Source organism: Crinia signifera, chromosome 4 (genome assembly GCF_055691185.1).
Source record: "Crinia signifera chromosome 4, ASM5569118v1, whole genome shotgun sequence".
NCBI lineage: Eukaryota > Metazoa > Chordata > Amphibia > Anura > Myobatrachidae > Crinia > Crinia signifera.
This window is the reverse complement of record NC_139220.1, coordinates 110,829,127-110,973,305: the sequence shown is the minus strand read 5'-3', so window position 1 is coordinate 110,973,305 and position 144,179 is coordinate 110,829,127. Positions and strand designations below refer to the sequence as shown.

General features: G+C 43.1%; 2 protein-coding genes and 1 long non-coding RNA gene across 9 annotated transcripts in view; 1 reads left to right on the top strand and 2 right to left on the bottom strand.

The window, feature by feature from the left end:
* Positions 1 to 17,179, bottom strand: part of MYBPC1 (myosin binding protein C1) — a 123,986-nt gene extending 106,807 nt beyond the window's left edge. For 3 of the 7 annotated variants that reach the window (XM_083182221.1, XM_083182224.1, XM_083182223.1), the window contains exons 1-2: positions 16,959 to 17,179; positions 743 to 964 (exon numbers count right to left, since the gene is read on the bottom strand). In XM_083182221.1, coding sequence (XP_083038347.1) covers positions 743 to 964; positions 16,959 to 16,983 — 247 coding nt within the window. In that variant the 5' untranslated portion in view covers positions 16,984 to 17,179. The remainder of the gene's footprint in view (positions 1 to 742; positions 965 to 16,958) is intronic. The other 4 variants (XM_083182222.1, XM_083182225.1, XM_083182226.1 and 1 more) reach the window with 2 other exon arrangements.
* A 33,348-nt stretch (positions 17,180 to 50,527) lies between these two features.
* On the top strand, positions 50,528 to 83,547 carry LOC146072391 (uncharacterized). Its single transcript, XR_014473105.1, has 3 exons — positions 50,528 to 50,649; positions 80,216 to 80,269; positions 83,449 to 83,547. It is a non-coding gene; the product is annotated as an uncharacterized LOC146072391 (long non-coding RNA).
* Positions 83,548 to 84,188: 641 nt separating this feature from the next.
* SPIC (Spi-C transcription factor) lies at positions 84,189 to 107,281 on the bottom strand. Its single transcript, XM_083180136.1, has 5 exons — positions 107,234 to 107,281; positions 93,015 to 93,108; positions 89,256 to 89,362; positions 85,776 to 85,884; positions 84,189 to 84,769 (listed from the first exon to the last, which is right to left on the bottom strand). Exons 1-5 carry the CDS (start codon positions 107,279 to 107,281, stop codon positions 84,336 to 84,338), a joined length of 792 nt encoding a protein of 263 aa, XP_083036262.1. The 3' UTR covers positions 84,189 to 84,335.
* Positions 107,282 to 144,179: the final 36,898 nt, after the last annotated feature.

Genomic DNA, 144,179 nt, shown 5'->3' with positions numbered 1-144,179 from the left:
CGATGAGCTTGGCTACATCTGTATACTGCAGATCAGGTAAAAACAGCAGTATCATTATATAGATAAGAAAATATGGTGGTAAAGTAGACTTTGGGATCACTATCAATATTTACAGGGGTTAAAGTGAGGGGGAACGGGGTGGAACTGAGTTCTAGCACCTCTAATGGTGAGGTGGGACATTTTAACCTCCACATTGGCCCTGCATAGTAATTCTCACAGAAAATCATTCTGCAGGGGGGTGCCAGAAACCCTACCATTGGCCCTGTCTCTGCCTAATGGGGGAGGGGGGGCAATTAGGTGGCATTGAGTTCCCCCACCTCTGCATGTCCACTTTATGCCCTGGATATATATATATATATACATATATATATATATATATATATATATATATATATATATAGTCTCGATTGTGGAGAAGAACTCAGGGGCAGAGGAAAAAAATAAAGCCGCAGAGGGGAACCACATAAGTTTCAGTTCACTAGGGCCAGAACCTTTATGTGATACCCCACCATCTCACCCGGAGGCTCCCTCTTGTATGTGATCCTGTACCACGGGAACTGCCCGGTGAGATGGCAGGGTATCACATGCAAGGTACCACATGCAACACTTCGCCCTAGTGGATGGCGGCCTAGGATTATTAGTTTCATCATTGTGGGGACCCCTGACACCTGCCTCCCTCTATAATCCGGCCCTGTGCACATGGCATATATGAAGACTGAGATGTTTATTGCTGCTTTCATACCTTTATGGTCTCCACTCACAACTGAAAACTCCTCCTGATGGGTTACATTGTTATCCACGATTACTGTGCGCTTTGTGTGTTCTGTTTGGCTGACTGACTTTTCCGATTTTCCATCTTGCTGCCATGTGACTTGGACCCCAGTCTTGACGGTCTGGGTTGTGATTTCAGTTCTACTTCCGCCTGCTACATGAACAGTCTTTTGTTGCTCAGTGATTGTAGATCCTGAAATATAAAAAGAAAGACCTTGTGTGCCTACTGAAGGGACAGAGCTGTGTGTTTTTACAAGCCTTTTTAGCACTATATTTAGATGATTGAAGCGACTAAAGGATTGTCTGCTTCTTTATTAGTCTTATGACAGGTGCAGCAGAGACAAGCGCCAAATTCACTTTTTCATTATTGCTATTCTGATAAATGCACTGATTAAATTTCCAAGTAGCTCAGACAGGGCTGCATGCAGGCAACTTGTGACCTTTGCAAACAGAAATAGTGGCTTGTTAGAAGTTCTCATGACGGAGCTCTTGTTAGAACACATGCGGCTGAAACGGTTCCTCTCTTCTCTGTACATTATGCTTTCTCAGGCGAGAGTGCAAGAAGCAGCAGCTATCATTCCATGCTCAATTATTAGAAATGGTTAAACTCATGTTAATTTATTTTCCACAATCGTTTTGTAGTAAAACATAGCAAACTTTGGTTAACTAATGGCAGAAGCACCCATATTAAGGTGTAAAGGCCCATACACACTGGGCGACTTTGAGCTGAAAGTCTCTCAAAACAGGAGGTTCAAAGCTGCCCAGTGTGTATGCACCAGCGACGAGCGGTGAGTGCTGCTGCGCGGTCCCGCATCATTGCCGGGAAAGCCGTTCATCTGCTGGTAATACGAGCGGCAATGAGGACGGCTTTGCATAGCTCTGTGCTATGCAACGCCGTCCTCGCCCCTCCGTTGGTGCCGGGCAGGGGGAAAGCCGCTCAGCATGCACTGAGCGGCTTTCCCCGCAGTGGTGATTGACATCATCGCTGTCCATACACGCTGGGCATAGTTGCCCAGTGGGTATGGACCTTAAGGACTAGCCCCTAGACCTGTGCACAACCTTTTGTAGAATAAAACAAAATGAGTCAAGGGAAACATGGATTGTTGTTAGTTTCTTTTCAGCTACATTGGGTCCTGCAGTACAGCAATACAATAACATTAATGGATCTTTACATATTTCTCCAAATCTTTCTTCTAAAATATAACTTTTTACCTCATTTATTTATTACATTGTAGTAGCCTTTTTCCTGTGCATTATTTATTATGTTTTTACTGTAATGTACATTTGTTTTCCACCGAGAAAGGGCATGTGGTACTCATAGGGGGATATACAATCTCGGACGCTATTTTCACCGAGCCATTTCCGACATTATTAGGTCGAATGTCAATCGATCTATTCAATGTGGGCTTCGTTCTTCTGTCAGAACATATTCCACCAATCGGGAAGTCCCAGCAATGGTGAAAATGGGAGCTGATAGTCGGAAATAGACACGTATTCGACAATCTAGCGGCCGTTTGCGCAGTCCCATGCGCATTGGATCCAGAAATTGCAAGTGCTGCATATAAGATTAATATGTTCCAGCAGCACTTGCTGGTGGTTGCGTACGATACAGTTGGAGAGGCATCGCCATTCAAGGCTGCATGCGATACCTCGGATAAGTGTATGGGGGGCCTTTAAGTCTCACAGCAATAACATTGATTGCTATGGCTATAGTTCCACCATTGAAACGGCAGATAAAAACCACTAGTATGTCCAATGGGGATTCTGCTAGAGAACGATGTGTTCAGTACACATGGAATACAGCAGGTGTGTGGGATTTCCATGTGGTGTCATCACTGGGTGTTCTCTAATGGAGACAAAGAGTAGCCCGTAGTCTAATAAGACCTGAGATCACTTGTCAGCATAGAGTAACATGATCTTAGATGTCACTGGCATCTAAATTTATGTTTTTGCATAACAACATAATGTATGCTCTTTCAGTAATAAATAAACACAGCATACACTAATAATACAAATGTCTGTGCTGCTGCTGCAAAAATGACAGGTTAAAATCCATTGACATGTATCCAATGCCGGTGCGAGCGGCCGGCGAGGGGGTTAAACTGCGAGGATCACAGAAAACCAGTGATCCTCGCAGTTTAACCCCCGCGCCGGCCGCTCGCACTATGCAACGTTACGGGGGAATCCTCGCCGTCACAGAACGGCGAGGATTCTCCTTTGCGTATGAGGGGGGTCCGTTGAATACTGACAGGGTGAGCGGTGACTGCGAGCAAAAAGTCCTGCTCGCAGTCACCGCTCGCCCACGGCATTGAATATATGCCTTTATGTTTATTGATGCATTTTGAATTGATTCAATTCAAATATTTAATTCAAATAAATTGAATATAAAATTTCAATATATTATTCAATTAGGCAGATTCAAGTAGCTACGGTGTTTACTGTGCGGCTAAAGCTCCAGGTTTAACGCCCAGAGTAATTCTATTATTAGGCAATTCCCCTTTGCTAATGCTCGATAACCCATAGATTCCGGGCTAAGTACCCGGAATCTATGGGTTACCCCACGTGGTAAGCCCCAGAGGGTACAATTAATACAGATTTTCAAGGCCGCAAGCATAAATTTGCTTTAAATGCGCCCTCTGGGGTATTATGTGTTGAAAAGCCACTCAGCACAGAGAGAAAACCCGACAGCTAATTCAATCTGCCACTATGACAACCCTTTCTTCTAATTAAACATAATAACTTATTTACAGTTTCTTATTTAGCGCAGCAATTTCAGTTGCGCTTTACATATAAAGCTTACTAGGTAATAGAATATTTCACAAGATACTCTCTTTATTACTGTCCCCTAGCAAACTTGTGTTCCGGTTATGAATGAAGGTATAAATTACCATCATCTGGGAATCAGCACTGCCTAAAATTTTTTATAAATATGGATATTGAAAATGAATAGTTCTTCTTGTAACATATAATGTCCCTCTTATCCATTATAATTGTCCAGTATAAAAAGGAATTGAATTCAGTTTTCTTAGAAATTGTGAAGAGATTAGCAAAACAATTCAATAAGGTGAGGCATGCAGTGTGATTGTTAATGTGGTAATAGGTGCTAAGACTATCCGACATCTGCAGCAGGACTTGTGAAGTTATTGAGGAATTGTGATACATTTCAGTGTCATACTTAAAAATCACCACTTATATGGAAGAATACACCATTTTGGGCCTTTCTTAACCCTTTCAGTGCAAACATCTCTGTGAGATATGTGCAAAATATCAGTTAAAATTGCCAGCAACGCTCACATTTGTTATATAAATTCAAATAAAAAATGTTGCATAAAAAAACGATTATGTTTCTTATATAAGGTAAACATTCCAGGTCATTATGATGAATGAAAATGTTTGTTTGCCCATTTTCACACTCAAAGGGTTAAAGTTCCTCTTTGCAGTTTATTACAGGTTTGTTATTATGTAGCTATCAATCATATATAATTAGATGATGTGCACTGCAGATGTGGCATATAGTAACTGTCAATGTGTTCTAAAACTATAATTCTGTAAGGTGCAGCCCGGGCCCTTGGCACACATGCACTTACTTCATAGACCATCTAATTATACTTTGTTGATGGATGTCAATCATCACATCCTCTGTGAAGAGATTTTGGACACATCATGCAGGATGTAAATCCCAGGTCCTCCTAATGAGGTATTTAGAAATCACTGGCTAAAGATCTGAGACATAACAGTAGCAGAAGATATACTAGACCACATCTCTGAATGATTTCCTAATAGTGGGCCAGATGCACTAAGCTTCAAAAGTGATAAAATGGAGAGTGATAAACAGCCAGCCAATCAGCTCATGCCTGACATTTTTCAAACACAGTTTGTGACATGGTAGGTAGGAGCTGATTGGCTGGCTGTTTATCACTCTCTATTTTAGCACTTTTGAAGCTTAGTGCATCTGGCCCTCTGTCACAGCCACATTTCTTGTGACACAAAGGTAAATTATGGTCACACTAGTGTGGGATGATGGAGCCATATTGCGAGGAAGCTTCCTCAGAAAACAAGATACATACAAGGCCTGTTAAGAAGACTGTACACAGATCTCAAGCAACAAAATTGTGATAAATGCAGATTGATTAACAGACAGCTAATCAGCTCCTCACTGCCATGGCTCAGGCTGGGTTTGAAAAAATGACAGGTAGGAGCTGATTGGCCAGTTGTTTATCACTTTTTTAAATCTTGATACATATGGCCCTCAGTGTTCATTCTACCACGCCTTACCTATGACAAAGGGTCTGGAGAAGGGGTTGTGCCTAGAGATGGTCAAAGTATAGGAAGAAGTGTGTTGAAGATAACCATTGGAAACATACAAATGCATCTATTTGGAGGGAAATTATTTACAGGTGCTCAAACCCTGGTGCAAGCTCTGAGACGATACCTATGCCTAAATGGTCCAGTTGGTCCACTGCATTTAATACACACACACTCAATCATGCAAATTAAGTAAAATTGCTGTGGAAAGGTAAAGGCCCCATACACTAGTCCGACTTGTCCTAAGGACGAATCGGACCAGTTTGCCCTTGAAAGACTCCTAGCAACTCCTCTGGAGGCTGCTTACGATTTGGCACTTGATGTGCCAAATTATACATGCAATAAATCGCATCGAATTTATTGCATGTATATCCCTGGGGACCTGGCAGTGGCGGGGGGCTGGCAGGAGGGTCTGTGGGGCAGGCAGCGGGGTCCCTGTGGTGTGTTGCAGGCAGCAGGGTCCCTAAGGACAAGTCAGACCAGTTTGCCCCTGAAAGACCCCCGGCAGCTCCCTGGGAGGCTGCTTACGATTTGGTACTTGATGTGCCAAATTATACATGCAATAAATCGCATGCATATCCCTGGGGAGCTGGCAGGAGCGGGGGCTGGCAGGGGGGTCCGTGGTTTGGGCAGCCGGGTCCCTGCGGTGTGTGGCAGGCAGCGGGGTCCCTGCGGCACAGGGCATTAAGTCAGCGTGTTCATGTGGCGGATGGGAACTGAGTAGCTCCACTCGCCGGGCGCTGAGATTCAGCCAATCAGCATCTGCCCAGTGTTTTCAAATTCAGCAGCGCTTCCTGTGCCGCCACCCAGCGAATAGCACGGGAATCGCTGTTGAATCTGAAAACACTGGCAGGACACTGGCTGAAATTCAGACAATCAGTGTCCTGCCAGTGTTTTCAAATTCAGCAGCGCTTCCCACACCGCTGCCTAGCGAATAGCGCTACTCAGCTCCCATCCGCCACACGGACCCGCTGACTTAATGACGAGCGCTGCAGGGACCCTGCTACCTGCCGCACGGATGCCGCTGCCCGCCCCCCACCACCACCACCAGCTGGCCGGACCCCGCAGCCCCCCCACCCCCCCGCTACATGGGAAGAAGGTCCCAGGACGACCACCTGCTCGGGTCCGATGCGCACGAGGGGACGTCAAACTGAGCCGATTTAGCCCGAATTCATGGCCCAATTTGGTCCAAACGGCCAAAATCGGCTCGGTGTATGGGCACCTTTACAGTGTAGTGAACTCTGTCATCTTTAAAAAAAATGACAGTATGTTACTTGCTACACTACTTCAAACCCATTATATCCAAATAAAGCTATCATATTTCCTCTTATTAATGTAAATACACCCCCTGTTGTCTATTTCTCATGGTTAACTTAATAACATGTCTATTTCCATGCTCGCTGCCTTGGTGTTGCACCTACCTTCACTGTTGAGTTATATCAAGCTTTGAAAGATATAAAGTAACAACTAAAACGCAGCATTCCCCTGCAGGCATGCAAATGGGTTTTTGGCATAAACATAATAATTCAATGGTCACGACCATCTACAGTGCTCGCTGATACAAGACACCTCTCTGGTAGCTGACATCTGCTGACGTTAGCTTCCCGCCCCCGCATTTACATGGGAACACACATGAAACACTGGGCTTTCCCATGGGAGCGACCCCTCACCACGCCCCTGTCCGCACTGCTAGGTGCGAACAGGGTGGCGAACTAGCAGTTTGCCGTGCCAGCTCACAACCAGCATCTGCACATAATTTTTTCCCCCTCCAATCTTTGCTATAATATGCTCATTTAGCACTCATCGCACCATATCACCGCACATCGCACTTTTTTTGCCGCATTTTTCCCTTATAATCCGCATATTGAATGAAACGCGAATTTGTGGGGGAAAATTGCGATATGGTGCGATTTGTGGCGATTTTAAGTCATGGAAATGGGCGATTTGGGAAAAAATGCGATAACGCCATTTTGTGGCAAAAATATCGCAAAAAAAACCCAAACAAATTAACCTCTATTAAATGTCACCCATTATGTCCATTATTTCATTATTCAGACCACCGACTGACCCATCTTTCACCTCTGTCCTGAATGCAGTAAGACTGATCTTTCTTTAACCCCCTTCAAATAATTACACTGGCTCCATATTTACTTCAGAAATCAAATGTAGTTGTTCACCCTAAGCCCTCACCTGTGTCTCTGTTTTATACATCTCTCTGATCATGTTAAGAAATGCACTCCAGCTTGACCTTTCTATTCTGCCTCTGTCCTACTCTGCTGATCCCATTTGATGACCACTTCTCACTCTAACCTACCATGCTGCTACCCTCTTAGAGAACTCCTTACCACAGCTTAACAGACTCGCTCACAACTTTAAATATTTTGAGCAGTCCCTTAAAGCCCACATCTTCACTATATCCTGTAATAGGGTAAAAGAAAGTAGCGCTATACAATAATATATACTTCAAAGGATAATATTTCATATTAAACAATGAAACACACTGGAAAAATGATAAAAAGCACAAGGCACCTTTGACACGTCAATGAATAAATTAAAGGGCTGAAAGGATCCGTTTATATGTATACCACCAAAAATAGTCACATAGACAAGTCTAAAAGCTGTACCTGGTTGCAGTGAAATTCGTGAGGGCTAAGTACCTGGACACTCACCTGCCTTTTGGACCCACATTGGATCCAGGCCAGCCGCCACCCAGATCCACAATCTACAAATATTGTCACCGCAGAGGAATACAATGACTACAATGACTCTCCACATCCACCATTATGGAGAATACTGATGCTATGCATTCCAAACTGGATTATTTCTCCAAATGGACATTAGTTATGGTAAATGTATCCTTACCATCTAATTGGGAGAGACTTTTCCTTTGGAGACTTATCTATGTGGACTATTTTTGGCGATATACATAGGAACGGATGTTTTCAGCCCTTTCATTTATTCAGTGAAGTGTCAAAGGTGCCTTGGGCTTTTTATAGATTTTTCAATGTTTCATTGTTTAATATAAAACATTATCTTTTGAAGTATATATTTTTGTATAGCGTGACTTTTGTTTTACCCTGTTTCTTTCCTGTTTGAGGGACATCTCTTTCCCTCCAAGTAGTTGCATTGCGACACATCCCTCTCAGCGCCCAGTTGTGTTGCCTAGGCAACCATTTTCTCTATATCCTGTAATACCTTCTTACTGCCTCAGCCTTTCATGAGGAGGGATGCTAATCCCAAGACATTTTTTTAATCCCGGGATTGAAAAATGATCAATCCCATAAATCCCGGGATCCTGGGATTGATTTAATGGTGGCAAAGCAGTGCATATATCTCCCCCCTAGCTCCCATGTATACCCCTCCTGAATTGTCTGAAGAACCAACACGGCAATTAGGCGAACTGATGCGGATGGATGAAGACCTGGCTGGAGACCCGATGCACGAGGATCAGGTGGGTGGGCGGGCGGTTTGGCTGGTTGGAGAGTGGGCATGCTGATGAGGCAGGTGGGTGGGTAGTAGAATTAGTGGGCAGACGTGGCTGTTAGGTTGCACAGCCGAGGGGCAGCCAGGCAGCACACTGATGAGGCAGGTGGGCGGGCAGTAAACTCATCGGGCAGACACAGCTGTTACGTTGCGCAGCGTGACCTCTGATGTCAGGCACAGTCTGACAAAACACATTTGCACAATCCCGAAATTCCGGTATTGGACGTGCCAATCCTGGGTGATTTTAGGCCAAAATCCCGGGATCCCGCCAATCCTGATCCCAGGTTTGGCCACCCTCCTCCTGAGTAGTGTGCTCTGTATCCTCTCATTTCTGCACTTCCTCACTTGCAATTGTTTTATTTTCATGCTTATTCTGCATAAATCACAATACTAGCTGTCTTGTGGCCCACACAGCTCTCTCTGTGGAGCAGTTTTAGCTAAGTAACATGGCAGTGCTATGGGGGCGTAACTAGATATTCGTTGGCCCTATAGCAAAAAAACTAATGGTGCAAAATGTATATATCATATATAACTTACACATTAAAGATGAGCCCCATTCACCTCTGGGCCCCATAGCAGCTCCACCCCTGGCACCTATGGTAGTTACGCCCTTGCAGTGCTAGAACATCCTCCGTACTCACCAGACCTAGCACTGACAGTATAGAGCTGTTGGACAGCTGACAGATAATGAGTTATAGTATGGCTTTGACAATCAAAAATAAGAATGCAGGTGCTTGGATGTTGAAGGAGGGTATATAGAAGGGGAACCAAGTTAAAATGTACTTAATATAATGACACATTAAATGATAGCATCGGTCTGCTAGAATTTTTTCTAGACTGTTCCACTGTCCTACCCATGGGCCGCAGTGTCCGCGTTGGGAAAAGTTTGAGTGCTCACGGCATGTATGCATCTGAGAGTCTGGGGGCCACCCAGCATCCCAGAGAGTACTGAACACACCCCAACAGTGATAACACTGTGGGGTGCCACAAGGCTATTCCCTCTTCCCCCATTTTTGGCAAGTGAAATCCACTGTCAGGAATGTTGGGAGGACTGTTTTTCTCCCTTACATTTTGCATCTTATTCACATCCCAGATGCAGTGAAGCAGCACTCAGAGTGAGACACTGGGCTGTGACATTAACCATGCAGGAATTAGTTTTAATTACTGACAAAGTCACAGATGAAGCACCAAAGAACTTGGCGTGAAAATAAGCCACAGCTGCTGCATCTAAGCCTCTGTTACACAGATTCGGACTCAGACATACATATTTTGTGCTATCTCGATCAGATAGGCCTACACAAACAGGCTTGTCTGCCATCTTCAGTCTTGCATTTCCAGCATCCCATATAAAGCATGGAGTTACAAAAATAATTTAAATTAGATCTGACTATCTTCTCCTCCCCTTCTCCCAGTATCTGCTGCCACTGTTATCATTTAGACTGTACTTTATATTACTGGAATTATCTTTATGCACACATAATTTAGCTTTCTGCTTTATACCATTTACTACATCTGACCTTTTGCAACATATTCATCTATTACTACCATTTCTTTCTTTTTAAATTATGTTGTATATCTAAATGCCCTTTGCTGATGCTGCCACCTAGTGTGTCTCTCCTTGTTGCCTATCATGAACTCCACCTCAACTATTCATTTTCTCTGTAATATCCCACTCTATGCTACACTACTGTGAAATGCTTCCTGCTGTATCCTCTGCAGTGCATAGTGCACAGTAGCGGTTCTCAAACTGTGGGTCCTGACCCCAAAGTGGGTCCCGACCACCTCAGCATGTGGTCACGACTAGATGTTGCTGACCATCAGACTAATGTGTTTGTTGAGGGGGGACAGGGGATAACTCATTAAGTAAACACCCTCTGCTTCCCTCTTCTATCCTACTTTCCCCTTTTCCATCCCATCATTACCTACTGCCTCCCTGTCACAAGAGCGGTCCCTTTCCTTCACTGACCACACATGTGGCGGTCATTCTGAGGTAACTTGTTGGGGTCCTGTAATAATATTTATTGTCTGACGGGGTCCCAGAGCAAATAGTTTGAGAACACCTGGTGTACAGGACAGCTAGCTTGCTTGGTACTGTCAAGAGCAGGTTGCACAACATGTACAGTATTTATGCAGTGTGTATCCTTGTTTGTTCACTGTTCATTTTATTTGTGTACGTCTAATCTCTCTGTAGTGCTTATTTACACATGGGGGAAATTGACTAAGATGGGAGTTCTATTTCACATGGGATGTTGCCTGGGGCGTAACTAGAACTTCACAACTGATTGGTTGCCCAGAGCAACATCCCATCTGAATAAGAACTTCCAATTTAGTACATTTCCTCCATTGTATTCAATGTAATGCAAAAAAATGTATGCTTCTTGAAAATACCTTACCTACCGTAGTATTTTTACCAATAGGGCAGATGTATTAATCCTGGTAAAGTGATAAAGTTGTGATAAAGCAGTGATAGAGTAGAAAATGTGATATTCCACCAGCCAATATTCTAACTGGTGGGTAGGTTGGCTCACTGTGAGCCGAATTTGGTCCGGGAACCGATGTTGCAGGTCTGCGCATGTGTATGGGCGAAAATACGCATGTGCAGACACGGTGTGCGAATACCTTTGGCAGGTATTACACTTGCTGGGTGTTCGCACGGCCATGGGAGGGAAGAGGAGTGGGCTGGGGCAGGGGGAACGGCCAGCATTTTATGGGCGTCCCCATGAAAATGCTGGGCGTTCCGCAGGGAACGCAGGCAGGCTGATGCGTGCTCGGGGCAGGTGGCTGATGTCTCATGGTGGCCCAAATAAAAGTCAGATGAGACGCACTTTTATCTGCGAGTGGGCAAAAAATCATTTAATGGTTGTCAACCATTGAATGGTTTTTTGCCCATACGCCTGCATGCAAATGCCTGTGTCAGCGTACACATCCAGTCACATGCCGGGGCGGACATTGGCGTGGCAGTAGGGGGGAGGGTTCGCTTGCCCTGCAGGTAACATTCAGCATTTGGCAATCAGAGAATTTTGCTGCTTACCGAGCCAACCTGAATCACCTCCAATGGACTATATAGTACAATTAACCATGAAATTAACCAACACCGTCAATAGGGCCACAATTTGCTCTCTTCCCAGCCGGATTTCACCCCAGATTTACTGATATTTGAATGCACCCTTACATGTATCGCTTCATTTACTTGCGCCGTTATTTGGATTGACCACTCTGTTTTCAGTTCCTTGAATTTCACTATGGAAAATGTGCTATATAAATTAAGTTGTTATTTTTTATTTGACCCTATACCCTCGCAAATACAATAAATCCATCTTATGTGCTCTTCCCACCTTTAAGTGAAACCTATAATCTCTCCATTGCAATGGTTGCATCATTATTCAAGCAGGCAGTTATTGCTGCTGATCCATACACGCCACCTGAGATTATGGCCCATGCGTAATGCCTCCTGATGCAGCAAATGTTTGTCTAGCATAATAGCTAATAGACTGCGATTTGCTGGTTCCAGTGTCATTTACAATGGAACCAGCAAATCGCACTCTATTACATGTGGGCCTATGTCCCATTTCTTATCTCAGTATCTCTTGGAAATTCTTGAAACTTTGCCTATGTTTGCCTCATAAGCTTCCTTTCCTTGTATAAGCTATTGGATACTCTTCATAGACATTCATTCCTAATACCATGCAGGAGTGCACTAAAGTAAATATTTAAGTTGATCCTCAGTACGTCAGGACTTGGAGGTCTGCTTAACCACAATCCTTACCCTATTTAGTACAGGTCATGGTGTTATGACTAGAAAGCCCTCACCCATTCCTCACAACCTTATATCTCAGATTTACTTTGCCACCTGCCCAATTCCCTCTGCTACTGACTGCCACCTCTCCTCCAAATTGATTGTCTCCTCCCACTCCCTGTTTTTTTAGGTATTATACTTGTATTATCATGTGTAGCAGTGGCTATGTACTGTAGCCTATGTTCTGCAATGTTTCATTCACTTTTTATTGTTTTGCCCTGCTTCTTTTTATATATATTTTTATATACTACACAAGGAACTGTAGAGCCCTTCTAGTGCCATATAAAGGATAATAATAATACCTATCAGTTTTTCTGTGTAGTTTTCCATGTTTCACCTTCTCTCTGTTTCCTCTATCAGCAGAAGTAACACAATTGGTGGCAAAATTTCGCCTAGCTGAAAGATTGGCACTTTTCTCCTTTTTGTATGGTTGAATTTCGATTTGACCTATTCAATTGAAGTGACAATTTTTCGCCTTCATATTGGCAAATCCACTATTTTTGGATGGATTTTTGGATTTTTTTGCCCTTCCCTCTTCAATGAATACTCGTCTTTTATATACTTTCCCAAATGTTTGACGTGTGTTGGCCCATATTACTGAGTGTCTGAGCTATTGTGACCTGGTGTTCTCTTACCATGTTAAGCTCAATCTTTTATAACAAAGTAAATGTTAACTTGCTAAAATAAGCTACCTACCTAAATTCTGTTGGCAACAAGACAATGAACCCTACCCTTCCAGCTCAATGTCTGCAGGGTTATCCTTGACTCAGAACAGTATTTATACACCATACCCATGCTCTTATTTGCTTTGAATGGAACAACTAGATTAATTCTCTCATTACAAAATGTTCTTCTATGGCTGTTCCGAGCTTTCAGTCCTGAAACTAATCTACTCATACACATAGACATTGGCAAAACTCTCTTCACTGATAACAACTGACATTCACAGGACTATCTGGTCGCACCCAATCCTTGGAATTCCTTTCCTTGTACAACAAGACGTTATCCCTACAGCCAAATGTAATAGGGTGTGAGAACTAGAATATGAGAGATTTTGGGAGAGTTTTCCCATTTATTTAAAGTGCCAATTATGTACAATGAAAAACCAGGTTGATTTTACCATGGAATTGACGCCGACGGAGGGGGGGAGGACGGCGTTGAATAGCCTAGTATAACCAGTAGATGAACCGCTTTCCCGGCGATGTTGCGGGAGCGTGAAGCAGTGCTCATCACCGGGCCATACACACTGGGCGGCTTTAAGCTGAAAGCCGCTCAAACCTGCTGTTTTGAGTGACTTTGAGCTCAAAGTCGCCCAGTGTGTTTGTGGATATGTAGGCAATATATAAATACATTCAATAAATAAGATAAATTGCCATGTTCTACACCAGGCATGTCCAAACTATGGCCCTCCAGCTGTTGTGAAACTACACATCCCAGCATTACTTGCAATAGTTTTAGCATTCCCTAATAGCAAAATTGTGGCAAGGCATGATGGGAATTGTAGTTTCACACAGCTGGAGGGCCATAGTTTGGACATGCCTGTTCTACACATTTGTAATATGAGCTAGCAGATTATACTAAAGCAATGTCTAGGTGTCCATGGAAGATGGACTCCATAGCTAATGAAGAGTCTTTAGTGATAGCAGTCAGTGCTGCATCGCAATTATTAGCCAAACGTGGCTACTCTCACTTATTAAAAGAAGGACTTGTCTGTATGGTATTGTATGGGACATTGAGACATTTAAGAAAAGGGGGGTATTCAACTTGGGGTTCTAACTGTTATGTCCCGACAGTCGGAATTTCAGGCTGTGTTCGGTTCTTTAGTCTGTAACTCGACAGCAGGAATGAAATGTTCCAGCAGTTGAGTGTTGTAAAGTCTGTGGATCGGAGAAAATGATTTGAAATTCCACGTCCGTTTCGGACAATATAGGCGCAAGTTCATAGGGAGGTGGGTCTGTAGCAGGCGCGTCCCGTCTGGGATGGTGAGTCCTGGCTGGGATTGAATATTGAACTGCCGATATTTCCCCTGTCGGAAATAGCGGCAGAGATTGAAAATCCCCCAAAGGCACATATGCACTTCAGTTTTCTTCCCAAGTAATTCATATATCCCCATTGACAAAAACATCTTCGCATTACACTACCCTGAATTATTAGCCTATATTTGCCAATGTCATCATTGATATTAATACACTTATATGTACAGCTAATGCACTTTTTCATTTAGCCAAATTCTGCAAAAGATAACTACAAATAACACTACATTTCCATTACCCTCACTAACATTTCAGTACACAATGTTATACGGTATGCCTTGAGTCTTCATTTTGCTAAAAAGGTGGGGATGTCCTTTAAGTATCTGCAGTAAAACTATGTAAACTGATTTAAATACACTCTGTGCCTGATTCTGGTTCACTCGCAAAAGCAAATTCACTCTCTAATGGACAAAACCATGTGCACTGTCAGGGCGGCAGATGTAACATGTGCAGAGAAAGTTACATTTGGGTGTTATTTTTTTTCTGTGCAGAGTAAATACTGGCTGCTTTATTTTTACAATGCAATATAGATATCGGTTTGATGTACGAACCCCACCCAAATGTAACTCTCTCTGCACATGTTACTTCTGCCACACCTGCAGTGCATATGGTTTTGTCCATTAGAGAGAGAATTAGCTTTTGCAAGTGAACCAGAATCAGTCCCTCTGTCCTAAGCTGGCCTATTCTAACATCGGCCTATGAAATAAGGTGTTACGGTGCCCATACACGGTGCAATAATTCACTTTGGTCTAGATTGCACCACACGCAAATCGCATGCGTTGCAATGCAAGTTGAAAATGTATGTGCAGCACATACTTTTTGATCTGTGCGATGGGATGTGTGCATCGCACCCGCAAATAGCACTGTGTAGGGGCACCTTTACATATCATCACCAGTACTTTTGGCCCAGGTCAGTGCCAGGAACGCTGTTCCTTATTTTTTTGGTAAAAAAAGTGCTGATCGTCACCACTATTAAACCAGTATATGATCATCACCCCTCCACAGGGTCTTGTGATGAACAATGTTGAGACATTTATAATGTTGATCAACCTAGCTATGTTTGGTCAGAATTGTGTGCCAAGAGATTGCCTGTTACAGATATTTTCAGCGTCATAAAGCTGGAGCTGAATTTTTAAAGTTCCAATGTGGGATATAAGGATTCTGAAATAATCTCCTGGAATGCTTTTGCAGTGGAAGATATTGTCAGTGGCATGTTCTGAAATATCAATGCACATCATACAAAGTGTATTTAAAACTACTCATCAAACAATAAGCAAACTGTTTGCAAAATATATATTATTTCATTCCTTTAACTGCAATACTTGGTCATAACTCTATATTATAAATTAATTAGAATAAATTTGCACCATATACGATGTTTGTGTAGACTAAACATATATCAAGCTGATAATAATCAGCTTTATAATATACAAGCTTTTGGCAACATTAATACTGAATAATAGAATACAGTATAAACTGAATATACACCATAATTATGTATTATGTGCTCTGTACACTTTAAGTTCCAATATACACAAAATTGTCTAGAATTCAATAAACAATATTATATATTCTGAAATCATATATTTGTTGCTATATATTGTAAATGCTATTGCTGAATAAAACTTGGGGGTTATTTGTAGAACAAGGTGCAATCATCAATCTATTACAAGTTAACTAAGAGCAACTATCTGTTAGGTTGCTATTGGTTACTGCAGATGCTTTTGCAATTTGTAAGTACAGTAAACTACCTGCTTTTATCATTGCAGCCTTTCTGTGTTGCAGAGACATATATATATATACATATATATATATATATATATATATATATATACATATATAGGGCTGCAAAATATTAGAATTTTTGAAATATTACTGATGTATAACAGTAACATCAAGGACTAGAAACCAAAATCTTAAAGTTATAAAAAAAACTAAACGTTATAATACAAATGAATAAAATCACTTATATGGTGCTATACTGTATGTCTTGTGTGGTATAATACAGTGTCATTGCTACTGATGGATGAACAAGTAACATCCTTATTACTAGTACCAGTTAACATAACTGTGATTGACAGTCAGAATACCATATAATAGGATGTAGTTCCATCATATGTCAGTTACTGTAACCTTCTACAAAACATGACTATACAGTACCGTATGTGCAAGTACTTATGTGTCTTCATCATGTCCAGTGAGTTAAAAACTAGAGGGATCACTGGTGAAGTAGTCCTAAAAATATAAGACGTCATGTAGCCCCAGTCTGTCTAAGTTAATACATCTTTAAGCTGTGTGATATGATGGCTGAAGATGCTGTCAGACCTCGCTTGTTTATTCAAACAGTATATTGCAGTTAATCCAGAGTTGATAAAGGACATTGTTCACAATAATGGTATGAATTATTTTATTAGCTGCATGCATAAAATGGTTGTGTTATATATATATATATATATATATATATATATATATATATATATATATACATATAAATAGTATATACACATCAGCAGCAATAGATTAATTGAAATGCATTTGTTAAATGTGGCAAATAAACCACAGATACTCACCTGTGTTCTTGGTTGGTTCTGGCATTTTATCAATAACTCTTTATCCCCAAAGAGTATTGCACTTTCCACAAAAACAAAACCAGTTCAGCAGCAGCCAGGTAGACGCACAACAGAGATGAAGATCAGTTAGAGAACAGAGGGGGAGAGGAATTCCTCCACTTTATATACAGCATTGACATATCAATCAGATAGCACCTCCTCCTTTTACTATGCAAATATCTGGAAATTGACAGTTATGGGAACTCTCCCATCTGTTGTCTGAATGGTCTGCTCTCTCGGCTTTTGGAAAGAATCTTTGTTACATCTCATGTGGTGGATGAGAACATCTCTGAGCTTCTATATTCAGCTGCTCACACATACACATAGGAATCAGTGATGGTGTTAAAGGGCACAGAGCATCCTTCACTATAAAAGCTCTCTTGGACTATACCTGCTGTAGCATTTGACAATCTGTGCTGTGGTGGACTTTTGTATCAAATAGAAGTGGAACTACCATTGGTGCAGCAGGTGCAGTGCAAGGGGCCCCTGAGGACTAAGTGGCCCACTGCTGCCCCTGTCACCCTCTACCTGGCACGCACTGTTTTTCCCTGACACACTCTGCCTCCCCCTGCCTTTCCCCATCACCCTTTGCCTCCCCCGTCATCCACTGCAGTGTTGCATATTGTCAACTTGGGTTGGGGTGGAGGAGGGGGAAACACTTGTTTTGCACCTGGGCACTGGTATCTGCCATCAAGTGATTAACCCCTTCCTGACGCAGCATGTTTTTGCCTTCCTGACAGAGCCCTTTTTTTCAAATCTGACATGTATCACTTAAGTGGGGATAACTTTTTTTTGCTTTTACTTATCCCAGTGATTTTGAGATTGTTTTCTCGTGACACATTGTACTTCAAGTTAGTGGTAAATTTGGGTCGATACAGTCTGTGTTTTTTTGTGAAAAATACCAAAATGTCGTAAAAAAATGGAAAATTTAGCAATTTTCAAAATGTTAAATTTTCTGCTTGTGAGACAAATAATCATACCACTCAAAATAGTTAATAACTAACATAGACCATATGTCTACTTTATGTTTCCATCATTATTTCAGCCTCCTTTTAATTTTTTTGGACACTAGGAGGCTTAAAATATGAATAGCAAATTCTCAAATTTTCAAGAAAATTTCAAACACTGATTTTTTTAGGGACCAGTTCAGTTCTGATGTGACTTTGAGGGACTTGTATGTGAGACACCCTCATAAATGATGCCATTTCAAAAACTGCACCCCTCACAGTATTCAAAACAGCATTTTGGAAGTTTGTTAACCCTTTAGGTGTTTCACAGGAATTAAAACAAAGTGTAGGTGAAATTTCAAAATTTCATTTTTTTTTGCAGATTTGCAATTTTAATACATTTTTCTAAGGAACACAGTAGATTTTACTAGAGAAATGTGACTAAAAATTGATTCCCCCAATTCTTTTGTTTTCATAAATATCCTATATGTGGCCCTAGTGTGCACGTTGACCAAACCACAGGCTTCATAATAGAAGGAGCACCTACTTGATTTTGGAGCCTCCTTTTTATGAGATTATTTTTTAGGCACCATGTAGGTTTCTAGGCACCATAAGATGCTAAAAGTTAGGAACCCCCCCACAAGTGACTCCATTTTGCAAACTACACCCCTCAGGGAATTCATCTAGGGGTATAGTGTACATTTCAAACCCCCAGGGGATTCACCAATTGTGGTACAACTGGGCAGTGAAAATGAAAAATTACATTTTTTACACAAAAATGCAGTTCTGGCTCCAAATTTTTCATTTTCACAAGGAATGAAGGAGACAAAGCACCCCAAAATCTGTGCCCCAATTTCTCCCGAGTACGGGAATGCCTCACATGTGACCAAAAAATACCATTTGGGTGCATGGCAGGACTCAGAAGGGAAGGAGTGATATTTGGATTTTGCAGCACAGATTCTGGTGGAATGAATGGTGGGTGCTATGTCGCATTAGCAAGACCCCCGAAGCACCAATACAATGGAACCCCCCCAAAAGTGACCCCATTTTGCAAACTACACCCCTCAGGGAATTCATCTAGGGGTATAGTGTACATTTCAAACCCCCAGGGGTTACACCAATTGTGGTACAACTGGGCAGTGAAAATGAAAAATTAATTTTTTTACACAAAAATGCAGTTCTGGCTCCAAATTTTTCATTTTCACAAGGAATGAAGGAGACAAAGCACCCCAAAATCTGTGCCCCAATTTCTCCCGAGTACGGCAATGCCTCACATGTGACCAAAAAATACCATTTGGGTGCATGGCAGGACTCAGAAGGGAAGGAGTGATTTTTGGATTTTGCAGCTCAGATTCTGGTGGAATGTTGGTGGGTGCTATGTCGCATTAGCAAGACCCCCGAAGCACCAATACAGTGGAACCCCCCACAAGTGACCCCATTTTGCAAACTACACCCCTCAGGGAATTCATCTAGGGGTATAGTGTACATTTCAAACCCCCAGGGGTTTCACCAATTTTGATACAACTGGGCTGTGCAAATGAAAAATTACATTTTTTACACAAAAATGCAGTTCTGGCTCCAAATTTGTCATTTTCACAAGGAATGAAGGAGACAAAGCACCCCAAAATCTGTGCCCCAATTTCTCCCGAGTACGGCAATGCCTCACATGTGACCAAAAAATACCATTTGGGTGCATGGCAGGACTCAGAAGGGAAGGAGTGATTTTTGGATTTTGCAGCTCAGATTCTGGTGGAATGTTGGTGGGTGCTATGTCGCATTAGCAAGACCCCCGAAGCACCAATACAGTGGAACCCCCCCACAAGTGACCCCATTTTGCAAACTAAACCCCTCAGGGAATTCATCTAGGGGTATAGTGTACATTTCAAACCCCCAGGGGTTACACCAATTGTGGTACAACTGGGCAGTGAAAATTAAAAATTAATTTTTTTACACAAAAATGCAGTTCTGGCTCCAAATTTTTCATTTTCACAAGGAATGAAGGAGACAAAGCACCCCAAAATCTGTGCCCCAATTTCTCCCAAGTACGGCAATGCCTCACATGTGACCAAAAAATACCATTTGGGTGCATGGCAGGACTCAGAAGGGAAGGAGTGATTTTTGGATTTTGCAGCTCAGATTCTGGTGGAATGTTGGTGGGTGCTATGTCGCATTAGCAAGACCCCCGAAGCACCAATACAGTGGAACCCCCCCACAAGTGACCCCATTTTGCAAACTACACCCCTCAGGGAATTCATCTAGGGGTATAGTGTACATTTCAAACCCCCAGGGGTTTCACCAATTTTGATACAACTGGGCTGTGCAAATGAAAAATTACATTTTTTACACAAAAATGCAGTTCTGGCTCAAAATTTGTCATTTTCACAAGGAATGAAGGAGACAAAGCACCCCAAAATCTGTGCCCCAATTTCTCCCGAGTACGGCAATGCCTCACATGTGACCAAAAAATACCATTTGGGTGCATGGCAGGACTCAGAAGGGAAGGAGTGATTTTTGGATTTTGCAGCTCAGATTCTGGTGGAATGTTGGTGGGTGCTATGTCGCATTAGCAAGACCCCCGAAGCACCAATACAGTGGAACCCCCCCACAAGTGACCCCATTTTGCAAACTAAACCCCTCAGGGAATTCATCTAGGGGTATAGTGTACATTTCAAACCCCCAGGGGTTACACCAATTGTGGTACAACTGGGCAGTGAAAATTAAAAATTAATTTTTTTACACAAAAATGCAGTTCTGGCTCCAAATTTTTCATTTTCACAAGGAATGAAGGAGACAAAGCACCCCAAAATCTGTGCCCCAATTTCTCCCGAGTACGGCAATGCCTCACATGTGACCAAAAAATACCATTTGGGTGCATGGCAGGACTCAGAAGGGAAGGAGTGATTTTTGGATTTTGCAGCTCAGATTCTGGTGGAATGTTGGTGGGTGCTATGTCGCATTAGCAAGACCCCCGAAGCACCAATACAGTGGAACCCCCCCACAAGTGACCCCATTTTGCAAACTACACCCCTCAGGGAATTCATCTAGGGGTATAGTGTACATTTCAAACCCCCAGGGGTTTCACCAATTTTGATACAACTGGGCTGTGCAAATGAAAAATTACATTTTTTACACAAAAATGCAGTTCTGGCTCAAAATTTTTCATTTTCACAAGGAATGAAGGAGACAAAGCACCCCAAAATCTGTGCCCCAATTTCTCCCGAGTACGGCAATGCCTCACATGTGACCAAAAAATACCATTTGGGTGCATGGCTGGACTCAGAAGGGAAGGAGTGATTTTTGGATTTTGCAGCTCAGATTCTGGTGGAATGTTGGTGGGTGCTATGTCGCATTAGCAAGACCCCCGAAGCACCAATACAGTGGAACCCCCCCACAAGTGACCCCATTTTGCAAACTACACCCCTCAGGGAATTCATCTAGGGGTATAGTGTACATTTCAAACCCCCAGGGGTTTCACCAATTTTGATACAACTGGGCTGTGCAAATGAAAAATTACATTTTTTACACAAAAATGCAGTTCTGGCTCCAAATTTGTCATTTTCACAAGGAATGAAGGAGACAAAGCACCCCAAAATCTGTGCCCCAATTTCTCCCGAGTACGACAATGCCTCATGTGTGACCAAAAAATGGCAGGACTCAGAAGGGAAGGAGTGATATTTGGATTTTGCAGCACAGATTCTGGTGGAATGTTGGTGGGTGCTATGTCGCATTAGCAAGACCCCCGAAGCACCAATACAGTGAAACCCCCCCACAAGTGACCCCATTTTGCAAACTACACCCCTCAGGGAATTCATCTAGGGGTATAGTGTACATTTCAAGCCCCCAGGGGTTTCACCAATTTTGATACAACTGGGCTGTGCAAATGAAAAATTTAATTTTTTACACAAAAATGCAGTTCTGGCTCCAAATTTTTCATTTTCACAAGGAATGAAGGAGACAAAGCACCCCAAAATCTGTGCCCCAATTTCTCCCGAGTACGGCAATGCCTCACATGTGACCAAAAAATACCAGTTGGGTGCATGGCAGGACTCAGAAGGGAAGGAGTGATTTTTGGATTTTGCAGCTCAGATTCTGGTGGAATGAATGGTGGGTGCTATGTGGCATTAGCAAGACCCCCGAAGCACGGTGAAATGATGAACCTAATAATCCATAGATGTGTGGTATATTTTAAAACACTCCTTTATACATAGGCCGGGTTTGTCGGGGCAAGTTTCACAGTGGAAAATAGTATCCTTTCTTATTCCCTTTTTATAGCAAACTTTGCACCTTTTTTGTGTCCTGCCCTTTCTTGCAGTGGAGGGGATTTCGTTAGGAAAATGCTGCCCTGGTACAATACGGGGGCCAGTTCTAGAAGTACTGGGGCCCTCTGCCTGCTGGTTCCCAAATATTAGGCCCTTTATGACTTCCTCTTGAAAGTGCATAAATGTCCCCCTCTGGCTGGTAGAACGGAATAGCACGTAAGCGTTATACAGTGCCATCTGGATGATATACACGGCCAGCTTCTTGTACCAGATTTTTGTTTTCCGCAGGGGACTGTACGGCTTCAGTACCTGATCTGAAAGATCCACTCCGCCCATGTACTTATTGTAATCTAGGATACAATTAGGTTTTGAGGTGTGGGTACTGGTACCTCGTACAGGGATGGAGGTGGTACTGTCTCCATGAATTGTTGTCAGTATAAGGACATCCCTCTTATCCTTATATTTGACCAACAACATATTTTCGGTGGATTGTGCCCTGCTTTCACCCCTTCTCAGTACTTGGGCAATGTGCGTTTTTGGGAGGCCTCTTTGGTTCTTGCGCACAGTACCGCAAGCTGCTGTACCTTTTGAACCAAGGGCCTTAAACAGGGGGATGCTAGTGTAAAAGTTATCCACATAGAGGTGATAACCTATATTCAGGAAGGGGTGCACTAAATCCTAGACAATTTTTCCACTAACACCTACGAGGGAGGGGGGGCATTCTGGCGGTTCAATTCTTGAATCCTTCCCTTCATATACCCTAAACCTGTGGGTGTACCCTGAGGTGCTTTCACACAGTTTATACATTTTTATGCCATACCTTGCCCTCTTACTGGGAAGGTACTGGCGGAATTTAACCCTTCCTTTAAAATGTATAAGGGACTCGTCGATACAAATAAATTTTTCAGGGATGTACATCTCTGCAAATTTGGCACTGAAATGATCAATGACCGGCCTGACTTTGAATAGCCGGTCAAAGGTGGGATCATCTCTGGGTGGGCACTGTGCATTATCGGTGTAATGTAAAAATTTAAGGATTGTCTCAAAACGAGTCCGAGTCATGGCCATACGGTAAAATGGGGTGCTGTACAGAACATCTGTACTCCAATATTGCCTAATTTCTGGCTTTTTTACTATGCCCATATGTAACACCAGACCCCAAAACATCATCATCTCTACTGCATCTACAGGGGTCCACCTAGCAAATGATGACGTGGGGTTTTGAGCAATAAACTGCTGGGCATATAAATTACTTTGGTCCACCATTAAATTTATAAAATCATCAGAGAAAAATAATTTGAAAAAGTCAATTTCTCTGAGACCTGTTGAATCAAATTGGATTCCTGGGATGGCCAAAAACTCAGGAACCTGGGGCTCAAAATTGTCTGGTGGTGGGGTCCATACGGGATCAATCATTTGGGGGGGGGGGTCTCAGCTGCTCTACGGGGGCGTCTTTGAGGGGGTCCCTCATCACTAGAGGAGGAAGAGGAGCTTAAGACGAATCCTTCAAATTCCCCGCTTGCATCACTGGCTGTGTCAGAGTCAGAGGCAAGCATGGCATATGCCTCCTCCGCTGAATACATTCTTCTGGATGACTGGGATGACATTTGGGATGACATTTGGGATGCCATTTTTATTTTTGTGTTTCTGTAAGTGTAATGTTTCAACACGTGTATAGTGTAGGGGGGTACAAACTTTATTTCAACACGGGGGGTATGTAGTGTGTAGTGTGTATGTAGTGCAGAAAAAAAATACTTTATACAGGAATTTGATCCCAATAAAAAAAAAAAAAAAAATTGAAGGGGTTAAAAAAAAAAAAAAGGTCCTGCGCCAAAAATTGAGCACAGATGTTGGTCAGTAACGTCCGTCACTGAACAGCGCTCAAAGGCAACAGGACACCCACAAAAGCAACGTGGGTGTAAAAACAATTAAAAAAAATAAATAAACCACAGCACTCTCCAAAAAAAAAACAATTTAAAAAAACTGCAGAAAAAAAATTATATCAACCCTGTGCCAAAAATGCTGTTCAGTGATGTACGTCACTGATCAGCGGCCACAGGACACCCACAAAAGCAACGTGGGTGTAAAAACAAAACCTTACTGCACTCTCCAAAAAAAACAAAAAAAACTGCAGATCAGTGATGCAGTGATATAAAAAAAAAAACCCTGGACCCCCAAAAAGTTGCTGATCAGTTAATTAATTTAAACTGATCAGCACAAAAGGGGGGGCAGCAGGGGGGGGCAGCAGTCAGTTGCACAGGCAGCACAACCTTTGGTGCAACTGACAGGTATATATATATAAAAAAAAAAAAAAAAAAAAAGTTGCTGATCAGCACAGATATACTGATCAGCACAAAAGGGGTGCAGCAGACACAAAATATAGCACTCTCTATCACTCTCTGTCACTCTCTGTCACTCTCTGTCACTCTCTGTCACTATCTGTCACTATCTCTCACGATCTGTGACTCTATGACACTGCAGCAGCAGCACACAGGAAGTCACAAGATCCAGGAAGCATCCAGCTGCTGGCAGCACGCTACCAGCGGTGATCAGGTAAGTATCAGGCAAGGATCAGGTATGTATATCACGACAGATTGGTCGGTGACCGCTCTGCACACAATTCCAGACCGGAATGGCGTCTGCAGCGCAGTCACCGTTAGTTTAAATGACGCGCCTTGGCTGTGATTGGTCCGTTGGTCCGACGGACCAATCACAGCCTTGGGGGCAGGTGGGGTGAGGTGTGGTCATCACCGGTGACCCCCTCATGCCCCCTCACACCCGACGGTGATTGACACCTGTGTTACCGAGCGTCTGATTCGCCGGTAACACAGGAAAACGCTGCGACTGGCTGTTCACATTGAACAGCCATTCACAGCGATCGCCGACGGGGGGGAGGCATCGCCGCGCCCCCTGGGCATGCAGGGACATGTCTGCTGTCAGGGACAGCAGACATGTTTAAACTGTCACCGCGTCTATAGACGCGGGGACAGTTTAAAGTCATGACGTATATATACGTCATGTGTCGGGAAGTACATCCCGGCCATGACGTATATATACGTCAAATGTCGGGAAGGGGTTAAAGTCTATAAAATTCATGATGAATACTATATGCAATCCTCACCATAACTATGGGCCTGATTTCGACCTGTAAGCAAGGCTGCAATTTTTGCAGATGGACAAATCCCATCCTGCACTGCAGGTGGGGCAGATGTAACATGTGCAGAGAGTTTTAGATTTGGGTGAGATAAATGTTCCCTTTAATTTTACGAAGGCTGTGTGCGGCAAAAGATTTTGGGTGTGCAACTTTGGAAGGAAATTTAAATGTTTGTGCGTCACTGGAAAATGACGTTCAGTATTTGTGTTAACTTTACTTCAAAATGATATTAAACATTTAAACATTTAAAACACAGCACACAATGTAGTTAATGGGTGAAACACACATTAATTGAGTCCACAACAGCAAAAAGGGACCACTGCTGCTTTATGCGCTCTGTTGTAATGTCTGTGCGCACGCTCGTCGAGTTGTGTGCGCGCGCACACACGCGTACAGCTTAGAGGGAACACTGGGTGAGATGTGTCCAAATTGAAATTGGTACTTGTTTCCTAGCACGGCCACAATCGCGGGCATTTTCCCATTGAAATGCATTGTAAAAAGTCAATATCGCGTCGGTCGCGTCGTATGCGGCTAAAAAAGGCTTAAATGGTCCAGACGCAATGCCCCCGATTTCCCCATAGGGAACAATGTTAAATGCCTCAATTTACCCGCGATGCCCCCGATTTCCCATAGGAATCAATGTTAAATGGCTCAATTTACCCAAATCATCATAGGGAACAATGGTAAATGGGCCAGAAAACCCCAAAAACACCCCTGAACCGTGAAATGTCCCCCCAAAAGTAGTTGACGCCACCCCACGATCAACACGAACCCGAAGCGCGGCGAGCGCAGCGAGCCCGCGAGGGGTGGCGGTACGTGTCCTCCGACCTTTTCATACCCCCACTATTCACGTCGGCGTGGAGTTGAGAATAGAATAGTGTGGCGAGCGCAGCGAGCCACCGAGCCCGAAGCGTGGCGAGCGCAGCGAGCCCCGCGAGGGGACGCGGATACCTTCACAGGTAAACGCGTCCCTTCGCTGGCTTCACAGGTATCCGTGTCCCCTCGCAGGGCTCGCTGCGCTCACCACGCTTCGGGCTCGGTGGCTCGCTGCGCTTGCCACACTATTCTATTCTCAACTCCACGCCGACGTGGATAGTGGGGGTATGAAAAGGTCGGAGGACGCGTACCGCCGCCCCTCGCGGGCTCGCTGTGCTCGCCACGCTTCGGGTTCGCGTTGATCGTGGGGTGGCGTAAACTACTTTTGGGGGGACATTTCACTGTTCAGCTGTGTTTTTTGGGTTTTCTGGCCCATTTACCATTGTTCCCTATGATGATTTGGGTAAATTGAGCCATTTAACATTGATTCCTATGGGAAATCGGGGGCATCGCGGGTAAATTGAGGCATTTAACATTGTTCCCTATGGGGAAATCGCGGGCATCGCGTCGGTACCATCGCACCCGATTTTTTAGTGCATGCGATGGCCGCGATGCCCCCGATTTTTCCTCACGATGCCCACGATCATGATCGTTGTGGCCGTGCTAGGAAACAAGTACCAAGAAATCTAAATAAAGAATAAAGCTGTCAGTATTTTCCCTGCACAGAAACAATATAACACACCCAAATCTAACTCTCTCTATACATGTTACATCAGATCCACGTGCAGTGCAGCATGGTTTTGCCCATCTGCAAAATGTGCAGCCTTGCTAACAGGTCTGAATCAGGCCATATATGTGACCTATAGAAAATGTTTTTAATATTACTATGCCTGAAGTCAAAGTTATCTTAAGGGTTGATATTCCCATTCTATTGAAAAAATCCCCACCTGAGGGACCCCAAATAGGTGCATCGTGAAACACCAAGTAAAAGAACATTAAGTATCCCCCACGTAACCATTTTATAAATAAAACATTCAACCTTACACCAACTGTTCCACTCTAAATTCTTATAACACACTAAAACACCAAAAACAAGAATTCACACAGCACAGAAGGCAGCGCTGTAGCCCACCCAATTTGTATAAAGATAGTTCACAACATTGCCTGCTTTATTGTGCACCTTAAAAAGAGCTTGAACAGCATCTTGAAACCCCAGTCTGCTTTAAATACCTATTATCTTGTTGCTGTGCTCAGTCTTAAGCCCCCCATACACGGTCCGTTTAACGGATCCATTCTGTGCTGAAACAGCACACATCGTATCGGGTCGCATCCCTTGTGCATTCAGTGTGCATGCACTGCGATCCGATACGATGTTTACCTAGTACAAAAAGTATGTGCAACACATACTTTTTGTACCGTACTATATGTGATGCGTGGGAGCGCGCATCGCATAGTACAAAATGGAGCCGGCGAAAACGGAGCGTCCATGGGCTCCTATACAATGGTGTATGATTTGTGACATGGGGCCTAATTCAGACCTGATCGCAGAGCAAACTTGTTTTCAAAATAGGCAAAACCACGTGCACTGCAGTTGAGACAAAGGTAACATGAGAGTTAGATTTGGGTGATTTATTTTGTTTCTGTGCAGGGTAAATACTGGCTGCTTTATTTTTACAATGCAATTTAGATTTCAGTTTGAGCACACCCAACCTAAAATCTAACTCTCTCTGCACATGTTACTTTTGCCCCACCTGCAGTACATGTTGTTTTGCCAATTTTGAGAACATATTTCACCTGTTATCAAATCTGAATTAGGCCCATAAAATGGTCTTCCACAACCTCTCCTTTGATATTGCTGAATATAAGGTCACCCAATGGACCCCAAGGATGAACAGGCCATCTGCTTTAAAAAGACATTTAAACTTAGGGTCCACCCAATGGAAACTTCTCACTCATTTGAGTGCATTCCACAGAATTAGGTTTCGGAGTGCTTCTCATGTACCGCCCCCTGGAGATGGAAAAATATTTCTACAAGAATGTTCAGATCTTGTTGCTGGACTAGTTCTGGAGCAACAAAGATGGCTGATCCTTGATGATTTCAAAGCATGGGTCGAAAATGAGCTCTCATGTCTTGGTCAAGACCGCCTATGTACAATGAATGCTCTGGGCCTTACACAGGTCATTACTACACATTGCTACACATAAATCTTGATCTTGTCTTCCAGATTGGATTAGAAGTCTCTGACCTAAAAATAAACCCAGTCACGTGGTCTGACCACCACTCAATCAGAGGATAAAGCTGTACTTTGAGACAGCGAAACGCGTCATTTTAAGGCACTTTGGCATCCACATTGCTACCTTCATCATCATTTGGCCCAGACCAGCCGCCACCGGAGCTTACTTTGTTTACATCTTCCTCCGCAATAATATTTGGGAACTCCATACAAACCATCTGAAGACTCCTGCAGTTATTGCTTTCCTCGCCAAGGATCAATTATCTTCAATTGGACATTTCCCTGCGGTAAATATATACTTACCTTGAATATTTTATACCTCCGGACACTTATTTGGAAACACTTATGGCGGTGTACTAGGAATGGACCACCCTACCAAGTAGCCAAATAGGTGCCACAGCCTTTGCATATGCTTACGAATACTGTGCAATTTTTTAATTTTGTGTGTATTAAACCCTGTCAATTTTTATCAAATACTGTCCAGCGCTACTATCTTTTCTTTTTTTATCTTCCATCCTGGCTGGAATCCCCACAGTGTCATCAAAGGAGTGTCAAACAATCAAGCCTGCGAATGTAAGCCACCTGACTTCTTGGAACAGCTTTGACCCAATGGATGTAAAAGACATTGCAGAAATAACCCGAAGGCTGTGTCCCACCACCTGTGACCTGGACCCTGCCTCAACCCAGCTGCTAATAGGGTGTATGGACATAATTGGTTCTGTATTTTCAAAAAATAGTTCAAAGCTCTCTGCACACAGGCATTTTTCCTGAGATAATAAAGGAAGCAATTGTTAGACCACTTCTTTAAAAAAAAACGAATTTAGACCCTGACTTCATGAGCAACTACAGACTGGTATCAAACCTTTCTTTTCTAGCAAAGGTTAATGAGAAAGTGGTAGCAAATGTACTAGAAATCCCCCTGTCAGCCCATGATATGTATGATCCATTCCAGTCGCTATTCAGGAGAAGAGACAGCACCGAAACAGCCCTGGTATGTGTGCTTAATGATCTTCTGATGGCAAAACACAGAGAACGACTGCTCAATCTTAATCCTTCTGGATCTTTTAGCAGTTTATGATACCGTGGACCATGATATTCTAATTCAGTGCCTGAAAAATTTCTGTGGGTTGGATGGCACAGCTCTTGGCTGCAGTGGCGTAAGTTCATTCCAGTTGCCCGGAGGCAAGATATATATTGGTGCCCCCCCACACACACATACAACCCTATATATAAAATATATATTTCTGTATAGATAGATAGATAGATAGATAGATAGATAGATAGATAGATAGATAGATAGATAGATAGATAGATAGATAGATAGATAGAAAGATAGAGAACACATATATATTTCAGAACTCAGCCACAGAAGTAATATTGTTGGCTTTTAAATAACTGATTTAAACTTCCAGGGGGAGGAGAGGTGCCCCCTTGGGAGCAGGAGCCCGGCGGCAGATGACTCCATTGCCTCCCAGAGTTCTGCCTCTGCTGGTTCAAATAATTTCTCACTGGTAAGTCACAAAGAGTTTCATCTGGAGTGTATTCATCATCACCAGTGCCACTTCCATGTGGTGTCCCGCAGGGTTCCATATTATCTCCCATACTTTTTGCCATTTACATGCTACCACTCTGTGAAATAATCAGACGTCATGTACCACTGCTATGCAGGTGATACACAACTATAAATGTCCTTTGCTCCAGGTACTCAGAACCCAATAACAACCCTAAATGGCTGCCTAGCTGAGCTTCAGGAGTGGATGAGTGCCAGTTGGCTGCGACTGAACCCTGATAAAACAGAGGTTCTTATGATAGGTCACAGGACAAGACTTCAGAAGAGCCAACCAACAGGACTTACGCTTGGGGGTGCAGAACTTCAAAATACGGAACATGTGCAGAACCTTGGTGTTGTCTTACATAGTAACTTGACACTTAAACATCAGGTATCAGCCACAATTAAAACCTCATTCTATCATCTAAGGCTGGGGTAGCCAACCCTAGTCCTCGAGAGCTACCAACAGTGCATGTTTTGCAGATCTCCTCATAGAATCACAAGTGAGCTAATTAGCTCCATCTGTGTATCTTTTAAAATGTGTCAGTGATTAATGAGTGCAGCTGTGCAGCAGCTAGGTTGTCTGGAAAATGTGAACTGTTGGTAGCTCTCGAGGGCTAGGGTTGGCTACCACTGATCTAAGGAATATAGCCAAAATCAAGCACTTAATTTCCTCAGAAGATGTGCCTAAAGTCCCCATGCCTTGACTACTGCAATGCCCTCTACCTTGGTCTCCCAGCAAAAGAATTGCAGCTGCCAGGCTATTAACCAATCAGCCCCGTTCCAGCATATAACACCCATTTTCAAGATTGTCTTAATGACTTTCAAAGCTCTACATGACCAGGGCCCAAGGTACCTGCAGCAGCTTCTGATCCCTTATGGTCCCACTTACTGCGATCTATTGATAAAGGACTACTAACAATACCCTGAATTTCCTGGAATTCTTCTGGAGGACGAGCTTTCAATTCTATGGAACTTAGTTTGAGAAGCTTCCACTCTGGAAACATTTAAAAATAGACTCAAGACTTTCCTGTTCACCCAAGCATTTCACTAATGTCCCTTGTTAAGTTTATTTTGTATTTTGTGCTGCTAACGGCTAATGCAGGCACTTTGAGTCCTATTAGGAGAAAGGTGCTATATAAATAACATTATTATTATTATTATTATTGTTATTATTTAATGAATAGTGCAGTGCTCTTTGGAGTTTATTCACTAAGATTCCAGTTCTAGTGGGATGCTGTCCATAGCAACCAATAAGTATCTACTTCTTATGAATTTAGCGCCTTCTAGAAGATAATAGAATCTGACTGGTTACCCATAGCAATATCCCACAGAGACTCCACAGTGAACCAGGAGTCTCCCACAGGTAGCTGGAAGTAGATAACCATGACTGCTGGTGGGGCAGATTTAAATTGTGAAGATATATTCATATATTAGAGGGGTGTGTCCAAACTCAAAAATAAATTGCTGTGTAAAATAAAGCCGTCCAGCATTTTCGGTCTTCATGCAAAAGCAGCCAGTATTTATCCTTCATGCACAACAAAATAAATGTATTTGCAGCTGGGCTTTGTCCAAGTGCATGGTAGCTTGCTTTACTGCCAACTCTGAATCAGGACCTACTGTATATACAGTACTATATACATCAGCTAATTCAGCTCTACTTTTATATTATGAACTGTACATTAGATAAATGAAACTATTTACATAAATTATTTACATAAATTATTAATATATTCACTCAAGATAGAAAGAAGATATAACTTAGAAAATATTAGCAGTAGACTAATACTGTATATATATTATATAATTGTATTTAGCTGAATAAGAACTAGGAAAGTTGTCAAAGTAAAATGTCAAAATAATAATTATCATTTGTTTTTACGGTACTTGTTTCCTAGCACGGCGCCCGTCGAGGTTGATCGCAGGCCTTAAGTTAAGGTACTTAAGTTAAGGTACTTAAGGCATGCGATGGACGCGATTTTCTGTCAATTACCAGCTTTAATTGCTGGTAAAGACAAAATCGCGTTGATCTCGTCCATCGAGGCCCATTATAATGGGCCACAATGCGACCGACGCGATCAGCGCGATCTTCCCATAGAGAACAATGTTAAATTAGTTTTAAAGTTAAAATCGCGTTGATCGCGTCGGTCACATGCCATTATAATGGCATCAAATGCGATCGACGCGATCAACGCGATTTTACATAGGGAACAATGGGAAAAGGGCCAATATGGCCAATTTCTCATTGTATATGCCCCCTCATGGGTATTAAGTATGGTTAAAGCCCCCCCATTGTTAACGCCACCCCACTATTGACGCCAACCCGAAGCGTGGCGAGCGCAGCGAGCCCGCGAGGGGTGGCGGTACGCGTCCTCCGACCTTTTCATACCCCCACTATACACGTCGGCGTGGAGTTGATTTTATATAGTGTGGCGAGCCCGAAGCATGGCGAGGGGACGCGTATACCTGTGAAGTTATGAGCGTCCGCTCGCCACACTATCGCCACGCCCTGATCAATACAATTAAAATCGGTGGCGCCGTGCTAGGAAACAAGTACCGTTTTTACAAAAACGTGAAAATAGATGATACATTATGTGAATGTATTAATTGACATTTGTAGGAGAATTTGCTAAATTCTCCACCAAGCTCTTCATGGCACACCTTTTAAGTTAGCAGTTTGCATTTTGATACATATAATGGTAAATGTGATCTGCTCACATTTACTAAAATCAAATAGTTAAATGACTGTACTGTATATCAGAGGGAGCCTTGAGCTATGCAGGCTTCCTTCCGGTTCTATTTCTTCTGTTATGACAGGCAGATCAGAGCTAGGAGGCAGTGCCCATAATCAGCCTTCTTTGTCAAAATGGGTACTGTCAGTAGGTCGACCCATTGAAGGTTGACATGCATTATGTCGACCACTGAAGGTAGACTAGGTCACAAGGTCACCAATGGGAAGGTCAACATGGTTTTTGATCTGACGTGCAAACAGGTGGTATTTCATAACCTACCATCCACTATGGCGGTGAGGCACCATGTCAACTCTTTTGACTGTCAACCTTCCCATTGTCAACCTAATGCTTGTGTCGATCTTCCAACGTTGTCGTCTAGCCATGTTGACCTATTTCAGTTGTCGACCTAAGCCCTGTTGACCTTCAGTGGTCGACCTAATGCATGTCCACCTTCATACAGTTGACCCTAGGACCCATTCCCGCCTAAATAGATCATAAGCTGTCACAGAGCAGGAGCGCGTTGATCAGTTGACCGAATCACAGAGGAACTCACCAGATTACCTGAGGTAGGAATTGCAATAGGTTGGGTTCAACAGGCAGAGGCAGTGAGGCACAGTGTCAATGATTTTTATTTTTTGGGGGGGAGGGGGGATACAGTGAGAAGTGTGCGGGAGATATTTGCAGGGACAACGATTTCTCGCAAGTTCTGTCCCTTCATGCGATTTTTGGTACAATCTTCTGATACATTGAAGTGTCCAACACCAACTTTGGGCAAATTGATCGCATTCCATCCACATCTGAGATGTGTATTCTGATGACGCATAGTAACGCAGTAGATGTGGTTTACTTAGATTTTGTGAAGGACTTTGATATAGTTCCTCACATGAGGTTGAGCTACAAAAAACTGGAACTGGTTCTTGGAAACAACATTTGTACTTGGGTCAAAAATTGGCTGGAGTAGTGGCAAATGGAACATTTTCAAATTGGGTTAAGGTTTTAAATGGTGTACCTCTGGGTTCTCTGCTGCTGCGGGGGCATGGCTGGGAGCTGCTGGCCATGCTCCCGGAATCTATTCCCCACTGCTCTGAGAAGCGGGTAGCAGGAGGGACTCCCAACTGCCTCCCCCCCACCACAGGACACTGTTGGCCGTGGATGGGACGTAGGAGAGTCCCAAAAAATTGGGACTGTCTCGCTAACATTGGGAGAGCTGGGAGGTATGTATCTGTTCCCCATTGTTACCATGACACTGCATCATTTCAGCAACACAGGACAAGATTTATTCTGTTATTCAGCTGAAAATATCAATGTGATGGAACAAGACCCAGACATATTGCCTAATGTCCATTTTGCATATGAGCTTTCTTATATAGGTCACTGTTCACCGCAATAGATGAAAATATATTATTTTGTTGCTCTACTCCTATATAATGAAAAGCATATTTCCTTTCTTTTATGTAATCATATGCTCATAAAATTTAGCCTTGTCATTTACTGATGTATTTCAGCTGCTTCTCTCTTCCCTCTTCATGAAACTTAACATATCTAAGATTGAATGTCTTGCTCCCACCCACTCCTGAAATATCCATTAGTGTAAATAACTCTCCCACTATGTCACAAACCAGTTACTCTGGGCTTTTTGTCCCTTTGCTCCATCTTCAAACTTTATTTTAAAACATTTCACATTTGTCCTAAATTGTTTTAGAAGGGGGTGATCTACGAGGGTGAGTGAATAGCAAAACTGATCATGATTGTTAGGATTCTGATATTTTACACATTTCACAGTACATTCCATTGGGAATCATATACAGGGAATGCTATCATACAGCAACATGCCATTTGCCTGTAAGTGTGACACTATTATGATTATACTGCTGTGGGTGTGCAGTTTCTGTACAGGTGCTGACAGCTGAGTCCCACTCTCTCATAACGAGCTCCCACTTGTGCCAAAAGTCAAAGCTGTTGATACCCAAGCAATAATATAATGTCCACTGAGCTAATGAATTGGCAGAACATTCAGTTTAAGGATATTTAGAGGCGTTACAGAGTATGTAGAAAGGTGAACTGATATACAAACAATGGGAAGATTCAAATCTGACAAGTTGCCAGTGCAACATTGCTCATAGTCAATCTGTAAATGTTCTCTGAGCTCCTCTTCATGGATCACCAATCCCTGTGTAGCAGTTCATTTAGGATTTTTTCTTTTTTTTTTTTACATTTATGTTTTTATTAGATTTTTTCAGTATACAGAAAAAAGACAAAGCGACAATAACAAATAATATAAGGGGGGGGGGGAGGGGTACAGAAAAGAGAAAAGGGAAAGGGGTTTTCCAGGGGTTTACAATATAATATTCAATTACACATCTTTAATTTATTTATCCTATTTTTAGTTCATTTATACTATGGAGGTACTTCTGTCTATATTCCAACTTTATGGTTCTGAATAAAAATTTATAGCGTGAGTTCCCCTCAGTTCATATCTATATCTCAACTCCATTTTCTACCTAGTCTAGATCTCCTATTTTGTTCAATTTATGTATCTCTAATTCCCACCGTCTTCTTTTGTAACAAATGTATCCCATATATTCCACTTATTCTGTACTGCCCTGGAGGTGTAATGCCGTACATGGATTCAGTTTCCATTGTGAACTGGAATTGGACCTTAGAAATCACTTTTTGAATGGGTGGGAGATTAGTTTGTTTCCAACATTGCGCCAGCGCTGCTCGCGCTGCTATACATATCTGCCCAACCACATATTGGTGGCTCCCCACCATTTCTGTTGTACACATATGTAGGAGAGCTATTTGTGGAGAGGGGGTCATTTCTTGTCCTATCACCTTGCTCATAAGTATGAATACCTCACTCCTGTATTGCTGTATCCTTAGGCAGAGCCAGAATATGTGGTAGATATTTTTTGCTTATTTTTCTACCCTCAGCACTATGGCCCTTATTCTGATCGGTGCGGCCCGATCAGAATATGCGGCCGCAACCGTGCAGGCGAATCCCCGCCTTCCATACGGATCGCCACCTGCCGTCCGTATGCGGATATGTGGCGATCCGCATGAAATTGGACGGGGATACGCCTCCTCCATGGTGGGAGCAGCCCCTGCATTCGATGGTCGCCGAACATCGAATGCAGGGCCGCACGCTCCACCAGGTCCCGCAACACAAGACCACACGGACACTTGTCCGTGTGAAATCATGTATAGAGGCGGGCAGCTGACATCCGGCGATGTCAGATGCCCGCCCCGTACACACGCGTCACGGCCTCATTACCATGCATACGCCCCGCGTTTGCATGGGAACGCCCATGAAACGGGGGGCGTATGCATAGGGTAATGAGGCTAAGTAGCCCCTCACGCCCCTCTACACCCCCTGTGCGGCTGATAAAGAATCCGTGCGGCGAAATCGCCTGCACATGCGCAGAGTGACCTCTGCACATGCGCAGACGATCAACATCGGCGGTCCGTCCGCATGCGGGAATTTCCGCACCGATCAGAATAAGGGCCTATGCGATCCAGTCCACGTGGTCATCCTTCAGTTCCATTTCCACCATCAGTGCTGTATGATCCAAGTGGTCTGGTTATTCTCCAGTTCTGTCCTCACCATCAACATTACAATCTCGGCGACTCCACTGGACGGTACAGTCCACTTGGTTAAATCCTGACCTTATTCTTACCTCAAGCCAATATGGTCTCTGCCGGTTCAGTGTCAGTCCTCTTCCAGTTCGACAGCCAAGACTCATTTTCCAGTATCTCGTCTAGTCTGGCAGTCACCAGATAAGTACCCAGTACTTTGCTAATACCTGATCGCCAGTCTCAGCGAAGTCCAAATTCCCTTGTGAGGATCCCTGGCAAAGATTGCTGCCGAGTTTAGACTCTGCGCCTCCAGCTTAGTCAACTACCAGATACTCATTCCCATTCGAACATCAGTACAGGAGGAAGCAGTATATTAAGCTAGCCATCCTCCTGCATTCTATTCTAAATCCAGTGGTAACCCTAAGTCCTGGTTCGGTTTCACAAACCCTACCAGTTGTGACATTGTAGTAGGGCTGAATATTTTAAACTTGCCCACATGTGTCCCAACTCCCTGGTAACTTACATTAATTAGCAAACAGATTTTACATCACATGTAGTCGGTATATAAAATTAGTGCAGTGGTAACCCTAAGTCCTGGTTCGGTTTCGCAAACACCACTGGTCGTGAAATTGTAGTAGTGCTGGATTTTTTTTGAGCCCAAATGTGTCCCAACTGCCTGTTAAGTTATCTTAATTAGCAAACAAATTCTACATCACATGAAGTAGATACATAACATTAGTACCAGCTAAGCTTCTAACATGTAGCTCATGACATTTTGGTATTAAGCATAAAAAGTGTTATGCTTAATGTAAACATGATGACCATGAAGATGTCTCTGAAATGTGCAGCACTAGAAAAAATGTTGGTGCAGGGAGGGCACAATACTCAAGCAAAGTTTTTTTTTAACCAGAAGCTGCCTTTTTTAGGCTCAAACTGTAAATAGAATACAATATGGTAGGTCTTGATGCAATACTAGCCATCTTGGATAAGGGGAAACCAAGGACAGGTTCTCAAAACATAGTGACCTCTGGTAAACAGATGTAAGATTGAAATCTCTAACAATATGCCCCCTTTTCAGCGACTTCCTCTGGACAGTGCTTTGATGGTTTCTTTTGATCTCTTTGATGAAATTAACAAAGTAATTGAGGACATTATCTACTGGTTCCATTTGTCCTCTGTAATATATCCTTGCCATTGTATTAAATGTCTATATATATTCAATCAGCTAAGCAATTTTTTTGTGCAAATGTCTATATATATTCAATCAGCTAAGCAATTTTTTTGTGCCAGCAACTTCTCCACAATGACAACGATTTTGACATTTCAGGTGTCATTTGAGAGGGTGTGTGATGTAGATGTGCACATAATTTTGATGTGCCTAGGTTGTTTTCAAAGTCCAAAGATTTTTTTCCTATGTGTGTGTGTGCGTGCGTGCGTGGAAAGTGGGGGTGGGGTATTGTCCCTTTGGGTTGTAAATTGAAGTAAAGCAGAGAAGGAACTACTGGGGCTTGCTGCATGCCATAATATAATGAGCAAGACTTTGCCACTCTGCAAGTAACAAGAAAGAAATACCCCCGGTCTAGCCAGAGGAAGAGAGGGGAAGATGGTGGGAGGTTACCCCCCCCCCCCCCCCCCAGTGGTATCACTATAATAAATGCACCCCCCACAGAAAAAAAAGTATCATCCCTCCCCCCTGTCATGGTACCTGCTCTAAGCCAGTATATTCCTCTGGCCTCCTGCCTTTGCTGGGGTCTGTGGCATCTGTTATATTAAAAATATCCCTCCCAAAATGGCCACTGCACTTCTGTAGCATCCATAATAACTGTCTCCTATGAGGCAGCCTTTTTAGGAGAGACAATTCTTCCCTCCTCCCCTCATGTCTCCTTGGCTCTTCCTTACTCTCTGCCAGACTGCCTGCTCTCTTGCAGCCGAAATCTGGCATCACATTCTTGTGACCATCTTTAGTGTAATAAAACCCAAGGAAGAGCCACCCACAAGGTGCTGCAGGTCTACCATAGGCCAAGGTAAGCAATGTGGAATATGTATGTTACTGCCTCTCCCCATCAACCTCTGCTCATCACAGATTGTCTCTCCCTATCACTGGAGAAGAGGACAGACCGGCATGGGAGCGTGTGGGGAGGTGAGTTTGCATGTTTGCGTGTATGAATGGGTTTATGTATGTAAGCTAATAAAGCTCTACTGTTCTGGGTGTAACATTGGTTATGCAGTGGAACTACAAGTCCCTTTAATGCCCCACATGCTTGGAAGCGTTGCTGGGACTTGTTGTTCCATTGCACATCCCAATGTTGAATTTTATTTCCATTTTTAACAACAAAATAGTTGGCCCGGCTTCCACCATCCAGGGTTGCCGATGACAGCCCCAGGCTTTAGCCCTAGAAGGGATAAGACTGGAGGATTTATTTACTGGGGGGATCCCTACACCCCAAGGTACCCAATCTGGGGCTGACCAGCCAGGGTAATCATGTTTCAGCAGGGGGATCTTGTATAAAAAGTGTCCCCCGGCTGTGGCATGACACCGCTAGTTGCTGGAGCCCAGTGCTGGTTCCAAAATATGGGGGACCCCTACACCTTTTGTCTCCCATATTTTTGGAACCAGGACCGTTGCAAGAGCTGGTGCTGGTTTCATAAATACGGGGGAATCTCATCGCTCCCCCCAAAAATTAGGGAAATCAGGACCAGCTCAATGAGCCCACACTGGTTATGCTGGGGGAAAGGGGGGGGGGGGGGGGGGGACCTTTTGCTTAAGCACTCTTCCATTACTTGAAAAAAATTGCACATTCCCGTTACTTAAAATTGCGAATTCCCATTACTAAAAAGTCACTAGAAATCGTAAGCGATTTCTGACTTTTTCTAAATTTTGCACCCTATTATACAGTATGTGATTTTTTTACATTTCTAACAAAATCGCACTCTATTACATTTTGCCTTTTGTCCTGTAGAGGTGATTCATATTTATAATTCATTCTGTAAATTTGTTGAAACAATAACCTCCAAAATATACTTTTGTATGTGATGTGTGTATGTGATAAAAAAAATTACCACCTCAAAGACCATAAGATTTGTTACCTGGTGCTCATATGGAATCGGTAGTACATCTGTCAGACCAGGCTTAGGTCTACAGTCATTAGGTCGACCCAGGAAGGTCGACTGGCCCCAAGGTCAACAGGGTTAAAGGTCGACATGGGTCAAGGTCTACATGACTTAAGGTCGACATGGGCCACTGCCGACATGGTTTTATGTCGACAGTCATTAGGTCGACATGATTTTTTCACAGTTCTTTTTCCCGAATGTCGACACAGTCGACATGGACACAGTTGGAGTTGAACCGCAGTCCCTCGCATCCTCGTGCCCATGCTTTGGGCACCAGTTGACCTTCCGGGGTCGACCTAATGACTGTCGACCTAAGTGTGGTCTGACAGATGACCGTTTCCGCTCCTATACCCTTTTGACACATTATTCACTAGCTTAGCCTGAATAAATGCTCCCAAGAAGCACATCAATGAAAATATAGCAAAACATAGTATTCATCAATCAATATCTCAGACATCTGAACCTATTTTTTATTTATTTTTGTGAAGAAAAAATCTAACTCATTATAACCATGCATTTATTATAGAGAACAGAATACAATTGCAATCAGTAATCATTACGATCTTCCAGCGGGGGATTCGAGGGAAGCACTTGGGGGGATACGGTCATTGGGTCTACAGCAACTAGGTCGACAAGCATTGGGTTGACACCACTAGGTCAACAGGCAGTAAGGTCGACATGGGTCAAGGTCAACATGGATCTAGGTCGACATGGATCTAGGTCGACAGGTCATTGGTTCGACACAAGCATTTGGTCAACATGGGCAAAATCGACAGTCAAAAGGTCGACATGGGGTTTCTCACTGTTTTTTGAGCCGACATGTGCCGACAGGCGGTATTACATGCCCTAACATCCACTAGGGCGGGTTGGGAGAATAAAATAGTGTGCCAAGTGCAGCAAGGCACTGTTCCGGAAGCATCGCGAGCGAAGCGAGCGATGCGAGGGGATGCAGTGCACTTCAAACTGTGTCCATGTTGACAGTGTCGACATTCGGGTAAAAAAACCTGAAAAACCCCTTGTGGACCTTTTGACTGTAGACCTTGCCCACGTCAATCTAATGCTTGTGTTGACCTAATGTCATGTCGACCTACGCCCATGTCGACCTAGACCCATGTCGATCTTGTCTCATGTTGACCTAGACCCATGTCGACCTTGGTGCCTGTCGACCTATTGGTGTCTACCCAATGCTTGTGGACCTAGTTGCTGTAGATCGAATGATCCCAACCCCACTCGGGACCATGCCATGTTTCTGACATTTTATTTCTGCTGTCTCCATCGGATGGGATAGAGCTGGTGGGCACTAGGAACTGCTGTGGCTATAGCAGTCAATCTCACACAATTGGGAAGCATGGCAGGGATTTGTGGCTGGTGCCAGGCACCCAGTACTATGAATATTAGAAGTAGAGCACCCAGCTCCTTCACTGAAGTCCTGCACTGACCTCATCAGCGGACTCCATGGTTCCCTGCTGTTGGGAGAGACTTCATCTCTCCTTTCCACACTTTGGGGTGATCCATCACCGCTTGCTAAGCAGCGGTCGTTTAACGCCACTTGCACTAACGCCCACCCCCGCCAAATCCTATCAGTACGAGGCAAGGGGATGTGTAAGATAAAGCATCCCGTTGCATGCGGCCTAACAGAAGTAAACCCATTTGATTTTGACCAGCAAATGATTTTTCTACTCCTTGGTAGAGAGAAGTAAGCTTGTTCTTACTTGTATCCTGGCCGCACATCTCCGAAGATGGGGCAGGTGTCATCCTGCTTGCATGGGAACTCCCAGCGTTTTCATGGGGACGCTCATAAAATGCTGGGTGTTTCTTGGGTAAGCCCAGCTTCCGCACCCAGCCCTCCCTATCTGCAACAAATGGCCCGGCGACCCCCAAACCATGGAACAGCGCCAAATTCGACCCTGTTCTGAGTGTTGTTGAATTAGGCCCTAGTGTAGTCAGCCAGACCCACAAGGTATGTGCTACACAAGGTGATAGGGAGGTAGAGACATACTACTCTGGCATAATGTGTAAGGGGCACTGCCACTGTGCGGCTTAATGTGCAATGGGCACTTCTACTATGTGTCATACTGTGCAAGGGGCATTACTACTGTGTGGCATACCATGCAGGGGTACTACTACTGTGTGGTTTAACATGTATAAGGGACGCTACTCTGTGGTATATTTAGAATTGCGGCTGCTATTACAGGTGCCCATTTATCATTCAATATTTGTGGCTTAATTCACAAAAACCATAAATATTTTGTATCACCTTAATTTATCACGGGTGTACAGCAGGGGATATCACCGATACCTGCTGTGATTCCACCGAATAGGTTTCTATGGTGGATGCAATCCTGCCAGATTTACCCAGTTCTGCATTGCTTTGCATTCCAGAAATTGATCTCCGCACCTATCCTTTGTAGCCTTTGGGGGCTACATATCGGACCTTATTCTGGTTGACTCGCAAGGCTGCGAAATTGCATACCTCCCAACTGTCCCGATTTTCATGGTACAGTCCCATTTTTTTAGGACTCTCCCACATTTCACTTGGGGCTAGCAGTGTCCCACAGCGGGGATGGTGTTGGCAGTTGGGAGTCCCCCTGCTACCCGTTACTCTGCTAAGAAGAGCAGCAGTGAATAGAGACACTGTGCACATGCGCACTAGGGCGGAGTGAAAAAATTGAAATTAAGATATTGAAAATCGGCTAGTGTGGAAAGGTTGTGGCTTGACCTGAATAAGAAATGTGCAAAATCATTTTGATCTGAGTCATTTTCTGTTCTGGCAAGAGGCCTGAAGTTTTACTTTTTAGATGAAAATAACGAAACGTATGAAAAAGCTCCGATCTAGTTAAAATTATGTCAGGATGTCTTAGTGGTTCATTAATATACTTTAGAATAGTAAAAGAGAGTACGAGCTTGTCCTAGTGCAGTGACTGACTTTGGTGGGAGAAAAAATCCCTGATAATTGACCCATTTTCAAGGTTACAATTGTGAATATTGTGTGTTTTCTCCTGAACTTGTTTATAATAGAAGAAGCACAAATACTCTAAATGGAATTTCAGTGACACTGTGTGATATATAACACTGCCTTTTGGCCCTTATTCAGACCTGATCGCAGTGCAAATTTGTTCTCAAAATAGACAAAACCATGCTGCACTGTAGGTGGGGCAGATGTAACATTTGAGTTAGATTTGTGTGAGTTATTTTGTTTCTGTGCAGGGTAAATACTGGCTGCATTATTTTTACACTGCAATTTAGATTTCAGTTTCAACACACCCCACCCAAATGTAACTCTCTCTGCACCTGTTACATCTGCCCCACCTGCAGTGCAGCATGGTTTTGCCCATTTTGAGAACAAATTTGTACTGCAATCAGGTCTTAATAAGGGCCAAAAGGCAATGATACAACAGTTCACAGAAAACAAAAGCCTCATTACCTTTTAACTAGTAATGTCCTACCAACCTTCCATATAACAGGACAATAGCACATATGGAGTGAAGCTGATTCTATTTTTCGCAACTTTAATGTTTTGTGACAGTAATGCCAATCAAGTATAAAAAAAAACCTGCACTGTTTTTGAAATGTATAAATGTAAAACATTACATACTATTTAGCATTTTTTGGAGCACTGTGAGTGCGGTATGTTTTGTCTTACCAATAACAGTGTCTGGTTAATTGCATCCCAGTGAGAAGGTAATTGGATTTATTCTGCTCTCTTTGCAGTGCATATACAATCCTGTGTACATAAATAAGAAATAACTGTCTGTTATTGAAAAACAGTAACTGTTACAAAAAGTATTACAAGTAACAGTGTAAACTGTCTAATGTATCATTTTACACATCACTTCTGTTTATTGACAGAAAAACAGTTTTGCATCCCCTATGCTGGGAACATGATTGGGCTGCATTAGAGCATATAATTATGCAAAAGATTAGCCAATATATTAACAATTACATACATTAAAGTGTATTATGATGTAATAAACAAATACATCTAATGTTTAGAAAAATAAAATCAATTGATTCAATAATAACAGGTTTTAAAGATGTTGCACATACAGTATTATCTTCTTATTTGTTAATGTTGTGTGTTGAGTTCAGCTTTATACAAACCACTTGTGATTGATGTCTGCTATTATTAGACTGTTAAATTGGGTCAATAAGCACATAAAAAGAAAATAAAGTATTGCTGATCAATCCTGCCTAGTAATTAACCCAGTGATTGCCATATATGTACTGCTGGACACCACTCATAGAATGATTAACCTATTATTATTGAATTAATGTTCTTGATTTTATTTTTCTTAACATTTGTTTTCTAAACATTTGTTTATTACAGCATAATGAACTTTAACGCATTTTACAAAAGAACAAATGGAGACACACTGGCGCTTTATAACATGTAACGTTACTTCCCTTTTGGTATGAAATACTCCCAATAGCTCCTCAAGGGAATGACGATGTATCCTCAGATGCACATTTTTTTCAGATATATTATGTCCATGCAAACAAAGAATACATAAAAACATATGGTGAAGTACGTCTCAAAAAGACTGATTCTTCTTTTTCCACCCGTGTTAGAGGAAATAGTGTTTGGTTTACCTTCTACCAGATCCACTTCAAAAGAATGTGATGCGTACCTGATTCACATCAAACATGGGTGAATAAAACCTATAAACGTATCTTTTGGTGAGATCGTACCCCAACTCACAGTAGCAGGATGTGATTCTCTCACGTAAAGGTATCTTTTCTAGGTCCAAAGATGAGGAATATACAATGCGTACCCCAACTCACTCAGAAATATGGATAGATGTTCTCATAAAGGTATCTTTATGGCCACACAACGTAGGTTCAAACAACGGGCTTTTAATACAATTTCTCCACATACAGGGTAACACATAGATAATAGAAATTTAAACATGAGGATATCGCAAGAACTTCCAGACTTCAGATAGGGCAGATGTTAAACAAAGTCTACAACCTGGTAGAAAAGCCGGAATATCATCCCAGGATGTGTTAAACAAAGAGCCACAGTCTTTCCGTCCGGTGTCAAGCTTCTCCTCCTCTGCTCCCGTATTTTACTGTTAATATGTTGGCTTATCTTTTGCATAATTATATGCTGTAATGCAGCTCAATGATGTTCCCAGCATAGGGACCAATTCATGTTTAAAACACAGAAGTGTTTAAAATACTGCACCTAAAGAACAGAGTATAATGCAGTGTTACTGAACTTACTGTAGCATTCAGTAAAGAGTTTGTTGGACATTAGAAGACACAGGTGTGCATTATTCTATTAAGGGCAAACAAAAGGGATTTACTCTGATTTTTTGCCCCAAGTTTTTATTCTTGGTCACTTCAATTACAGAGCACCCTCTCCAAAAAAAAAAAAACATGTTCAGGAGAAAACACACAATATTCACAATTGTGACCATGGAAATGGGTCAATTATCAGGGATTTTTTCTCCCGCCAGAGTCAGTCACTTTGCACTAGGATAAGCTCGTACTCTTTTTTTACTATGCTAAAGTATATTAATAAACCACTCTAAAACATCCTGACATAATTTTAACTAGATCGGAGCTTCTTGATACGTTTCATTATTTTCATGTAAAAAGGAAACTTTAGGCCTCTTGCCAGAACAGAAGATGTTGACTCAGATCAAAATGCTTTTGCACGTTTCTTATTCAGGTCAAGTCACAACCTTTCCACACTAGCCGATTTTGAATATCTCAATTTTAATTTTTTTCACTCCGCCCTAGTACAAATGTGCACAGTGTCTCTATTCACTGCTGCTCTTCTCAGCAGAGTAACGGGTATTGATTATTTTAAGCAGATCGGAGCTTCTTCATAGGTTTCATTATTTCACCTAAAAAGCAAAACTTTAGGTCTCTTGCCAGAAGGTCAACATGCTTTTGCACGTTTCTTATTCAGGTCAAGTCACAACTTTTCCACACTAGCCAAGTTTGAATATCTCAATTTAAATGTTTTACTCCACCCTAATGCGCACAGCCAGGGGCATGCACTGGCTTCACTGTGACTTCCAACTGTCTGACCTGCCAGTCACAAAGGCAGTCCTATTGGGAGGTGTTCCCTCCCTCCAGGACGCCTTTGTGCGGGCTGCCGTGCAAAAACAGTGATTGCGCATGAGCAGTACCTATATCAGTACTGCGCACGTGCTGGTCCCGGTGCCTGTAACTTATATTGTACAGGCGCCGGGACCAAGATTGCTTCTATGGGCTGTTACCCAAGCAACCCATAGAAGCTGGCCACATGTGCAGTACACGTTTGTACTGTGCATGTGCCAGTCCCGGTGCCTGTCATCACAGCACAGGTGCCGGGAGGAGAGGAAGTAGCAGCAGCGGCGGTGACAGGGGGAGGGGGTGCCTGAATTGTGGTACCCCCGCTGCAGCCAGAGGCAGCCCCCCTCCCCAATAAGGTACGAGCCGCCACTGAGCATAACTTCAGCTATGTGGGCCCCATAGCAAATTCTTGTGTAGCCCCCCCCCCCCCCCCCCCCCGGGCAGGATAAAGGGTGTTGGGGAGAAGAAGCAGAGGGGTCAGAGGGAAAGAGTGTTTCCTGAAAAAAAAGAGTGAATGAGAGAGAGACAGGGGTGTCAGGGAGAAAGGAGGAGAGAGAGAGAAGAAATCAAGAAGACAGAGGGTGTCTGATGGAGAAAGAGAGGGAGGGGTGCAAGTGAGAGAAAATGTCATGCAAGTGAATGTGGGGGGGGGGGTGAGGGGGCTGAACAAGAACTACTGTAGGTAGCATCCGTTGATCTCTGCAGTGACCCGGATCCATGCATGGGTGACTGACAGTGGACAAGCAGCCATCCGACTCTCTGTTGCGCTGGGTACTGCTGCTCTCCGTCTGATGTCCCAGCGCAGCATATCCGTACATGACTCTTAAGAAGGAGCATGCCAAGCTCCCTCTTGTAACAATATCTCAGCGAGTGCCCGGCAAAAGAAGAGGACAGCTGCAGCGTCCCCTAGTCTCCACACAGCTGACCCTACCCCACCTCACAGCTCCGAGTCCTACAAGCTACAATACCAGGCAGAACTATGTGCCAGGCCCCTAGCACAGCACCGCACTGCCTAAATAAAACATAAATAGAAAAAGAAGGCTAAATATTCGAAATACAGGGAATTGCCTGTTGGGTCCTTGGGCCCCCCCTAGCGCCCGGGCACCAGGGCTGTTTCTAGAGGCGGACAAGCCGTGCAGCAGCCCGGGGCGCCGCACGGCTTGTCCGCCTCTGAAACAGCCAGGGCACCCGGCAGTCTCCCCCCCCCCAACACCCCGTAGCCGCCGCCGCTGTCTCCCCGGCCGGCCCGACTACACGCTGGAGGGGGAGGGGAACGCATCGTGCGTCTCTCCGTCCCCTCGCTCAAGTCACTGGGCTGCCGCTGTCAGCCAATCAGAGCTCGGGCGCAAGATATGAATGGCTGACGGCTCAGCTCAGGTACACACACTGAAGGGGAAGGAGAGAGGCAGGATGCGCTCCCCTCCCCTCGGAAGCAGCATAGACAAAGTGAGTTTGGCACTGTGGGGGCATATATTTGTGGCACTGTGGGGGCATATATTTGTGGCACTGTGGGGGCATATATTTGTGGCACTGTGGGGGCATATATTTGTGGCACTGTGGGGGCATATATTTGTGGCACTGTGGGGGCATATATTTGTGGCACTGTGGGGGCATATATTTCTGTCACTGGGGGGCATATGTGTGGCACTGTGGGGGCATATATTTCTGTCACGGGGCATATGTGTGGCACTGTGGGGGCATATATTTCTGTCACGGGGCATATGTGTGGCACTGTGGGGGCATATATTTCTGTCACTGGGGGCATATGTGTGGCACTGTGGGGGCATATATTTCTGTCACTGGGGGCATATATTTGTGGCACTGTGGGGGCATATATTTGTGGCACTGTGGGGGCATATATTTGTGGCACTGTGGGGGCATATGTGTAGCACTGTGGGGGCATATATTTGTGTCACTGTGGGGGCATATGTGTAGCACTGTGGGGGCATATATTTGTGTCACTGTGGGGGCATATGTGTGGCACTGTGGGGGCATATGTGTGGCGCTGTGGGGGCATATCTGGCACTGTGGGGGCATATTAGTAAACGGCATCGGTACTCTTTACCTAGCACGGCGCCCATCGCGGGCATCGCGGCCATCAAATGCACTAAAAAATGGGTGCGACGCGATGCCCGCGATTTCCCATAGGGAACAATGTTAAAAGTGTGATTGGACGCGATTTTACTGTTCAGTGTCTCAATGCCCGCGATTTTTCCATAGGAAACAATGTTAAATGGGCCACAGAGCCCAAATAGTCCCCCTGAAGTCTGAAATGGCCCCCACAATTGTAAACGCCACCCCTCGATCAACGTGAACCCGAAGTGTGGCGAGCGCAGCGAGCCCGCGAGGGGCGGCGGTACGCGTCCTCCGACCTTTTCATACCCCCACTATCCACGTCGGCGTGGAGTTGAGAATAGAATAGTGTGGCGAGCGCAGCGAGCCACCGAGCCCGAAGCGTGGCGAGCACAGCGTGCCCCGCGAGGGGACGCGGATACCTTCACAGGTAAACGCGTCCCTTCGCGGGCTTCACAGGTATCTGCGTCCCCTCGCGGGGCTCGCTGCGCTCGCCACACTTCGGGCTCGGTGGCTCGCTGCGCTCGCCACACTATTCTATTCTCAACTCCACGCCGACGTGGATAGTGGGGGTATGAAAAGGTCGGAGGACGCGTACCGCCACCCCTCGCGGGCTCACTGCGCTCGCCACGCTTCGGGTTAACGTTGATCGTGGGGTGGCGTTAACAATTGTGGGGGCCATTTAAGACTTCAGGGGGACTATTAGGGCTCTGTGGCCCATTTAACATTGTTTCCTATGGAAAAATCGTGGGCATTGAGGCATTGAACAGTAAAATCGCGTCCAATCACACTTTTAACATTGATCCCTATGGGAAATCGCAGGCATCGCGGGCATCGCGTCGCACCCGTTTTTTTAGTGCATGCGATGGCCGCGATGCCCGCGATTTTTTACCCCCGATGACCGCGATGGACATCGTGGGCGCCGTGCTAGGTAAAGAGTACCACGGCATCAGTTGTGCGGCAGCGGCACATGGGGCATAATGTGTAATGGGCATTACGATGTGGGGAGTATTGTGTAATTGCCATCACAGTGTGGGGTCTAATGGGCATCTTGGTGTGCGGTGTAATGTGTAATTGTCATCACGGTGTGCGGCGTAATATGTAATCGTCATCACAGTGTACGGCGTAATGTGTAATTGGCATCACGGAGAAATAGTGTATAATGATTTAAGTAGCCTGTCATTGTTTGGCCTTGATCTGTGAGGCGTACTAGGTCACTGTGTGTGGCCTTCAGCCCGCCAACCTAAGTGCGGGAGGACAATAACAATTCCTGCAGCAACCAATGTCTGGTCATGCAGGTTGCAAAAGTGTGATAAAAGGTAATTGTTTTCCTGCTAGACCACGCCTCACATTAAGCCTTACCCCTTTTAAAATTAAGCCACACCCCCTATTTCTATTATCCCATGTTATGTATTGGGGGGGGGGGGGGGGGCATTTTTTTTCCTTCGCCCTAGGAGCTAAATTGTCTAGAAACGGCCCTGCCGGGCACCATAGCAATTGCATCCCCTGCACCCTCTATAGTTACGCCGTGTATTCAGGGAGACAGCGGGGGAAGTGATGGTACATCTCTCAGAAAAGATCCATTTATTACTTATCTCTTCTGAACTCCAGAGAATTTGTCACTGGCATAGGCGAATCTAAGGGGTGGTCCGGGGGTGCACCGGACCACCCATTAGACCTCCGGACGCACCCTTTCCACACTAGCCGATTTTGAATTTCTCAATTTTTTATTTTTTCACTCCGCCCTAGTGCGCATGTGCACAGTGTCTCTATTCACTGCTGCTCTTCTCAGCAGAGTAACGGGTAGCAGGGGGACTCCCAACTGCCAACACCATCCCCGCTGTGGGACGCTGCTAGCCCCAAGTGAAATGTGGGACAGTCCTAAAAAAATGGGACTGTACCATGAAAATCGGGACAGTTGGGAGGTATGCATCTTGGATCTTGTTTCCAGTTTGAGCCTGTAAAAGGCAGCTTTACTGCTACCTACATCTTCAACATCATTTCAATACATACTCTGTCCACTGACCGTTGCCTCTACTCTATCCTGGTAATTTCATCCCATGCATGAATCCAAAATGTTACCCTGGCTGACCCCTCACTGGAATAGCTTCCGCACCCTATTAGACTCTCGCCGACCTTGCAAAGCTTCAAATGGGCACTGAAAGCCCACCTGGTCATGAAAGTGGGTGCCGGACGGCTCCCCGACAGTCGGGATTCCGACAGTCAGTACTCCGACGTCAGAATCCCGACTGCTCCCTCGTGGGGGTCCACCACCCCCATAGAGGGAGAATAAAATAGGTGACCAGGTGGGCTTTCAGTGCTCATTTGAAGCTTTGCAAGGTCAGTTTGTTCATGTTGAGCTTCAGAGAGTGCTGAGACATCCAAGAGGAGATGTCGCAGAGAAAGCTGGAAACCCAAGAAGGGACAGATGGGGAGAGGTCAGGAGAGGAGTATAGTTGTATGTCATCAGGATAGAGGTGGTATTAAAGGCCAAAGGTGCTCATGAGCGCACCCAGCGGAGAGCTGCACTGGGAGTAAGAAGGGAGCTAAAGACAGAACTCTGGGGGGAAACAATCATAGAAACATTATGTAAATATCTCAACCACTCAGTTCCATAAATAAGCAAAGCGCAATCAAACACTCAACAACTGTTCTATTGAGATCAACAACAGTTTGTATGTGGCCCTACAAACATTTACAAGTATTGCTCTCAAAGATTGTATTTTAAAAGTCATAAATTAATAATAATAAATGTAGCCTCTGTAAGTATAATCTATTATTTAGGAATACTGAAACAGAGTTGTGGTAAAATATATATAAAATAAACTATCCTTTGTCCACATCACATTCCCTCCCCTAAGGGCACAAGATTCCTTTTCTAAAAATAAACTCCCCTTTGGAGACAGAGCAAGGGCTTATGGTCTTAGAGAATGGAACGATATCAATACAAACATGAGACCAAATGAGGCCTTGCAGCATTCATGTATGATGTGATCATGCCATTGTTATTACAAGATCAGTGGCTGACTCTTTTGTCTCTGTGGAGTTATTTTAGGAGTATTGTTTAGAGAAATGGAAAGCCTCGGAGCCACCTACTGGCGCAACTCAACCATCTAAATCTTCCTGTCACATCAGGTAATGGCTAATGAAATATGTGTAACATATGTTTTGCATCTGTCAGCATGAAATAGATACATGATACATGAGCTATCACATCACAAAAGTAATGTTTGAGACACTTCTAAGACAACGAATGATGTGTGTAGGCGTGTAGGTTTCCTATTAATACATGTGATTTTATATATATTCCCCCCACCAGGAGAGAAGTGTATTTCTATGTTAATATAGAGTATGTTAAACTATGTTTAGCCATCAAGTACTGTAACGAAGATGTACTGTAGATGTTCTGAAAGCTGAATAATTCATTTCGCAAAATTAACTATGGGCCAAATGTAATAGGGTGTTAGCGTACGAAAGTGAGAGATTTTGGGAGAGTTTTCATATTTTTTTTAAAGCAGCAATCATTTACATGGCAAAATCAGCCTGGTTTTTCAATGTAAATAATTGCCACTTTAAAAAAAAGGAAAAACTCTCCCACAATCTCTCACTTCTGATTCCCACACCCGATTACACTTGGCCGTCTTTTTATCTAGTTGGATAAAGGGGGTTATTCAAACCTGATGGCTGTGCTGCTAATTTGCAGAGCCCTGCCATCAGGTAATCGCTGCCCAGCCAGAGTGAAATCCCGCCCTGTGCCAGCCTGCAAAAAGCTTGTGAAAATATTGTAGGCCTACGATTAGCTGCAAATCCATTCACCATAGAATGATTTTTCCAATGTGTGCAGTCTGTCCATTGCCCAAGAGCTACTTTGGGTGTGCGATAGAACCAAGTTGATCTGGGCCAGAGCTGACGTCACACGCCTTCCCTGAAAATGCCTGAGCATGCCTGCGTTATCACCTGACACTCCCAGTAAAAGGTCAGGTGACACCCACAAATGCCGGCTTCCTGCCAACCAACTTGCATATGGCCAGCAATTAAAAAAGATGCTTGATTTCATCACAGGATGTCCTCGTGCATGGGAATGGGAGCATGCGTAGTCATTCGATAATCGCATGTGTCATCAGGTCTAAATAACCCCCTGAAACAGCTAAGGCAGCTAAATTTATAGAAGTATAGATCCACAAAGCAGTCACTGGAAGCCAGTATTTGTGGTTAATCCAGAGATTAGATTTAAATGTTATCTGACTCTGTGTTGGGAAGGACAGCAGTACAACAGGTGAGCAGAGGTGCAGGTAATTACTGGCTGAGGAGAAATTATTCCCATGCTGAAATAGTATGAGCACTAAACACTTGAATCCCCCCATAGAGGTAAGGTGCAGTGTTAGCCTTTTATTATATAGGGTAAGATTCCAAATAGTGCATACCTCCAAAATGATCCATTCCAGGAGTGACAAAATGCTCTGTTCCTGGGCTTTTCTCCCAGTTAATGATTGTTATCATCGGTGGTGAAACACCTTTCTTATCAAATAAATAGTTTGACACAGGTGATGGAAATCATAAATAAGAGGGAAATCCATGTACAGAACTGCTGAAATGGGTCATGTTGTAAGGTAAGGTAGTGTTTTTGCCTTTGCCATTCCTCCCAACATGGCCCTTTCCAGAAGGGACCGAGGGTCATGGCCTTGTTGTACAGGCCTGTCCTCACAGGAAGATCCCTCTTCTATACGTCAAACCGCCCCCCCCCCCCTCCCATTTTTTTTTCATATCGCATGTGATTTCACCTGGTTGCCATGACCGGGCAACATGTCTAGCAACTGTGGGCACCCGCATATCAGGAATATACACTGGATGGTGTGCACGGCATTCATTCTAATTTGGCCAAAAACAACATATTAGGCTGACATCATCTTAGTGTGTACCAAGGTTTCTCTGCACATTTTACATCTCCCCCACTGCAGTGCACAATTACTTGCTTCGTTTTGCCCAACTCAGAATTAGGACCACTATGAGTGCATTTATCAAAGTTGTTATATTAAAATGATTAAAATCAATATCAAAGAATACGTTTAGAATAGTCATGACTCAATGGCCCTTATTCTGATTGAGTCGGTCGGAAGGCCGATGTTTGTGCGAGGCGTTCTCACATGTGCAGATATGCCTCTGCATATGCGAGAACGCCTCGCATGTCCGAACACGGCGTGAGGGCCGTGCAGAAAATGATTGTACGGAACCATCCAAGCAGGGGGTGGAAAGGGGTGTGAAGGGCTGTTTGGGCTCATTATCATATGCGTACGCCCCGCGTTTCATGGGCATTCCCATGAAAACGCTGAGCATACGTATGGTACTGCGGCCATGACGCACGTGTGGGGGGCGGACAGCTGACATAGCCGGACGTCAGCTGCCCGCTTATATCCCTGCTTTCATATGGAAAAATGTCCGAGTGGTCTGGAGCACTCGGTGCTGCCTGACCGCTCAGTCCATCATTCAATGGTCGGCGACCGTCGGAGGTTGGGGGAGGTTCCCACAGATGGAGGAGGTGTTCAAATGAAACATCCACTCGCGGTCCATTCGCTCAGCGTCTTACCGCATTCGGACTGTGCTCAGAACACTCGGTTCCTGTCCGAATCAACTAGAATAAGGGCCTATGTGCTAACACCACTACTCTTCATTTTTAAAATCTTTAATAAATCTACCCATTAGTAACTGGTACTCTAGACTATAATCCTATGTTTAAGTTTTAGAATGCAAATATTTATTTTTAAAAAGAGATATCTGATTCATAATGGTGACGATTGCTGTACAAACATAAATTAAGGTGTTAAAATGTAACCCGAATTGTTGCTATGTATCTAGATGTACAGTTATTACTTGCTCCAATTGAATCCGTCAGTCCCCTGTACGGTAAGAGCCATGGCTTTCAACAAGTTAGTTGAAGCTTGGGCTTCAATTCAATTACATACTGTATGATTTACCGGGGATTAAATGCCTGGTACTGCTGGTGGAGGCATTTCCACACCATTACAGTGGCAACTCTCCCACTGGAGTCTAATTGAATTATCTTCTAAATGCATTGTATATTTCCAGCAGCCATAGGTTTATATGCCACTAGTTACCCCACCCAAATATAAGCAATACTGAAAGACCTCTTAAAGTGGGACAAACATTTCGGGGTTTTTTTAAAGCGGCAATCATTTACACTGCAAATTGAACTCTTTCCATGAAACTGAGTGTTTTGGTGTGGGAACTGGGTGGTAAAGATGCAATCTCATGGAACTCCTTGTTGGGATTTCTTCCTTTGTGATGCCAGTGTTGGTATTCTGAAAAATGCCGGTCATCTGCATGTATATAGTATATATATAGTATATAGTATGGTTTTGTGATGCACAAATAATGTAGAAATGCACAAAATTAATTCTGTGGTACAAAGTGTTTTATATCACAAATGAAATGTATTTTAGCATTCAAATTGTTTGACTTTTTTTTATCTTACACAAAGTTTCACCTTCAAAATATCTACAGCATCAGACCATTTCTCATCCTGGAGGCGACAAAGATACTCATCCATCCATTTGTCATCTCTAGACTGGACTACTGTAATCTTCTTTAAGATGGCCTCCATAGCACATGTCGCTTGCTATCTGTCCTCAGTGCTCATCTTCCTCTACAAACATACTGCTTTTGCCTACCCTCTCCACCAGATCCTCGGGATTCCCTTCCCATTCAGAACATAATTCAAACTCACCAAAAAATAGTGCATAGATGGTGCCCCCCACAGAGTCATGTGCACACCCCAGGTATGGACCTGCCTCACACAATCCACTCCCCAACATCTCCATCCACACAACTGCCTTCCCACTATGCTCTGCTAATACTGCCTCATGTCAACTGAGTACCTCCACCTATTCCCATTCTCAGGATTTAGCCTGTGCTGTTCTTCTGTTCTGAATCTCTCTCCTTATCACAACTTCCACCTGACTTCAAAACTTTTAACAGGCTCACAAATGCCACATTGTTATTAAAGCCTTGAGCTGTCCATACACTTGTCCGATTTGGGACGATTTTACCTGATCCCGACGGATCAGGGCAAGAAATTGTCCCAAATTGGATGTGTTTGATGTCCCCCTCCGAACCAATGTACGGTCCCGTGTGCATCGGACCTGAGCCGGAGGTTGGACCTGTTGCCTGCCCGACCTCCGACTTGGCCACTAGCCCAGTGGCGAGGAGTGGGCTCATATGCAATATATCGCTTGTGAAAGGACCGCATGCAATACAAGGTCCTGGACTGCTGAAGGGGGTCTGATGCGATACATTGCAGTAGTGTATGGGCACTGCTGCAATACATTGCAGTAGTGTATGGGCACCATTGCAACTTTAATCCTTAATCTCCTCACTTCCTGGTATTCCCTCTGTGCCAGCCCTGTCCGTGGCTTCTCCCCACTAGATCAAAAGCGAGGCCCCCTGCCCTAGTATGCTTTTTATTCTGTTACCTTAAAGATCATCTCCTCTCCATTACCATCAATGGCACTAAATCTCTAGGTTATCCGGTGCTACGTTTGTGGGTAATATGAGTGTATGTGAAGCTGTGGCTATGTAGCTTGTTTCCTATGTTCTGTAATGTTTTGTATTATACGTCTTTTGCAATATCTTGTTTTGCACTATACAAGTAAAACAAATTATTATTATTAATAATAATAATAATAATAATAATAATAATAATATTTAGCACACAACCAAATGTATTTGTAGCCATCCACAGCTGTAATGCTGACCATTTAGGGCAGGAGTGAATTGTATGTATTATGTATAAACATCCATGTTATCATAGTGTATATGATATATGTGTTGGCTGCTTTCTGGAGCCGTTTGAAACACAGAAATCAGCATAAGGCATCGCCCTCTTACTCCCATTGGCTAGTTTCGCAAGAGCCATATGGCGTCAGATATATCCAGGCCACCAAATCCCCAGGGGAACCATTCAACACATATAATAAGCCACTGTGTCTAACAAAGAAAGGTATTCTGTTGCACAAAATCTTTTGAGATTCTAAACTTTGTTTCCAGCCATAAAACTGTACCATTGGCTGTTATGTCTAGTATCTTGTTACTCCAATACAAGTAATACATAGCAACACAACTGTTCTCTCTGGGTTAGCACTCTCCTTGCAAACAGTGACAAATAATAATAATAAAACAGCTGAGAGATATGTTATTGTTGAAGTTTTCAAAGACTTAAATAGGATCACATTTTGGCAATGACTGTTAATGTCAAATGACTGAAATGACCAGATGATCGTCAAGATATAAGAAACAAACCAAAAACTTTATAGATGTTATATAAAACAGTTTTGACTATAGTTTCAAATGTACATTTTGATACATTTTGACATTGTTGTACAAGAATGATGCAATCATGACCCAAAAATTTTAGATTGATGATAAGATCTTTGTATCTTCTTTAATTAGTGTAACTAATAATTAGAGAACCACGTTTGGTAGAAAAATGGAAGAAATCAGAAATCAGTCATTTTAATGGTGATGATCCCTGTAGATAAATGTAAGTCACTGCATAGGGATAAAACACAGGCACCAAACAAAACACTAATTCCTTTGAAATCAGACACTGGAGTTAGAGTCGCATTCTGCCTGGAAGACTATATCACTTAAGTCAAAGCTACCAGTGAGGCCAAGAAAACAGCGATTGGCACAGGTTCTTCTGGAACACATGCGACACTGAGGCTATTATATTGTGTGAAATGATACCAAAACATGTGAGGGCATAAAGGTATATGAACACTGGGATTATATAGCCCCATCTCTTCTGCTCTTTGAAGTATATGAAGTGATGGAATTATCACCTTTACTGGGGGTGTGGCTATGGTTCTTGTTCTTAATCTGTGTTCTCATCTCTGATCTCAAAAGAGGCACTACTGAGCAAACACCAGTGTCCCATGCACCTGACCTGCACAGACTAGGCCTAGCGAGAGCAGGGGGGGCATGGGGGCTAGAGCAGAATCACCAGGCTCTTACACACATTTTGCTATGGAGCCCAGTGCACAGATACCACTGGAGAATGGGCTTCACTATCCAGAATTATTTGGGCATGAAAAGCATCCACCACTTTATCCTCAGAATGTGTGATAAACCATGGAACACTTCATTAATACAATACAACAATTGTGCATGATAGTTCCCACAAAGAATACCTGGCAGAGTATCACCTCTTAGCCTAGTGTCATTGACTTACTGGGATAACTGCCCTCCTTTATTTCCCACCTAATCCAACCATAGGAATGACCTGTCTAGGGGAGAAACAAAAGGTTCAGATCAATGGTGATCTTTGCAAAATCAAGCCCAAATTGTCATCTCTCTAAGGTGACCCCCAGTGTTGGACTTTCCCACAGGGGCAATCAGATGATTTATGAGCATGTGGCAGATGTCCTGAGAACGGGGTTACATCCCTGAAAGCGCTAGTCTGAATGCCTCTTTAATTGGATGAATATATATATATATATATATATATGGAAAAAGAGGAAGACACAGGGGGCGCCTATGGTGTATTACCGTTTTAATCTTTAAAAAACAGCTGGCTCAATAGACATAAAATAACGGGGTATAATGCCCGTACCAAATAATTCGTCCGCTGTGGACTGAACTACCGAATTATTTGGTACGGGCATTATACCCCGTTATTTTATGTCTATTGAGCCAGCTGTTTTTTTTTTTAAAGATTAAAACGGTAATACACCATAGGCGCCCCCTGTGTCTTCCTCTTTTTCCAGAAACACTGCATTTGTGAGCCGTTGGGATCAGGCTCTGGCACCGGGGAGCAGCTGTCCTAAACATTATTGGAAGGACTAGTGTATTGGTGTAAGCTTGTGGAGCAAGCTGATTTGTGGAACTGCAGGTGTCAGCGCACCATTCCTTATACAAACTGTTGCATATATATATATATATATATATATATATATATATATATATACGAATGGCGGGTGTCTGGCACAGCCACTTATTAGAATCTTTGCTGGGTCCCGAATTATGGCGAATATACACGAACAAGAGACACGGCACTCCAAGCTTGAATGAATTTCAGGTTTATTCAAGCAACATTTCAATAACTACACGTTATTTTCATCAGGCATAACATACATTGATGGCATTTACCTTATATAGCACACCAAGAGTCAACTCCCAATTCAGCGTTTCCACGTTCCCAGCCGGGCGCGCAGTCAGATGACATCACCTGATGTCCGGACAGACGCCGGCAGCGTGCATCACGTGGTAACAGTTGCCATGGTTACAATAAGCAAAGTAACATTACATACATTCATATAAGTTAAAAACAGCACATCTAAATACATTACCAAAGTGGAAATTATAAGATGTAAAGCACAACACGACCAGAGAATCAATTCAATAGGGCAGAAATGCCGGACTGTTCATTTAGGCCATGAGGAGACATGGTACCCAAACGCAGTATTCAGCGCGCCTCACATTTCAACAGCTTAAACCCCCGATTGCCACAGCGCAAACTGGATTTCAATGGTAAATCTTTATCGGACTGGACCAAAGGCCACTTGGACTTCACTATTTGTTTAATGGTTGGGCTCATATAATGATTAGTGGTAACCCAAGGGATGGTAGGTGTGACAGACCTCTGCCGTTTGCTGTTATTCAAAAGGTCCTCCCTCTGCAACCCTAGGGCCCTTGTTCTGGCAAGCTGCAATTAATGTAGTAGGTAACCCCTATCAAGGAATTTTTTAGTATCCATCTGTTCAATGGCCACAATCGGATCTGAAACAATTCTTTTTACCCTAACGTACTGTGATAGGGCAAACTTCTAATGGTGGATCTAGGATGACAACTAGAATATCGCAACAAATTGTTCTTATCTGTCGGCGTAGAATAAAGCCGGGTGTTGATACGACCCTCACTGACATGGAGTTGTACATCCAAGAAATTCACCGTAGTTGCACTATATGAATAAGTGAACTTAATAGGATTAGCAGTACACAAAATGTCAGGGTTACCACGCCAAAAAATCATCAGATCGTCGATATAAGGAAAATAGTGTATGATGTGACCTGCTACAGCCGGATCCTCAAACAAAAAATCTTTCTCGAATTGAAACATAAATATGTTTGCGTATGAGGGGGCTACCGCCGCCCCCATCGCACATCCAGTTAATTGGATGTAAAACTCATTGTTATAAACAAAGAAATTCCTAGTATCAGCTGTAACAGGTCAATTAGAAAATCAACACTAGGTCCATCATAATATTCCTGATTCACAACAAATTTCTGCAATGCTGCCAATCCTTGCTCGTGGGGAATGGCAGTGTATAAACTGCAGACGTCTATAACAAACATGTTCACATCATTATCCAACAAGGGCATAGCGACCAGTTGTTGCAGAAATGTGGTGGTATCCAGAAGATACAGTATTTGTCATGACAGATTCTGCAGCGCTTTAATGCTAACCATTACACCATCTGTACTGCCCATACATACATTCCATCTATACATTCCTGTGTGACTGCTCTCACCCCATCTTCTTTGCACTTGTGAATTAAATTTATTTATTTAAATAATTATTTGATTGAAAAACCTGGCAACCATACCGGTTAGCCCACCTGCTAAATAAATATGTCTCTCCCACAAAGTACACCAACACCAGTCACCTTTAGTTTGAGTCAGGAACTCACCATTAGACAAACCAACTATAAAAAGTATTTGGAAACTATGCTTGAGAAAGACATCACTCACATAGACACCACACAAGAAGACTGGCTTAATGACCTTTATAGTCTAAAAACGGCCCTGGCCAAACAAACCAGAACATTCTGGAATAAAGCCACTTTTGAGAGTTATATAAAGCAACAAATCACGCCCAGGTGCCTCAGACCCAGAGTGTTCCCGTCATTTGAAATGGCGAATGAATCACTCAAGATAGAATGGGAGAGAACACTCACCACCTGCTCATTAAGTTTGATGAACATATTAATAAAACATGATGAATTAATGTTGCACAAAGATACACAAGAGATTGCCACACTGAGCGATAAGCTGAAGAACTTTGAGTCTTTAGAAAAATTCCAAAAAACTTATCACAAAATCAAACAGGAACTGGACAATATGGAGAAGGAAATTGTGAGCAGAAAGAAAAATAAACTACAAAGGGATCAAAATGATTTCAAAACAAATAGGGTATACAGATGCAGTTTCAATTACCGAAAAAAAAACCTCTAATAGTAATTATACAGGATATACAACCTCAGATATTGATTCCTCGGAGAGTGATGAACCTGAGTCTTCTCATACTACCAGAGCAAGACACGATTTTTTAGGGGTCAATCCCAGGGATTTCAGAGAAAACCTGGGAAGAGATATAGGAGGACAAGGAGGGGAAAGAAAAGGAAAAATAGAACACAGGGAGTCGAGGGAGGACCACAGAGAAGTCAGGAGGTACAAGAGGTAACAACCAATGACTCTCAGAATTATAAATTTGACCGATCATGTCCTTGATGAGGCACAAACCTCCATTCTCCACAAAGGCCTCAGTTTCTCACCCTCTAAACCCCTGAATTGATTTGAATATGAGAAAGACGTAAACCTCTATGTAAGGAAGATACTACTCAAAAAATTCTTCCAAGAGAGAACAGAAAATCTCTCTGACACACAAGAATCTCAGGTTCAAGACATTCTAGATGCAGATCCTCTACAACCACGTATGGACCAATTTTTTGATAGTCAGGACTTAAGAATGTTACTAATCCTTGACACTTTGAACGACAATAATGAACCTGAAATTTTACCAGCGCAAATATCTGATGGGGCAGTACGGATGGTGTAATGGTTAGCATTACTGCCTCACAGCACTGAGGTCATGGGTTCGATTCCCACCATGGCCCTAACTGTGCGGAGTTCGTATATTCTCCCCGTACTTGCGTGGGTGTCCTCTGGGTACTCCGGTTTCCTCCCACAATCCAAAAAAATACTGGTAGGTTAATTTGCTCCCAACAAAAATTAACCCTGGAATGTCTGTGTGTGCGTGTATATGTGGTAGGGAATAAAGATTGTATGCTCAACTGGGGCAGGGACTGATGTGAATGTTCAACTATACTCTGTAAAGCGCTGTGGTATATTAATGCGCTATATAAGAAACTGTTAAGAAATAAATACATAATACCAATGTGCAAACATTGAAAAAGAAATCCACATTCATACCCGACTTTTCAATATGCCAGCAAGCTAAAGTCTTTTTGGAGTTGGTTAGCAAAGATCTTGACAAGATAGAATTGAATAAACACATGCACCATTTTGAGGACAACCTCAGCAGGATGGAAAGAAAGGAACTTAAGGAAATGGAAGGACACCATAATCAAGGCTTTTGACAAAGGGGGAAATGTTGTGTTATGGGCAAAGGAAAAATACCAAAGAGAACTGGTACGCTAATTAGGGGATACAGCACGTTACAGGAGATTTACCTTTAATCCCACCAATGACTTCCTGGAGGATTATCAAAGGTTTATAGAACAAACCTATAGGGAAGGAATTCTCACTAAATCTCAATACAAATTCCTGGAAGTCAAGAATGTGAAAATCACCACCCTGTACCTATTGCCCAAAATCCACAAATGTGAGGAAACCCCACCAGGCAGGCCCATCGTGTCTGGGATAGGGAGTCTCACTGAGAAGGCCTCCCAATTTGTGGATTACCACTTGAGAAAATTTGTAACAACACTGCCCTCCTATGTAAGGGATACCATGGATGTTTTGAACAAGATACAAGGTATCATCCTAAGTACAGACTCCTGGTTGATCACGTGCGATGTGGAAAGCCTGTATACCAGTATTATCCACACTTACAGTATACAGGCTGCCAAGTATTTCCTCAGCATGGATCGAGATACCCCATTCAATGATTTCCTTATCAAATTACTCAGGTTTGTTTTGTCAAGAAATTATTGTGTTTGCGAGGACCACTTCTACCTCCAGGTACAGGGGACCGCTATGTGGAGCACTTGTGCCCCCACATACGCGAACCTGTACCTGGGGTGGTGGGAATGCGAGCATGTGTTCACTGAGAAAAATGAACTATATACCGAGCACCTACTGTAGTGGCTGCGGTATATAGATGATCTGCTGATAGTGTGGGAAGGAAGCATCAAACTCTTCACAGAATTTATGAAGAAGCTTAATCACAATGAGCTCAATCTTAAGCTCACCTTCCACACTAGCCAAAAAGAGGTTGAGTATTTAGACCTCTGCATTAACATTGAAACGGATGGATCAGTAACTACAGACATCTTTCAGAAAAACACAGCTACCAACTCCCTACTACACAGTAGTAGTGCACATTTCCCTCCTGTCATTAAGGAGCTCCAAGGGGGAATACCTCAGAACAAAACGCAACTGCTCTAAACAATCCATCTATGATGAAAGAGCTAATCAACTTGACAGTACACTTATTAACAGAGGGTACAGCAAAAGGGCAATTCGTAAAGCAAGGAAGGAAGTATGTGGATACAATAGAGAACAACTTCTTGTCCCTGGCAACAGAGCTGGCCTTAGGCATAGGCCAACTAGGCAATTGCCTAGGGCATTTGGAATGCCTAGGGGCATCTGCAGCTTCTGCTGATTAAAATGATATGCAGCATGCCTATTTTGTGTGTGTGAGTGAGGCTGTTAGCGGCTGTGCGAGTCCTGTCTGCGGGTGGGTTGGTTGTGCAATAGTGTCCGGCATATGTGTAAGGGGCATTATGTGTGTCATGTATAAATGCATTAATAATGTGTGACATATGTGTAAGGGGCATAATGTGTGTCATGTGTATAAGGGCATTAATAATGTGTGACATATGTGTAAGGGGCATTATGTGTGTCATTATGTGTATGAAGGGCATTAATAAAGGTTGGCATAATGTGTAAGGGGCATAATGGTTATAAGGACATTAATAAGGTGTGTCATGTGTAAGGGGCATTACTGTGTGGTATTATCAGGGATGCCGAGAAAAAGGGGTAGGGGTTACAAATTACCCAGGCCAAAGTCTGATGGAAGGGCCCAGTGGGGGCCCCAGGCCCTGTCCCCTTAAGTGACAGCATCAGCTGCAGCTCTTCTCCTCTGCCCAGCACACACTGCTTTATGCTGGGTTGCAGTGTGGCCATGGAGGTGCTTAAAATACAATATTTTCTCAGGATTTTTTTCTAATGGTATAATGTGAATAATATGAGGAGTAATGTACATAAGGTAAAGTGGTACTACTGTGTGATGTAATGTGAATAAGGGACACCATCGCATGATATAATGTAAATAAAGTTGCACTACTGTGTGGCATAATTTGAATTGGGGGTACTATTGTGTGGCCATGCCCCTTCCCAGCAAGAACACACCCCTGTTTGGGCTCCGCACCGAATGGGTGCGCTGTTTCTATTTAAAATATTGGGGGTAGGAGCGCCAAAATGATGACTGCTATGATGAGGGTTGATGATGCTGGGAAAGGGGAGCAGGGTCAGAGACAGAACTAGTGGCGGTGCTAGGGGGCAACAGTCAAAATCTTGCCTAGGGCGTAATTTAGGCTAGGGCCGGCTCTGCCTGGCAATAAGAAAGGTGATCAACCTGACAAAATACAATTCATCGGGACATTCTGCCAGGAGTGACGGGAGGTACAAAGTGTGCTGAATAAACACCTAAATGTCCTCAAAACTGACAAGGATATGGAGAAAATCTTAGGGAGCAAAGTGGACATTAGTTGGAGATGAAGTGACAACCTTAGAGACATTCTGGTCCACAGCCACTTTGAAAAAGAGAACAAAATCACAATCTCTAAGAAAGGGTGGGACATGCAAAACCTGCTCACTTATGGTTCCACGAGAACCATAAGTGATGAAAAATCCACCAATATATAACATGCAATACCGCGGGGGTTATCTCTAATCTGGAGTGCCCATGCGGGAAGCACTATATTGGCAAGACTCGCCGAAAGAGACTTTCAGAGCACCATCTCAACATCAGAAATGCAATAAGAGATCAACAGAAATGTAAACCCCTCACACCCGTTGCCAGGCATTTTCTGAAACATCATGGGGGCAACCCAAACAGACTGAGGGCATTTGGAATGGTAAAGGTTGAGATGGGTATCCGAAGGGGGGACTGGGATCGAGAATTACTCAAGCAAGAGACTAAATTCATATTTTAAATGGACACCATGTCCCCAGGAGGTTTAAATGAGGAGAATAACTTCACAGTATTCTTGTAGTGATCCAAACTCACCTCTCTCTCTCTACACTAAAGACCAAAATCCCCCCTCTCAGTTGCCTTTCACCCTGTCTTTCCCCTGCTCACCCTTCTTTTTCCCTCGACTGTTTATTATCATTCTTCATTTTACACTACTCAATACCATTTATGCACCATACGTACATGGCATCTTCTGCTACCCCATGACCGAGCACATAAAACTCAATTACTGATCAATCTAAAAAAAACAGATGTATGTGATACTTTAATCACACAGTCTCTCTTTATTGATAATGTCATCCTGGAAATCAGGCTCTATACTTTAATATTTCCCTTCCTACTCACTTGAAACATGGGGTGCATGACACACCAATTAACATGTGCATTTAGAAAATGGCACAGTATATTTTCACCTAATAATTAAAGTTAGTATTTTTCCTCATATCCATATAGAATGGTATATGGAGGCGCTCTACTTAAAATATGTTTTTACATTTACCTTTCACACTTATGTCACATACAAGGATTCTTTTCACAGTGTGGTTTTGTGATTTCTTTTAGAACTCACAGTGTGTATCATCATGTCACCGTTTCCATCCAATTCTAGTCCACTGCACATCAAATAATTATAACCCACCTTGGTATATTTTTCCTTTTAGGACCTATTTGATTATTAACACTAATTTTTTCTACAAGTGTCACCCATTCAATATTACATCACTAGTTCACCCAACAGCACCTTACACTATTAAGGTTTCAACAACAAATTTAATTATTTTTCCTCAGACACCAATTAACGCTTCACCATTATTATTTATTGTCCCTTGTGTAGATGAACAAATATGATTCATATTACACTCATACATGTCTGTCGCCAGGATGAATTTATTAGATGAAAGAAATATGTATTTTCTCAATATTCTAACCAACCTCTGGATAATACATATGAGACCCAGGCAGATATATAGTATATATCTATGTTCGCATTTCCAAAAAAGTATTGCATGAATCTATACCGTATGAATAAACGTTTTTTAATATATCACTTTACTTTATTCAATTATTTTTTGAAAGTATCACTCAGCTGTTATAAAGGGTGTTAAATACATAAGAAACATTGGATGCCCATCAGGGATTCATCATCATTTTTGACATATAGACTTGCCAATTGGGCCGGGTATACATCACCACTCCATTCGTGTGTTTAAGCTCAGTGTACTCGAATATATATATATATATATATATATATATATATATATATATATATATATATATATATATATATGTCCGGGTATTATAACAGGAACTTAATGGTTCTCTTTATAAGTTAATATCTAATATGATCCACTGTTACTCTATCTGAAAATCATTACCAGCATAATCATTCTTCATTCTTTAGTACCTATATCCCCCTTTTCTCTCAGTAAAGGCAATCAGCTATCAGGTGTATCTAATTGCATACATCCACCTTCGGCACTGCTCATGAATAATTATAAGGCAGCAGGTATTAAAAGGGCTTACGGGAGCGTGTCAGGTTGGTCCTGAAGAAGCTCCCTAGCGAAGCGTACGCTGACCAGTTAGCTACAGAGTGCGCCCCCCCCCCCCCCTTATCCCTCTCCACAACTTTAAATGTATTTTGAATGTACTTAGCCTTAAAATTTGAACGTTCCAGCAGGCGCCAGTCTCCACTGGGCTCGCTGAGCAAAATACGCGGCGTGTGACATTCACACTGCTGATTTTTGACTCACCAGCGGGTAGAGGACTGTCAGCATTACATCAAAAACGCCTCAGTCTCCCCCGCAAGCCAGAGGGGAGCAGCCGCGACTCACGGCTATCTCTCTGTTGTGGTGCGGTGTACTGATCGTGAAGTGGCAGTTCACATCAGACACTGACTGCACGGAGGGACGCCTGCTTTCTCGGCATTTACCTGGGACCCGCCACTGATATACAAGCGGGTGTTGTTACCTGGCCTTTCAGCCCTTTTCATAAAAAAAAAGTTAATCTGGGGACTTACATGTACCCCTTCCAGTGCTTATTTGAATGAACGTTCGCATATAAGTATACACATATAGATATATTTCATAATATTTTTTTCTACTGCTGCAATACGATCCACACTGTGGTGGGGCCACACTGAAATAGGGTATACAGTATTATCCTTTTTAAATCACATTTTTGTGTTTCATGTGTGTTATACTGTGTGTCTATACTTCGCTATTATTTTAAATGCAAACAATAAAGGTTACATTTGAATAAACTCCTTCTCCACAGTGCATCACAAATATACTTTTCTTTTCCCTGCAACCAGATCATACATTTAACACTGCAGGTAGGAGCTCTTCATACCGAACTGATTTTTTCTTAATCATACCCACCATTTCTAGTCATTCTTGATTAACTATGGTTACGTTTCTTCTTCTTTGGATAAGCCTCAAGTCCTTGCATGGGTCAGTCAGGGTAATAAAAGGTTTTAAAAATGGATTCTGTATGAAATCCCGACGGTCAAATTCCCGACAGGATCAAAAGCTAGAATGGGTCATAATACGGACATAATCGCAAAGCATCACTCGCGATGCTTCGGGCATGGTGCCTCGCTGCGCTCGGCACACTATTTTATTCTCCCACCACGCCCTAGTGGATGGTAGGGCATGAAATACCGCCTGTCGGCACATGTTGGGTCAACAAATAGTGAAAAAAACATGTCGACCTCACGACCTGTCAACACAAAGTCATGTTGACTCTTTCACCTGTACATTCTATATGTCGGTATTTTGACCTTGTCGAGATTTTAAATGTCAGGATTTTGACCTTGTCGGGATTTTGACCTTGTCGGGATTTTGTCCTTGTCGGTATTATGACCCATTCGGGATTTTGACCCTGTCGGGATTTTGACCGTCGGGATTTTGACTTCATCCCTTAAAAACTGCTAGTGCCTCTTTGTAGGATAAACCAGGTATCTCCAACTATTCAGCAGTCATCCTTGCCCTCACCATACCAATCATTCTCTAATATGTTTACTAAACAAGCTGCAGAAAAACTTACAATATCACCCTGAGAGAAAGTTCCTGGGGCAAACGCAGGATTTTCAGAAGGGGGTTTTCAGAGGGGCGGAGCAAAGCACAGAGATGGACACTTAGGTGACCCAGTATATGCCGGGTCAGTTAAAGTATTATAGATAGACCAAATGTATATAATTAATAATAATAAAATATATATATATATATATATAAATATATACACACATACAGGGGCATCAACAGCAGTGTAGGCCCCTGGGCATAACAATGTATTGGGGCCCCTACCGATCCTCCAGCGTTAGGGGTGGGGGAAGCTTTGATGTTTAATATGCAGAGGAGGGGTGTATAGTGGAGTGGGCTTATTATTCATAATTTTCTGGTGGGAGGACAGCTTGCTTGACTGCAGATATCTCTAGTTCCCGGAAATAGATTTCTTAGATTTTAATGGAATTATAAAACTAGAGAATCCCACCTACCAAATGGTATTGGGGACTAGGGGATCAGATTTCAGGAGGCAGAGCAATCTGCCAACGAGTATATAAAACTGCATACCAGGTGTGTGGAGCTGGAGCTGTAACCAGCTGCTGGAAGGCTGATATCTCTGGTTCTGGGAACAGTAGAGACAAGCTTTTAGTGTCCATCAAAGGGGGAGAGTCCCAGCTTTTGGAATATACCCTCATAAAAACTCTATGTTAGACAGAACCTGAAATATCTGACTGGAAAGAGCAATTAACAGGCTTGGATGGGGACCACTGCTTTGAAGTCAGATATCTCCGATTCCCAAGGCCCGATTTTTAAGATTCTTGTACCCCTGGAAAGAGGGGACCCTCAGCTTTCCGCCTAGGTCCCTTAGACTCCTGGGGGGTTTTCTGGGTACTCAGAAACCCCCCTGCTTGCGCTACTGATGCAAACCTAGGGTCTTTGGAAACAGACTTTACGGCCTCCGCTGAGCAGTTATGACAGACATTTTGACTGTGCAACACCATACAACTATAAATCAGACCCTATGCATGCATATGTTACTGTATTGGAAAAGCAATTATGTAGTATATCTTAATCCAAGTCCTATGAATATGTATTGTATCTTATCCATGGGACTTGTCTGTTTTCCTGAAAGTAGCAATACTTAGAAATGGAAATCTAAAAGTGGAACATGAACTATGATGTTCTTCCTGTTTCCAAATCATCACTTGTCACATTTGTAACGAAAAAGTGTGACTGATAGACATGCGGCCAGCCAGCTCATACATGGCTTCATCAGTCATATAAAAACTGATTGAACAAAAAATCTTCATAGAAGGTATAATAACAAATACAGTACACGCAGTTAATGAAACCAGCAGGTGTGTTTTACATGTCGGTTCACCACTCATGGCTGTATTCGTTGACAGAGTGATTTCTCTTTAATATGCACACATAAGAGTGATGACAGCCATTTGCAAGGTCATTAGTATACATGTAACCGCCAGGTTATATATCACAGTAAGAATGTTCGCAGCCCAAGGGACAGAATCCAGTGAGATGTTTCTGGTTGTAGCAGACTGCTGTTACACATTTCTACATTTTGTTTTCTGTGAATATTTTCAGAAATTTGGTTAAAACCGTAACGTTCCAGACCCCGGAACACTGAAACAGCCCCCCGTAGTAAACTTTGCCATTCTGGAGCTTTGTAGTGCTCGTTACCATCCTTCCCTGATAGAACCTGAATGCTGAGCGATGTAGAGCCATAGTTTTAAGCATCAGTACAAAGAGAACCATCAATATTATATATGTATATCTGTGTACTGTACTTCCACTCCTGTTATATATGTGATTTCATGTTCTGTGAGCTCTATTATGTAGGAAAGCCTAGCAGAATGATGAAGGAACGGATGGCTCTACACCACTTAGCGATCAAACAACCTTTATCAGGTAAAAGTCCAGACCAACTGGTGGACAAACACTTTGTGGAAAAGAAGTTCACTTTGGCCAACTTTAGTGCACAGTTTATTTAATCCCATCTTGATAAAGAGCTTGAGCTTCCTGCCTCAAAATGTTGGTTTTCAGGTGACGCTAATATACATATCTTTTTGCACAATTAGTAATTTTAATGTCATTACAACTTCATTTTGTGTTCTAGCACTTTAACTTAATTTGCCATAATCATTGTGACATAGATGAATTAGACCAGTGGTTCTCAACCTTGGTCCTCAAGTACCCCCGACAGTTCACTTTTTCCAGGTCTCCACATAGAATCGCAAGTTAAGTAATTAGCTCCACCTGTGGATCTTTTAAAATGTATCAGTGAAGTACCGGCTGGGAGCTCTGTAGTAAGGGGACGCACACACATCTCGTGTGCCCGCGTCCCCTTCAAGCGGCTGGCGAATCCACCGTCAGCCCCTGCAAGAAGGAAGGGCGTTCCATCTGTACCTTCAGCTGTCTTCTCCAGCACTGGCTTCCTCTACATGTTGGACAATTTGCACTGGATTGAACTTGCAATTGCTAATGTACTCAAGGGCGTAACTAGATATTCGTAGGCCCCATAGCAAACTTCCTAAGTGCCCCTACGTACCAACTAATGGTGCAAACTTTATATAGCATCCCATAGCAGCTGCACCCCTTGTACCTATGGTAGCTACACCCTTGAATGTAATGTATGGTGGCTATTGGTATTTTGTGCAACCAATTTGACAATCATACAATCATTCTTGCAATGCTGACAATCACTGCTATAGAGATTACAATTATTTGATGTATGGGCATTTTCAGATTTGAAGATCTAAGGTGAAGATCAAAAAAAAATCTGCAAATCACTAGTAAATAACTGTAGTGTATGGGATTGTAAGATTCAGAAATCATGGAAGAAAATCAAATCATGGATTGGAGATTGCTGATGTATGGCCACCTTTATAATCTTCTACGCAAACAATTTAAAAACCCATCGGGTAAGACACACCTTAATATATGGGATAATGGTATTTAACAATGCTATTTATATATACAGATAGATAGATTTTGCATGATTGGAGGCCTCCAAGAGGAACTTTATCCTGTGCATAGTATATAGTGATGTTCTATATACTGCCAGTATAAGTAATATTATGTTAGACATGTAATCAGGTTAAAAGTAAATTAAAATAAAAACATTCAGTAACATAAATTATCTATTGATGTCAATGCTGTTGTCTGGCACTTCATTGAAATATGGCAGTGCACAGCACACAATGGTGCTCATTCTGAGTTAAGTGTTAGTAGCTTTTGCAGCAGTCACATCTGCAACTTATTTTTGTATCAGCACTTCCTCCAGTAGCGCATTAAGAGACAGAGGACCTGTGTGCATTGTCCACCTGGGCCCCTTCCTCTCTATCCAGCAGCTCTATAGACCCTGTCACTAGGAGACCCTAGTGCTGTAACAGAGTCTAGTGAACATGCAAAGTCCTCCAGGGAATCGCAGCTGATGTGGGACTCCAGAGGGATAAGTATTCAAGAAATGGGTACAGGAAGTGTTGTGTGGACCCCGTGGAGGGGTAAATATTGGCTGCTTTTGCGTGTAGCCCACAGATGTTAGATAGCTTTAGTTGTATACTGCAATTTCATTTTGAACATGTCTCATCCAAATTTAAATATCTCAGCACATGTTGCACCTGACCCACCTGCAGGGGTGCCGACGGGTCGGCTGGGCCCTGGTAAAATGGAATGGCCATCTGGGCATGGCCTCCAGATGGGGCAGGGCCTCCAGGAGGGGGCTTGGCCACATCCCAGTGAAAAAAAAAAAAACCAAGAGAGATACGGCAGGGTGCTGCTGCAGCTGTCTCTCTCCCCAGCTCAGCAGAACTGAGCAGTGTGTGCTGAGATAGGGAGAGAGGCTGTGCTGCAGCCTACTGCTAGGATTGCTGCAATGGGGGAGAGGGGAACAGGACCTGGGCCACCCTCTCGATGTCACTGCCCACCTGCAGTGCGACATGTAACAAACACACATTTGTGTGCTTTTCTGCTTTGCTAACAAAGCTGAATAAGGCCCTCTGTGTGGTAACACCATGGCACTTTGTGAGCTTTTATTGGTTTAGATACATGCACCATCGCAAAACATTTACATCATATGCCAATATCAGCATTGCCCTAACCTCCTTCACCCCCGCAGTCTAACCGTAGCTCTCCCACTAGTGCCTAACTGGAACCCCCAGTACCTACATATCCCTTGGGATTCTGCTGTCACTATTCTGAGTGGTGGAGATCCTAATTGTTGGGTTCCTGACCGTATCCCCCTGGTTTACAAAAGAACAAATTTAATTTAACCGTTAGTTATCCTGTAGTCAAGATGTATACTGCTATTGCCACAATGCATCAATTATCAGTCTTATGGATGATCAAACAGCCATAAACTTAACGGCTAGATCTAAAGTCTGGTTTTATGTTATCAATAGGATAAAGATAGGGATTTAATCAATTTTTCCAAAGCACTGGTTTATTAGTCATAATAGTCTATGGAGTATAATGTATAGTGTATAACTCATTACATTGATTGAGATGAAAGGAGCTAAGCCACATTATCTTTCCCAGGAAAGTGACACCAGTAATTGCTTGCATGGTCTATTTCAAACCTTGACTCATGACCTTTATCTTTAAAATTGTTTGGGTGCCAAGTCGTTTTACATGAACAAAGCAATAAAATTTCCCCCACATGTAAGGATAGGCAACAAAAGAGGGGGTGGAAGAGCTGCATGCTCAACGGATTTGTTTAAAGCACTCACCAAGATATAATTTGCAGAGGCATTCACTAGTCCAAGTATGGTGCTAACACCTGTCCAAAATCCCCCATGGGAAACCCAATCAAAGCGTCCAGAAACAGACTCCAGGATATAGCACTGTTGTCTCCCCAGGGAGTAGCATAGTTTACTGAGGGGGTGTGTTAGCTGCTAAAAAAAAAAATTTAAGATAAACTATTTATTTGTTAACATTAATTAACATTTTCTTATATAGTGCCAGTATGTTAAAAGTTCAAAGTTACTTTGCATCATTGGAACTTGCCCTTGAACTACAATATGTTATAACCTCCAATATATGTAAGTGATTATGTATGCTTGTATGCTACCACTTTCAGAAGTCTGTGACTATCCAACAGCAGCAGCATTTCCATGCTTCTGATTAGACCCACCCCCCCCCCCCCTTCTTCTGGAAACCCTGGGAACCATGATTAATGCCATCTCCAGATAACATAGTTATTACCTTCTTATTTAAAATAAACAAATGAAAGGCTGTTAAACACTGATTGTGTTACGAACATACTTACCTACTTTTTGGTTTCTGGCAACTGGGGGGTGCAGGGGTGTGCCGGTGTAATCACTTTATCATGGTGGCCAACCCCACTCTACAATGCAGAGATTACTGATATTGCAAAGCAGTGGGCATCCCGTAGAGTGCTTATGATATGGAGTCTACTTTCGGGATGCTTGTATATCCTGCCATTAGGGTTTCCACCAAGGGCCAAAACCACAGGATGGTTACAACCATTTTATTACTTAGATTTCAGGCTCCCACGTGCCCTTTTACCTTCTATTTGGTCTACATGCACTGTACATTGCACAGAGACCCTCATGCCCATACATACGCCTCAAAGCCTCTTACTCTCTATGTGTCAGTTGAAGACCTAGATTGGGAATGTCTGAGTTATACTGTAGATATCTAAATACAGTGCTGTGCAAAAGATTTAGATAGGTGTGGCAAAATGCTGCAAAGTATAATGCTTCTAAAAATAGAATTGTTAATAGTTTTTTTTTTTTATCAATTAACAAAATGCAATGTAAATGAACAGAAGAGAAATCTACATGAAATCAATATTTGGCATGACCGACCTTTGCCTTCAAAATAGCATCAATTTTTCTAGGTACAGTTGCACAAAGTCAATGATTTTGTAAGAATAGCATCGGGTGATGATTAACTAATCATACGAAAAAGGTGATAATGATCATCATTTTTATATGAAACACAGTCTTTAACTGAAACAGAAACAGCTATGTAGTGAGCTTTAAATGGAGCAATGACAATAAAAGAATCTGAATCTAAATTGGGTTAGTAACAGCGAAAGTCTTTTACAAATGTGAGGTTGTGTCACAAAATGGAGGTTCACAGCACTTCCCAGCCGCTCATTATCATACCAGCAGCGCAACCCTAAGTGCTGTCCGTAATCTGCTGTCCCAGCTCCTGTACTGCCATTTTGGCATTCTGTCCCTGATGTTTGCTCAGCTCTACACATCAATACAGGCCACTCCATGACGCTGTTTACCGCCAATTCTGTCCATGGACAGCGCCATGAAACTTCCCAGTTCTGCTCCAGAGCTGCAGCCAGTCAGGAGACAGATTACGGGCAGAGTTCCACTCCAGCCAATCAGCACTGAGCAGGAGGTATAAAGCCCAGCTCTGGGAAAAGAGATCTGTCAGTGCTTTGTTGTCTGTCAGCGTGTAAAGAGCTCCTGCCTTACTCAGCTCCTTAAAGACACAGTGCATTTACCATCTCCAGCACTTCCTGACTCTGGCACCATCTAGCTATTCTGCTCTGCTGGAATCCCTAGCCATCTAGCTAACCTGCACTGCTGATGTTCCCAGCTTCCAGCTATCCAGCTTACCTCCACTGCCGGTGTTCCCAGCTTCCAGCTATCCATCTAACCTGCACTGCTGGTGTTCCCAGCTTCCAGCTATCCAGCTAAACTATATTGCTGGTGTTCCCAGCTTCCAGCTATCCAGTCCTGCTGGTGTTCCCAGCCTCAAGCTATCCGACTATCCTATCCTGCTGGGGCATATAGTCTCAAGCCATTCAGCTATTCTGCCCTGCTGGTGTCCCCAGCCTCAAGTTATCTGGCTACCCTGTCCTGCTAAAGCATACAGTCCCAAACCATTCTCAGCCTCTTCATTTAGCTCAACCATCAGTGCTTCTAGTGAGGGGCCGTGACCTGCTGATCAGATGCAGCCAAGTCCAAACCTCATTGTGGGGGTCCTTTGTGAATATCGCTGATCAGTTAGACTTCATGACCTCGCCAAGGAGTCTAGCCAATACTCATGTTCTGCTAAGTATATGCAAGCCTTCCTGCAGTGATGGCATCCCCAGCTCAAGTCATCTGGAAATCCTGCTCTGCTGATATCCAGCTTCAGGTCTTCCAGTATTCCTGAACTGCTGGTGTCCCCAGCTCAACTCATCTGGAATCCTGCTCTGCTGATATCCAGCTTCACGTCTTCCAGTATTCCTGCATTGCTGGCATCTCCAGCTCCACTCGTCTGGAATCCTGCTCTGCTGATATCCAGCTTCATCTCTGATATCCAGCTTCATCTCTTGTTCTGCTGGTACTCCCAGTCTCATGCCTAGCCATAGACTGTGAACCTGCCCCATCTCATGAGCAAGTCCTATATGAAATACTTGCGGCCCCAGCCCACTGGCAGCTCGTCCTCATCTGGGTTTACAATTAACCTTAGCCATGACAGGTTGTAGAATCCAGTTTCATGTCACAGGTCATACACCATGGCAAGATTGTGAAAGCACAGCAACAGGACACAAGGTAGTTATACTGCATCAGCAAGGTCTCTCCAAGGCAAATATTTCTGTTGAGGACCACTGGTTGGCCAAGAAATTTAAGTACATAAGATTAAAGACACATCAGGCCAAATGTAATAGCCTCTGAGTTTGGCAGCCATGGGGGATGCCTGCTGAACTATTTGATGTGGAAACTAGGCAAATTGACTCATATATACACAAAAACATAGGAACTGGCATGCAGAAAAATGGCAGCAGGTGCTCTGGAATGATGAGTCAAAAATGTAAGTATTTTTCTGTTACAGAAGGCAGTTTAATTGCCGAATGTTGAGTGTCTGCAGGCAAATGTGAAGCATTTCAGGTTTGACGCTGCATTTCAGCAAATTGAGTTAGGGATTTGGTCAGGATTTATACATTAATGGTTAGCATTTCTGCCTCACAGCACTGAGGTCATGGGTTTGATTCCTACCATGGCCCTAACTGTGCATAGTTTGTATATTCTCCCTGTGTTTGCGTGGGTTTACTCCGGGTACTCCGGTTTCCTCCCACAACCCAAAAATATACTGGTAGGTTACTTGGCGACCAGCAAAATTAACCCTAGAATGTCTTTGAATGCATGTACATGCAATGACCCTGCTCCACTGGGGCAGGTACCGATGTCAATGTTCAACTATACTCTGTAAAGTGCTGCGGAATATGTCTGCGCTATATAAGAGTCTGTTAATATATATATATATATATATATATATATATATATCTATATATATATATAGATATATATATATATATATATAGTAAACAGTATATTTAAAATTGCTTTATGTACAAAATTCACTGTTGAGGCACTATCCTTAATTACTACAACAAATTGATTATTCCCATGAGATGTATAAGCCTTGAAAGTAATCCGTCCAGGCTATTCTGGGAATTTGTTAAAACAAGTGATGGTTTTGTTGTTAATACCTAATCCCTGACAATTGCTTTGTTTAATCTGCTAACATACAACAAGTGTTTTGGGAAGCAAGTCATGAGATGTCACGTTCTCCACTTGCTCCACTTACCGTACATACAGTACTGTACTTTGGATCTTGCTAATTCTTTCAATTAATTTTAACTTAGCAAAATTGCATTTTTGTTTTTCTAATAATATTTTGGATTGGTATATATTATGGAAATGTCAATTATTTGCACAGTATGACTATACAGTGGGAGGTTTTTGTGAAAAAATAACAGGAAGCTGTGGAATAACTCCTGAAGGAAACGTTTTTTTTTCAAATCTTAATGTGTGTTTGTGGGATGGTGCACAAGCAGGAGCTTTGAGATGATTGTGAAACTACACATCCCAGCATGCCTTGCTATAGTTTTAGAATTCCCTAATAGCAAAACTGTGGCAAGGCACATGTAGCTTCACAACAACTGGAGGGCCATATTTTGGACATGCCTGATGTAAGGTCTTGGTCTGCAATTGTGGGATTGCGTAAGGCAGGTCGGAGGACATCTTGTCTCTGGGTGACATACTGTAGTTGAAGTTCCAACAGAGGGAGGACGAAAGGGAGAAACTAAGCAGTTTGAAGTTAGGCACAGCTACTGTATAAGGACTCATTATGAGTTGCATTGTCACGGATCACTACGACAGGTGTCCTTTCTGGCTGGTGCCAGGTGATGGTGGCTGCGGGCGGGTGCCATACTGGAGGAAGGTTGCCGGGAGCCGGGAATCTCCCTCGGGAGGTCTCACAAAATGGCGATGCCAGGTGCTGGAGCATTGCTATATTGGATATGAGGAAAATTATTTGTGCCATTCAGGGGCTCTGGACATTAAGACAACAGAAATTAGGCAGCGCTATATATAGAGAATTTAACACATGTGAGGGATTGCCTGTTAATAATTCATTTTTTAATAACACAGTATTAAAACAATAGACATGTAATAAAAATACACATATTAAGAATATTAATTAATAATACCCTTTTCCGGTCATAAGAGGGATTTGTATAGAATGGTCAGTCCTCCTTTTGAATATGCAAATTGGGGTACCGTATATACTCGAGTATAAGTCGACCCGAATATAAGCCGAGGCACCTAATTTTACAACAAAAAACTGAGAAAACCTATTGACTCAAGTGGGACCCTCACTCGAGTATAAGCCGAGGGGGGCCTTTTCAGCATAAAAAAAATGTTCTGAAAAAGTAGGCTTATACTCGAGTATATATGGTAATTAATGGGAGTTGTTTGGCAAATAAAAGTCGGTCCGTGGTCCTCGCTATTCCGAAAGATAGATGCTGTATGCAAAGCCGCTGGAGGAATCTCTAGGAACCTGTGGAGCTTCCCAAAGAGGTTTTTTATTTTTTAATTGAGTATTTTTTATTGAATTTTGCAAAACAAGTAATAAGCTTCGACGAGAACATTATAAGCACACAACAAGTGAAATCAGACAAAAATGCAATCATACGTAAGGTAGCGAATGTATATAGGATAGGCGATAGTATACCCACTCTATTTGTCAGTGGAATACAGTTACCCGGAGGCGCCATCCGGGCGTACTGTGGCAGGATAAAAAGGAGTACATTCTAACAGTAATATCACTTAGAAGTATACTACATCCCCAATGGGAAAAAATAAATATTAAATTGTCACCCGTCAAGGGCTCTATACTAACCTAAATTCTACCTATACTACCCAAAGCAAATCCCCCCCAAAAGAACCCAAAGCAAACCTCCCCAAAACACCCCACCCCAACCTAGGTATACCTGGTATCTCTTCGCTCGCCACGATTCGGGCTCGGTGGCTCGCTTCGTTCCGCTTGGCTTGCTACAACTTTACTAAAGGTAATAGATAGTGATGTATACCCAGGGTAGTGGCACTGAAAATCCTTACGTATCAGTTAAGTAGCAGCTAACGTAACTGGTGTAGCGGTTGGCAAATGCCAGAAGGACCCATGGCCAGAAGACCTGGTCTGGCCTAAATGTCTGTGGCACACAAAGATCTGTGGGCTAGCTGAATAGCTCTGCCTCAGGGTGCTGTGTATGGCTTCCTGATACACTGAGACATTGGCTGGCCGACCCAGCATACAAAGACATGGGGACATGAAGTGAGGCCATGATCCTGTGAGTCTTGACCACACCCCTTGTCATTCATTCAGGGCTGTTTTAAAGCTCTAGTAGTCCATCCCTTTTATACATGCAGTGGGATATGAAGCACTTTCTATGTTTTTAGTTTAGAAAAAAATCCTAATTGTCTTTTAAATAAGAAAAATGAATACAATGCTGAAATCAGGGGAGTTATTTATTATTTTATATTATTCATCATATGAATTGCAATTTCTAAGCAGAGCAGCTTTTTTTTGGTACAAAGAGTATATAAACATCCTTAAAATACGTTCACTATAGGTTGAGTCTGCAAAGAACAGTATCTTGGATTTGTATTTTACTATGTTTAGGAATAGGAATTTTGCCCATTAGAGAAATATTTTGATTTTGGGAACCATGCTGAATCAGACCCATATTCCGCAGCTCTGTAAAGAGAAATGTAGTCCCTGGTACCAAAAGGCTGAAATATAGTAGGTTTGTCTACTATTGTAAAGCGCAACGGAATCTGCTGCGCTATATAAGAAACTGTAAATAAATAAATAAATAAATAGAAGGAACATTCTGATCCCCCTGTTTCATGTGTCCTATAGTGGAAATGCATCCATTCATATTTAATACGTATGTCGCGGTAGCCGTCAGAACCGTGCAATGCTGCCCTGTGTCAAAAAAATTAATAATAAAAAAAACTGCATAGGACTTCCCCCATGGTTTTAACCAGCACCAGGCTTATGGGCCGGTCCTGGTTCCCAAAACACAGGGAACAAAATGAATAGGGGTCCCCCGTATTTTGACAACCAGCGCTGGGCCCCAATAGCCAGCAGGGTAACTTTTTATACAAGTTCCCCCAGCCAAAGCATTAACCCCCTGACTGGTCAGCCTGGGCAGGGACCCTGAGGGAGTGGGGACCCCCCCCCCCCAAAATAAAGAGGTCCTCCCTCCACAATAACACCCCTGCAAGTCCCAGCAAGTCTCCCCCACAAAACAACGCAACTCCCGCAGTGGTGGCTCGTACCTTTTTGCAGGAGGGGGCTGCCACTGGCCATGATGCAGGCACACGCCCCTGCTGCTATCGTCGTTGTCGCCAGTGGTGTAGCTAAATGCCGCGGTGCCTGGAGCAAGGGCATGTTTCGTGGTGTGTGGAGCTGGAGCAGTAACCAGCTGCTGGAAGGCTGATATCTCTGGTTCTGGGAACAGTAGAGACAAACTTCTAGTGTCTATCAAAGGGGGAGAGTCCCAGCTTTTGGAATATACTGTACCCTCAGAAAAACTAAGTCAGACAGAACCTGAAATATCTGACTGGGAAGTGCAATTAACAAGCTTGGATGGGGACCACTGCTTTGAAGTCAGATATCTCCGGTTCCCAAGGGCTGATTTTTTAAATTCTTGTACTTGTGGAAAGAGGGGACCCTCACCTTTTGAGGCTAGGGCCTTAGACTCCTGGGGGGGGGGGTTTGGTTACTCAGAACCCCCCCTCCCCCCCTGTGTGCGCCACTGCCCCCACCCCCCGATTTGTATTAGTAGGGGCACCTGCGTGGCAAAAAGGGGGCACAACCTAACATTATAAGACACACCATAATGCCATTACACATAAAGCCACATGTTGCCCATTATATATGTACACACACACATATATATATATATATATATATATATACACATACTTTCTGCCAGTGAAGGAGCCGGTGACTTTCCTACACTGTGGAGATTGTTTTGTACATTTGGGAGAAATTTCCCTGCCGGGAACACACCTCACCGAATCTTACGAAAAGGTGCATACAATTAAGTTATACAATACGGTCTATAAAATTCAGGGATCTAAGAACCCGTTCCGTAAAACCGGGCCGGATAGGCCATATTAAGTTTCCTAAAAATCACCTTACTTTGATACTATTTTGCTGTGCAGACTTAATTATAAAGTCTTTGTCTAACCCCTGATGAAATTGTTCTGACGAAACGCGTTGGTTTTCAATAAAGAACTTTCTATCCAAACGAAGCTTACATTTTATTTTGGAAAAACGACAGTGAACTGCTACATGAAGTGTGATTGGTGCATCATGTGGTTAAAATCTTACTAATGACTGGGTGGTACTAAGTCCAGCGCTCTCCGATAAACCCCCTTTTTCTTTCATTCTTTCCCCTTCTCCATAGAAGGGGAATCCCGGTCCCGGTGTCTGTATAAAATGGATGACAGGCACCGGGACCGGCGCGTGCGCAGTACCGACGTAGGTGCTGCACATGCGCAATCCAAAGGTTTTAGGGGCTTACGCTCGGCAACCCATAAAGAGGCATCCTGGAGGGAGGGGACACCTCTCAATGGGACTGCCTTGGTGACTAGCAGGTCAGACTTCCAATAGGAAGTCACTGCCAGTCACAGTGAAGCCAGTGCAGTCTCACTGACTGCATCTGGCTTCACAACAATGGCGGATTTTACCTCGGGGGGCTGCAGCCCTGCACCCCATAGTTAAAAACCGCCACTGATCTCCCATACCATCGAACTGGAGAAGCCCAAAGTGTTTGTTTACAACTGGGGGATTGGCCGTTGACATCAGACACCGGGTCCTCCCCCAGATTGGCTAGTTACAGCTCCATATGAATTCCAAGTTTAACATGGGCTCCTATGGAGCCGCTACTATCCAATCAGCCACGGAGCTCCCCCGGATCTGGCTGCTGATTGGCTGGGGGAGGACCCGGTGTCTGATGTCACCGACCAATCCCCCAGTTTGGGCGAGGAGCCCCAAGTGTAAGCAAACAATTGGGGCTTCTCCAGTTCGATGGTATGGGAGATGTGTTTTTTTGTTTTAACCCATGGATGCCTATATGTAAAGAAGATGAGGTTAGCTAAGCTGAGTGTAATTTGCTTTCACAGATACCATATTGGAGTCTACTGGAGAAGAGGACGGGCCTATGGTGGAAGCCATAGGTAAGTTTGTAAATGATTGTAGAATTTTCTAAAGTTTTATTTCTATAATGTGTTTTATTTCACTATTGGTTTTGTTGTAGTACTCTTTAATGCCCCGCATGCTGGGACTTGTGGTTCTCCAAGTCCTGGGTCACCGGGGACAACCCCGGGCTTCAGCCCAGGCAGGGGTTATCCTGGAGGAGTGACCCCTTCATTTGGTCCCCCATATATTTGGAACAAGGAGCAGCCCATGAGCCTGGTGCTGGTTTTAGAAATCCTGGGGAATCCCGTTTTTTTTATCCCCCTGAATTTCTAAAACCAGGGTTCAATGAGCCCAGGGCTGATTATAGCTGTGGGGGGGACCCAGCGCTGTTTTTTTTTTAAGCCTGCACGGATCCAACAGATACGTGCAAGCTGCAAAACTTGCTGCAAAAAGATGTTCTACTGATCATTCGTATTTACTGGTGAATTTGTATTCAAATTCACCATCACAAATTATAATAAATATGTTGATGACATAGAACACTATGGCCGCATATGGCTGTGTTCTATCAATGTTGTATGCATTCGTAAATAGCCGAATTTGGCTGACCCTCATTCGGCTGTTTGTAAATAAGTCGATGCAGGGTTCCCGGCCGTATATCAGATCGAATGGGAACGAATTAATGCATTCGTAGGCATTAGATCTTAGTAAATTTCCCCATGTGCATCTAAATTTGTTCTGTAACTCAGTTGGAATTGCATTGACATTGTGAAAAACCATCAGTAATTTGGGCCAATATCTTTAAGAAAAATTACCTGCCAGTCTTCTGATTTAGGGGGAGATGTATCAAGCTTCAAAAACTGATAAAATGGAGAGTGATAAAAAACCAGCCAATCAGCTCCTAACTACCATGTCACATGCTGGGTTTGAAAAATGACAGGTACGAGCTGATTGGCTGATTGTTTATCACTCTCTATTTTATACATTTTGAAGCTTGATACATCAGGCCCTTAGGGAGAACCGCATTAGGTTGAGTTAATGGTGGATGATACATCACCTACAAGACTAGCAGCTCCATCACTGTTGCTCTATGTGAGACACCTGGGGAGTCAGGGGATACGGGACCTAGCCAAGGGGTAGTGTTAGTTTTAATTGACAACAGAAGATCAGTATGAAATGGTTGATGGCTGCCAACATTAAAATGCAGAATGCAATGGATAGTCGGCTTCATGTCCAAATCATCTGATGATATATAATGGCTATACTGTGTGCAGAAACCATATATTGTGAGCTGCAGCTTAATACTGTACATGCAGGCAGTGCGGATTATAAGATAGACAGTTATTAGGTCTACCACAATTGGTTGACAGTCAAAGGGTGAACTCATAAAAAGGTCAAGATGCACAAGGTCCGCATCGACAAAGGGTCAACATGCAATAAGTTGAAATGGTCAAAAGGTCGACACAAGCGACAGGTCAACATGCGTTTTTCTTATTTTGTGTCTATGTCGACAATTGGTGTAATGCGTACCCTTGCTCTGCTGCACTCAGCACACTTTACCGTTTTCAATTGTAGTCCACTTGGGTGGCAAAGTATGAAAAAAGTCGACCTATTGCATGTCAGTCCTTTTGTCTGTGTCGACCTATTGACTGTCTATCTAGACACTGTGGGTGAGATTTAATAGGATGAGAGATTCAGAAAGTGAGAGATTTGGGGAGAAATCTCCAGTTTTTTTAAAGCGGCAATCATTTACACTGCAAAACCAGTTTTATTTTGCAGTGTAAATGATTGCCACTTTAAAAAAAACTGGAGATTTCTCCCCAAATCTCTCAGTTTCTGAATCTCTCATCCTATTAAATCTCACCCTTTAGTTCTATCAATCTGAAAACATGCAGGCACCTGAATACATGCAGGCTGGGATGTGTGGCCATGCCTCTTTTTCATGCGCACTGTAGGACCCCATTTTGTACAGCTTTAATACATTTTTGATTAGAGGAAGGTGGCCCCTGAATTAGCAACATCTAAATAAGTGAAGAAAGTACTTGAAACCTCTAAATATGCTAAGTGGCGGCGCAGTGAATTGGAGAAATTAAAAGTAGAGATGTGCGGCCACGTTGCCTTAGAAACCAAAACCACCAGAACTTCCACATTAGTCACATGTGTCACATTTGAAAATGAGGCAAAAAGTTATCTTCCCAGTGTTGGGTGACTTGTATTTAGGATTGCATAAAAGGCCTGTTCAGGTTAACTTGCTAGGCAGCATACATTCCCTGCCTACCGAGCCCATAAACGCCCCCCCCCCCCCCCCCCCCCAGCCCAACGCCCCCCTCACCAAATCCATGCGAAGGATGTGTACGCGAACACATTTTTAGCGATTTTCAGCAACATTTTTTAAAAATCCAGCTCCAAGACCAACACCTACGGTGGTTTTGGCAAAACCAAAGCACATGGCTCTGCGCACATCTCTAATTAAAAGAAAACAGGTTTTACGTAAACTTCCGTAGAGTTGTTTGTCCTATACATGCTAATGGCTAACAGACTCTGCACTGCTTTCTGGGCTCCGCTGATAAATGTTTATATGCCATGAATTTCCTAAAGGTACAACTAAGACCAAAGAGACTGAGTATAATAATATAATATTTACTTTAATATGATTAAGATTAGGATAAATGTGATTGCTACCCTGCTCGGTGTACAAGGCCATTTAACATTAATGTATAAAATGTATGAAATCCAAAAATATACTGATAGGTTAATTGGCTCGTAACAATAACTAACCCTAAAATGTCTTTGTGTGTAGTTACTGTACATGTGATAGGGAATATAGCTTGCATTTTTTTTTTATACAAGTCCTGGTGTTAGGGCTAATTGGATAGCCCCCGGGGTATCAAGGAGCTGCAAAGTAATGGAAATTGAGTTACTGACAAAAAAAATTGAGTGTACTGTACTTAGATATGGATGACTAAATAACATTCATGTGGAACTTTTCTCAGAAATGATACTGGAATATTTTTGATGTACAAATGTGTAGCGCTGCAGCCCTGCAGCAGGGTGTTTTACTTGTCCATGGTCTCTTATGCAAGTACATTGACGGCACTGCATTTTTTTTCCTAGTATATAGAAACTAAAATATAAATTAGCAACAGCATTCTTACCAGAGACTTGGCCTGACAAATTCTCAGGGTGGGCCTCCTATTTGATTTGTATAAACCCTTAGGTTTACGAAAAGGGAAATGTCAGATGAGGAAGGAGCTGTACAGAATTCAGGTCTGAGGCCTTACCGGGGAGAGACAAACTAATTATTTGGCAACCATGAGGTAGATGTGGGCACATCTAGTACACAGTCAACCCAAGAATTTAGGAGCCTCCTCAGGTAAGTGGCAGACAGTGAGGGGACAGACGGGTATCAGCTTGGCCATGGCAGACAATGATACATGGCTTTGAGCCTATCCAGCTATCCAGACACTAGCGCTTGTGGGCCCCAGGACATTTGATAGTGTTTTCACCCTGTAGTTACACCACTGCTTACACCCAACATTTGGTTATGAATGTGACAGTGTGTGTATTGTTGAATATAACATGTGGCGGCGCACATGTCAGGAGAGGAATAGCATTTTTTTTTTAAGAACTGCATTTTACCAGATAATATTTTTGAGTTATCGTACAACAGTTGCAGCCATGACAAAAGACATCATACATATTAAAGAAACAATATAACCGGCCAAATGTAATAGCCTCCCAGGTCAGTGACCATGCGGGATGCCATCCGAACTCTGAGTTTTTTTTAAAGGGGCGATCATTTACAAGGCAAAGCCATGCCTTCCAAATGACTGCCCCTTTAAAAAACCTCTAAGCTTGGCGAACATCCCGCACAGCTGCCAAACTCGGAGGCTATTACCTTTGGTCAAACATGTTTAACATAACTCTATTTTTTTATTATTATTATTATTATTATTATTATTATTATACAATACAGTCATTTCCATAACTATTAGAATATGTATGATGTTGCAAGATAAAGCAACATTAATCACCAAATTTTATCATCATTCTCCACCCTACCCCAGAATGATGAACCGGTCTGTAACTGCGGTAACGGATCATTTATATGTATTGGTGGCTTAAAGGATACACACTGTTGTTATTATAACCATACTTGTTAACCTCCCCACAATAATGGCTGTCCCAGTACCCCATCCCTGGTGGAAGATATTGGCGGTATAAGTCTTCTTTCCCCGATAAGCTGGCAGGGGACAACCGTTGTAAAGCTATCTCACTGAACTGGTATGTCAGCTTTTTTTTTATTTTCAGTACTTCTCCGCTTCTGCCATAATTCCGCAAGGCTCTGGCCATTTTCTGATAGGTCATTATTTTACGGTTACCCTTTTCCTTGCCCCACAGCTCTGCCAGCTTTTCTTTGTTTTTAGAGACAAATTGGAAGATACCATTGGCTTGGTCCACCCACTGGATGCAGTCGGCCATGTTGGTGTCATAGAGTTTCTCAAAGAGATATTCATAGAGACGGAGCTTTTTCCTTCCTGTTGATAGCAAAAAGATATGATTACCCAGGCTGGCTTTAAAACTCTCTACTGCTGACAATTTGTTACTCTTTCTTGTGTAGACTGAATGTATGTACAATACATTTAGGGGGTTATTCAGACCTGCTCGTTGCTGGCCGAATTCACTCCCCGTCTGATGTGAAGGGTTTGCTCTTGCACGTATATTCGCATGTGCAAATCCCTGGAACGAATGCTTTCGGCGACCTTCACACTCGCTGGGGTAGCTGCTACATGATGGGAGGGCAGGAGGTGGGCAGCCCATGAAATTGTTGGGCATACCCCTACGAACAGAGGCATGTCAATGTCACATGACATCAGCACCCGCCCCGAATTCATCGGGAAGCATACGCTTGAAAAGTCAGTCCAGGCTTACTTTTGTATACGTCACAATGAAATAAAAGAGTCCCGCACTAGGATGATATACAATTGTATAGGGTAGTGGAGGGATCTATTGTGACCAAGTCTGGGTGTCTGTTCCCTTTCCACCCAGGTATTTTAAGATGCTACTTACTGGTTTTCAATACTATACAAACAATACACAAAAATACACAAAAATACAAAGAAAATCAGTTTTCTTAATGCACTCTTCGTCCACAAACTAAATAATTTATGATAAAATGTATACTTTAATCACAAAATATTATTTAAAGAAAATGATCCAAAGTCCAGTACCAAAGTTGTGTAAGAATTTAGAAATAAAGATTATCTTAAATGATCTTAAATCTTTATTATCTTTAATAAAGATTACTTTTATTGTGTCAGCCTATTTAGTTGTGCATTACAATTGGGAACAAACTGTAATAGAACAAGACTGGGTAATAACAGACAGATACAGAGATAAGAGATTAGCCACAACCTAATCAAACATACCCTAATGCACAATACAATCACAGCAGAGAGAAGTCATAAAAATAATATTAATAAATGAAGGCACTCAAAGGGCACTTTAAAACAAAACAGATCGTATGTAATGTGACAGGGGTACCATGTTTTTGTGGCGTTCTGCAGGCATGTACTGTGTACATTAACTGATGATCCTCATCACTCTGCAAGTTGTGGTGCATCAAGTCCACAAAAGAGTTTGATTTCTTTATCTATAGGGAATAATACACCATTTAACCATATGTTCAGAGTGTCTGTAAGTAGTCTAAAGCAAAAACTATTTAACGGACAGACTGTTGCCAACATTTTCAGTAAATCTGTTCTGTATATCAAGATTGGTCAATAGTGCCATCTAGTGGAAATTATTGACTACTTTAATTACATTTAATACATTTGAGTGCATGGCTCTATCACAGTGATTTTCAGCCTTTTTCAACTTGTGGCACACCAACCAAGATTTTAAAATTGCCAAGGCACACCTTCAGACCCCCACAGAGAAAAACAAATTGGACCCCATATTAAAAATCAATCACACTGGTCCCCACGGGTAACAAAAATAAAATACATTACCCATGAGAACAAGAGACCAGTAAATAACAGCTGAATTGGTGGTGATGGCTGTAAACTACTGTGGACATCTTTAACCCTGGGGGCACACTTACTTGAGAACAGTTTAAGGAACAATAGTGTGTCACGGCACAGTGGTTGAAAAATGCTGCTCTAACTACTGTTCTGTTTGTATATCTACCGTGTTCCTTCTTTGCAGGCAGAATCAGATCTGTTGTTCGTGTCTCAAGTGAATAAGGACCAGAACCTGCCAGTGTGGACACAGTCTTTGGGCCTGATTCTGGTTCACTCACAACATGAAATTCTCTCTCTAATGGACAAAACCATGTGCACTGCAGGGGGGGGGGGGGGGGCAGATGTTTCATGTGCAGAGAGTTAGATTTGGGTGGGGTTTGTACTTCAAACTGATATCTATATTGAAGTGTAAAAATAAAGCAGTCAATATTTACCCTGCACATAAACAAAATAACACCCAAATCTAACTCTCTCTGCACATGTTACATCTGCACCCTTGCAGTGCACATGGTTTTGACCATTAGAGAGAGAATTTCCTTTTGCGAGTGAACCAGAATCAGGCCCTTTATACATATAATATTTTGCCAATACCAATTATATTTATAAAGGTTTAACATGCACTCCACTAAGTCTGACATTAATCACTTAGGGACTGTGAAAGATGCTGCACACGGGTCTCCTCCTCTCCGCAACAGAGCCACAGGGAGCCGCAATGACCAGCAGTCCTCACCAGTCCTCCATTGCACACACATAGCTGGTCACGCTGGCTCGATGTTTTCTCTGCCTAGGTGCAGAGAAAGCTGTGCAGGGGCGGGGGATCCAAATTAAGCCCTGTGATTACACCAACTGAAGCTGGCGGAATTGGGTGCCGGATGACTGCCCGATAATTGGGATCCCAACAGTCAGTATACCGACATTGGAATCCTGACTGCTGGTGCTCCGACAGGGGGGATCCTGACTGACAGGGGCTATTCTCCCTTGTGGGAGTCCACAACCCCCATAGAGGGTGAATAAAACCTATGGCGAGCCATCGAGCCCGCAAGGGGCTTCTTGGCGCTCGTCCCCCTGTTGGGGCACCAGCAGATGGGATTCCGATGTCGGTATCCCGATTGTCAGGCAGTCATACCACACCCGGCGAATTATCACAAGCCTCACTGCAGTTCGGCCACATCAAATTTTCCATTATAAGTACTGAAAATGCAATTTGGTTACTACAAAAAAAATGCAAAAGAAAGTGTTTGGAAAAGTTACACTGTCAATGCCTCTTCCTCACCAACAACCATACAGAACCTGTTGTTCCTCTGCCATGCCACCGGTCCCCAGTAAGACAATGAACAGCTAAGTATTAGCTTTTTCTAGGTTCACTAGGTAGAGGATTCTGATTCTGTAGCACAGTGGTCGCCAACCCGTCGCTCGCGAGCTACTGGTAGCTCGCGGCAGCGATCCGGGTGGCTCGACCACTCTGCACCCGTTTGTCCCTCCAGCGCCGCGGCCCGACCGCCCGTCCCCCCCATCTGTCCCTCCAGCGCCCGACACCACCTTCCTCTGAGACAGATGCTAGAGGTAATATTTCACTTCTAGCGTCTGACAGGGAGCACAGCGCTAAGTGCTCCCGGCACTTCCGGGTAACGCTGCAGTGCTGTTCTACCTGTCAGATGCTAGAGGTGAAATGTGACCTCTAGCATCTGTCTCCTCAAAGGAGCAAGTAAAGTCCTGTGCCTCAGCGCTACCACCATGCTTGGTTTACTCCGGGGACAGGTTCAGGAGGGGCAGCGGCGGGCGCTGTGTCGGGAGAGGAACATGAAGCCAGTGTCTGCAGCCAGTTAGGAAGGATGATGCCACATGCGGTCCAGCACCTAAGATTGCCACAGAACTGGAATGCACATCACATCTGTGGTAGATGATCTGCGCACTGAGGCAGTCTTCAATAACCTGGTAAGTTCCAGGCACCCTCTCCACTAAACAGTGTTCCTCCTCCCAGGCACCCTCACCCCTACAGCATACCTCCCAACATGACCCTCTCCAGGAGGGACAGAATGATCTGGTCCTGGACTTGCTTTTTAATGTGTTATTACTGTCACCTGTATTGAAGCACCTTTCTTACTACATTACCTGTTCAAAACAGGTGATGGCAATCACACATTAACAAGGAAGTCCAAGACCAGAGCATTCTGTCCCTCCTGGAGAGGTCATGTTGGGAGGTATGCTACAGTGCAGTGTCAGGCAGTGCAGCCAATCTCTCATCAAATGCTAATTGTAGGTGCCTATGTCTGGCTGTTTCATTCATGACACTTCCCCATTAGGACCTATCCCACCTGCGCCTCTACCCCTTCAAATGTGTGCCACGTCTTATTTTACCATCTATGCCTCTGTCTCCCATTTCACTTGTGTCTCTGCTTCTATTCAGAGAGGCTGGGGGCATGGCCAGCAGCTCTCAGAGCGCTGGCTATGCCCTCATAGCAGAAAACATGGGGGACGTGGCCTCGCAGGAGTACCACGATAGTACTGTAGGCCATGTCCCCCTAATTTTGGATGTCCCTTCTCCTCTGCCTCCAGTGTTGGGAGGGATGTATGTGGCATATTGCACATTGCAGTGTGGCATATTGTGTCAGGGGAATTGCGGTTTGTGGAATAATGTGTAAATGGCATTATTTGGTCTTTAGGCAGATTTTTTTTTTTTTTTTTTATTATTTTAGTAGCTCTTCAGGTGGTTTATTTTGCCGCGAGTAGCTCACACCCCATAAAAGGTTGGAGACCACTGCTGTAGCACATACACATGCTACATAATTATTTGATAATATATGCGTCATAAACGATAATGAAAAAAATATTCAATTTTATGTTCAGATTTCATTCTGAGGCTTTATAATGTATACAGTTTTATTACATTTCAATGTAACCCTGAAAAACATATTTAATTATATATAGAGTCAGATTTGTTTTATTAAAGCAAAAGTTACCATCCAGGTTGATATTATCATAGCTTGGAATGCTTACTTACAGCTGCATCTGTCCATTGGTGTGTTGCGGTCTCTGCAGTAGGTGCTGTGAAGTAGGGATCACTTTGTGATTGGTTATTGAAGATGGTTGTATAAAGTTTGTATTCTGCTGCTTGAGAGAAAATATTAGAATTCAAAATGGTTCAATGTAAAGCCGGTATCCAATTATACACGGACTTTGCTTCGCCGTTATCCAATTAGCTCCATAAGCTGGCACTTAATGGGTTTTCTGCTTCTGCCTCAGCCATATGTAGCAGAATTCCCCCCATAAGCAGCCTCGGCGGAAGAATTCTCAGACAACGACACATGTGTATGGGAACATATCCCAGATCCCATGTATTATTGGCTGATAACAGGAAATTCACTGCACAGTAAAAACAGGCTACAATCACCACATGTAATTGGATACTCCCAAAGTGTCCAAAATGATAAAATCATAAATATATTAGTTTTATATACTGTAGTAAAGGACAAATACACATCATGTAGAATTCAATTTTCCTAGAAGAGTTAGTAATAACATTCATAAATGTCTGTGGGAAGGTTTTAGGTCTAACAATTTTTTGCAATAAGAGTTTGATTATGGAGTATAGTGCTCTATTGTAGGATGGTTAGATCTATAAATAAATTCTTTCTGATGGGCCTGTCTCACTATTTTCACTCTCACCAGAATATACTATGTTATTAACTAGGATGGTATGTAGTGTGCCACAATTATTTGTGTAATTTACTTTCAATTGTAGTTACCGTCCCCTCTTTGAGGCTTGGCATCATCCCGAATGCCCCTGTCTTTTTTATCCCTTCCATCGCTAATACCTATGCAACATTTATGAACCCAACTTAAGAACACCTTGCTCACACTGCCTCTAATTACATTTCAAGACTCTGACACACCCAAGACTTGGATCCACCACCTGTGGCACTGCAGCCAGACACTCTTTTCATTGGCTGCACACTACATAGATCTGCTCAATTGCAATTCTAAAATTAAAATTATTTTGTAAAAGTACACATAGTTCTTATGCAGGATCAGACAGCTCAATGAGTAAGGTGTTTTGACTGGAATGGAACAGGCTATAAGCACAGATCCCAGGCATGGGGCTGCATATAGAGATTGTAATTTAATAAAGGGTATTTTTTTTTTGGGGGGGGGGGGGGGGGCATTTCTCTCTTTCTGGCACAGTGACCAAAAAGTCTAGTTACAGATCTGATTACTGGTGGATAACATTTCTCCATAACAATCGGTAATGTCCATCATTATTAAGAGCCATTTTATTTAATGGCTAGCGGTTAATATGTTAAGTCCATTCATAACAATAAAGCAAATGTTTTTCTCAGAATGGAGCAGTGGTGCAGTCTGTAGTGCAATGGAATCACATATTCATCTAGTTAGTCATTCCAATGCACATCAAGGTGCCATACAAGAATTGGTTTGAGGGAAGGTCGCAAGAATATATGCAATAGTGTTGTTTCTATTAGCCATGGGAAAAGAGACTTGGGGTCAGATGCACTAAGCTACAAAAAGTGACGAAATGGAGAGTGATAAACAACCAACAAATCAACTCCTGCCTGACATTTTTCAAACATGTTGGCCAGATTCTCTAAGCTTCAAAAGTGATAAATTGGAGAGTGATAAACAGCCAGCCAATCAGCTCCTACCTGCCATGTCACAGACTGTGTTTGTAAAATGTCAGGCAGGAGCTGATTGGCTGGCTGTTTATCACTCTCCATTTTATCACTTTTGAAGTTTAGAGAATCTGGCCCACAGTCTGTGACATGGTAGTTAGGAGCTGATTGGTTTGTTGTTTATCACTCTCCATTTTATCACTTCTTGAAGCTTAGTGCAACTGGCCCTTGGGCTGCGATAAGGGTTCAGTAATTAGATCAATCCACCACATGTGCACTGTGGGCCCTTCAGGCTAGTCATACATATGCCTTAACTCAGGATACCAATGTGAGTCCTGCCCAATTTAGAGCAGTAGGCAAGATATTGTCTGGTGCTCTCTTCCCATGTGGGGCCCTTTGTGTGCACTCAAGTTGTGAGTGTGTCTAAAAAGAGGGTATGACATCATGGTGCTGCCTTTCTTTCCCCCAATCCATAAAGACTGTGGAGTGCTGTGTTTATTTTTATGAGGTAACTTTGAAAATGTCTACATCTTGTAAAGGCACCCTGGCAAGGTGTGTGTGTGTGTGCGGTTGGACTACTGTAGTCAGGGAGTGGAACATATGTTCCATCATGGCGGATGAGGAAGATGTGTCTGTGAGATAACATCAGAGATGGGTGATTGAATTTTGTGTTAAACATGAAAAAAGTGTAAATGAAACTCAGGAAATGTTATGGCAAGCATATTGGGAAGAAACCATTATCCGTGCTGCAGTAGTTTTGTGGTGAAAGCATCAAACCATGCGCATCAAAGAACAGCAGAATCCTGACTTTACACGCCAAAGGAGTGTGGACGCAAATTTGTATGTTTCCATGGTTGACACAAAATTAATTTAAACATCTATGACACATCTTCCTCATCCGCCATGATGAAATGTATATGAAGATCTTCCACTCACTGTGACCATAGCAGTCCAACCACAGGTATAGACACTCTGATTTACAAGCTTCACAATAACAAGTAAAGCATTGCCACCTCTACCTATGGGTCAGAAAAACAGAGGCAATCTTATTATATATACTGTAGGCTTCTTACTAACAGTATATGTACTGAATAGAGCCTCAGAGTCAGAAGCGGATTCAGTTCACCAAACGGGGCTCAGGAATTGCAGGTGCGGGGAGGCAGCAGCTTCTCTTCTCTGCTTTTTCGCTTGGGGATCAGCTAGAGGAGTCTGGTCATGATAATAGATGTCTCATCAGGACCTTGTCCGGCAACAGGTGGAAAGGACGGGAGGCGCTCTCCTCCAGTTGGCGCATGAGCTTAGGTGTCAAATTATTAGAGGGCACCGCCAGAGCCGAATTTCCCATTAGGCACGTGAGGCACGTGCCTAGGGGCGGCACATGTTTGGGGGCGGCACTTGGGTGCCTGTGATAGTACTGTAAGCCCAAAATGTACCAATAACTGCAAAATATCCACTGTACTGTACTATATTCCATTTTAGATAGAGTGTAAATGGATAGGACATGCAGATACTGCCCCTATAAACTGTCCTACTTAGTAAACATTATTGTTGTGCCTAGGGGCGCCCTCATCCCTAAATCCGCCCCTGGGCACCGGTCTGTCAACTTAAAATGCAATACCCCACCAACCTACAGTACCTCTCAGCTCCCTGGTGGCAGGATCGCATAAGATACACCATATACGGTCCTTTTGCATACAATGTATTGTATGCGATAACAGTCATCGCTGTGGAATAGGATAAATATTCATGGCAGCCATGATGATCTGTGACTCCGATCCAAAGAGCATGGGAACGTGCCTTGGGATGGAGTTGCAGAAAATGCATGCGATATGGACACTTTTAGTCCAATCCCTCTTTCCAGATGTTCGGAATTGGATGAAAAATGTTCATATGGCAATAGTGGATGGGGGCCTTTAGTTTGCCAAGGGGGCCAGAAAGCTCCCACGAGCCACTCCCTGCACTCCTCCTCGACATGCACTTTTCAGCTACAGTCCACAGCTGACAGTGCCACCCACTACGACCCAGGTTAGTGGGTGCATGTGATCTGCACCTTGCTATATGTATATAGAGAGAGAAAGAGAAGGAGAGAGAGAGAAAGAAAGATAATAGAATGTATTCAAAAGATATTATTGCACCTGTTGGATGAAGAATTTCATTGGTTGAGTTGTCCTGTAACACCTCCAAGGCGTCTTCAAATGCTTCTCCCAAAAAGTCTTCTTGAAGGAAATACTGAGAATATGCAAATAGCTTTAGGAGTTTAATTAGTTTATTGTTGATTACATTTAACTATGTTTAGTATTGTGGTACGGTATGGTAAAAAAGGAATTCACTATGGGACCCTAAGCAAAATTGTGTTCTAATAACATGCTAGCTTACAATATACACAGCAGAGGAACCGTGCCTTCCCATAAACAAACAAGGCACATGATATACGGGGGAAATTGACTAAGATCAAATGGGTTTGAATACAAATGCACATATTTGTACCCGTAAATTCCTCATAGACAATTAGTAAAATCTTTACTTGGAGGGCTTTAACCCTTTGATTGCCAACATCTGTGTGGGAGATGTACAAAAAATTGTCTAAAAAAGCCAGCATTGTTAACATTTGTTCAAATAAAAAATGTTGTGTAAAATTTTCACACCAATTTTGACAAATTAACTTGGCACTCAAAGGGTTAATAGTGTGCAAACAGAACAGCAGCATTTAACTGAAGAACCTAGACTGAACTATTTATTAGCTACTTCGCAACACCTTCCCAATATCTTTATTAACCACTCAGCCCACAGCACTCCCCTGGCCCATTCAGTATCAAGATTCACCTCACTCTCGCTACAACCCTCATCTGCCCTACACCTCTGGTGCAATCAAACTTACACTGGGCCCTTCAATGATTACCTGTGCAACAACAGTCAGTTGCCATAACCTGCTGAATGAGCCAGGTAGAGGGGAACTCAGGTAGGTATAGCTGCCTGGTTGCTCTGAATGGGGCAGATGTATTAAGCTTTAACAAGAGATAAATCCAAGGGTGATAAGGAGAGATAAACGTCCAGCCAATCACCTGCTAACTGCCATGTTGCAGCCTGTGTTTGAAAAAAAGTCAGTAAGCAGCTGATTGGCTGGACGTTTATCTCTCCTTATCACCCTTGCATTTATCTCTTGTTAAGGCTTAATACATCTGCCCCATTGTGTGATGTGTATTAGTACATTGCTGCCGGTAAGTGTCCACTCTGCCTGCATCCCACAGCCAGCCATGAACCAGCCTGAGAGATGCATCAGAGGTATACTAATAAACATGTCCACATTTTTATACACAAATTCTTATATTGGCGATGAAATGGGAGTGATCAACTAGCTCAAAGGACAAGGCAGCAGGTATACAGGTGACAATGCAAATAGGCGTATTGTGGAAATTGCAACAGGGTCCGAGTTTGTAAATTGTGCAATTTAGCGCATAACATTTGTATATGTAAGGCCACAGTCTGGGGACACACTTATATTGGTCCCTGTGGCTGTAGCATTAAACCCCTCCAACTAGTCAAATCTGGCCAGGGTTCCTTGGGGGAGTGGTGACCCCCCCCCCCCCCCAATAAAGAGGCCGTCCCTCTAGGGCAACCAATGCCAGGCCTAAAGCCTGGAGCTATTCCCAATTTTCCAGGACTGTGGGTGCTGAGTTCACAGCAAGTGATTAAAGTTAGAATTAATATTGTCATTTACAGATGGGTCTACAGGTCCCAGCAAGCCTCCATGTTAGTATTTAGAGAACCACTACTAATGCTGGGCACTAAGGGCCGCTGCTGCCTGTAGCCCTCCTGTAAAGAAATAGTTAGAAAAGACAGTACATTAAACTGTTAATAAACACCCAGGGACACTCACACGGGGGACCCTGTGTCTTTTTGGGTGTGGATTGAAAGGTCTGCAGTGTCTAGGAAGACAGTCAATAGGTCGACAACAAAATGTCAACATGCAATATCTTGACACAGACAATAGGTCGACATGTAATAGACATAGAGAAAGGTAGAAATGTATCTTATAATAGGTCGACACAAACAAAAGGAAGATGTCGACACATGTAGTCCATCTTTTGTCAATGTTGACCTGGGTTATGTCGACCTTTTGTCAATGTCAACCTAGTGCACGTAGACCATTTAGTTTTGTCAACCTATTGCATGTTGTCCTTTAGGTGTCGACTTATTAAGTGTCTACCTATACACTGTAGTACAAGAGCCCAGGGCTAGTTGATAAAATACAGGACGACCTCAGTCATTATTTCCCCTACATTTTTATCAAACAGGATAAAAGAGCCGGGGGCTGGTTATGCTTTGGGGAGGGGACCCCATGTAATTTTCTTTTACTATTTCTTAGCTTTCACAGGCAGAAACATACACAGATCTGGGCATGCTTCTGGCTATCTCACAACTTGTAATAAAGCCTGCATACTGCATGAGAACTCATTCCCACAATGCAATATCCTTAAACCTAAAAACTCACAGGCTATTACATTGGCCAAGATGTGGGACAAATTTGCATCTTCAAATGTGCGAGAAGATCCAAGTGCGGCACAAAAAACTCATGACCTATTATTGTACATTTCCCCCATCAAAGGTCAAGCTGAAGCTAATTCCACTGAACCTGTGTGTTTTTGCAGTGAACAGGTCTTTTATTGGGCGATCCAATCAGATAGCCCGATAAACAACATTAGCAAAACACAGTGAGAAAAAAAAAATGTATGTTAAAACATTTTGATAAAAGTATCTGCTCAAATAAGCATAGTTTCTGCATGTCATAATAGTGGTATCACTAGTATCTCTTCCTGTAACAATTATACAATAAGGCCATTAGCTTCAGGAAGGTGAGACAGAAACAAAGAAAATACATAAAAGCAAAATTATGAAGAAAACTGTGTACAGCTCAGAGGAATGACTTAATGGGGAACTATGCCTACAAGGATTCAAGGATCAGATGCACCAAGCTTCAAAATGATATAGTGGACAGTGATGAATTAGAAACCAATCAGCTCCTAACTGCCCTGCTACTAATACAGACTGAGGCAGATGTATTTAGTGGCCAGTGATAACGCACCAGTCAGATCCTGACTGTCATTTTTCAAGCTGTAACTTGACAGGAGCAACTGCGTCTGAATCTCGAGTCACATAGATAGCCGCTAAGAAGCCGGAAAGCCTGGTGGCCCTAGGAGAACACTATTGAAACCCACCCTCAGTGCCACTAGTGGACGCCACAGCTGTGGACCGTGTAAATCCCACTATCCCACTATTGCCACTATTGCGTCTGAATCCCGCGTACAGTTTAGAAGCCCCGGCATCGCTGTGCCGGTCAGCGGTGCCCAGGCGCTGCCTATTTCACTGTGGAACTACAAGTGCCACAGTGACATTGACCTGTCAGCGCCTGGGCAGCGGTTTACGTACAGCTACAGCGGCACAAGCTCAGTCAGACAGAGCTAGAGCGGCGCGAGCACACTCTGTCTCAGCTAGAGCGGCAGGCGCACGGTTAATCAGAGCCTCTGGCAGGCTGCCAAGTTTCATAGCTAGAGCGGCACGCGAGCCTCTGCACTTCCGGCGCCGTGAAACTACAGAAGTACCCAAATTTGTACTGCGATCAGATCTGAATAAGGGCCATTGTTACTTAGGCTGCCAGTACACATAAGATCTCATTCAGGTCTGCTCGTTTTTCTATCCTGCTCAAAGTCTACTGCCATTAGAGGGATGTGGAATGGGTAAGAGATGGCATCTGTTTCCTAAACAGAGGTGTGTTTATGTCATCTAAGAGGAGGGAAGAGGCCAGTTATCTCTGTGGTTGCACAGATTGCCTGGCCTCTGAGACAGTCGGCTTGTACATTCCCATGAGGTCGCAAGCTCCCCGAGTAATTAGTGAGTAATTTGATGCCTGCGTCCTAGGGTGCAGGTCAGATCACTACTGCAGGAGGCATCTACTTGTAATACAGTCCTATCATGTAATAACAACTTCAACCATATTTGAATTATACACAGCCTGCCACACTGGATCTCCAATTAACATATATGGATATACAGTCTCCCCAGTTGATATTATGTCACATTATAGTGCTCCCTGTTCACTTTACATTATGCCACATTAGAGTGCCCTACAGTTAACATCATGCCACATTATGGTGCCCCATATCATATTATGTCACATTATAGTTGCCTAAATGTTAAAATGAGCAGATTATGAGACATGACAGTGCCCTCCAGTTCATATTGTGCCACATTCCAGTGGCCTCCAGGTAAAAATATGCCACATTCCAGTGCCCCCTTACCATTATAAAACCCACTACACACACCTCTCACTGCAAATATCACACAATGCGGGCTGAGTGGTCCAATTGTTTAGCAAGCAAATCTAGGAAATATAGGTATGCAATTTTACAACATGGGGCAATGGTACCACTTTCCCTATTATAGTTACGCCCATGAGTCTGTTGCTAAGTTTTCTTTTACTTATCAAACCAAAAGAACCCGAATGTGTGAATAAGGAGGAGGCAAGACCGTGAGAAGCTGGGAAGCTGTGATAATTTTAATAAATTGTTATAATTTAAGGAAGGGCTGCCCTGTGGAAAGTAGTATCATACTATTAACCATCTCAGTATTACAATATTGCATTGCACTACGCAGTGATAGGTTAAACAACTTAATAGCACTATAAGAAGAATGCAATGTGCTAAACAGAGTAGTTTATGGGAGAACACTATAATTTTGAGAAGGATGCTCTGTGCTATGCAATAAAATACTAGAGAGCTTTGTCATTCTGAGAACTGAAAAGGATGCTCTGTACTATGCCATAAAATACTAGAGAGCCTTGTCATTCTGAGAACTGAGAAGGATGCTCTGTACTATGCCATACAATACTAGAGAGCCTTGTCATTCTGAGAACTGAGAAGGATGATCTGTACTATGCCATACAATACTAGAGAGCCTTGTCATTCTGAGAACTGAGAAGGATGATCTGTACTATGCCATACAATACTAGAGAGCCTTGTCATTCTGAGAACTGAGAAGGATGATCAGTACTATTCCATACAATACTAGAGAGCCTTGTCATTCTGAGAACTGAGAAGGGTGCTCTGTGCTAAGCAGTGATGGATTAAATAACATCATGAATGAGAATTACTTGTTATAAATAAAGGTATTTTGCCTAATGTTTGTAAACAGCACAGGGATCGGAGTGACATAAAATAATACAATAATAGAATAATAGCCGGACCGTAAATATAAAAACTACATTTTTAACTTACCATAATTAATATATCCACAATCTTCCTGTAAAATAATATTTTCTATATTATTATTATTTAGAAACAAGTTATTAAGATATATAACATGGGCAGAAATAATAAATTCCATAAGTTCATAGTTTTATCTTTGCAGCTAAATTATCAATGAATTTACAGGGTGACAAAAGAGTAACAACTCTGTGATAATGTACAATTGCTTTACCTCTGCTGCAGGGCTCCATAAATTCACATAGTGAGGTAGCAGATATTTAAGTCCTTCTCCTTTTACACGTCACAAAAACGTACTACTACTGTATTTAAATTGTAGCACACTGCCCTTAACCCTTGAAGTTTCTGAACAAAGTGCTGGTAGACAATAGCTTAGATGTGAATATGGAATCCCACTAAGCCAGCACATGTATGGCTGTACATATATTGTTTCAGTTTAACACTTAAATAAAACTGCCATGTGTCACCTGGACTGTGTGCTGCCAATAAAGGATTCATGCATTTAATTATGTTGTTTTGTTGTACTGTACAAGTATTTTCTGTTAACCAGGTAGGGTATTTCGAGTGTATTAAGCTAGACCACCTGGTTTATGTAGTATCACCTGATAAAATTTCAGCAGGAATGTAACATTAGGCAGACCCAGGACTGGCTCTACCACTAGGCAGCTTTAGGCAGCTGCCTAGGGCGCCGGGATCTAGGGGGGTGCCACCAAGTCTGCCTATCAAAAAATCAAGGATGTCTGTGAGGATCCTTGTTGTACTTAATGCTGGTGGTTGCTGTGGAACCTCTACGACTTCACCTCCATACTTCCTCTTGAGGTATGCTTCCCAATTTTGCTGCCCTCTCTTCCTGTTGTGGGTCGCAAAGGGGAGGGTGCTGGGGGCCTCCAGAGAAAGCAGGGGTCTTGCCCACCTACCTGAGGGGCTGTGAGGACCACTCAATTTTGTGAGGCTCCCTGCCATTCCAGAATGTTAGGCAAGTATGCATTAAGGAGTTGGAAAATGGTTATTGGTGGCAGTATGGGGGGGGGAGGGGGCGGCAGTAGGTTGAAGTTTTGCCTAGGGTGCTGAGAAGCCTTACACTGGCCCTGGGCAGACCCTAATTAGGTCCACAGCCAATAGCTTGTCCCCATATGGTTGACATGGTAAAGATAGACTCAACAGGGTTATTTGGTTGATGTGTAAAATGTAGGCAATGGAAAAGGTCGACTGACACAAAACATCGAAATATGAATATGTTGACATAAAATGTTGGTGTTGTTTTCTCTGACGCAGCACATAGAACCCCAATTAATTTAATAATATCAACTGGGGGGGAGGGGGGGAGCACTGTGATATGATGTAATATGAAACGGGGACACTAGTGTCATAAGGTGATTTGGGGGTATTATGTGGCATTAAGTATACTGGTAGCCCTACAATGTGACAGAATGTGAACTAGGGCACTACTATGGTTCAGTAAATTAACTTTTATGGGGCATGAAATGAACAAATGCCACAGAAATGTGTCTGTAGGTGCATTGGCGTATAGGCCCTTCAAAATGTTGCTATGAGACGTACAAAGTTCTGGCTACACCCCTGAGTATACATGTCGCATAGCTGTCAGTACCAACACTGATACGCCTCCTGACAGGTCTATACACATTTTTGTTGTGGTCTACATGATACACTTTTGTGTTATAACACCCTTACTGTAATACGAGTAAGTCCTGGGCTACAAACCGACTGCACACACTGGTAAAATCATTCGATAGGGAGCTGCTTGCGAATGGATTTGCAGCTATTCGCTGATCCAGCTAAGCAAATGGCAGGCTTCCATGTGGCGGGATTTCACTCTGGGCAGCTTATACCTGAACATAGTGCTTCTAAACTCAGCAACCCAATGGTTAGATCTGAATTAGGCCCAAAGCTAGCACCCCATCTCCATCCTTTAATCTACCATTCTAAGCATAAGGAGTCATAATCACAACATGGGTGAAATGTTATAGGTTGTGATTTTGGTTAAAAATGGTCGAATTTGCACATTTTTACAAAAATTGCACATTTTCCGAAAATCGCACATTTATTAGGATGCCAATTGTGGAAAAAATCAAACTTTATGCTGCGAAATTCGCAAATTTTGACCTGTTGATTTTTTGTCACACTTTAGTTCACATCCAGTTGTTTTCCCATTATACAACTTGTAAATGTAATAGGGTGCGATTTTTGGTAAACGTTACCAAAAATCCCAAAACAAATAAACCCAGTTCAAGCTGGAAAATTTTAACAGAACCATACATAGATCAATGAGATCTGTGCATGATTATGTCCAAAGAAATGTGCTAAAGTGAAAATTACAAGAACAACAACGTGGGGTCCCCCCTCCTGGGAATAACGAGCCCTGGGCTCATTGACCTGTCCTTGTTTCAAAAATACAGGGGACAAAATGTGTAGGGGGCCCCTGTATTTAAAAACCCAGCTTCAGGCTCTTGGACTGATTCTGGTTCCAAATTTACGGGGGACAAAAAAACTGTGTTTCCCCCATACATTGGAACCGGCACCGGGCTCCAACAGCCAGCGGTGTAATGCCACAGCTGGGGGACACTTTTTATACAAGGTCCCCGGTTCATACCATGCGCACTGTGCCTGGAGAGTCCTGGACTGGATCCGTGGGGGACTCAGAACCCCCCATTAAAGGGGGGGTCTCCCGTCCAGGGCTGAAGCCCAGGGCTGTCCTGGGCATCGCAGGGCATTGGACGCTGGGCTGATGTGAGTAAAAACTCTTTGCAGGAGACCTACAAGACCCAACATGGGGGGCATTAATATGGATGGAGTGGTGTAAAGCACACAGACACTGGACTGGGGAGCAGTGGAAACATGTGCTGTGGAATCACACTTCTCGGTTTGGCAGTCATGTGGGCATGTGGGCATGTTACCTGGCTGCATAATGCCAACTGTGAAGTTTTCTGGAGGAGGGATAATGGGATGGGGCTGTTTTCCAGGGTTTAGCTGGGCACCTTATCTCCAGTGAAGGGCAAACTTTAGCATAGAAAGATATTTTGAACAAAACTATGCTTCCAACTTTGTGGCAACAGTTTGGGGAAGGCTCTCTTCTATTCCAACATGACTGTGCCCCAGTGCACAAAGCAAGGACTATAAAGACATGGTTTGATGAGTTTGGTGTGGAAGAACTTGATTGGCCCGCACAGAGCCCTGATCTCAACCCCATCAAGCACCTTTAGGATGAACTGTAATGGATATTGCAAGCCAGGCCTTCTCGTCCAACATCAGTGATTGACCTCATAAATGCTCTACCAAATGAATGGGCACAAATTCCCACATAAACACTCAAAAATATTTGAAGCTTTTAAAGCTGCAACAGTGGGACCAACTCCTTATTAAAGTTTATGTATCTGAATACAAATTCATCACTAGAGCACTCTGACCCTATTGCGCATATCTCTGAAAAAATGGCACGGTGGCCATTTTTCTGTCAATTTCCAAATCACTTTTGCTGCTTACACAGGCGCAGTGGTGAGGAGTCTGAACACTAAAGCGCTTATACTCTACTGCGTATGCCCAAATCTCTGGAAAAACAATGTGGCGATTATTTTTACATTAATTTCCGTTAATTTCCACAGCACTGCTGCCACTATAGCAGTACTCTGTAAGAATAAACAAATGGGTGCAGTGTGTGAGGTGTGGACTGTTAAACCTCCGATTGAATTTACTTTATGGTGATTGAAACAACCACTATGGGCGGGTATTCAATCCTGGTCAAATTTTTCCCCCAGGCGAAAAATCTGCACTTTTTGACCATTTTTAGGGCGAATTCAACTTGTCATATTCAATCGCATGCTGAATTTTTGCCTTGCCGAAAAATCCAGCATCAGCAAAAACTACGTAAATCGGCAAAATCAATGTTTTCTCCCATTTCTGCAGGGATTTTTCACTCATGCATATGATTCACCACAAAAAAAAACAACTTAAACGGCATGGGCGAAAATCTACTCCAAAATGGGTGAGAAAACCTGTGATTGAATACCAATGCTTTTTTTTTCGCCTGGTGAAAAACTTGGCTGAGTTTGAATACCCCCTATATACTTCAATTAATGAGACTTTTTGCACTAAATAACCACTAAAGTATATTTAAATTATTTTTTTTTTGGATTATCACTGAATTAAACTGTCTCATTTCAGTAACACACACTGGACCTTATTCTGGTTCACTTGCAAAAGCAAATTCTCTCTCTACTAGCGAAAACCATCTGCACTGCAGGTTGGGCTGATGTAAGAGGGTATCCAGACAAGGGATCTAAAGCAAAAAGATAGAATACCATTAGGTCGACACCATTAGTTCGACAAGCAAAAAGGTCGAAATGCAAAAAGTCGAAATGCAAAAAGGTTGACATGAAAAAAGTCGACATGAAAAAAGGTCGACATGGGGTTTTCACTGTTTTTTTGGCCGAGATGTGCCGGCGGGCAGTATTTCATGCCCTACCATCCACTAGGGCGTGGAGGGAGAATAAAATAGTGTTTTGCATGTCAACCTTTTTTCATGTCGACCTTTTTGCATGTCAATCTTTTTGCATGTCAACCTTTTTGCAATTCGACCTTTTTGCTTGGCGAACTAATGGTGTCGACCTAATGGTGTCGACCTAATGGTGTTCTATCTTTTTGCTTTAGATCCCTTGTCCTGGTTCCGATGTAACGTGCAGAGAGTTAGATTTTGGTGTTATTTTTTTCTGTGCATGGTAAATACTGGCTGCTTTATTTTAACACTCAGACAATACAAGACAGACAATACAATTACAATACAGATATCAGTTTGAAGTACAAACCCCACCCAAATCAACTGAGCAGTGGGCTATGGTCTACAATGCATACGCACAGGTATCTGGAAACCGCACCCATTGCACCCATTATAGAAATGCCAATGTAGGAGTAGGAGACTCAACCTGTGTAATATGTTTTGAGCTTCACTTCAAATGTAAAAGTTCCCACAAGATTTCCAAAACATTTCTGCTGAGCACTTTAATTACCCAAAATATTGGTTATGTCCATGTTTAGGGAATAGAGAAGACCAAGCATGCACCATGCGTGACTTGTTCCACCAGCAGGAAAACATCGATGAGTTAGAAATCTCAAATGTCAGCATGTAGCATAATACATAATTGTGGTAATTATTGTCATAGAAAAAAAGGTATCATAAAAGGGTGTCAGAAAAAAATATATTATACAAAAACAAATAAACATTATTTCTCTTTTAGATTACAGTATTGGACTCTTTGTTATGTAGCTGTCACTAGATCATTCCTCAGGCACAAAGCAGAACAAATGCTGTATGACAAGCATAGGTTTTTGAAGAGCGAGAAAACTTTAATTTGGAACGGTGTGTACAAATGACCTTTCACCTGTCAGATCTGTAAAGTGCAGAGAGAATTACATTTGGGTGAGTTATATTGTTTCTGTGCAGGGTAAATACTGGCTGCATTATTTTTACACTGCAATTTAGATTTCAGTTTCAAAACACCCCACCCAAATGTAACTCTCTCTATAAATGTTACATCTGCCCCACCTGCAGTGCACATGGGTTTGCCCATTTTGAGAACAAATTTGTACTGCGATCAGATCTGAAAAGGGGCCAATGTTGTAACAGCTGGCATATGTAATTTCACATGTATCCATAATTGTTATTCTTTTTTCAGGATCATAAAGAACATTATATTACATTCAAAACAGTTTTAAAAACTATGTCTGTCCTACCTTTAGATAGAAATCAATTCAACATAAGATTTTTGTTTTGTTTTGTTTCCAGAAAGTGTAATTTCACATACTGTATTTTTGCTAATCTCAGAATACACTGTCAATATATAACTAATATGGGGAAGTGTATCAACTGGGGGTTTCCAAAATGATTTTGCCTTGCTTTTTTGTTATTGTTGTTGTTGTTGTTACTGGCACATCCCACCTTTTACAGTGTTTGGAAACTCAAGAAAAAAAATTGTAATGGCTGGTAATTTTGTTTTTCATAGTTCATATAATTTGGGGTCAGGATTATTATTACCATAATTTATTTTTATGGTGCCAGTGCCACAAGGGTTCCGCTGCAATGAAATAGGGTCCCCATGTATTCAGGAAACCAGCACTGGGCTCTTGGACCAGTCCTGTTTACAAAAATATGTGGGACAAAAAAAAAAAGGGGGTCCCCCGTATTTTTATAACCAGTGATGTCATGTCACAGTTGGGTAAAGCTTTTTATGTAAGTTCCCCCAGCCAAAACATGATACCCTTGCTGGTTAACCCTGGCAGGGTCCCTGGGGAGTGGGGACACCACCAATAAACCAATGGGCCCACTGGGAATTATAGTCCCATTACAGATCCAATACTAAAATAACTGACCTAGACACATAATAAAGTGCAACTTTATTACACACTTCATACACAAATTCTTACCTACAGTATCTTGTAGGTGCTTTTTGAGATACCCTGGTTTTTAGCCATTTCTCTTGTTTAATTATCTTATTTTTTATATTTTTTATGTTTCATGATTTTATATTATTTTTGTACAATGAGAAGGTATATTTGTATATGAATGGATGCTCATATGTTGTGGACACTGCATTGCACATTTGTTTTATTTTGAATGTATTATGACTTTCCAGGAGCCGTTTGCAGCTGTGAGCAGGTACCGCCTTATCGGGAGAAACCTACGGCAACTACCATCTGTGACCGCGAACCCCACCCGGTGGCACACTCAGCCTGACCTGCTGGGAGAAGCACACAACGTTCTCCAGCTCCGGCTGTGTGCTCAGACCAAAAATGCACTTTGTTAACCAGCTTTCAACGCGCTCCCAGCTTTGCATTGAAATGGCCGTGCGAAGTGAAGTGCAGGGTGATTACCATTAGAGAACCTGGCACTTCATTGACCGCTTTATTCCAGGAGGTCCAGCGGTATACAAGGAGATTGTGGGGATATCCAGGTAGCTGTGGTAGCAGTGCAGTTTCCTGGTGACAAACAATATTCCTATACAGCGGCAGTGGACCTACCTAAATGAGACCAGAAGTCCTGAGAATGGGTGAGAGCGGGTCTCCTTTCCTCATCACCCATTATTCAGACCCCAAATGGCTATGTGTATACAACTGTCATAGGACATCTTTTCCGTGTAGTGGATTGGCATTGTAAGACAGAATACCTCAAAGGTCCTGTGGGTTCCAATAATTTTCACACTGTGTTCCTGCAATTGTGACTTTAAAAAAGTTTTATACAGTATGATTACATTTTTTCCTTTGGATATAATAAAGATTTTGTGTGAACTTTTAAAGAAAGAGAAAAGATTTGCCTTTTTTTAAAGAGTTTTTTTGAATTGTTATGTGAAATCATTCTAAAGTATTCTCTGGAGTGAAAGCCCAGCACTGTGATCTCTAATTTTTTCATTTTTATCATTTGTGTTTTGGATACTTTTGAGTTGAGCTATTGTTTTGGAGATCCAGCAGCAGCAGGACTGAGTTTAGTGCTCGAGATTGTCTGTCTTGAATAAAAAAAATCCCATAGCTTCCCCTTGTCCAATTGAAAATCCACATGGGTACCTGTGAAAAAAAGGTACCCATATGGTACAGGTACCCATATGGATTTTCTACTGGACAAGGGGAGCAAATCTATGGGATCAATATAGGTGAGTATGGATATATGAGTGTGTAATAAATCCATACTTTTGTTAAACATCCATTCGCAGCCAGTGTGTGCGAACACATGCTGCGAGGGGGGCGGTGGCCGGCATTCTCCGGGCGAAGTTGGTGGCAAATTTGCAGCCTTGCGAATCAAACAGAATAACCCCCATAGTGTACAAGCAACTTGAAAAATAAAAATTGGCATTAAAAGCAATGATTTGTATTATTGTTGATGTTGTGTATGTAAACAGTTGTGCTATTCAGTTTACATACCCTAGCAGAATTTGTGATTTTATTTGTCAGAGAATATGAATGATAACTCACAAACTTTTTTTTCACTCATGGTTGTGGTTGGGTGAAGCCATTTATTGTCAAACAACTGTGTTTACTCTTTTTAAATAATAATGACAACATAACCTACCCAAATGAGCCCGGTCAAAAGTTTACATACCCTGGAGATTTTGGCCTGAAAACATGCATACAAAGGTGACACAAATGGGTTTGAATGGCAACTAAAGGTAACAATCCACACCTATGATCTGTTTGCTTATAATCAGTGTGTGTGTATAAAAGGTCAGTGAGTTTCTGGACTCCTGAAAGACCCTTGCATCTTTCATCCAGTGCTGCATTGACATGTCTGGATTCTAAATCATGGGGAAAGTAAAAGAATTGTCACAGGATCTGCGGGAAAAGGTAATTGAACTTTATAAAACAGGAAAGGGATATAAAAAGATATCCAAGCAAATGAGAATGCCAATAAGCAATGTTCAAATTCTAATTAAGAAGTGGAAAATTAGGGATTCTGTGGAAACCAAATCGCGTTCAGGTAGACTAACAGAAATTTCAGCCACAACTGCCAGGAAAATTGTTCGGGATGCAAAGAAAAAAACACAAATAACTTCAGCTGAAATACAGGACTCTGAAAAAAAGTGGTGTGGTTGTTTCAAGATGCACAATAAGGAGGCATTTGAAGAAAAATGGGCTGCATGGTCAATTCGCCAGAAGAAAGCCATTACTACTTACAATACTCCAAACAGCACAGAGACAAGCCTCAAAACTTCTGGAATTTGGAGTGATGAGACCAAAATTTTACTATTTGGCCACAACCATAAATGTTACATTTGGAGAGGAGTGAACAAGGCCTACGATGAAAGGTTCACCATTCCTACTGTGAAACACGGAGGTGGATCGCTTATGTTTTGGGGATGTGTGAGCTACAAAGACCCCGGAAACTTTGTCAAAATTGATGGCAAGATGAATGCAGCATGTTATCAGAAAATACTGGAGGGAAATTTGCACTCATCAGCCCGGAAGCTGTGCATGGGACGTACTTGGATGTTCCAACATGACAATGATCCAAAACACAATGCCAAGTTGACCTGTCATTGGCTACAGCAGAATAATGTGACAGTAAAGTGAAAGAGTGGCCATCTCAGTCTACTGACCTCAATATCATTGAGCCATTCTGGGGAGATCTCATATGTGCAGTTCATGTAAGACAGTCCAAGAATTTACAGGAACTGGAGGCTTTTTGCCAAGAAGAATGGGCAGCTTTACCATCTGAGAAAAAAAATAGCCTCATCCACAACTACCACAAAAGACTTCAAGCTGTCATTAAGGTTAAAGGGGGCAATACACGGTATTAAGAACTGGGGTATGTAAACTTTTGATCAGTGTCATTTGGGTAGTTTCTCTAGTCATTAGGATTTAAAAAGAGTAAACACATTCATTTGACAATAAATGGCTTCACCCAACCACTAAACATTAGTGAAAGTGAGTTATCATTCATATTCTCTGACAAATGGCCAGAAAATCACAATGCTGCTACGGTATGTAAACTTATCAGCACAACTGTATTAAGCTATTTGTTTTGGAATGTGAACTAATGTGAATTTCATTGTCATTTTCAGCACCCTAAATTCTATTAATAAACATATGTAATTTTTAGGATCCCAAATTTTTTTATAAATTTGTTGTCCAGTGTTATCTGCCTTCCAGCAGCCGGTCCCTGCTCCAGCTCCAAACATCTGGTGTACAGTTTTATATTTTTGTCAATGGATTGCTCTGGCTCTGGCTCCTGATATCTGATCCCCAAGTCCCCTGCACCTCCTGAAAGTTGGGACTCTAGGCTTTTATACTATTGAAGGCTAAGAAATCTATTTCCAGATAATGGCAATATCTGCAGTCAAACAAGCTGCCCTTCCACCGGAAAATTACGAATATTAAGGCCACTCCATTATCCAACCCTCCCATGCGTATAAAACACCCCCTACCTCCCTGGAAGTCATTTACAAGGGACCCTTCATTCAGCTCAGTGCCCCCTTCCACACATTAGTGTTCTCCCTCCCACCACCTGTGCAGTAAAGGAGTAATTAGCAGAAGTTACTGCTCCAGGTCCTACATGTTGAGTGGAAGATAGAGCACCCCCTGCCACCCGTGGGACATCAAAGCTGCTGCTGGTAGCACCCCCCTTCCCTAGGAGGGGAGAATGGTTAAGGGCCCCAGTGCATTGCTTTACCCAGGGGCCCACACTGCTGCTAAGACGGCCCTGCCCCACTGAGTTTTGAATGAAGTGAAGGAGGTGGATCTAAAAGGATAGTAGGCAGGACTTTTAGGGATTTTTTTATTCCTTTTTTGCAGACCCTTCCCTAATTGGGCCTATGGTCCCACAAAGCATGTGCATAGAAGCAGTTCTCAAAGGCAAAAAAGTGGATGTAGACCTAAAGTATGGCTAGTGGGCTTAAAATGGGAAATCATGTGTCAAAATAGATTCACCAAGCATACAGAAAAGAGAAAACATACACTTCCATGTAAGCAAATTCAATTCCAGAGTGAAGTTTAAAATTTGAAGCTGCCCTTGTTGCTTGGCAGCAGGAGATGACCTTGATGACGTTCAAAGAGAAAGAGATGTTATTGTTGGTGTGCTTGGCAGGGGTTCAGGGTCCATGACAGTTAAGCATGGTAAAGTTTTGCATGCAACATTTTCTCAGGGAATGGTGTGAAATGATATATTTCAAGGTCAATATATGTATATTTCAGTGAGATGCAAAACAGGCAAGAGTACGTGTGACCAGACCACAAAGCAGGAAACCATAGGGAATAACCCATTCATCAAAGCTTCAGGTAGTAAAGTGTGAAGGCAATAAACTACCACAATGAGGAGAAAGGATGGCATGGACTCTATAACAGCCTCACAAGTTTTACACATCCCCTTAAAATGTACTTTTTTTTAAATTAAAGCTATTACTGTAGCACTCAAATCAATTTTTGGTATCTAAGCACTTACTTACTCTGATTCTGTCTACTCGCTCACCTATTGGGTGCAGGATCATTGTCATATCTTCCAACTATCCAAATTTTCGCAGGAGAGGCAGCAGTGTCCCACTGTGTGTGTGTGGGGGGGAGTTGGGAGTCTGCCATGAAGCAGAGCAGTGGTGAAAAGATGCTGTGCCCAAAGAGACTGGGGGCATGCCAGCAGCTCACAGAGTGCTCGGCATATCCCCACTGTCCCATGAAGCAACACCCCTATTGCCAAGAAGACCACACCTCTTTCTGGGCACCAGCACAGCTTTGCCATGCAGGAATCCCAGGATTCAAAGCAAAGTGAGGTATGCTTTGATTTCCCAGCGTGAGTCTTGTTAACTTCATTGAGTTACCTTACTAATGCCCCAAATATCTGTCCTACCCAGTCTATGAGGTAATACTAATGTTTACATTTACAATAAGCTACAGTATAGCATTCCACAGTGTATAATATTTTATATCTTATACTCTTATGGTGTGTACACACGGTGAGATATGCCGTGCGATGCGAGTCCCGATGCGATCAGATCGCATCGGGACTCGCATCGCACAGCATGCATGCAGTGGCACAATTTTGACTATATAGTGCATATCTGCACTATATAATCTTGGCTGCCCTCTCTATTTGACCGCCGACTTTCACTCACACGGGAGCGTGCATCACCAGTGCATCGGGCTCACAAGCCCTAAAAAAGCATACAATCACCATGCGATCTGCATGCGATATGGCATCCGATGTTCACTATATCAGCAACATCGGAAGCCATATCGCACCGTGTGTACACACTATAATACTCTGTAAATGCAATCTTTTGATACCTATATAAATAAAATACACTACTAATTATTATTATTATATGACCAGGCAATATACCTTTCATGGTCTTCTCAATAAACGTGAGTAAATTTAAGTACAGTAGCTCCAACTTAAAGAACACTAAAGCCTTGGGTGTTTGTTTCCAGCATCAAGGTTCTTTAGTGGTGGTTATGTTATTATTGGGTGCACTTGCCTGACATTACAATATAACGTGAGCTTAGTGTTAATTGCTGCATAATTTAAAATCATGTTGCTAAATGTATTTCGTGAAGCGAGGAATGTCCAATACTTCCATCCATAGAGAAAATGCATGATAGACTAATGGTATAAAGAAGACGAAACTGATGTTATGCCATGATCTTTCCAATCACCATGGTCCATGTCTAATGTATTTATGGGGTACTCTGGAATGACACTAGTAAAGTGCTTTGTATAATCGCTGTGAATTTGTATGTTGTTTGCACTTACAGTATACTGTATGTTTTCTAACAATATTTATGAAGGCAGTAAACTTGGTGCATTACTACAAACTCAAATGTCTTGTCTGTCTGCATATTGTTTATATTGTATGTAAATGACTCTTTCCCACAGAAATATTAATGAAAACAACATTAAATTAGATTAACCCCTTCCCTGGCATTCCCGCGATTTTTTCGGGCTATGCTTCAGTGCCCAGACTGGCAAACCCTGAAAATTCTCGGGATTGCCGCTGTCACCGCTGATATAGTGCTCAGTGGTGCTGCCCTGCCCCGGGAGAGACAGTGGGGAGTGCTACCTAAAAAAAAAACCACTGAAGGGATTAAATGGGTATAATTATACATGGAATTCACTGCATGAGACGGCGGAACTACCATTGGTGCAGCAGGTGCAGTGCAACAGGGACCCTAAGTACTAAGGGGCCTACTGCTGCCCCTGTCACCCTCTACCAGTCACCAACTGTTTTTACCTGTCACACTCTGCCTTGCCTTGCCTCTCCCTGTCACCCACTGCTGTCTTGCATATTGTCAACTTGGGTTGGGGTGGAGAAGGGGGGCTTAAATTATTGCACCTCCCCTCACCACCCACAAGTTCCACCACTGCACTGCATCATTATATAGACTGGTCCACTAAGGCTGGGAGACACAGGGCTTGATTCAGAGAGCGTAAACCCAATATTTATGCAGTTAAGCATTGAGGATTTATTTGTAAAGTGATTGACAGTCAGGGATTACTTTAGGGCAGATGCGGGGAGTGGTGGCAAAAAGTGGGTGTGTCATAACCCTTTTCGTGCTGTGTCTGCAACTGGGATCCTGTACACAGCTGCACTGGTGTCTTACTTTCTTTGGCCATGCTGCATGACCATAAGGTTACTCTGAAGTACAATTAATTACTTTGTACACAGCTATTGAGACTCAGAGCCGCCAGTGGGCATCTTAATACATACCCAGGCAGATGCGGCATTGGTTTATTTTGCCACAATTGCTGAGGACAATTTTGCAGCTGTGAAGGTACATTCTGAGATGAGATCTAAGGGCGTCTCTGAATGGGCCCCCATGCTGCTCCTCACAGGGACTGTATCCACAAGATGAGCCATATTACACAAAGTGGACGATCAGGCCAGTTCATTTGTGGTACAAATAGTTCATGTGGGTAATGACAGCATGCTAAAGTCATTAGCAAATATATTTTTCGGAATGAATCTGATTACCTCAATTTTAGTAGGTGACTTAGACCCAGACATGATGCTTAACTAGGCTAATTGCATGCAACAATCCCTGCAGCGCACAAACTGCAGAATCAATGGGTTTCACTGTGTTTAAGTCTCCAATTTTGTCTTTTAATCACTGCTCATGAAGCTGCAAGGTTCAGCCCACCCCTTTAGGATAATCTCTGCTGATTAAGGGCCAGATTCACTAAGCTTCAAAAGTGAAACAACGGAGAGTGATAAACAACCAACCGATCAGCTCCTACCTGACATTTTTCAAACACAGTCTGTGACATGGCAGGTAGGAGCTGATTGGCTGGCTATTTATCTCTCTTCATTTTATCACTTTTGAAGCTTAGTGCATCTGGTCCTAAATCAGTTAACCCCACGATTAATTAAACATATCAGTTTGTGTGATTACTTCTAGCAGGCCCATTTGCAAAGTATGCATTTCCATGTCGCTGCCTTTTTAAAATGTATATATTGTATTAATGTGAAAACGTATATCCCATTGGGGACTTGGATATCCAAAGGTAATTAAGCCAAGCCTCTAATGGGGCATTCTATTTCACAATAAGGCCGGATATATCAAACTTAAAATAGTAATAAACTGGAGAGTGATAAATAGCCAGCCAATCATCTCCTAACTGCCATAATACAGGTTGGGTTTGGAAAATGACAGATATGAGCTGATTGGTTGGTTGTTTATTACTCTCCACTTTATCACTTTTCGAAGCTGGATACATCTGGCCCTAACTCAGTATGTCAATTTGAAACAATGTACCCTTTTACTAGCTTTGTTGATATGAATTATTGGTGGATTTATTTCCCCTTTTATAATATACTTCTTATAATAAGGATCTATTTATTCATATATTTTATATTGTGAATTTGATTTGACAACCATTTGCCATTATTTTAAACAATAAATTATTATTATTTTTTTTTTTATAACTGTGAATTTGTGTTTGATTTTCATCATACCAGATTTTATTATTAGGGGGTATTTAATGTGTGCCAATATTTCCGACAGTCGGAAATATCAGCACACACCTATTCAATGCGGTCATTTCCGGCTGCAGTGTTGCCCTTGCAGATTCAATTTTTTAAAAGTCAAATCTGCATTGTCGAAAAACAGTTGCTAAATCTGCATCCGTTTCGACAATCTGTGGCCGTTTCCACTAATCCATGGTCTTTCCATCTTAAAATTTTGGAAATATTGAATAGGTCAAATGGAAATTCGACCTATCAACACACATTGAATATCCCCTTAGAGTATTAGCACAGAACTATAGTTAAATATATAGGCCCTTGAACATTTTCAGCTCCAGGCCCATGAGGCCGTTAATCTGGCCTCATGGGCCCCTAGGCCCATGGGATTTCTTGGCGCCCTAGGCAAAACCTCTGTACACTCCCCCCCCCCATGTGCATACATAAGCTGCCTCACTCATACATGCATGCACACACTGCCGCCCTCCCTCATACATACATACATACATACATACATACATACATACATACATACATACACTGTCTATTTCATACATACATACATACAATTATAAAAGAAACAAATTTAAGTTATAGAAGTCAGTAGCTGATTTTTCAAAGGGCTGGAGAGAAAACAACATCCTTTCCACTCCAATGCCAGAGCCACATGTTGTTTTAGGGGCGTACCAAAGGTCCTGTGAGGAAAAATCTGCCTTAAAATGCAGACTCTGCAATTACCATGTAGGGAAATCCACAGGTTCCATCACTTTAGTGTGGAATCTATGGGTTAGAGCCAGTGGCGAATCCAGAGGGGGGCTGTGGCACAGTCCAAAATTCAAAAGGGGGAGCCCCACCCACTGCCAGTAAGTCAGTTTGGAATGGCGGTTGGTGGCAGTTGCTGTGCCTCCCCTTTTTGAATTTTTAACTGATTTGCAGCCCCCTCCCTTGTTAGAGCGCACAACCAATGGTTTTCCAGCAGAGGGAAACCCAGACCTTTAGCCTATGGCCCTATGTGGAAAACCCTGCCTAACTGAATGAACTTCTGAGGCTTAGCCCACAGGTTCCTATTGTTAACTTGAATTGGGCAGTTTGTTTCATTAGCTGCCTAATCGAATTTCCCCCTCTGATAGGAAATACAATGAAAGAAAAGAAAGTTACTCACAAATTGAATACCCTATCAAGCAAGAATCTCAGGTGGTTAAATATTTGACAATGGTTTTCTCTTTTTGGTATGGATCAACAATGTTTTTCCACTGCTGAATGTAGCCACATCAAATCAAAGTAACCGACACTGTTTTTGCTAAGTATATACCGTATGCAAAATTCTGTTACCTATGCAAATGATTTCTGTTAAGAAATAAAGTTCTGTTGTAGAAGATGGTAACTCAATAACACTGGCTTTAGATTATTGTGGCATGTCACATATCAATATTTATGGCAACTGTTTTGGAAATCATTTGGAAACAATGGTATCCAACACTCAACTTGCTGGAAAAGTCCGTGAAGCAGAATTGCAATGTTCAGTCATTTGTTGATTGCAGGTCATTTGAACTATTTCTATATGTATGGCTGGGCCCAGGTAATGGGGGACATATCCTAATTGAAGGGGGCTTGACCATACCTCCTTCCCCAAAAAATATTATTTATTGTAACCTGCCCCTCCTCACTGTGCCAATTTATTCAGGTACGTTGCTCGAGTGTTAGCTGATAAACGTGGGCTTAAATGGCTTAAAACACTCCTAAAACAGTCAGGATCAGGAAGTCGTATCAAGGGGCCTGACCTGACCAAACCATAGAAGCCTGTACACCAGTGATTTTCAACCTTTTACAACTTGTTACAAACTGGACAAGATTTTAAAATTGCCATGGCACACCATCAGTGCCGAAAGGTAAAAATCACACACACACACACACACACACACATACACACACTGGCCCCCACAGGAAAAAATGAAACCCATTGGCCCCAACATGAACAAAAAATCACAGTAGCCCCCAACAATCATTCAAACTGCCCCTTGCCACACAACCCAAAAATAAAAAAACACATCGGCCCCCATATAAACACAGTAAAGTGCAGTACAGAGTCAGTGGCAATCTCATCTGCTTGCAGAACACAGGAGAGACCTTATGCCAATGCCAACTGTTTTCATGGTGGATACTACCTATTAGATATGGGGAAGTAGTAACTGTTTAATACAATAGTGAACTTCCCCTTTTAAAACTTTATTCTTTAAAGTAAAAACACCGGTGACAGTCCTACAGTGCATGGTGCATATTGTCAGTTGCTACTTCCTTTAAAATGTATTTGATTTAAAAATGGATACAGATATTGTCCCAGAAGAAAATAAAAGCTGAATGTACGGTTTCTATCAACATCTGCCAATTGAACACTACACACAACTGTATTTTTATCACGAGCCAGCAACAATCTTGCAGTCTTGCACAGTAAAGTGTTTAATTTAATTTAATAGAATTCATGTTTCAATTACATGTAATTATATAGTGTATCTATGGGTGGGTATGGGTCATAGGATCTACCATTGAAGGTCGACATGGGCCAAGGTCGACACTTCAGAAGGTCGACAGGGGCTCAGGTCAACAGGCTCACTGGGTCAACACAAGCATTAGGTCAACATGGGCAAAAGGACGACATGGGGTTTTTCATTTTTCTTATCCCGAATGTCGACACAGTCGACATGAACACCGTATTGGTACATTGCGTCACCTCTCATGGCTCGCTGCGCTAGCCATGCTTCAGGCACGGTGCCTTGATACAGATGGAGCTGGACTCATGCTTGCAGGGACTGGCGACAGAATTGCCAGCCGCCAGGCCCCACCATCCATCGGACAGGGGTGCGTGCACACAAGACACTTGTGTACCCCATTCCGATGGAGTTCCCTTTCGGTCCGCGCTGCCTCACCACTGGTCCCCGATGGATGGATTAAACTAGTCATTGTGCTCTGGATAATATTGCAGTACTGCATTGTGGATTCACTAATTGTTTATTCTTTTTTTATTCAGTATAGGGCCAATTAAGAATGGGAAAACCAACATCTTTCATTTTTTGCAGTCCAGCCAACCCTTACACTAAAAGACAAGGGTTCATATGCTTTCTATGCTATGTCAAACACAATGGAAATGTGGGTGATGCTGCTATCTTCCATACAGTGGCGTAGCTATAGCACCACAGCCCCCGCGGTCGCGGGGAGGCGCTGTGCATATGGGGGCGCCGGGGGGGCTGCGGTGCTATAGTAATCCCCCCGCCCCCCATCCCCCGCAGGCTTACCTGTCCAGTGTCCGCGCGTCCCGGCTCCCCTCCTGGCTTCAATCAATGCTATGGAGATGGACAACGATAAAATGGCCGCCCCATAAAGCAGACTATTCTCTGAAACTGTCTGCGGTATGGGGGCGGCCATTTTATCGTGGTCCGTCTGCACAGAATTAATTGAAGCCAGGAGGGGAGCCGGGACGCGCAGCGGACAGGTAAGCCTGCGGCAATGGGGGGAAGGGGGCATGGGGGGCACGGGCAGCCGGAGGGGGGGGGCGCCCCCCATTAATGGCGGGGGGCGCCCCAAACAAAGCTACGCCACTGCTTCCATACCACAGCCACCTCCAATCCATTCATACCACAGCCACCTCTTCATATGTAAAAAAAGTTCAATTGCTGTAGCTCAGACCACATATGTGAACTTATTGACATTGTGGCTTACCACAAACCGTAAGCTTCCCACAAATAGTTTCTATGGGGATTTCTCCCCACAGGCTTATATGCGCTCCCAAGCTGTTGGGGGAAGAGAACCCATGTATATACATGGGTATATGTATATAGAAGAGCATAGGCGGCACTTGGGCGTCTTGGAGAAGAAAAAGACCACACACAGGGTTCAAGATCTTTCGAGATTTAATCTCGTCATCAGGAGTATATGGGTATATGTATATATATATTTGGTTTGGGTACTTTGCATTATTTATAACTCCCTGAATGTCTGCTTGTATGGGGATAGCCCCAGGGGTGATGAGGATAGCCTGGGCTTACTAGTTGAGGGGTAATTCTGCCAAAAGGACCTCTATAAACGTGTCCTCATGGATAAGGCATTGGGCAGTATTCAATGCTCCCATTTTGCATTTTTTTCCGGCAAGGTTCGCTTTTTTTAGGCCAGTCCTCTCTCCAAAAATGGTCCTCGCCCTATTTAACACTCCCGGTTCACCGGAAAAAAAAACAGAGAGCTTTTCCCTGTTCAGTGCTTTGTCATCACCATTGTTCAAAGTTGCTTTCCTATGGGAAATCTGTGTACCTCACCATTTGTGGATTCAATGCAAAAATGGAGAATACTGCTCACTGTTTTTTCTTTTGGCTTGGCTCCCTGTTTTGCTCTCGGCATCTATTTTAGGTGAACTGAACTTACGTACATATAAAAAAAAATGTATTTTCCCTTTTTTATGTCTACAAGTCTATTATTTAATTATTTGAAGGATCCATATTAATATATTTAAATTTTTTGTGGTCATTTTTTTTCCACCTATGATGCATTTTTTCTCACTGTATATTCTACCCATGATTCACCTTAGTTAGTAACCATGATTCACCTCTTCTTCCTCACTCCTTTGTTTGGACTTCATGGAGATACACAGCTTTTCACACATCAGCTGATTTGAAATAATTTTTGAAGGCTAATTTGTGTTTTTCTGCATTGCATCTCTGCAATATCTCAACACTGCCTACAAATGTAACGAATAAATCTTTGGACGCCGCATTGCTCAATGCTCGCTATCAGGGACGGCAAGCAGCTGACACGTTTAATAGGGTGAACAGGAGGCAAGGCGAGGGGTAGAAAAAAATGGAGAATGCACAGCGAACTAAAATTAAGAACACTTAGAGCCTTATTCTAGCTCCCTCTTTCTGACAAAATCCTTCTTAGATGGACAAAACCATGTGCACTGCAGGTGGGGCAGATGTTACTTGTGCAGAAAGAATTGGATTTGGGTGGGGTTTACTTCAAACTGAGATCTATATTGCAGTGTAAAAATGAAGCAGCCAGTATTTACCCTGCACAGAAACAAAATAACTCACCCAAATCTAATTCTCTCTGCAAATTTTACATCTGCCCCCTGCAGTGCACATGGTTTTGTCCATCGAAGAAGGATATTGTCAGAAATAATGAACTAGAATAAGGCCCACTGTGCTGTGCTCGCTGCAGCATTGAATACACTTCTCTACCTTACTGACTAGAGAAGCGCTTCTCTAGTCAGTAAGGTAGAGAAGTGTATTCAATGCTGCAGCGAGCACAGCACAGTGGGCCTTATTCTAGTTCATTATTTCTGACAATATCCTTCTTCGATGGACAAAACCACGTGCTGGTAGAAAAAATACAGATGGACCCCCTACATCTTTTTTTCCCCACTGTATTTTTGGAACCAGAACTGGTACAAGAGCCCGGTGCTGATTCATTAAATAAAGGGAAACACTATGCAAATTTCCCCAGTTTTTTTAAAACTGGCCCCAGCTAAAAGAGCCTGGGGCTGTTTATGCTTTGGAGGGGGACCCCATGCCTTGTAAATGATTGCCCCTTTACAAAATGATTGCATGGATGCTTTCTCCCTCTATCTCTTGGCCAAATGTAATAGCCTCTGAGTTTGATGGCAATGTGGGATGCTGGCCAGACTCTGAGTTTTTTAAAGGGACAATTATTTACAAGGCAAAACCATGCCTTGTAAATGATTGCCCCTTTTAAAAAACAACTCAGTGTTTGTCTGGCATCCCACACGGCTGCCAACAGGGGCAGATTGGCCCTGGCGGGAAACCGGGCCATTTCCCGGTGGGCCGGCCCATAAGATTCAAAACCCGGGCCGCTCTACCCTCTACCCCATGGACCGCACAATCATGATGTTACCGGCCGCGGCAGCAGCAGTTCCCCAATCAAAAATGGCTGCATGCACGGCCAGGCCATTCTGACAGTAGTCAAAATGGCCACGGGAGGGCTGCTGCGCATGTGCGGCTGCAGGCAGCTCCTCCCGCGGAGCTTTGCAGTGTGTGTTTGCTCGTCGGGTCAGTCCTGCTCTGCCCACCGACCTGCTGTCATTTAGTTTAGTTTATTTAATTAGTCTAATTAATGCCTTGTCTGCGGCCCGCCCACCCAGTGCAAGATAATGCCTCCCCCTTACCATGTCATGTCACTTAGTCCAGTCCCCCCCCCCCCCCCCTCTGTAGATGTACTAATGTCATTACACTGCGCCTGTCCTTCCTTCTTGTGTTCCTGCCTCTTCCTGGCGCCGAGGAGCAGGAAGAGAGGAGCATTATAGTGGCCTAAAGATAGCGAGACGAGAGCTGAGCCTGAGTGGAGGGGAAACAGTAAAGCTGTGGTATGTGCCAGCACTGGCAGGATGTCCAGGGATCCAGCACCTCCACTGAGATCAGCATGCAGGACATTGAACCAATCAGATCTTCTTACCGAGGTTAGTTTTACTTTCATTGCAGGGAAAGCAGGCAACATGGCTTCAGCAGGAGGAGCTGTGCCATCCCCAGCAAAGCAGAAAAGAACGTTTTCCCTGGAGCTGTGTGAGCTGTCAAAACACTGCTCTCCACCTCTCTGCCCGCTGGTCTCTCTCTCTCTCTGCCCCTGGTCTCTCTCTCTCTCTCTTTATCTTGTCTGTCTCTCTAGCTCTCTCCCTGGTCTGTATTTCTGTATGTCTCTCTCTCTCTCTCTCTCTGCCCCTGGTCTCTCTCTCTCTCTCTCTCTCTCTCTTTATCTGGTCTGTCTCTCTAGCTCTCTCCCTGGTCTGTATGTCTGTATGTCTCTCTCTCTTTCTCTCTCTGGTCTCTTTATCTTTCCCTGGTCTGTCTCTCTCTCTCTTTCCCTGGTCTCTCTCTCTCTCTCTCTGTCCTTGGTCTCTCTCTCTCTCTCTTTCCCTGGTCTGTCTCTCTCTCTCTACCCTTGGTCTCTCTCTCTCTCTTTCTTTTTATCTGGTCTGTCTCTCTAGCTCTCTCCCTGGTCTTTATGTCTCTCCCTCCCTGCTCTGTCTGCCTCTCTCTCTCCGGTCTCTTTCCCCAGTCTGTCTCTCTCTCTCTATCTCGTCTCTTATCTTTCCCTGGTCTGTCTCTCTCTCTCTCAGCCCTTGGTCTCTCTCTCTTTATCTGGTCTGTCTCTCTAGCTCTCTACCTGGTCTGTATGTCTCTTTCTCCCTGCTCTGTGTGTCTCTCTCCGGTCTCTTTCCCCAGTCTGTCTCTCTCCGGTCTCTTTCCCCAGTCTGTCTCTGTCTCTCTCTCTCCGGTCTCTTTCCCCAGTCTGTCTCTCTCTCTCCGGTCTCTTTCACTAGTCTGTCTCTCTCTCTCTCTGTCTCTCTCTCTCTCCGGTCTCTTTCCCCAGTCTGTCTCTCTCTCTCTTTGAACAAACCAACCTAGGCGCTTAACAGGAAGAAATAATTCTTGTATAGGAATCTATAGGTACAATAAATTTTATCCACAAATCCTAGGCTCACTGCAGCTATCTGTGTTGGTTACCAAATTAAGGTGAGAATAAAGTGTAGGAAAAAGGACTGCGCAAGTGTTCCCTAGGTTTGTGGATCAAAATAAATTATATTGCAATGCAAGGATATTAATAACATTTTTTAATGTAAATTAAACTCATATAACGCTTAGCAAACCAGGAGAAAATACATATACACTGATAATATCAGTGACCACGATATTTTAACTTTGTATTGAAACAAAGGACCTTATCTGGTTTAGATGGATTGACCACTACCTATATGGTCCAATCTCCATCGCAATATTTTAAGGAAAACCCATTTATATCCATTATTGTTATTCATAATTGTTTTAATATTAGTATGTCTTTTTTTTATTGTTTTTATTTTCAAGATCGAACATAATAACAAATTATCTTGCAAGACATTATAACTTACATTCATTTTCAATTTTCATTTCTTTTTTATGTTTAGTGTCGATATACGCTTGCATATGTAAAAGATCACATAACAGGGTTTTGTAAAAGAACAATCTGCAACCAACAATATTTTAAGAGTTCTGAACAGATTCAAGATTCATTCATCAAATGTGTGACAAAACAGCTATTTTTAGTATGTTACATTTGTATGTGTAATTATCAATAAACAAACAGCTGTTAGTGTCACAGCGTTTTTTCATCTTTTGTTTAAATAAAGGTGATGTAATAATCCCTGATAAAATAAATGTTATTCTGCTTTAAGTATAGTTAAGAGGAAAAAAAGAATAAAGACAAAAATCATGCGCGTCCAAGATGACCAATCCAAATTATTATTGAAGACTTGGTGGGTCCTGTAGAAGTATTCTAGTTTCATACCAGAGGGTTGTGTGGAAGCATTTATGGATTTGTTGTTTGGTTTCTGTTGGTAGTGTATATATATAGCTTTCCCATATTTAAAAAAAAAGTTTTGTTTGGGATTCCTTATGGAGAGTTGTTTCAGTCCATTCAAGTTTAAATATTTGAAACAGTTTTTCTTCAAACATCGAAATCGAAGGGGGCGAAGTGGATATCCAATGTTTCAATATACATTTTCTCGCAATTGAGGATATATACAGCAACAATTTTCTACAGCCAACTGATATTTTGGGGGTAGTTGGTAAAAATCCCAAAATGGCCATTCTGGTGTTAGTAATAAGTAATTTACCAAGTGGTCCACTGCAAATTGTCTCACCATCATCCAAAATCTTTGGATATTTGTGCATTCCCATAAACAATGGTATAAATTTGCGTCAGAATGGTTACATTTAGGGCATGAGGAGGAGTTGGTGAGGCCTGAGGTCAAATTAAAACGATGAGGAGATAAATATCCTCTATAGAATATTTTAAAAAACATATCTTTATAAGATGTGGTGGAAATAGTTTTGATAGAATTCAATAAAGTATTAAGAATAGTTTTTTCATCTTGGTTGGGAAAGTGTGTCTGCCATTTAGTAATGCCTGTTTGAAATTGACCAGCGTAGTAAGGCTCCCTCAGTATTTGGTAGAAATAAGTTATTGCTTTTCTAGAGTAGCTTGTATTTAAGAGAGCTCTATCAAGCTGGTTATCCCAGTCAGAGTCATTGGTACTTGTGAGTTATCCGGGCGTCCGATTTTTTGATTGTATGCCTTAAGTTAAGGCATACAATCAGATGCGATGCGATGCGATATCGCATCGCATCGCATCGCATGCGACCATCGGATGCGATGACCCGATTTTTCCATAGGAATCAATGTTAAAATGATTCCTATGGAAAAAGGGGTCCTTTTCATACCCCTACTATCCAAGTGGGCATGGAGTTGGATATAAACCTGTGGCGAGCGTAGCGAGCCACCGAGCCCGAAGCGTGGCGAGCGAAGCGAGCCCCGCGAGGGGACGGTATTCTGTGTCCCCTCGCGGGGCTCGCTACGCTCGCCACGCTTCGGGCTCGGTGGCACGCTACGCTCGCCACAGGTTTATATCCAACTCCATGCCCACTTGGATAGTAGGGGTATGAAAAGGACCCTTTTTCCCATTGAATTCCATGTTAAAATGGACTCAGTCCATTTTAACATTGATTCCTATGGAAAAATCGGGTCATCGCATCGCATCGCATCGCATCCGATGGTCGCATGCGATGCGATGCGATGTCCCGATCCGACCCGATTTAAAAATCGGACGCCCGGATAACTCATAAGTACCGAGTCATTTAAAAAAGTTATCACCTTATTGGCGTAATGTTGAGCTTGGAGAAAAGCTAAGTTACGGGGTGGTAAAAAGTCGTAAAGAGATTTTGCCTGTACATATGTTAATATTTTTTTTGTTTCTTTATTTATAAGTTGTCTGATAGAGCGTATCCCCTGAGAATGCCACGCTCAAAACGGTTGTGTTGCCAAGCCATGTTGAAAATTGTTATTACCTATAAAGGGAAGATATAGAGAGTATTGTGTATATAATTTAATTTTGTTGCGTATCGTATGCCATGTAGACATGAGGAGGGGGTTTTTCCAGTATCTGTGTAGATAGTTCATATTTGGGTAAATGTAGAAGGCTCGTTAGATTAAGAGTAGGAAGGAATTGTTGTTCCAATGTATAATTAGCATATTGGTGGTGTATCCAATCTTTGATGTATCTACATATGGCCATTTGATTATATAGTTTAATGTTAGGAAAGTTAATTCCTCCCTCTTTTCTTGTTTTCTGTAGTATTTTTAAACTAATTCTTGGTCTTTTTTTTGACCATATGAAATTTCTAAAAAAGTTATTGATTTTCTTCTCGTCAGATAAAGTAAGGGTAATTGGCAGAACTTGGAGCGGATATAAAAGTTTTGGAAAAATAATTAATTTGATTAAATTGGCTCTACCCAGATATGATAATTGTAGATGTTGCCAACCTTCCAGTTCCGCTTCAATCTTTGTAATGAGTGATGTTATATTTGCGTAGTAAAGATTGCAAATGTTTTTGGTTAGTGTTATTCCTAAATATTGTATATGAGAAGAGGACCACTGTAGTTCTCCGATAGGTGTATCTGGTTTAAATGGTTGTTTACCCAATGCCAAAGCCTTTGATTTTGAAAGGTTAATCTTAAATCCTGAAAGCAAACCATATTGGTGAAGCGTATCAAACAAGGGTTCTAGGCTTGTCTCAGGATTAGAGATAAATATCAATAGGTCATCTGCAAGGGCTTGCAGTTTCAATACTTGAGATCCAATTTTTATTCCCTGTAAAACTGTCCATTGTTGTAGGTGACGTAATAGAGGATCTAGCGCTAGATTGAATAATAAAGGATACAGTGGGCAACCCTGTCGTGTCCCCCGTGGTAATATCAAAGAGTTACCGAGAAGACCTATAATCAATATTTTAGTACAGGGATTATGGTATAAATATTTAATTACATTTATGAAGGGAAGACCAAAGTCTCTCTGATCCAAAACTCCAAATTTCCATAGAATTTTGTTGAAGGCCTTCTCTGCATCTAAACTCAACAGCAGCCTGTGGTGTCATGGCATTATTATTATTATAGCGGGGGAGCAGCCTGTGGTGTCGTCATGGCATTATGCCATGACACCACAGGCTGCTCCCCCTGTATAATAATAATAATGCCATGACACCACAGGCTGCTCCCCCTGTATAATAATAATAATGCCATGACACCACAGGCTGCTCCCCCTGTATAATAATAATAAGGCCATGACACCACAGGCTGCTCCCCCTGTATAATATTAAAGTAATGCCATGACACCACAGGCTGCTCCCCCTGTATAATAATAATGCCATGACACAAAGGGCTGCTCCCCCTGTATAATATAAAATTATGCCACCACACCACAGGCTGCTCCCCATGTATGATATAATAAAAGTAATGCCATGACACATAAATTATTATACAGGGGGAGCAGCCTGTGGTGTCATGGCATTATTATTATACAGGGGGAGCAGCCTGTGGTGTCATGGCATTATTATTATTATACAGGGGGAGCAGCCTGTGGTGTCATGGCATTATTATTATTATTATTATACAGGGGGACTACAGGAACATGGCCGCCGGCAGTGCAAAAGCATAGGTAAGGCGGCCGCGGCCCGCAGCAGTCCATCCAGAGCGGCCTGGGGGGCACATGGCACTCTGCCCCCCGGCCCAGCCCGCCCCTGGGTGACAGTTAGGGAGGCCAATCCCGGGGCATTTTTTCAATCCCGGGATTCGGGATTGAAAAATGCTCAATCCCGGGATTCCCGGAATTGGCCTCCATGGTTAAAAAAAAAGAAAAAAAAACACGTCCCGACACGGCAGACTAATCCCCACTATCCCTCCTGCCCTGCACTGCGCTGTCACTTACATGATGGTGGTGACAGGCAGTAGCAGGACCATCTTCAGCGGGCATGCGGCTGGGAGCTACTCAGTTTGGCTGGGAGCTGCTCAGTGGGCGAGCGGGCGGCTAGGTGCTGCTCAGCGGGCGGGCGGGCGGCTAGGAGGTCCTCAGCGGGCAGGTGGGCGGGCGACACAGAGCTCCTCAGCGGGCGGCTAGTTGCTGCTCAGCGGGCGGGCGGCTGGGAGCCTCAGCGGGCGGGCGGCCAGGCGAACAATTCAGAACAGTGTGCTACTGTGCTGCAGTGGCATGACGGCGGCCGGGCTGTGCAGCGTGGTGTGATGTCACCGTCACACCGCTACAGCACACACAGACACTGTTCCAAACAGCCGTCTGCTGTTTTTTTTACAATCAGGTACGAATCCCGCAATCCCGGGATTGGAAGGGTCAATCCCGGGATTCAAATCCCGCCATTTTTAGGCCAAAATCCCGGGATCCCGCCGATCCCGGGATTGGCCTCCCTAGTGACAGTAATACAAGCAATGGTCTTTTGGAACAACCACATGTAATTTATAAGGCAAAGAACTGCATATATGTGATATATTAAATTTCCCTTAAATGTACCTTTACTGTTATTATATAAGTCATTAATGAGAAACTTTTTGTAATTAAAAAGTAAAACATTTGAATAATGTGGTCACATAGACTGTGCATAAAAGGTTTGTTGTAGTCATTATTACTGACAGCTCAATTCAAATCGTGTTTAGACAAATGCACAGAAAGTGGTTCCACATTACTGACAGATATTACTGTTTTATCATTAATAAAGTCAATGTGACATGTTTTTAGATTAGAATTTAGCATATTGTTAATATATCTTGATATTCTGGACATTGCATATCACCTGGTATGGGTTAAATGGCAAATTGTGCATGGAAATAAATATATCATATTAAACAAACATACATGTAGCATATTCTAATCTATTCATATCTTCTGGTAGTTTACCAAAATAAATAGTTACAATTTTGGCACATGCACGATGTTCAAGTAGAAACCACCAACAGAAAAGAAAATATTACATTCTTACTTCCTCTTGGCAAAGGTATACTGATAAACATTTAACCAATTCCAATTGATAACTAAGGGCCTAATTCAGGTTAGCTCACCAAGCAGCTTATTGGGCACCTTAATGCTGACTTTTATTTACTCCTGAGTCGGATCGCCGAAGATGGGGCGGTCGCTGATGCCATGTGACGTCAGTGACCCGCCCAAGCAGGCATCGACCCTCCCACATTCCCAGAAGAATGCCCAGCGTTTTAATGGGGACTTCCATAAAACGCTTGCGTTCCCCTGCTTAGGGCCGGTGTCACCCCCACTCACCCCCCTACCCGTGCAAACGCTTTGGTGAGTGCTGACATTTTCACGTGAAACTATTTCAAGCGCGTAACATGTCTATAAGAGTACACAGCACGCATCATTGAAACAACCAATGAAAATATGCGTATCATGGACAGCAGTGTCTGGCACACATTGGAGATGATTCAGGTTCACTCGCAAAGCACATTTGCTGAGGACTAAGTTTGAGAACCTTTTCCGGAGGACCAGGTTTGAGAACCTGTGCTCTAAAATACTGATAACATTGTGAAACTTACAGTATACACAATTCATCTGATTCATTAGTAGATATATATAATCAGTCAATAGGACCATGGGAAATACTGACAATGGCCCTTATTCTGATCGGTGCGGATATTCCCGCATTCTTACGGTGCGGTCCGTACGCCACGGTGTTTTGCCGCGTGCGGCCATCGTCCGTAGAAACGCCCACGTGTCCTCCGCATTCGGACGGACTCACTCTTTAAGAACAGGGCGTGTTTACGGACGACATACAAACCATGCGTGTGCGGGAGAAACACTCCGATTCTGCACGGTATTACTGAGTATTACAGAGTATGCTCGGAAATACCGCATCCGAACGGGAGCCAAGCGGTGCTACCGCCCGTAAGCGGAGTATTTACGCCAAACAACCCACTATTATGTCAATTCTGCAATACATCACACTGGCATTGACTGTGACATGAATATAAATAAATGTGTTTACTTTACCCAAAATGTGTGGTTTCATGAGTACATGTCAAATACACATGTGTATTGCTAGTATTAATATTCTGTCATGTCCATTGTTAGCAGTTTGAAAGTGTCTGACAAGTACAGCATATGTGGGTGTTTAGTACGGGTTCCTTGAAGCAGCAATGGTTTCAATTAAAGCACTGACAAGCGTCCTATTAGTGAGTAATGAGTAAAGGAGTAGATTCTATTGGGTTCAGGTGTTAATGGTTGTAGTCATTAGGCGTACGTTCGCCTACCGCATGAACGAGTGGTGTCCGCAAAGCAATAGTACACTTGTGGACACCGCACATTTCTGCCCTTTTTGATCGCGTGCATTCGGAGTGGTTTCCGAATGTACGCCCCCCAACATAAGTGTACTCCCCCGTGTCCGCCCATGTTTCCGCCCCGTTTTGCCCACTTTGAAACTACGCCCATGTGTCATTCCGCATGACGCCCATAATACGCCCCTATTTCCCGAATGATAGCGGTGATCAGTTCTGGACGGGATCTGGCCGAACTGGTACCGAGTCAAGGCGTGGCACATGCGCGGTGCGTTCGCTACGCATGCGCAGACGCCGTAAACACGCGATCCGAAAGTATGCGGTAAAGTCCGCGTCAATCAGAATAAGGGCCATTGTCTGAGCTACAGTAAAAAAAAAATACTAGTAAGATTCTAACATTTATTAATGAGTTCTTCTTTTTTTAAGGATTTGAAACTTGCTAACGTGGCAATATTCTTACAAGTGGCCATATTTATCTTTATGTATAGATTTTCTTTCGTGAGAATATTTGAATTTGTAATGCACACACATACAACATACACATTGGATGATCAATTCCCAGGAGACAGGTTGCTTGTTTTATTTCCCACATACAAAGTAATTTTTTGGCCCAATAGCGAAAAGGATCTGAGATCAGAGAAAAAATAAACAACGGAAACAGAATAGCAGCAGGCAGATAACATACAATGGTGTGGATGGGTTGGTCGACCTAAGGATGGTCTACAGTCATTAGGTCAACACCGTTGGTTCAACATACTGCAAGGTCCACAGGTGTCTAGGTCAACATGGGATAAGGTCAACAGGTACTTAGGTCAACACTAGCATTAGGTCGACAATCAAAAGGTCAATATGGGGTTTTTCACTATTTTTCGACCCGAATGTCGACACAGTCGACATGGACACAGGTTAAAGTGAACCGCATCCCCTCGCATGGCTCGCTACGCTCGGAACACTGTTTTATTCTCCCACCACGCCCTACTGGATGGTAGGGCATGAAATACTGCCTAGACACTGGGTTTTTATTTGTCAGAAAAGAGAAATCTGGCAAAAAAAGAAAGAAAAACGCTTTGTGGGCGCACTCTTTTGAAATGATTTAATTAAATAATTAATACATAACTTTTATTTTAGACTTACTTTAAAATAGGGTGGCACAGGGGGTTAATTAGGATTGAGAAAGTTAAGATGTAGTGTGATCCTTGTACTCGTGTAGTTCAAGGAAGATTCGCAGATTAATCACACCTTTAATATATCATTGAAGCACTGTTTTTATCAAGGTACAATTACCAATGATAGTAGGCAGTGAAATGATTAGGTTCTCCTCTCATATACTATAATTAATTAATTAATTAATTAATGCTACAAATATCGCAACAAAGTATTTGATCACCTTTGGAAACCTGATTGCTCAATTGTTCATCTATATTATGCATTTATCTTAAACAGTGCAATTATTGCTACAAAAATTGTATGGTGTGTGGCATTGATGCAGCTACCACATGGGATCTTCCTTATTCAAGGATTATTTTTTTCATTGGTGCAATTACCGCATAGGAATGTACTAAACCCTGCATCAAAGAAAACCTTAAATATCAGCTACTAGCAGACAGACTAATTAATACCAAGGTTTTTTCTGACCATCAATTTTCTGTGCCCCCCTCCCTTTTTTCTTCTCCACCCAATTGATATATCTAGGAGAATTGTAGCATCCCAGTTGGCCCAACAAACCTACTTCCAAGGGATCCTTTAAATCCCCTATTCACATATTTTGCCAATTACCTGTTGCGCATGGTGAAGTGGTTCCCTCTTGCAGCCCCACAGGCTACATTTGATTGGATACCGAACCCTAAGATTTGCCACCATACCCCACTGGTCTGCCCAAACCCCCTCCGAACTTGGAAGCCAAGCAGTGGAGGGCCAGGTCAGTACCCAGGTGGGAGACTCCCGGGGAAGCCCCGGTGTGGCAACATCACGATTAGGGGTAAGGGCCGCCGTATCTGATATCAAATAAAATACCTGCAACAATGACTGCCGGAGTGAGTGTTCTTTATTATTATTAATAATATAACTGTATATTTACCATTTCTGAGGCTGTGGAACTTTTTCTCCCCCCATATTACCATTCAGGTACATTATCGCTATTAAGCATTAATTATAGTATATGAGAGGAGAACCTAATCATTTCACTGCCTACTATCATTGGTAATTGTACCTTGATAAAAACAGTGCTTCAATGATATATTAAAGGTGTGATTAATCTGCGAATCTTCCTTGAACTACACGAGTACAAGGATCACACTACATCTTAACTTTCTCAATCCTAATTAACCCCCTGTGCCACCCTATTTTAAAGTAAGTCTAAAATAAAAGTTATGTATTAATTATTTAATTAAATCATTTCAAAAGAGTGCGCCCACAAAGCGTTTTTCTTTCTTTTTTTGCCAGATTTCTCTTTTCTGACAAATAAAAACCCAGTGTCTAATCATTGATATTTAAACGCTGGGCGCACCACCAACCCCCTCAACTACCAGAATTTATCAATAAGTGTAGTTCTTCAAGTTGGTTTTCAATAAACATACAGATTTTTAGTCTGTGCGGATCTCCAACCCCACTTCTGTTCATGAAATACTGCCTGTCAGCACATGTCGGCTCAAAAAACTGTGAAAAACCCCATGTTGACCTTTTGAATGTTAACCTAGACCATGTCGACCTAATGACTTGTCGACCTAAGTACCTGTCAACCTTGTCCCATGTCGACCTAGACACCTGTCGAACTTGCAGTATGTCGAGCCACGGTGTCGACCTAATGACTGTTGACCATCTTTAGGTCGACCAACCGACCGTATCCCCTTACATCGTAAACACATTTATCCTGTAAATCAGATAAATCCCAAGAAAGAAGAAATGATATTATATTTGTATAAACTGTATCTGTTGCTCAAGAATGCAATTTTTCATGAGGAATAGAGAGCCATTTTCAGAAATACCTGGAGAACAATAGTAATATAGGGCCTGATTCAGACCTGTTTGCCAGGCTTCGTATAACAGCTAAATGCCTGCCACCCGAATGTGCTCAGTAGCATGCAAGCGGATGCGCTCGCATACACATTCGCTCGCATCCGGAAAAAACGGGAGAGAAATCATTTGATGGTCACTCACCATCGAATGATTTTTCTTCCGTTCGCTAATAATTAATATATACTGTAATTTATATAATTTATTCTGTCCGCAGATGGCCGAATTTGGGGTGGGCGTTGATGTCAGCCGTCCTCCCCAAGCAGCCATCAACCTACCTGCGTTCTCAGGGGTACGCCCAGTGTTTTCATGGGCGCGCTCACTATTTTCGTGGGCACACCCATGAAACAATGGGCGGGTCACTGCTGTATATTACACTGATGCACTCTCTCACCTTGGCCCTTATTCTGATCGGTGCGGCCGTTCGCGAATTCTTTCGGTGCGGTCCGCGCGCCACGCTGTGCGGTGGCGTACGGCTAACGTCCGTAGAAACGCCCACGTGTCCTCCGCATTCGGACGGACTCACTCTTTAAGAACAGGGCGTGTTTACGGACGACATACAAACCATGCGTGTGCGGGGGAAACAGTCAGATTCTTCACGGTGTGACCGCGTATGCACGGCCTTCCCGTGTCAGAACGCACGCGAGCCGGCCACTACGCACAGATGCGGTGTACTTACGCACAAAACCAGACTACTCTTATCTGAGTTCCCAAATAGATCACATGACACACTTAGGCAATTATCAAACCACTTTGAAAACAGATTGTTGCTCCTGGTCATCTCTAATTTATCTAATTGATCCTTAAACACTTACAAGCACTATACATTAACCCTAACATTCCCTATGGGGATAAAAATGTGATCTACCCTTTTGCTGTGTACATAACTAAACATCAACATTTTTTTTTTTATATGCTATTTATACTTTTAATGTTAAATACTAAAATAACACACAAACAACTTCTTAATGAAACGGTAACTTTTATTTACAATACAAAAACAAAAAAAAACAAAAATTAATCCATGAGCAGGTCGCATAGGTCCTGGACATGGGCAGCCATCCTCATGAGGTCCTCCCGCAACCTCATGAGGGCCCCTCGAACACCCTGGGCTGCCTCCTGGTAATCTGTGGGCATGAGAAAGGGGGTACAACATTAATTATGCTACTCACGTACACCTTGTACAGTCAATCCTAAGTACCTACACCATGAGAAATCATACATACAAACATATACTTAGCCAATCCTGTATGTAATGGCAGCAAATATATGATCATGATGCTGTCACCACACACACACACACACACACACACACACACACACACACACACACACACACACACACACACACACACACACACACATACACACACACATACACACTTGTGTGACATATACATTTCACAATCTAAATATCAAAATCCCAACCACACTTGAGGATCACTTACAGTTGTCTTGGCCAAAGACTCCTCACTCAACTCCAAACCTACACCCACTACAACATGCCACATTTAGCCATACATATATACCTGCATGTTACTGCTTAATAGCTAAACTGCATGATAGATAGATAGATAGATAGATAGATAGATAGATAGATAGATAGATAGATAGATAGATAGATAGAGAGAGATAGAGATAGAGAGAGAGAGAGAGATAGAGATAGAGAGAGAGATAGAATAGATACCACATTAAAAGGCTAGCCTAGTCCCTCTACCCTTTACTTCATGATTCCTTGTCACATTGCCAGATAGGTGAAAGTGCTGCACTAATCCGCTTCCATACACCAAACAATTTCTAAGGTCAATCCATCCTACATAATACCTTTCAAAAATACATGACAACAACACGGGCCCACTGGCTAGAGGGGGGCCCAGGGGAACTGGCCACTTGGGACTCCAGTATAAATCAGGCCTGCCCATATTCCCTTGATGTTTTATTGTTGCTTCTATACAAAGACCCTCCATAAATAAACACTCATCACCTACACGAGCATCCAGATTGTACGTTTGCAGCATGGTCCTATAAGGCCAAAGTGTGTCTGTTGTTTTCCATTTTGTTGGACTACTCTTTACTATATTATAGCAAAATGTAATCAGCTGTGCGACATAAACTGTACCTAACTCAGTAATGATGCATTACGTCTACTTACCCCTGCCAGCCAGCTCCGCCATCTCTTCTTCCTCCACATTGGGAGGTGGTGGCAAATCGGGGAGGGGTAGGGTGATCTCCTCCTCCTCTTGGTACACAGGGGGGGGGAGGTAGACAGAGGAGGTTGGTGAGTGGCTAGGGGGAGGGGTGTGTGTAGGGGTGGTGGAGGTGAGGTATTCCACCTCATGGCGGCCCTCAACCTCCTCCTCCTCCATCTCCACCTGTCCCGCCTCCTCCTCCTCCACCTCCACCTGGCCCTCCACTTCTACCTCCTGGGCCTCCTCCTGGGCCTCCTCCTGGGCCTCGTCTGTGGCCTCCTCACGGGCCTGTCTGGCTCTCTCCCGCGCTGTGGGTTTAACAAACAAAATGGTTAAGTGTCATTTGACATTCAATGTTATGAGTATTCTACAATAAAAATGATATGATATTATATAAAAACATTTGTTGTTTTACTTTTCAAACATTACCTGTAAATCTCTTTTTTTTCGAGCAGTAGTCAATGAGGCAAATTAAATAAATGGCTGCGAGTTCACATAATACAGCCACATTAGTAGAGAATAAAGAATTCAAATCACTATAACAAGTACATATCATAACCACATTATATATGTGGCATTTCTATGTCATCAACACACAATTGACCTCATGTAATATTAATATTCAATAATGTGAAAATGATAACATTCACTGGGCTGGATGCACTAAGCTTCAAAAGTGATACAATGGAGAGTGATAAACAGGCAGCCAATCAGCTCATACCTGCCATGTCACAGACTGTGTTTGAAAAATGACAGGTAGAAGTAGATTGGCTGCCTGTATATTACTCTCCATTTTATGACTTTTGAAGCTTTGAGAATCGAGCCCACTGTCAAAAATGTGTATTCAGCGAAAATACTTACAGCGTTGGAGACGCCGCCTCAGAGCCTGCAGACGCTCCGGCTCCCGCCTCCGCAGGTCAGACCATCGCCTCTCCAATTGGGCGATGGTCCTTCGCACATTGGTGCGGGCGAAGATTCGGCGCCGGGCCGCCACGTATGCCCGCCGCTTGTCCCGGTTCGATATTAATGGGCCTGCTTGCCCCAGCCTCCTCTCCATCACTGCCACCAGCGAGAGCAGCTCCGCAGTGGAGAATGGTTGTGCTCGCTGGTAGGCAGCCATTTTAGCAATGGCACAAAGCAAACAATCATGTGCTGTCATTGGTTGGTCAGAGTGATATTTGGTATTAACTTTATTGTTCATTTTTACACTAACAGCGTGTATGCGCCCGAACATACGGCTAACCCATTGCATCGCACCCCCATCCTAAACACACACTCTAAACTATGATGTAAACACATTATATATAATCTATAACATTCACCAAACATGGGTATAAGCACCAGGTGAAATAGTCTGCATCACTAGACACTTACACCTAACTCAAAAATGTACTAAACAGCTATTTTAGAATGAAAGCTATGCAACCAAAACATAGCAAATAGGGGCAGACCTTTTCCCCAAATTAGGCCATGCTGCCATGTGTACACTTACCTTCTACTGGGCCATACTACAGAGGTGGAATGAAAAGTAGCTAGCATCCAGCATGAATTTGGAGTGCTTTCACATGTGATTTTGATGCTAGCACTGATTACTTGTGGCTAAGTGGTGGACTGGATTTACATATGGAATGGGTAGTGTCAGTTGTGCTACATACCAAACAAGTGCACAGTACAGATGTACATTCAAATATACATTTCATGTGTGACCTCAGTTTTTTTTGGTCTTTGGTGTTGAAAGCAGCATTTAGCTACTAAATCAGACTTACTCATTAAGCCAGGTTTTTGTGAAATATTTAGCCACACCAAGGGGCGTGCCGTATGCGCCGCACGGTTGACGCTGCCATACAGAACGCGGCCGTACGGAGCGCAGGTTGCAGCTGATTAACGCCAATTACAGAAATAGTATTTAAAGTGGTCCTAGAAAGGCAAACAGTTGTTGCAAACATGGTTGGCTCAGAGTCAGAGGAAGAACAGGTGGTGCAGAACCTCTTGGCCCGCATGGAGTCCAACACCACCTATGTCCCCCTCAACCCAGAGCAGCCAGATGGGCCATCCACATCTGGCCAAGCTGCAGCTGGCCCATCCTCAGCATCAGCAGAATCATTGGGAACACAGCAGGTGGCTTCCCAACAGAGTAGCCAGGCCAGCACTTCAAGTACAGCAACCGGTGGCCGTGGCCGTGCCCGTGGCCGTGTCCGCAGTCGGGCAACAGAGGAACCAACCACAAGAAACATGGCATATGAACCGCAGGAGCTTGCCATCCTGGTGACCCGGGCACGTGATTTGATAGAGTGCCCAGCGGTAAAGTTGACACACACAAGGAGATGGAAGATCTGGGAGGAGATAACGACGGAGATTAATGCAGTGGCTCCACAAGTTCGTGAGACGGAGCACGTTAAGAAGAGGCAAGTACATGTGTTTTACATTTGAGCAGTCCAAGTCCAGTAATGTTTACATTCAATATTAGATGGAGTTGGTCAATGGGTGGTCACGTTGCTTGGAGGCACAGAAATGTTTGCCATGATATTGATTTGATAGTTATTGTAGGGTGACTGTGGTTATATCCTCTAAGGGTTGTTTTTAACAAATAATATAATTTAAGTTTGGTGTCAGGAGGCACATGTTGTATTATGTTTCACATTGCAATGGGTGCTACAGCAAACATGAGGAGTGACATGTATTAATATGTACACTTTGATTGCAGGTGGCACGACTTCAAAGGCAACCTCAAGAAGAAATTGACCGAGCGGTGGCAACACAGCCACACCTCTGGGGCTGGCCCCATGCCTGCCAAGCTGAAGCTCACCCCCCTGGAAGAGATTGCACAGTGCTGCATAGCAGTGGAGGAGGTCCGGGGGGTGAGCACCATAGACAGCGAGTCCCCAGCGGAAGTGATGGCTTCTACGCTTGAAGGTAATTATTTGCCAGGCCATAAGTAGATGTTTTGAATTTTGCATGGAATGTGTGGTAATTGGTATTTTCTCCTTCAACAGCATCCCCACCGCTTGGTCAAGAATCTCTTGAGGAGGTTGTGGAGTCTGTGCCACCTGGCCCCAGTAGCAGGCCCGTGCAGCAGCAGGCGCCAATGTCCGCGGCTGAATTGTCCACGTGGGGCCGTATGCTAGACAGTATTGTGCAGCAGGGAGACTCGGCATTCGAGCGGGTGCGTAGGGCCGAGGAGGTGCTGCAGGGTTTGATGACCAGCCAGCAGAGTATCGCTGGGAGCCTGCAGGCTATGGCTGTCACCCAGCAATCCATTGCTGCTAGCCTGCAGGTGCTGGCTGATCAAGCCCTGCGGCAAAATGACCTCCTCCTCCGCCATAATGAGCTTATGGTGGAGCTAGTTACCAGCAATAGGGTCCTGATAGCATCCGTTTCGGGTGCATTAACAACATCATCACTCCCTGCTGCCAGAGGGGGAAGAACATCCCCCCCCTCCCCAGCATGTGCTCCACGTGACCCTCCATCTGAGCGTGGCCGTGGGCGAGGCCGAAGAGCTGCTGCACGTGGCAAGGAGCCTGCCAGGGGCAAACGTGCTCGCAAATGAACTTGTGTCCCCATTAATCTCCACCGTTATGTCTTCCCAAATCTTCCATCGAGCTGTGTGTGTCAGCATCCGCTGTCAAATACCGTGCCGAGGGTCACCACATTTCCCTGCGGTTCAAATGTCATGTTTGGTTCCCCTGTTGCCCTGTTTCGGCTACCATTACTGTGTGCTGTACTTGAAGTGTTGGTACTGTACTTTTGTTGTGAAGCCACCTGATGTGTTCCTAATGATTCTGCTGTGGCTATTTTTTATATATTATTTCATTTTTGTCCTGTTATGGTACCATTTATTTTGTGATGGTTTTGCAAATATTTTCTTTGTTGATTTAATAAATGTTATTTTTGGCCCCAAAATGTCTGGATTAATTGATACATGCAGAAGTGACATGTGTATTAGTATTAGTAATATGAAGCTGTGTTCATTATTTGCAGTGTAAAAGTGTGTGCAAACTGCAGCATATATGTGTGTGTTTAGTAATGGTCCATTTAAGGTGCATTGGTTTCAATTGAAGCAGTGAGAAGCGTGAAATTTACAAGTAATGAGTAAATTAGGTGATTGTATTGTGTTCACCTGACATTGGTTGAGGTGCGTCCGTCCTGATTAGGCGTTCCGATTGCCTAGCGCATGACCGAGTGGTGTCCGCTAAGCAATAGTAGCCTTTTGGACACCGCACATTTCTTCCCTTTTTGTTCGCGTGCATTCGGTGTGCTGTCCGAATGCACGCCCACCAAAATAAGTGTACTCCCCCGTGTCCGCCCATGTTTCCGCCCAGTTTAGCCCATTTTGAAACTACGCCCCTGTGTCATTCCGCATGACGCCCATAACACACCCATATTGGCCGACTGATTGCGGTGCACATTTCTGTACGGTATTAGTGAGAACAAGTACGGAGACCATACGTGGCACATGCGCATTGCGTTCCCCACGCATGCGCAGACGGCTAAAAAACGCGATCCGAAAGAATTCGGTAAAGTACGCACCGATCAGAATAAGGGCCCTTGTGACCTGACCTCTATCACACTGACATGCTCCTTCACCCTACGACCTGCCCTCTATCACCGTGAAGCCCTCCCTCACCCTGCAGCCTGCATTCTATCACACTGATGCTGTCCCTCACCCCGCACCTGGCCTCTATCACTCTGGTGCCCTCCCTCACCCTGTGCCTGCCCTCTATCACACTGATGCCCTCCCTCACCCCATTGCCTGCACTCTATCACACTGACACGCTTCCTAAGGGTCATGCTTAATCCTGACCCCCACAGCCTCAGCCTAACCCACATGATATGTATACATGAATAAAAAGGAAGAATGGAAGCACCGCACTATTTCTTTGTAAACTTAATTGCACCATGGATGAACACACATGCATCAATATAAATGAAAATAACTTTTGTTTATTATTAATTATTACGAATAAAATAATTTTTTATATAGGTAAAAGAAATACTGGGTGGCCACCAGATCAGAGGCGGAACTACCATTGGTGCAGCAGGTGCATTGCACCGGGGCCCCTGAAGACTAAGGGGCCCACTTCTGCACCCTCTGCTATGTGGCATATTGTGAACTTGGTTTGGAGTGGAAGAGGAGGGCCCAAATATTTAGTTTTGTACCTGGGCCAACCACTCCTAAGTTCCGACACTGCACCAGATAGTTAATAACAATCGTTATACATGTAAATATAATACATAATACAATGTATTGACAATAGAATAAAAAGAATCTAATGCTCTGAACAATTAATACTTTGTTTGTATTTATATTGTATTTCTTGGGCAGGAAAAATATTTCGGTACTTGTTTCCTAGAACGGCGCCCATCGCATTGCATACCATAAGGCTAAATATGGTATACAATGGGATGCAATGCAACGCGATATTGTACAATAAAATATCGTATCGCATAGTATGCCATACAATGCGATGGTATACGATATTGTACAATAAAATATCGTATCGCATAGTATGCCATACAATGGCATACAATGCGATGGTATACGATTTTGTATTGTACAACCACCCTGATGGATCCTTACAATGTTTAATGCCCCCCCATTGTCAACGCCACCCCCAGGATCAACTCCAACCCGAAGCTTGGCGAGCGCAGCGAGCCCGCGAGGGGTGGTGGTACGCGTCCTCCGACCTTTTCATACCCCCTCTATCCACGTCGGCGTGGAGTTGATTTTAGATAGTATACCATCGCATTGCATGCATCGTATGTGGCTATATGGCATGCGATGCGATCGCATAAGATGCCATAAGATGAAAATCTTGGGCGCCGTGCTAGGAAACAAGTACCCATATTTCTCTCAAAATCTAAATTGAAAATAGGTTTACTTTCCAGTCACTGGTTTTTGTAGGTATGCAGCAGTGATGCAGCTGGTCTCCGATTCCACTCAAATCCCCTCACAGCACATCCGCTCACCCACCTGTTACATCCAGACACTAGTTATGCGAGAGCATACCGCACACATAACCCCTGGCTGACTCTGACTGACCCTGTATGACTGGCTCCCTCCACAGAAAAACCATGCGGCTTCCAGCAGGCTGCCTCGTTAGGGCCTTCGGCTGTGACAGCGCTGCAGCACCCCAGGGAGCCGCAGTGCATACTTTGGGAACCACTGGTATAGGGCTTGATTTAGTGTTAGGCAGGGGTTAAAGTGAAGGGGAATGGGGTGGAACACAGTTCCACCACCTCTAATGATAGGGGGAACCGAGTTCCACCTCTACCACAGCCCTGAACAGTAATTCGTATTTTCGAGTATTTGTCATAAACAATATATTGTTTTATGTATTTATATTGTGTATATATTGTTGTTGTAAATGGAGGAACCATAGAATAACTGGTCAGCATTTGGGTTAACGGAGGATGCATTTTTGAGCTACACACAAGGGGACAATTGCGTTCACCCGTCATATTAACTCTATGAACCAGCTTGGACTGCTATAATTATAAAGGAAAATTTAAGCTAGTTGATGTGAGAATGGGAAGTTAAGAAATGCATCTATTTTATGCCGATAGTAATTATGCGTTCCACGCCGGAGATATACTTCCGGCGGATGCGCTCCATATTACAAGCCCACACATACATGGAGACGCGATCCAGTTGCCGAGGGAGTTACTCTTCACTGTCCCGACGGATACACGCACATGCGTATTAGAGAGCGGATATCTGACCCGCGGGCGTGCGTTCCACGTCCCGGAAGTGGGACGTGGAACGCACCGGACTACCGGACCGGAGTTATGTATATAACATGGCAGGTAACCCCCAGACCCCATCGACAAAAGGCTGAGGATTTATTCGCCATTAAGGCTTGCTTGTGATCTCTATACCAGTTAGCTCACTTTGAGGTATGAGCCCCATTCATCATAATTATGCTGAACCGGAAATGGTTCCTCTATGCTGCTATTTAATCCCTGTTTGATTGACTCACTATCTATCCTTGAAAAAGGCGTCTGGGACCGCCGAAACATGTCGGAAGAGAAGTGAGTTTGTTTTTATTCTTTTGTCTGTAGTTGTGGCTTATGGCCATTGGGCCACTTTACAGTTTTAATAAATTTTGGTACTGAGACCGGTCATCCCCTTTATTTTTTGGCAAATTATCTGTCTGTGGGAGCTGGCTGAAAGAGGAGAGTTAAAGGGACCTGCTCCACAAAGATACCATGATATGTGTATCTAACCTGCACTTTTAGTGAGTACTGTACGAAGTGACCCTGTCCATTATCTGCTATTGACTGTCTGATACCATTCTGGTACTAAAGTTAAAATAAACCTTTACATGCTTAAAGACTCCTGAAATATCAGTGAGTACGGTATGCACCAGAGTTTATTGGCACTTATTCGGTATATATTTCCAACCCATCACCGTGGTGAACCTTTAAAAGAAAACGTTACACACCTGTTACACTTCACTGCAGAGTGAGTTGCGGTACGAGTTCCTTTCCCTGGGTTCATTTCACCCCCATCATTTTAATAACAAATTGTGTCACTGATACACATATATTTTTCTGTTTATTTTTCACGTGAGAAAAAAATCACACTACGGAGCATACAAGTCAAGCGCCTGCATTTTCACATTTGTTCTGGAGAGTCTTGCGAGTGAGGATTACTGGGTGGTCCTCCATTTTGGAAGTGAGGCTGCAAGGATCGATAGCGCCTTGGGACTTTTCTACTTTGTTTTTTTTGGGGGAATTAAAACCAGCCCGGGAAATATCTTGAAGCAGCCCTAAAGGGAGGGGGTGTGTTGTTGCGCGCCGGAGGCGCGGCCAATTATTATTATTTTTGGGTGGTGTGGTCTATCAATATGGAGGTGTGGCTTATTTCAACGAGGCCACCCCAATTTTTGCCGCTGTGCGGGCATGGCTAGTGGCTCTCCGAGCTGCTGGCTATGTCCCCAGCCCCTCAGGCTGCAGAATAGGCGCATGCGTACAGCGTCTATTCTGCAGCCTGTGGGGCTGGGGAGATAGAGAAGGGGGGGGGGGGGGAATACATGCTTGCTGCCATATGGGTTAAATGCTCGTTGACAGGGGGTAATATATGTTTGCTGCCATAGAGGGATAAATGCTCATTGCTAGGGGGGAAATACATGCTCACTGCCATAGGGGATAAATGATTATTGCCAGGCGGAATACTTGCTTGCTTCCATGGCGGTTTTGGGGGGAATTAATGTTCACTAGTTAAATGCTCATTGCCAAGGGGGAACACGTGCTTGCTGCCATAGGGATTAAATGCTTGCTGCCATAAGGGGATAAGTGCTTGTTGCACAGAGGGAGATTAATTGCAGTGGGGGGTGGGGGGGTGGGACTGGCAGCACATAGGGGGTTATTCTGGTTCGTACGTTATTAACGTATGCCGGCGGATCAGGGTTTTTTTTGTTCTGCGCATGCGTACCTTCCGCAATGCGCAGGCGCGGAGACTTCACAATGCTCACGGACGGGTCTTTCCGTGCGTGGGTGTATGTGGGTGTATAGGGGTGTATGTGGGTGTATAGGGGTGTATATGGATAAGGTATGATTTTGTGTGTAGCAGATCAAATCATTATCAAGAAAAAAAAATGTATCTTGTATATTTTTATGACCCTGACTAATGTAACTTTTTCTTTCACTCCTTTTCATGAAACGCAACCTTCAATTTCTATACCATCAACATGAACATTTCAGCACGTGCAAGGGCCCCAGCCACTCACCCACCCCCAGCCACTCTTCTGCTACTGGACACCCATCCAGTGGAGAACAGGATGGCAGAAGTAGCCGTAAGTAAACAATGTGCCAAATGTTTACATACACATTTCTACACATAAACAATCACAACACCCACATATGTGTATCCAACATCATCATTAGTTGCAACATATCAATGCAGTGAGAGCCATCGCTGTGGCCTGTCCTCCTCCAGGAACAAGGGTCCCCTTGGTGTATTTTCAGAGTGTGCCCACGCCTCACCCCTTGAGTAATTGACATAACAGTACATCCAATGACATATCATACAGTAGTGTTGTTGAAGTTACATGGGACCAGGTGTTGTGTAACTACACTTCCCAGCATGATGTGCAACATTAATTTATAGATTGGTTTGTTAATAGTGTGTGAGGCCATGCGGATGCATGCTTTTCTAACTTAGGTGTAGGCCTATAATTTGTACAGCAATGGCCAACATTTTACTAAGTAAGGAGTGGTTAAGCCACAACAATGTCATTACCCTTAAATAGCATAGGTTAATTGTGAGGTTAGAGGTGAGTCCCCCAGCACAAACCTCCCAATTGGGATACAGCATACATTCATCCAAGAAGGAGGAATTTATTTCATGTTATGTAATATGTACAGTATGTGTGTATAAACATATTAGTATTTAGTACCGTGTTTACAGCAGACCCATCTTCAATGTAGTAGAAAAATGTATGTGCCCTTCACACTTAACTCACAAATTCTTATTATCTTACAATACAACAAACATTTGTGTATATGATATATTCAATATCATGTTTTTTTCCCTTCACTACAGACACTGAACAGCACCAGGAAGAAGTTGGGGAGATTATGACCCTGCTGTACTTAAATATTTTGTTTTCCCGGTTGGAGGCCCTAGTTTAATTTTTTACCCACACCTTTCAGTTTTGTAGCAATAAAAGTTTTTTGACAGTTAGAAGTTGCCTGTGTTTTTCATCATAAATATGTTATAGGGTTTGTAAGGGCAGGTACACACAGATGTGTAATGTAACTTATATTTGTAATTTGAGGTGAGGTGTGTAACGATTGATGTGTGAATGTGTGTGTGTTTTTGAGTTAAATAACACATAGTGAAAAGGCATGAGTTTTTAATGTTGTTAGATTAAAACATCACACATAACATCAGGGTAGGTATACATGTTAAACATTTTGGACAAACTAATTATGGACATAATTTAGTACATATACAGAAACACCAACATAACTTTTTTTTAAAGTAAAAGCAATGTGGGGACACATAGATAGTGATTACAGTGCAACATTAGAACATAATAAATATACATGTAAGGAGAGTTAAAATGTATTATTTTTAGGCTGTTCATTAAGGTAGACAATTGAGGTAATAGAAAACAATAATTGATTAACAATTAAAATAATTCATTTAATTGTCTTAATCATAGTTGAAAGGCTAGATTAGCAGGACCATATATGTGAAGGGTATGTCAGCGTGCACGGACGTACGCTCACTCTCACGATCGGTGACATACGCTGAGTTTTCCATTGAAAACAGGCGAGACCCGTCCGTGCACGGTGGCTTTACGCTCAGATAGACGTAAGATGTCGGTGTGATAGCGGACGAGACCCGTCCGTATACGGTGGCGTACGCTCTGTTGTACGCCAGTAATCGGTGTCTGAGGAGATCCGTCTATGTACGGTGGCGTACGCTCAAGTGTACGCCACTCCCCTTTGTCGGTCTTTGTGACCGTCCGTATGCGGATGTTTTGTGGGCAGACTTACGCTCACCGTCCGCGTACGGGAAACGTACGCTGATACGGAACGTACGTACGTTTGGCCGCCCTAACCAGAATAAGGTCCATAGACTCTGACAGTATTAGGGACCCAGAGCCCCTCCAAAGATCACCGCCGCAGCAGAGGAGACAGTAGCTAGAGGGGCAGGAGTACTTCTAGCATGTCTTTTCAATGACGGCGGACATTTTTGGAGGGGTGCAGGGTCTCTGTAATGCTGTCAGAGACTGCGCCGCTGCTTCCCCAACCACGTTATCGGCGTGAATATTTTAATTCACTACTTCAGCATATATATATATATATATATATATATATATAGATGTGTGAGCTAACACTGCTACTCGTGGCTACTTCATAAGGCAATGTTTCAGTGCCCAATTCATTTCAGCTGCACTTTTTTCAAGCAATCTCATCTGCGCGGGCACCCGGGGTAGAGAACGGACAGTTGGGAGAGCCATATATACATATAAATATAAATAATATTGTTTAATGTGATGCTTATACAGTATACAATATGCAATTGTGCTACCTCGGTCAGTGCCTCAGCCAGCGCCGCCCATCCTGTTCATCTGATCCCCTGTGTGCTGCTGCCTGCTGGGGATCAGATCATGCATGCTCACCGCTCACCGCTCACAGGGGCACAGGCACAGCCGCCAGCCGCCCTCAGTACCGCGGGAGCAGCTGCGTGCGGTCTCGCATGCGCACCAGCACTCCCGCGGCCATTTTGACTCTGATTATAGCCAAGGCTGGCGGCGGCCATCTTTATGTTGGGCAAAATACTGCGGCCGCGGTCGCTGAACGTGGAGATGACGGTTCACGCGGCCCAGCCAGGTCTTGTGCGGCCACTTTATAATTGTAATGGGCCTGGCCCATCGGGAAGTGGCCCGGTTTCCCGGTGGGCCAATCTGCCCCGCTCATGGGCCTGGGTCTGAGCTTCCCTCTCACCCTCGTTTTCTTCCATATGATCCAGCCAGCAGCTACAGCCCTGAGTGTTGATTTAAGTTCTCAGGTTTAGTTTCGTTTATTGATGAAAGTGAGTAATGGCCAAAAAAGACAGCTCCTATTCATATGGAGACTTTAGGTGTGTGTGTGTGTGTGTGTGTGTGTGTGTGTGAGTGTGTGTAAAATCTACCCATGTTTTACAAGTCACTTAACAAAACAATCTGATCCTAACAGCTAGAAACAAAGTTTTTGTGTGAAAATTAAACAACGTTCACAAAAACATTGTAAGGAATGTACAAATATGCAAATAATTGAAGATTAAGCTTTGTCAGCCTACGTAGTCATAAAGTTATATGAAACAATTTCTAAGCACTTCTATCATGCAAATAGGCAGCAGCTGCAGAATGTTATTGGACAATGTTTCTCATTTCTATTTACTGTTATTTTGTCTATTTTATGGGAAAAGATTGTAGCATTGTTCTATTGTAGCATTGACGAGTGACATATAATTCACTGCAATATAAACAGAAAATCACATGACAGAACTAAAGTCTACAGCAAATTCCCGAACCATTGAAGGGTTTTTTCCATTTGTGCAATTGTGAGTAGTTCTGAGGCTTCCACTAATCTGCGGCTGAAACAAATTGGAAGTGGGCATCACTTACTGTACGTTACAGACCCTCCTCAAAATCACCTGGGCACACCTGAGTTTTTTTCAGACACAGCCAGGAAATGGTAAGTTTTTACTGAGCTGAGAACAGTACATTTTGGTGAGATTA

Coding starts and splice junctions, on each gene's coding strand:
- SPIC (XM_083180136.1), bottom strand. CDS start 107,281: ATGAACTGCACATATGAGATCTCCCCAGAATGGCTCAATGATATTGAG. Junction 93,109..107,233: donor AATGGCTCAATGATATTGAG/GTCAGTAGACTG, acceptor GCATATTCTCAG/TATTTCCTTCAAGAAGACTT. Junction 89,363..93,014: donor TGAAATTCTTCATCCAACAG/GTGCAATAATAT, acceptor TCTCTCAAGCAG/CAGAATACAAACTTTATACA.